This window comes from Equus asinus, chromosome 22, assembly GCF_041296235.1.
Source record: "Equus asinus isolate D_3611 breed Donkey chromosome 22, EquAss-T2T_v2, whole genome shotgun sequence".
Taxonomy (NCBI): Eukaryota; Metazoa; Chordata; class Mammalia; order Perissodactyla; family Equidae; genus Equus; species Equus asinus.
The window spans coordinates 27,529,744-27,673,922 of NC_091811.1; the positions used below are offsets into that span (position 1 = coordinate 27,529,744).

General features: G+C 38.9%; 1 protein-coding gene across 2 annotated transcripts; it reads left to right on the plus strand.

Annotated features, from left to right (window-relative positions):
• The first annotated feature begins 900 nt into the window (after positions 1–900).
• On the plus strand, positions 901–103,938 carry DERA (deoxyribose-phosphate aldolase). Of its 2 annotated transcripts, XM_014834249.3 has the most exons (9): positions 901–1,466; positions 36,703–36,800; positions 37,920–38,067; positions 39,538–39,633; positions 41,564–41,698; positions 59,052–59,180; positions 99,143–99,255; positions 102,792–102,941; positions 103,246–103,938. In XM_014834249.3, the coding sequence occupies exons 1-9, from the start codon at positions 1,436–1,438 to the stop codon at positions 103,300–103,302; spliced, it is 957 nt and encodes a 318-aa protein (XP_014689735.1). In that variant the 5' UTR covers positions 901–1,435; the 3' UTR covers positions 103,303–103,938. The 2 variants fall into 2 exon arrangements, with proteins under 2 accessions (XP_014689735.1, XP_014689736.1); XM_014834250.3 differs by lacking the exon at positions 59,052–59,180 and having other exon boundaries at positions 1,251–1,466.
• Positions 103,939–144,179: the final 40,241 nt, after the last annotated feature.

Below are 144,179 nucleotides of genomic sequence, written 5' to 3' on the forward strand. Positions count from 1 at the left end.
TATAACTATTTACATAGCATTTAAATTGTATTGGCTATTATAAGTAACCTAGAGATGACTTCAAGTATACAGGAGGATGTGGGTGGGTTATATGTGAATATCACACCATTTTATAGTGTAAGGGACTTGAGCATCCACAGATTTTGATGGTGTTGGTAGGGGGGGTGGTCTGGGAACCAATGCCCTTGCAGATAGCGAGGGTCGACTGTCTATGTATGAATAGGATCTAGACACATCCAAAATATTCAGCAATAGCTACGTGTTGATGAGGCTAAGAGGTGGCTCAGTGTAGAGGAATGAGACTAGCATTACTTTTCCTGTTTAGCCTCAAAATTGCTGTGTGAACCTGACAATAAGAGCTTCCATTTGTTGAGCACCTTCTGTCTGCCATGACATGTCCTAGGGGCTCTACACACATAACACAACTTCGTGAGGCAAATATATTTTGATCAGCCCACTTTACAGATAAGTAGACAATAAGTAACATTCCTAGAACCACCTGGTTATTAAGTGGAATTGCTGGTAGATTAAGGAAGAGTTCAACGCATTGGGAGCCTACACAATTTCTACTATACCCGGATTCCTCTCCCAACTTTGGTGTCTGTAGGCGTAGCAACGGAGATGTAAGGTATACCTGGAGGGACTGTTCTGAGACTCACATGCTCTCATACATCTGACAGCGCCTAGCACAGTAACTGGCTCACTGGAGACAAGTTAACTGGAGAGTTTTCTTTCTTTCAGCAGAGTGGTGGGGTCTCATTGTGGGTACAGATAAGTTAGTTGACTGGTAGCCTATGTTGAGTGACTCCAGACGATTTTAACCTCCTAGTTACAGAAAAGTCAGGCTGAAAAAAATCTTGGTATCACAGAATCAGGGTTTTAGAGCTCCACAATATTGCTGAGGCCGTTTCTTCCAGATGAGGAAAATGAAGCTGAGAAAGGCAGTTGTGCCAGTGTTACACTGAATTACTGTCAGAGCTGGGCTAAGAAACCAGGTCTTCTCTCTCCTAGGTCCCTTCGTGTCTCAGGTCCTGGCGCTCCTTCTGGTCACGAAGTCCAGATTAGAAGTAACAGTGCGCTCGGGGGCCTGGTTTGCTCCTTGACCTCCTTTCCAAGGCTGAGGGATCCCTGCTGCCATTTTGGGGGTGGGGCTGCAGTGCTCTGCACCCAGTCATGGAGAGGGGTCCCCTCCCCTCTGGTGACGCAATCTTACAGTTCAAAGTTTCTAAAAGTTTCTATTCGGCGCAGCCGGCAACTCAAGGATTGTAAGACGGGTTTTGCAGCTGGTGCTCGACGTCCGCGCCTCGCCGGGAGCACCGAGAGCATCCTCGCAGGGCCGCGGGCCTGGCTCCGCCCCCAGCGGGCCGGGGCGGGGCGAGCACGCCGGGGCCGCGGCGGCCAGGAAGGAGGAAGGGCGGGCGCCGGGGACCGCGCCATGGCGGCGCACAACCTGGGCACCGAGCTCGGTAAGGACCGCGGGCCGCGCCCCTGCCCATCGCCGCGCGCCGGCCACCGCCGCTGGCCTGGCCTGGGGCCCCGGGGTGCTCGCCGCGCGGCCAGGGCCGCCGGGCCGCCGCCGCCCTAAGCGGAGGCCGGAGGCTCCCTCCTCGGCGCGTGACCCCGCCGCCCGCGCGCCCCCGGGCCCTCGGCTTAAAGCCAAGGGAAGCGGAGAGGATCCCACTCTCGTCTTCTAACGCACGCGTTCCTCTTCTAGCTCCCTGGTTGCAAAGAACAAAAACCAACCCAAAAGACCCCAAATAAATCAAACCAGATAAAAACCTTCCTTACCCACTCTTAACAGACCCTGTGCGATTGAATGGTGGATTTCTATAGATAGTTTTTAACGCAGATGTATCCCCAAAGTGGTCGTGCTGGCGGAACACTTGTCAGGTGTCCGTACTACATAATTTATGGTAAATGGTGTATGATTTTATGTGTTAGGAAATAATAGTATTATATAGAATTCTGTTTGGGGGGCTAATTTTGAGAATACTAGCCGTAAATTATACGTAACACGTATAGGTACGTTTTTTCTTTAAACGTGATTGTTTTAATTAAAGTCTAGACTTCAAGAGGTGTTCCAGAACTTTTGCTGAATGGTAAGAGGATGTGTTTATAAAGACAGTTGATTGCTCCAACCCCCTCCCAAATTGGTTCCCTTTTAGTCACTGCCTTTGAGCAAGTTTATGTTTTTAAACTCTAGTTCTGTCTCTGGAATGTGGACTTTAGTAATAAAGGAATGTTCCCTAGATTGAAGATCTTTCTTTTGTTCACGATGTGTCTCAGGCGCCTAGAGTAGAGTGACACATAGCAGACCCTCAATCGTGTCTGTTGAATGAAGGAATGGATTTAGACCTACTCCTTGCTTGGGCAACTGGGACATCTATCTTCCTCTTTTCTGAGTATCCTTAAAATTCAGTTTCATTACTGCTGTCTTTAAAGATATCTCAAGAGGCTTATAAAGGATGTTGACAGTGTGGCTTCCTTTCAAATGTGATTTTCTTTGGAGGCACCTGTAACGTGGGGTATTGTATAAAGTAACTTCTAAGGATCTCCCTTCTCTATGTCTGTATATCTGTAGACACTTGTGTACAAAAAGGAAAATATCAAAGATATCTGAAAAACAACAGAAAAAAGTACTTGACTACTGATTTTTAATTGGGGAGGTTTGGGGACAGTTCTGTAGGGTTCCGTGTTGTGTTAACAAGAGATTGTTTTAGGCATATGTCCACAGTCGGAATCATCAGGGACCATGATTACTGAGGAGTTTGTTTGTTTTAAACATGGATAAAAGAGATCAGCTTTAGCTAGTTGTTCAATGAAGAAACTTCATGCGATTTTGTTTTTTATGAAGAGCACTTATTCATTCAACAAGTAGTTGCTGAATACCGTTGTTATACTGGGTAGTATTACCCTGGGCTCTGGGATATGAGACGGACAAGGGTAGTCCTTGCTTTCAGAGAGCCAGGTCTGGTTCAGAAACTGGGCATCATGCCAAAGCTACAATTAAAATAATTGCAAATGTGATATGCAGTTATTTTCCATTTATTTTTGTCTAGTTAAGAAATTAGATGTACCCAAGCTGCCCCTTAAGTGGGTCATGATAACTGAGTGTTCTGACCATCTTGCATTATAATTTTTATTTTCCCTTTGAGAATCTCGATAAGAATCAGGGAAGTAGGGAGCTCATTTCTGCCAGTCCTAAGGCCTAACTTTGGTAGAGAATGCTGCTGATTTTGATGACGGTGATTTTCCACTGCAAAGTTATCTTTTTTTTTTTTAAGTTTCAGGAATTTAATCTTAAAGTTAGGCAAAGTACAAGATGCTTGCACAGTAATTATTTCTCACCTGTTATGTGCTAGACACTGTGCCTAGATGCTAGGTATGATGGTAATGGTGAACATAGAGCTCTAGTGATATTCCAGCCACTATGCTAAATGCGTTTTTTTTTGGGTGAGGAAGATTTGCCCTGAGCTAAAATCCATTGTCAATCTTCCTCTTTTTGCCTGAGGAAGATTGTCCCTGAGCTAACCAGTCTTCCTCTATTTTGTATGTGGGACACTGCCACAGCATGGCTTGATGAGCAGTGCATAGGTCTGTGCCAGGGATCAATCTGTGAACCCTGGGCCACCAAAGTGGACTCCACGAACTTAACCACTACACCATAGGGCCGGCTTGTAAATGCTTTTTTTAATCATCTCATGTAGCCTTCACAGCAGCCTTGTGAAGAAGATGATGTTATGATCCTCATTTTACAGATGAGCAAACTGAGGTACAGAGAGTTGTAAGTAGCTTGCCAAATGCCCGTTAGGCAGAGCTGAAGTGGCAGAGCCAGAATTCAAACCTAGGTGGTTTGGTGCTGATGCCGCATGCTTAACCACTATGCTGTGTCTGTTGGTGCTAACTAGGGCACTCAGTCTGTTATGCAAGAAAAGACAAGTGGATAGCTGGTGAATCATTTTACTGTGACTCTTTTAGGAATGATTTGCCTATGTCTATGTGAAAGGTTTTTTTAATTACCATAACCACGTTTTAACCATTGCAATTGGTTTCTGAGAAGATGTAGCTTATCCTGAGGGAGAATGGAAATATCCAAACTTTGGTGGATTATGAGAGTAGGTTTAGATGTTACTGAAGAAGAAATGTTAAAACCAGCCTTCCTCTGGGAATCCTACGTGTAGATGTGCCCATGTACCTCAGTCGGAGCGTCGCGGGGTCAGGAGCTGGGAGTGATGGCCAAGAGATCAGAGGAAACCAGCACCGCCCCCCGCCCCCCCCGCCCGTTTTTTGCCTTTTTGTAAAATCCCAGCTCTTATACTCCTGTCTTTGGGTTTACATTGGCTTCCTGGGTTTAGAAACCAATCCCATCTCTTGGTGTGATCTTTAGGTAAAAAGAAAGAAAGAAAGAAAAGAAATACTGAAAAATTCTTATAATTTTGTTTTGTTGATTTGAGATGGCTTTTTTTTGGTCTTCTTTTATTTTTGTTTTTTGGATTTCTAAATCTGGACCCTCTCTTTTATAGTTTCCTGAGGACTAGAATCTCTTTAGTTATAAACAATGCAATAGTTTAAAGAGTATAGATTTTAGGTGAGAAATAATCTAAATCACTTTTCAAGAATCTCTATTATTTATTTATTTTTTTTAGTGAGACAGAAAAGCATTAAAGTTTGTCTTTGTGGTAGAAAAGTCAATCTCTGCTTAAAAAGAAAACATAAGGTAGCATATTCTTTACTAAGTGGCATGTGAATTTTTTTTTTTTTTTTTTAGGAAGATTAGCTGTGAGCTAACTACTGCCTGTCCTCCTCTTTTTGCTGAGGAAGGCTGGCGCTGAGCTAACATCTGTGCCCATCTTCCTCTACTTTATATGTGGGACACCTACCACAGCATGGCGTGCCAAGTGGTGCCATGTCCGCACCCAGGATCCGAACTGGTGGACCCTGGGCCGCCAAGAAGCGGAATGTGTGAACTTAACTGCTGTGCCACCAGGCTGGCCCCCTGAAATTTTTTTTTTTTTGTGGAGAGGATTGGCCCTGAGCTAACATCTGTTGCCAGTCTTCCTCTGTTTTGTATGTGGGATGCTGCCACAGCATGGCTTGATGAGTGGTGTGTACGTCTGCGCCCAGGATGTGAACCTGTGAACCCAACCACTATGCCACTGCACCAGCCCAGCATGTGAAAATTTGACTGTAGCTTAGATTAGGAAAGAATAGATTTAAAAAATTTTGAGATTTCTTCAGGGAATTTCCCAAGTGAAGTTAACTTGAGATTTTATTTTGACAGTAAAATTGATTTGTGCAATATTTTAAGATAGTGTGGATTTTATATCTGAATCCAATATTTTTTCTCCTTAATACTTAACATATGTATATTTTTTTATGCTTAATGGGGTACTTTTACAAATGTTATCTCTCTTAATTCTTCCAGTAATCCTTTGTGGTAGATATTATTATTCTCATTTCAGAGGTGAGAAAACTAAGGCTCTGAGGGCATAGTAACTTGTTTAATGTCTCACCGTCAGTAAGATTCAAATCCAGATGAAAGTAGTTATTTTTATGTAATTATAATATTGGTAATGATGGATTATCCTCCCAATCAGTATTGATCATAAACCAGAATAACAAAATTTTTTTGCTATACTTTGCTCTTTTTAAACTTTAAAACTATCTCAAGCTTTTAGGAAAGTTGTAAGTGCAGTAGAAAGAACTTTCCTCTGAACCATTTGAGGAAAATTGTTGACTGACATGATGGATGCATCACCACTCCTGGATATTTGAACATTTCCTATGTGCAAGGATATTTTCCTCAACAGCCTCAGCACTGCAGCCATCAAAATGAGAATGTTTAAGTTGATACGTTGTTACCAGCTAGTCCAGGAACTTCATTCAAGTTTAGCCAGTTGTCCAAATAATGTCATTTTTTGTGAGGAAGATTTGCCCTGAATTAACATCTGTTGCCGGCTTTCCTCTTTTTGCTTGAGGAAGAGTGTCGCTGAGCTAACATCTGTGCCCATCTTCCTCTGTTTTATGTGGGATGCTGCCACAGCATGGCTTGAGGAGCAGTGCTAGCATGGCTTGACGGGTGGTGCTGCATCAGTGCCTGGGAGTCGAACCTGCAAACCCCGGGCTGCTGAAGCAGAGTGCACAAACTTAACCACAGTATCACCAGGCTGACCCCAAATAATGTCCTTTATTTCAAAAAGATGCAGTTCAGAATCACATGTTGCCTTTGTTTGTCAAATCGCTTTAGGCTTCTTCAGTGTGGAATAATTGCTCATTCTTTCATTGACTTCCGGGACCTTCACACTTTTGCAGGACACAGGCCAGTTATTTTGTAGAATGTTCTTCCTTGGTTTGTGTTTGCAGTGTTTTTTTTGATGTTGGATTTGGGTTACGCATCTTTGGCTGGAATACCACAGAAATGATGCTGTGTTCTTCTCATTGCATCCTATTAGGTAGCATGATTTTGATTTGTCTCATTATCAATGATGTTCATTTTGATCACTCGATTAAGGTGGTATCTGCCAGCTTTCACCACTGTAAAGTTACTTTTTAACCTTTGTAATTACTATGTGTTTTGTAGGGTGGTGCTTTGAAACTATTTAAGTATCCTGTTCCTCTGCAAACTTCCAATTTATTTATGTTTATTTATATTAGTATGTATTTGAGGTTTCCTATTTTCCCAATGGGTTATAATTATTACTATTATTACTTAATATTCAAATTGTTTCAGATTTTGCTAATGGGAGCCCCTTCCGCCTGACTTCTCTCATTTTGATTTGCCGCATTTTTTAAGTACTTTTGTGTTTTCTGGCTTAACAAGGTATCGAGGCTTATTTTATACTTTCCCTGCCACTGTATTGGAGTCAGCTATTTCTCCAGGGAGCATTCCTTTCAGTAGATAATGGTGTTTAGAAGCCAAGATCTGGGCAGTAGGTATGTTCATGGTAACTGGGGTGTTTCTGTTCCCAAGCTCTTCACTTGGCAGATCTGGAGAATGTATGTACCACACATGCTTACTTTTGTATTAATCTGGTTATCATCTATCTCCATCTCTCTGTATAGGGAAAACCACAAGTTCACACTGTTACTTCTAGTTCCAGTCCAACACTACAGGATTTATTCCAGTTTTTTCCCTTTCCATATTTGAAACATTCCACATGCTAAGCTGTACATACCACGCTCCCAGGAGACATTCTTCTCGACTTTCTCAGGCTCTGACACCCTAAGCTGGACACCTTCCTTGTCCTACTTGGGCTCCAACACCCTGCATCAGGCTGCTGCCTGCATTGATACCCCAGGGGGTCGGTGGCATCTGTGCCAGGCCCCCCTTCATGTAGATAGCTTCCTTCCCCTGCTTGTCTTGACTTCTCATGTCTGGCTGCCCCTTCATGCAGATACAGTCCATGTTGTAATTGGGCTCCCCCTGTGCATGACTGCCCCTCTCACTTGTTTGGGCTCCCAGACGCCGCTCTGGGCTACACCGGCTCCCCCTCCTGACCTGACTCAAATATTTACCTTGCTCAACCTCCCACTTCCCTTCCCATTTAGGACAATTGTTAAGCAAGGGAAGGGGAAGGGGAGCAGAATAAATTTTTTAAATTTATTTTTATATGTTATAAATTTATACCTATATACATATATTTTTTTAAAGATTTTATTTTTCCTTTTTTTCCACAAAGCTCCCCAGTACATAGTTGTGTATTTTTAGTTGTGGGTCCTTTTAGTTGTGGCATGTGGGGCGCTGCCTCAGCATGGCTTGATGAGCAGTGGCATGTCTGCACCCAGGATCTGAACAGGCGAAATCCTGGGCCGCTGAAGCGGAGCGCACGAACTTAACTACTCAGCGATGCAGCCGGGCCCCCTATATATATATTTAAAGAAACTGATGTCGCGTGCCCAGTGTTCCTGGCGCTTGTTACTTGTTGCTCATGGTAACGGCTGGGAGACCAGAGTGAACATAGCCTGGTCTCTGCTCTCGTGGAGCTCGCAGTCAGCTAAGGGAGAAGGCCTGTAAATGATGACAGTGAGATCAGAGTGAGGATGGAGGAGTGGTCAGATTGGAGAGATACGGAGGGTTCCACAGACAGTCCAGGGGAGCTTTTTCGGGAAAGGCTATTTTTGCTAGGGAGTAGTTTCTGCAAAGGAACTGAGTAAAACCAGCCTGGTGTATTTCATTAGCTATAGGAACCCAATTTTCAGATTTGTAGTGTAATCTTCTCATTCTACTATAATGACTAGGAGTAATATTTTAGTGAAGAAAGAAGAAAAATCCTTTGTATTCTGGGTGTGAAATACATACACAGAGTCAATATAATGATTACGTACGTTTTTAGATTTTAAATTGGGCATCCTTTTATGAACGTGAACTTTGATTTTATCCTAGAAGTCTTTTACAGTTTGCTGAGAAGCATGAGTGATGAGGCTGTCTTTTATTATTCTGATACTGTTATGATGAATAGGAAAAACTGTAAAGTAGTAATTTGGGTTTGTTGTTTAATTAAATAATTAAAAGTCCTCTATGGTACCTGCTAAGTTAAAAAAAAAAAATTTTTTTTAAGCGTCTAAGCCCTGTGGATTTTAATTGTTAGGAAGGAAGACGAACTTCAAGTGCTCGTTTAAAATGGGACGCCTCTGCCAGGAAAGAAAGACCAGTAAATGAGACAGCAGATAGAGCCCTTGAGGATGCGATTTAAACATGTCACTAGAAATTGTTTAAGTGGAGAGCTCTGGCCCTTTTAAAACACTGCCTGTCACTTGAGGATTGGGTCACCTTGAAATGTGTTCATCTTTGAGTTAAAGGCATAAAAAGGCACTTTGAAATTTTCCAGTTAACTTTGGTGTGTGTTGTCTGTGTGTCTCTGGATGTAGCTCTCCTAGCCTGCCTCCGCCGGAACAGGCAGTTCCCTAGAAACCAAAGTGGTTGCAAGAGAAGGATAAATGTTTCATCTCAGCTCCAGCAAACTCTACAGATTTTTAAATGCTGAGACACTCCAGCCGCAACTTCTGACTGTCTTTGTACAGTCAGCCCTTCCTCCCCTAAAGCAGCGTCTGAGAGAAGAGTAGCTTCTCATAATTACTTCCTAAAAAGATGCCGCTTAACTGGTACCTTGCTTCTTTTGGAATGTGGTTAATGATGTCAAGATTGTGGTCTTTGATATCTGGTAAAAATTTTTATGCAAATTAACTGCTCTTATAATCCAGATTCAGGTGAGCTTTTCAACTGAACACCTAGTGGACACACTCCTGCCTTACGCCACAAAGTAGGCATATATGTGTGTGTACAAGTGTGTGATTTCATTCAAATGTCTAACATTTGACGTTGAACTAGGTATCTGACATATTTAAGGTATAGAGATTTCTTGTCTCCTGATGTAGAGATCCTTGGATAAACATTACTTAAGAATATTTTAAAGACTGTTTTCTGGGAAAATTGTAGCGTCCACATTTATATAGCTACCTTTTTTTTTTTTGGACGTGTCACAGTTTCATAGCAGGAAGGCACCATAGCTATCTGTCCAACACTGTTCTGTACAGACGAACAAACGGAGGCCTAGGGAAGTTAAACCTTGGTCACATGGCTGGTTAGAGGCAGGCCTGGAAGTGAAACTCAGGCTGTCCCTATGCTGATTTATGCCAACATTGCATTACTCCCCTTGCCATTAATTAGCTTTCTAGGAGCTGGGTTGTGGCCCTGAATCAGAATCGCTTGAGATACTTATTAAAAATGCAGATTCCTGAGCCCCACAGTAGCACTAGCCATATTAGGGGAGGAGCCCGGGAATCTGCATTTTCACACCTCCCCGGAGTATTCTTATGAACACTGCAGATTAGAACCCTGCAGGAAGCTGTAGAGTGACCCAGATTAATTAGAGGTTCAGAGAATGTTCGATTACTATCCAGTATTTTTTGACAAATCATTTCTGTGTCACTTTTACCTTTATATTAATATCTTTATATATCATATTTTTTATATTTGGTTAGCAAATTTCTGGAAGCAAATTTGGGGAGAAATTAAACTTATTTTCTGGTTGAAATAAGTGAAGAAATGTGTTAAAATGGGTATAAAGACATATCAGAAAAATCAGGAGGGTAAAGCAGTTATGTAGATGCATATATCTGAAGAGTGCATTGTGTCTGAAAAAGAGCGTTTTTTATTCAAATACTGCCAATGGAAAGATATACTCAAACAGGGCTCTTAATGATGGTTTTTTTTTTCGGAATTGACATGAGCTTGTCTTTTCCATGCTCTCAGAGACTGGAGGAGACAAATCCTAAAGCTCTCCCAAACCCTGAAGATGTGAGATTGTCTCCCAGAAAGTGTAATTTTGTTAATTTTCTGGTGGAGGAAAGAACATATTCATGTTTCCTTGGAGAGTATTAATTAAGTTTGTATTGTGGACTCAGAGAGGAAGGTGGGTTGTGACAATCTGGTGAAATAGCTCAAGCTCTGTCTGTGGTGGTGTTTTGAGAGAAATTATTTTTTTCCTTCAGTATGAAGGGTGAAACTTAAATGCTTCTAATAATTTTCCAGAGAAGAAATAAGAAACTTATTTTAGTCCTCTATGTTTATAAGCGGAATTTATTTTCCTTTTTTTTAAGATTTTGGTTCTTCAGGCGGCAGTTGTTGTTATACTCCCACACTCTTCCATTCAACACATAGATGCAGAGTACCTGCTGTGTCCTCAGCACTCTCCATGTCTTTGTGAAAGAGACAAGAGCAGTAGAAGTTGGGTGGCCCTGCCCCTGAGAAACTTGCCTTCATTGAACTTTAGAACATCACTGGGAAAGCACAACGCTTTACTCTTCTCAAGGAAAGCAAACTTTGCTCCTCATTAGGATATGGAGTTGCGCTGTTTCCAGTGATGAGCCAGCCAACGTGGTATTTATTGTTAACCTTTGGATAATCATTTAAAAATACTGTGGGAAATCTCTTGAGCTAGGCAAAGATGGAATATGGGTTTTTATCAGTGAAAACACCTCCATGGATCTCGCTCTACGAAGAAAATAGTTACAATTTCAGTCTGCAGAGGAATACTCTGTCTCACTGGTTGAAGTTTTACATTAGTTACTACATAATATAGGGAAGCTGTGGGACATGGTAATTAGCATGTAGAGTCCAGACAGTAGGTATTGGTCTAGTAGGCTGAGACTGAAGATGTCTCAGAGAAAAGCAGAGTTCTCTCTACATCCTAAAGAAAGTTAAGTGTTTTGGTGCTTGACAAGAGTACTTTTACAGATCAAATTGAAATTAGGCATCCTATGGAGTGAGTGTCAGGGAATCTGTACTTGGCCATGTATGCTTCACTCAATGCATTGTGGTTTATCTGGGAACGATACAGGATTGGGACCCAGGCATTCTGGTCCTAGCCCTGATAGCATCTGGCCATGTGACCTTGGGTAGGGGACTTCACTGCACTGGCTTGTACTTTCCATATCTGTGAAACAGATGCATGACAGTGTAGGTTCATCTGTTGTAACAAATGTACCCCTCTGGTGGGGGATGCTGATAATGGGGGAGGCTATGCGTGTGAGGGGGCAGGGTTTATATGGGAAATCTCTGTACCTTCCTCTCAATTTTTTTAGGAACCTAAAACTTCTCTAAAAAGTGAAGTCTATTTGAAAAATAAAACAAAAAACAGACGTGTGATCTCTGAGAATCCTTTTAGTTCTGAACTGCTTTGTCTTCTGATCATTACTTATCATTACCATTCTGTGGAATTGTTGGTCTGTGATGGTCCCTGTGCTTGGGATTCATACCTTCTCCTTCCTTCTTTGGCCATCACAGTCCTCTGACTTTCAAGGCTCTAAGTTCCAGTGGTCAATGTACATTTCCCCCCTTTCTGAGATGACTGAACATGATCAAACACATTATTATATATTTTCTCTCTCTCTAGATATTTTATGAATGTACATCTTGACTTCATAAATCTTTATGTAAGCAGAGCCTTTATTTTGTATTCATTCTTTCTATGGCAGAGTATTATGGTCTTACTGTTTCTTCTGTAAAAAATATCTTGTGGATTCACCTCCTCCTCTTTTCTTCTGTTCCTACCCTTGGCTCCTTCTGTCACATGCCTAAATCACAATAGTGTCCTCATATGTAGCTGATTTCTCTACCTCTGGCCTCTGGCCTGAAAGTATGACTTTCATTGTTTCACCCACTCTGGGAAAGCTTACGTCGTCTCCTCTGCCAGACTGTTCACCACTCACCTCCTGAGGTTCTTTGCCTTCTCTTATGGGACCTACCGCTGCCAGTCTTGTGTTTGTGTGCCGTCGTGATGCTTTATTAATAAGCTGCTTGAGGGCAGGATCTGTGTTTGTTAGGTCTCTGTATCCCTCATATCACTTACAGCAGTACTTTTCATGATGTATGTGGTTGTTTTTATTAGTTTGTTAAATGAAGGAATAAAGAAGCATTACTGCCTTTTCCAGGAACTTACAGTGGCTTTTTACTGCTTGGCGTGCCAGGCCCAGATGTTTTGCTCTCTCTCTTTGAGGCTTCTGGGTCATTCAGCCCGTTCCTGCTACATCATCCCCAACTGCCCCCACCGCCCTCGGAGGTCAAGCTGAAAGCCCTCCACTCTCATGAAACCTTCTCTTCTTCCTCAGTTTAGCAGATGCCTTTAAACACTTCATTATTTTGGTTTTTATTCTCTGTAAGTTTTCTTCTTATCATTTTGATTACATGTTCCTTAACACGAAGGACGATCACTGCTGCGTGAGAGGCGTACCTATCTGCAAACTGGAGAATGAATCAGTGTGAAGGTTTTACTGTCTTAAGTCTGAAAAAAAGGTTTAAACTTACGCCGTTTGGGATGAAATGTTCTTAAAATTAAGTACCTTTAAGAAAATATTTTTGCCTAATTATAAAAGTAATGCGTGGCCATCATAGAAATTTTTAAAAACTCTTAAATACAGAGAAGGAAGTTAAAATTGCCCAGTCTCTTCCCCCGGAGAAGTAGAACTCTTAGTTCCTGTCTGAGGTTGAGTCAGTAGGGTAGAGTTTAATTGTTTTTGGTGACTTGGAGGATCGTTGTTACAGACATATGACTCCCTGTAAGCACTCAGTATCATAAGTACTCAATAAATATTAACTTTTAGTAATAAAAGATATAAATGGACTCCTGAGGCTTTTAGAGCCACTTTCCTCTAATGAAGTGGGCCGCTCTGCTTTGCTGGTTCACTGAGTGTGTTTTGAATACAGTTTTTGATTCCTCTTCTGTGATTAGGATGTCACTCTTCTGCTATTGAGATCCCCACCTTCTGATGTGCTGTTTCGAATATGCACGAGGCTAGAAACAAGAGAATCGAGGTTGCTAGAATTGTGAGTCAACTAAGAGCCAGAGGGTTCTGAGTGGAGCTTGTAGCGCTGCCTTCCCCACATTTGGGGCTCTGCGAGAGAGGGAATTCAGCCTTAAGGCCCTAAGCATCCATTATATACAATGAGTGAGTTTCTCTCTCATGTGTCTGGAAGCAGACTAGTTCTCCATTGGGAGGAATGAGAAAATAGTTGTTCAAGTCTTCTTTTGCTCTCTGGTTCAGATGAGGAACCCTGGTTGAGAAAGACTGCTGGGGCCCTTGTGATGAGTCATGTGCACAAATGCATCTGTGATGCTGTAAAATCTCAAAATCCCCTTTTCTTTCTTATTTTTTGGTTCTTGTCAATATGCCAGAAAGGTCAGATTTAATGCCTCCTTGGCTTTTGTTTTTTGAACAATGGTTGACTGTTATCTCATGGCACTGTAGTGGGCTCCTGGAGGGTTCTTAATAAATATATATTGTTAGGCCAGTTGATTCTTTTTAACCTTTTAATTATGGAGGTTTTGAAACACTCACAGAAGTTGAGAGATTACTACGATGTTCCTGGTCCCCAGCTTCAGCAGTTATCAAATATGTCCCTTGCTTTGCTAGCCCTCCTTTTAACTGTAGTCTTCTAAAGTAAATCCAAAGTGACATCATGCCATTTTATCCCTCCTACTTTGATATATTTCTCTATAAAAGCATTATATTGTTACAAACTACTTGATTGTTACCATGCTAACAAAATTAAGATTGATTTACTTAAAAAATTTTTAAGGGAGATACTCTTCTCTTCATGAAGATGGTAATGCGAATATTGTAATAAAAGTTAATATTTATTGAATCTCTACAGTATGCAAGGTATTGTGCACAGTACATGCATTAGCTTGTACTTCACTCCTCCTGACAACGTTATGTAGTCAAAACTGTTTTTATCCTGATTTTACAGGTGGGGGGGCTGAATTTTGAGAGATGAGGCATCTTGCCTGTGGTCATACAGCTAGCAAGGGGGTGTTGACTTGGGGCTCAGCCCTGGTCTGTGCGACTCGAGAGACTGTGCTTAATCTGAAAACTACACTGCCTCTTTACAAACTTACATTTTTATTATTCATATAACCTCACATTCCATATAGGACCAACTGCTAATTACCTGTCTTAATTGGAAACCCAAAATGAAGGTAGATAGGAAATCTGTAGATAATCTCCAAGTCTTATTTGTATTAATGATTTTTAAATTTCTTGTTCATTATTCCTCTTATAGGGATTTTAAAATAAAAATTATAGGCTGGGCCAGTGGAGCAGTGGTTAAGTTCACATGTTCTGCTTCAGTGGCCTGGGGTTTGCTGGTTCGGATCTTGGGTGTGGACCTACACACCAATTGTCAAGCCATGCTGTGGCAGGCATCTCACATAGAAAGTAGAGGAAGATGGGTACGGATGTTAGCTCAGGTCCAGTCTTCCTCAGCAAAAAGAGGAGGATTGGCAGTAGCTAGCTCAGGGCTAATCTTCCTCAAAAAATAAATAAAATAAAATAAAAATTATTATTTTAAACTGTATATATTTGCATTTTGGAATATATGGTATATATGCCATGGGCAAGCGATAAGAACAGGAAAAGACCAGGGGCCTAGATCAACCTGTTTGGATCATTAAGCCCTGAGTGATTGGGAGTCAGCTGATGTCAGGGGTACGCTTTATGAGATGGGGAATTTTGCCTCTGGATGCACCAGCCTCTTGCTGCACACTTTCCCCACCCCTTTGAGGGTGCCTTTCCTCTTGTTTAAATGCTGTCTGGGAGAAGAACAGAAAATTCACTTCCTACATGTTAATGTGAGAGATTGATGGTGTAAAGAGCTCCTTTATCCTGGGAACAGTAACTTTCATAAGTACCAAGGAATGGCACTTTAATTGTGCAATTTGAAATATTTAACCATAGGGAATATTTTTGCGGAGAGCCTTCTTGCTATTCTTGAAATCTTCCCCTTTTGACTTCTGTCCACTCTGTCTTGTATAGTTGATCTTAAATAAGTCCTCACCCTTCTCGATCTGTAGCTGTTAAATCCTACCCTGAAGACAGGAGTTGCCTTCTCTCTGAAAATTGGACCAGACCCAGCTCCTTTAGAAAGCTGACTCAGTCACGTGACTTCCACAGCTGCTTCAGGTTCACCTGGCCCGGTGCGGCAGACTGTGGGAAGCCTGTGTTCCTGTGGTGCACCACAAGGGGGAATGCTTCCAGAAGAATGAGGCCGCGGAGTTGTTGTCGAGCTAACTCAGAAGAACCTCTGAGTTGGCACATCTAATGACTTCTTTTTAGAAGAAGGGGTGGTGGTGCTTTAAAGTTTTTGATGACTTGTCACAGAGCATCTGAAAGCACTGGGAAAACCAGCCACCTTGTCAAAACCCATGGCACAAAAGAACTTCTTCCTGAGGAGAAATCGCAGGAGATCAGGTGCTGTGGGAAGCGGTGTTTGGAATCAACACCCAGCAGGTGGTGATTTCCACTCTAATTCAGTCTTGAACAGATATTCCCAGACAGTGTTGGCAACCATTGTGCTCCGTAATGTAGCGGGGGTTTGTTTGTTTGTTTTAGGAGACAATATCAACTCAAACCCTGTCTGCTTGCAGTCAGGGTATTTTAGAACATGTTAGACCCTGCTGTTTAAGGGGTACACCTACATTCCAAGCTCCTTCTGTGTTTGTTTAAATATATATTTAAACACAGATAAAGGCATTTCTGGGGAGCCTGTGGAAAGTAGGGACCTGCAAAGCATTTGATATTTTCTGGAAATCAAAGGGTCGTATGAAGGTGATGGAAGGCATGTGTAATGCATAAAGTAGCTGCACAATAAATGTTTCTTATTTTCATCTTTCTTTCAAAACTAGTTCGCTTTGGTTTCAAAGGATGATCTCTTGTCCCAGTTTGAGAATTTGGTTATGTAGTTCTAGACTACCCAGATTAAAACTTTCTGTTAATAAATATATGTGTTGAGATGGTTACCTATTTAATTAAGTAAAGCTTTTTTGAAAGGAAATTGAACTTTGAAGTCAGACTGCCTGGGATTCAAACCTTGATTCTTCTACTTATGCTTTTTGAGTTTTCACACCTAGAAATGTAGTGAATAAAAACTACATCACAGAGTAATCGTGAGGATTAAATGAGGTATTACATATAGAGCAAGTGGCATGGTGCCTGGAATGTAGTGAGCCGCAGTGAGAGTTATTTACCTTTCCTTTTACCCAAGATATAATAAGACTGTTGGAAAGTTCTGACCTTAAAGCGAAAGAATAACTGATTGTGAACAAAGGTATTTGCTGAGTGGACTATAGCTGAGGTCGTGAGGGAGAAGGCCTGCGCAGTTGGAGCCCCAGTGTGTACTGGGATGCAGTGGGAGTTGAAACTAGACATGTACTCAATACTTTCGTAGTGATTTGCTTTCCTTCATATGGAAATAGATAAAAGGTAGTTATCACTGGGGTATTTTTTCCCCCAGATGTAAACTTATCCATCCCAGGTCGTGTCCTTTTCTTTCTTTTTTTTTTCGTGTGATCAGCGTCTTTGAAAATTGATCAATACCCAGATTATAGAGTAAGTTCTCATTTGATAAATCTTAGTTGCCACCCTATGTCTATTTTAGATAAAAAATCCTAGACAGGTACTCGTACGCTATTACTTGAGAATGGCAGTATTTTGGGGTAAAAGTAGACATTGGTTTTAATATTCAAATATAAAAATTTTAATTAAAAATTGTGATTCTCAGTAGGTCATTTAAAAAATACTTGCCTAAAAGATTAAGTATCAGGAATAATATGAACTCACAAACTTTAGGAAATAAGTTCTTAACACAATATCCTTCATAAAATGTCATTCATAATTTACTGTATCTTACTTTAAAGGTAAAATTTAAAAGTAAATGTTCCTGGGAGGGGTAATATATTACCTTAAATTCATGAGTAAAGTACAAATGACCAATAATAGAGTTTTCCTGAAATGAGATTTAAGTGGGACGGTGTGTGGTGAGAGCCGAGGACATTGACCATGGTAATGGGGTAATTGGTTTCAGGAAAAATAAGTACAGATTTTATATAACCTTTAGGTTTCATTCACATATTTATTCTTTTTTTTCTGGAGCTTAACGTACTTATTTAAATTTAAATGAAATAGTTTTTATTATGATTTTTAGCTCTGTTCTGTAGCATTTAAATTGCGTTTCTGATATTGTGACAGGATTAATTGTGTGCACGTGTGTTTAAGCATGTAAGTATCCTTGCACACTCTAACTTGTGTGACTAGCACAACATCCAGCACAGCTAGCAGCTTTATGAATAATATTTTCTATTGACGTATGGTATGAATTCAATAAATAACAGGGTATTTGGGGACATTTGCAAACTTTAATTTATGCAATTCCATCACCAAGTCTTTCATAGAGAGGGAAGAGTTAAATAGATTTTCTCTGAAGCTCTCAGCTCTTAAAATAATTGATCAAATCTCCTCAAAGGACTGAGCGTTGGATCTTTACCCAACAGGGGGCCAAAGTTTTCCAGCTCCTTGATGAATTTCTCTAAGGTCTAATGATTCTTTCTGAACACCAGGCACATTTAGGGGCTTGGAGAAACTCCCATCAGAAGTTTTCCCAGAGTACATTAAATTGAAAGACGTGTATTTGGAAATCCAAATATGGTTTAGTAAGTCTTATGGAGTATTGTTATGAGAGTGTATAGTAGTAAAACCGTGGTTTTACTTGGCAGTGAAATGTCTTGTGATATGGGACATTTTGTCTATTAGCAAATTTATTTAAGCTGTTAATTTGAAAAGCATGAAAGAGGACTGATTTTTAGATGACAGTGTTCGAAGCATATTGTCAGTTTAAGGATTAATCCACAACGTTTTTTGGTATGTAAGAGTGTGTGTGTGTGTGTGTGTGTGTGTGTGTGTGTGTATTTATGTGTTTCCAGAGCTAAGTATGTATAAACCCATGTAGATCCCTAACTTGCTTTACCTGGCACAGTAACAGGCATAGACAGAGGCTGGAGAACCAATACTTGATTTAGACTGGTAGAACGAGTCCATTTCATAAAGGTGAAGGACAGGCCAAGTAGAGTGTAAAAGAAACTGTGAAGGACTTTTTGTCTCTTCTCTCTCAGATATTTTCTCCTATCCTTACAAAGCAAAATTTCTGGGATCAGTGAGATTTCAGTCATAATGTAAGTCCTAGTGGTCTATGAGAAAGGAGACATTGCATCTTTTAGGAGTATAATGATAAACTTCCTAATGGCACTTCTGAAATAGAAGGAAGTGAAATAGCAGGATAGAACTTAGAGAATTATTGGGAGATAATCAGTGACCCTTAAGGTTGGGTGTATGTCTGGCATCAAATCTCTTGGGAGAATTGTTAGAACAATAAAGTAGTTCACAAGTGTCAAAAAGTTTATAAACACTGCTGTGAAGTTGGCTTTTTAGGTTCAATCCTAGGTTAGGTTCAAACTCTGACTCCTAACTGAGTTTTTTGGCCAGCTGATCTTTTGAGAAGATCCCTTTGAGAAAACAAAGAAATGTAAGTAGTACCCCCCATGCCCTTTTATTGTACAGCTTAAGGCCTGCTGGTATTCGTCCTGATTAGTTGTAAAATGCTCAGTCCTCTCTTAAATGGTATTTTAATTTTTATTGACAATATGTGTATATATATGCTTTAAAAAGACATGTCTACAATAGTTAATACAGCAAATTCCTGTCCCACTCTGCTACATCCATAATTCCCACTCCTCAGAAGCAACCTTTTCTTCTTGTAGTGCTCTCCATATTTTAAAATAACATTCATTTACTGTTCTTCTTAATTTTTTAGTTTTAAATTTTATTCCTTGACTTTCTCCTATGGAAGATAAAAGATTTAGCTCTCGTACTTTCTCTCCCTCCTTCCTCTCCTACATCCCCTCTTCCGTCTTCTCATTGTAGTAATGTAATTTTAGTTAGATAAATTTTCCATATTTTTATTATGACTCTGTACGTATTAGTTTAGAAAACATGGTATATGCTTGTATAGTATAGAATTTAGCCTTGCCCAGAGAGAGGTCCAGCTCTTGCCCTCGGCTCCTGGGAGGTAGTCTCTAAGCCCTTCGAATCTCCTGCCTGGTAAGAGTGTCTTTGTTTACCTGGGGGCTTTGGGCCTCACTAGATAGTTAAAACAGTGTGGTTCATGGTGAATGCTTTGGATCATGGGTACCAGCTGGAAGTCTAGTGGGGCTGGAGACTGAGGTCAGCCACTTGGGGGTTAGCCATGTCTTTGTGACCAAGCCCCAGAAAAAACTCTGGACATCAAGCCTTAGGGAGCTTCCTTGGTTGGCGGTACTCTGTGCATATTGTATCACATCCCTACCAGGAATAGTTAACAGTGTCCATTGCTCCACTGACAGAGGACAACTGGAAGCTCTGTGTTTGGAATTCTCCTGGACTTTGCCTCATATGTCTCTTCCCTTGGCTGATTTTATTCTGTATCCTTTTGCTGTGATAAACCATAACTGTGAGTATAACAGCTCTAGCTTTCAGTGAGTTTTGTAAGTCCTAGTAAATTATTGAAACTGACCGTGGTCATGGGAATACCCTCCCAAACTTGTTATTGCTGTCAGAAGTTGGGGTTGTCTTGTGGACTTCCTCCAAACTTTTTAGCAGTAAAAAGCTCTTTAGAAGATTTCTGGGCATGGATGGGGCTTATCAAGCATAAGATCATTTCGATGGGCCATTTCATTGAAAGACTCCCAGTTAATCAGTAACTGTGGGTCTTTTTTCTTGGCCTGGTTGCTTTCTGCAGAGATGAATCCTCCACTCTTTTGCCTGGGGGAACATAAGCCTGACTCAGAGTAGAGTAGGGGAGGGAAGCTGGTAGGAGCACTGCATATTGACTTTGACTTATTCCTTCTATTTTTTTCTATGATTATCTTGACAGCAGAAGTAGTACAGGGTGTTGAGGGAGCACATTAGCAGGGACACCTACTGTCTATTGGGCATCAGGGAAAGCTTCATAAAGAAGGTTTAAACTGATACCTGAAGGATGGATGAGAGGGGTCTAGCCGGGGGAGAATGGAGGGAATAGTATTCTAGGCTAGGGCTTATACATTTATTTGAGTAGATGTGTCAGTCCTATTTGGGGAAGTGGAGCAAGGAAGGTGTCAGTTTGTTAAAATGGTCCACATAATCAAAAAAATAGCACCGGGAATATAATATCAAAGGCACTTTGTAGAATGAAGGGAGAACTTCTGTTGCTGTTTAATTACGTTAACTAATACCATGTCTTTTTCAGATATGTGAATAAGGGCAGTAAGATTCTAAAAGAAATTTTTGCTTGAGTCAGGATTTAAACTTAATCACGTTGAGTATGAGAAGGTTGACTTTACGAAGAGTGGAATGCTTACATTCGTCATAAATTTTCTTAATTTGTCTTCAAGTTCTTTGTTGACTTTGCCTTCCAGCTATCTTTTGAGGTTTGGTTTTTTTTTTCGTAATTCCAATATCACCAATGAGAGTCGTTTTAAGTGCATAGATACTGAAATGAAATTTAGATTAGCTGTTGCTTATATCTGGGAATTTAGATGGCAAATGAATGGTTTGGAGAAGTTTTGCACTTGCCTTCTAGGACACTAAGGCAGACTATACTTGCACTTCCTGGGTCTAAAACTCTCGGCGTCTTCCATTTGTCTATTGAATTAGATTGAATAGTCCCCATCTACCAGTCTTCGCCTTTCACAGCTTCCTGGCCTGTCTTTCAGGCTTTGTTTCTGCTTCTCTCTGATATGTACTTGATTCTTCAGGGGAAAAAAACCCTAAACTTGGTTCTTCCTGAACTAAATTTGAGTCTTTCCACCTCAGGATCTTGCTTGCAATGCTGATCTTCGCTTTCCCGGCTACCCCTGTCCCCAATCTCTACCTCTTCCTCACAGCTGGTGGCATAGCTCTTCCAACATGGCATTTGGTTTTTTTTTCACTTCCCCCATCAGGCACACTCTCTTTCTCTTAAACTTCCATAGCGTTGTGCACCTCATTTACTGTGTTTTCTCATTAAAAAGGCAGAAAAAGAAAAAGAAAAGGCAGAGGAAAGCATAAGGGTCCTTATTTCTACTCTTATTTTCACAACCCTAGGTTGCAAGTTTTCTAACTTATTTTGGCACCTAGGGTGATAGGACTTGTTAAATTTGTTTTAAATTTGTTTTAGGACTTGTTGTAGGATTTGTTTAAATTTGAATTCAGATTCCTGGTTATTTTTTTCCTTTGTGATCTTTTTTCTTTAAGTGCGCTCAGCCCACCCTAGAGAATGCATATAAATGATCTAAGTTATCCTTGTTCTAAATATCCCTTCATAATACCCACATTTTATTTACATTTCCGTTTGACATTGTAATTTGATATCACTGCTTGGCAGCCATGCTGTGGTAGGCGTCCCACGTATAAACTAGAGGAAGATGGGCACGGATGTTAGCTCAGAGCCAGGCTTCCTCAGCAAAAAGAGCAGGACTGGCAGTAGTTAGCTGAGGGCTAATCTTCCTCCAAAACAAAAAAAAACAAAAACAAACAAACAAAACAAAAACAAAAACAAAAAAGCAAAAGAGCCTACCCGTTTGGAGCTATTTTTATTTTCAAAGAAGTGAATGTTTGTTGTACAAAATTAGCAGAAACTTGACTGTAGTTTTCCCCTCTTTCCGTTCCATCTTATCCACCAAATGACCAAATAAATTAATGGTAGTCCTTCCAGTATTTCAGGTCTAGAGTCTTCTGTCTAAATTTCGAGATTCTCCATGACCTGATACTACCTTACCTATGCAACCATATCTTTACTCTCAAACACAACTTTTTGCCATTGTTATTGTTCTGGGAACATGCCGTAACCATTCTCAAATTGGTCTTCATTCATACTATACCCAGTATTTGAAATGTCTTGTCTCTCCTTGACTTGTTAATTTTTATTAATTTATCATGGTGAGTAGGCTTGTTGAAACCTTCTCTGGCCAGCCTAGTCTTTTCATAGTGACTGAGTTGGAGCTGGAACTCAATCTCCTGCCTTCTTCTACACTGTCATGTCCTTTGTTTAGCACCACTGCTGAGATCGATTGAATGGTGACTGTCACACCTAGTTGTCTGGTTCTTTCCTCCTTGTCGCTGATGGCTTTCTCACCCTGTGGTTAAGTTAATCAGAGACCACCTATGTCATCAAACCAGCTGTACTGTGATAAAACCTTGTAAGACAGCTGAGTGCCCACCAGTCAGTGCTCCATAAACAGTTGTCCATGGTTTTCTCCAAATCCAGTGATGATCCATATCACAGAACCAGAACCTAAAATTCCTTTTTTCCAGGGCAGTACTACACACCCAGAGCTGGTGCCCCGCATGCTCCTGTGCATCTGCATCCTTGGCAGTCCAGTACAAGGCCTGAGTAGATGGCCTTGTGGGTTTGGATGTGTTACCAACGTGCTGTTAAAGTTTTACGATAAACTCACTTGGAACTCTAGTATATTAAAAACGAAATGGGTGGGAAACTATTGGATATTTCAACTGCCCCTTTCTTTGACTTCTTGATTCAAACCAAGAGTACATTTCTCAAACAGCTTTGATATATGGATTGCTGAAGAAAACTATATAGTCCCAACCTGGCAGGTTAAGAGTTCTTTGAAATAGTTAATAAAATGTCTCATACTGGGAACCTGGTAGAAATACTTAGTTTCTGAAAAGCCTTTTGATAATGCTTCCCCTAACAGTTGGAGAAAAATGCCAACAGAGTAAAATGTATTGTTTTTTTCATAGATTTAAACATATTTAAACAATAACAAAAAAGAGTAGAAGAGAAAAGCTACTGTCCATTCCCCAGAGAGGTCAGTCATTGGTCGACACCAGTTTTATTACGGCAAATGATATTTTCAATGCTAACAGAACTCTCTGGAGGAGAGTTTAGAAAAACAATTGATGGACAACAAGTTAAAGATATTTTGAAAACCTCAAAATATGTAAGCTTTGTAAATAAATTGAACTGAATTTAAAAACATGGGCATCTATTGCTATGATCTTTTAACTTACAGAGTTTCACTTTAATTTTTTAAAAGAAATTTAATTGGGGTATGTCTTAGTTTGTTCAGGCAACTGTAACAGAAATACCATAGACTGTAGAGCTTATAAACAACAGAAATGTATTTCTCACAGTTCTGGAGGCTGGGAAGTTCAAGATTAGGGCACTGGCAGCTTCAGTGTCTGGAGAGGGTCCACTTCTGCATTGACTGCCACCTTTTTGCTGGAACCTCACATGCCAAAGGGATGAGGGATCTCTCTGGGGCCTCCTAAAGGCCTCACCTCTAGATACCATCACACTGGGGATTAGGTTTCAACATACAAATTTTGGGAGGCCCCAAACATGCAGACCAAAGCAAGGCAAAATATATACTGTAAAGTATGCCAGTATTAAATGTATAGTTTAGTTTTTCCACAGCTGTACAAATGAGTCTTAGTGTAATTTGATTTATACATTTGTATTAGTGGAGTGTTAAGTATATACATTTTTAAAGTTTGGAAAGAAAAAATAAAATAACTCCTAGCCTGCCATCTTATACTTGTGAAGCAGTTTGCTGTTGGAAGCTCTTCATATTGGTTTTTTTTTTTTTTTTTTTTTTTTTTAAAATGTATCGGCCTGCTGTTTATTGCACCATTTGGAGATTTTTTTTTTTTTTTTTAAGATTTTATTTTTTCCTTTTTCTCCCCAAAGCCCCCCGGTACATAGTTGTGTATTCTTCGTTGTGGGTTCTTCTAGTTGTGGCATGTGGGACGCTGCCTCAGCGTGGTCTGAAGAGCAGTGCCATGTCCGCGCCCAGGATTCGAACCAATGAAACACTGGGCCGCCTGCAGCGGAGCGCGCGAACTTAACCACTCGGCCACGGGGCCAGCCCCAGTCTCCATATTGGTTTTTGTATGTTATGTATTGCTATGAAGTAAATCGCTCCAAAGCCTAGCGACCTAAAACAACAATAAACATTTGTTATCTCCCACAGTCTCTGTGGGTCAGAAATTTTAGAGTGGTTTAGCTATGTGGTTCTGGCTTGGGGTCTCTCATGAGGTTACAGTCGAATTCTCAGCCCAGGCTGCAGTCAGTCACCCGAAGCCTTGACTGGAGCTGAGATCCACTCCCCATGTGGCTCCCTCACATGGTTGGCAGTTTAGTGCTGGCAACTGGAGTCTCAGCTCTTCGCTACATGGACATTGCCCTAGGGCTGCTTGAGTGTCCTTATGACATGGCACTGGCTTCTTCCAGAGAGAGGGATCCAAGGTGATAAGGCAGAAGGTACAGTGTCTTTTATTAACAAATGTTGGAAGTCACACACTGATATTTCCACAATATGGTATTGGTCACATAGGTCAGTCTTATTCATTGTGGAAGGAGATGAATACCAGGGGATGAGAATCACTCAGGGCAATTTTGGAGGCTGACTACCATGGTTTCCCCTATTCATTATGTTATTTATTTTAGCTTGCTTTTATATATAGTTTCTTTTTATTACTAAAGATTTCAAACATTCGGAAAAGTGAAAGGACTAATATAAAAACTCATATATCCCAATCACCTAGACTTCACAGTTGTTAATAATTTACTATTTGCTTTGGCAATTTTTTTCTGAAATATTTTAAATTAAAATTACATGATGACATTTCACTCATAAATGTTTGCTTCTGTAAGGAATAAAGATATTTTCTTACAATACCCTTATATTGTCTCAAACCAAATTAGAAATAATTCCTTGATATCATCTAATACCAAGTCCTTATTTAAATTTCTCCACGTGTCCCCAAAATGTATTTTATAGCTGGTTTATTAAGCCAGGATCCAAATAAGGGCCGTGCATTATATTCAACTGTTGTATGTCTCTCTTAATCTAGAACGGCATCCCTTTCTTTTACTGCCATGAGTTTGATGATGTTGGGTTATCTGACCAGTAGATTGCCCCAACTTTGGGATTTGTCTGATGATGTCATTTAACTTATTTCTCTGTCTTTTCTATTTCCTTTAATTTGGAAGTTATATCTTTATTAGTCTGGGTTCTCTAGAGAAGCGGAATCAGAGGTAGATATATAGATAGATACAGATATTGTCAATGCAAAATAAATAATAACCATTCTATAGATGAGAGAGATAAGGTGAATTTTACTTGAGCCAAGCTGAGGATTATAACCCAGAAAGGCATTTTCTACAAAGGAAGAAAGTGTTCCGGCAAAGCATGGTTTCAGTACACTTTTATAGCTTTTAAGAACAAAGAACATACGGTAAACTCACCCAGGATACATACTCATCAAAGTTTCAAAGAGGTATTCAGTTGCAAGTTAGCAGGTCAACAGGACCCTGAAGTTTGGGAAAGGGAATTTATCTTCGGGAGTACTAATACGGGAGTTACCACTACTGATGGGTGTAGGAGTAGGAGGGGAAGTGTGCATTCCTATCTTTTTTTTTTTGAGGAAGATTGGCCCTGAGGTAACATCTGTTGCCAATCCTCCTCTTTTTGCTGGAGGAAGATTGTCCTTGAGCTACCATTTGTGCCAATCTTCCTCTATTTTATATGTGGGACATCGCCACGGCATGGCTTGATGAGCGGTGTGTAGGTCCATGCCTGGGATCCGAACTTGCAAACCCTGGGCTGCCAAAGTTTAACCACTACACCCTTGGGCCGCCCCCCTCATAATATTTTTAATTGAGAAAATATATTCTCTATACAGATGCTGAGGTACTTGGTAATCTTACAACAAATTCTATAAATGGAGGATTTTCTCAATTCTCATCTTTTTAAATTTGAAATGTGTAAATAGTTTAGCTCATATGGTTTCACAACTAATGTATTTTTGCCTCCATCCTGAGGCAAAATAATATATAGTTTTATTTATTTTTTTTTTATTTATTTTTTTTAAAGATTTTTTTATTTTTTTCCTTTTTCTCCCCAAAGTCCCCCCGTACATAGTTGTATATTCTCCGTTATGGGTCCTTCTAGTTGTGGCATGTGGGACGCTGCCTCAGCGTGGTTTGATGAGCAGTGCCATGTCCGCGCCCAGGATTCGAACCAAAGAAACACTGGGCCGCCTGCAGCGGAGCGCGTGAACTTAACCACTCGGCCACAGGGCCAGCCCCATAATATATAGTTTTATAAGACAAAACTTGTCAAATAAGATGTCTCTGTGATTCTTTTGAATGTTTTGCTAAATTTATATACTGTAAAATCGTAAGCCTTCTCAATTTCATTTCTGTGATATTGTGATTTATAATAAGAAATATATATTTGGTTTTCATCCACACTTCCTAGCACAGAGCTCCTAAAACCCTTCAAATTTCCTAAGTGATGAGCACAATGAAGCTATCTTGTTGTGTTAATGAGGCAACTTTTGGACCTCACCTAAATATGGGAGCTGATTGCCGCAGAACTAACCATGTGATTAGAGGGTTGGAATTTTCAGTCCCATCCCTCCATCCTACCCCCAACTTGGGATGGGAGAGGGGCTGGAGGTTGAGTTCAATCACCAATGATTTAATCAGTTGCGCCTCTGTAATGAAGCCTCCATAGAAACCCAAAAGAACAGGGTTTGGGGAGTTTGCAGGTTGGTGAATACAGGGAGATTTAGGGAGAGTGGTGCACTTGGTGAAGACGTGGGAGCTCCATGCCCTTTCCCCATGCATCTCTTCAGGCTATTCCTGGTTAACATCCTTTTTTAATAAACTGGTAATCTAGTAAGTAAAATGTTTCTCTGAGTCCTATGAACTGCTCTAGCAAATTAATTGGACCCAAGAAAGGGGTTATTGGAACTTCCAGTTTATAGCCAGGAGGTCGGAAGCACAGGTGACAACCTAGACTTGTGACTGGCATCTGAAGTCGGGGGGGAGGGGCAGTCTTGTAGGACTGAGCCCTTAATCTGGGGAATCTGATGATATCTCTGGGTAGGTAGTATCACAATTGAGCTGAATTGTGGGACACCCAGCTGGTGTCCAGAGCATTGCTTGGTGGTGTGGGAAACTCCTCCCCCACCCTGGAATTGGGTGCAGAACCCTTAATTTCTTTCCAGTACAGAATATAAATGTATGCATTTTAAAATAGGCGCTTGTGGTAGCTAGTCTCCAAAGATGGACCAGGTCTCCAGGATTCATGTCTTTTGTGTAGTCCCCTACTACATTGATTGAGGCTGGCTCTGTGACTCACTTTAACCAATAGAATGTGACAGAGTGTTGCTCTCATAGCTGCTTTGATGATTTGCGGAGCCCTGAGCTGCCTTGTAAGAGCTTCAGCTACCTTGTTGGAGTAGGCACTGGAAGAAGGGGAGATTCTAGGACTATGTGGAGAGAGAGAAGGACACCTAGTGTCCCAGCAGAGCCGGGTCTTTTAGTTGCTCCCTTTAAGGCACCGGACATGTGCGTGAAGCTATCGTGTATGTTCCAGCCCCAGTCATCATCTGACTGCAGCCACGCAAGAGATCTCAAGTGAGAGCCGCAGCAGAATTGCTCAGCTGAGCCCCAGTCAACCCACAGAATCGGGAGCAATAGTAACAGGGTTGCTGTTTTTAGCCATGACAGTTTGTGGTGTTTTGTTATATACCAATAGGTAATCATCAAAACAGATAAGTTAAGATATTCCAACTTTAGAATTTAATGCAATTTTAGAATTTTTAAAGATAAGCCTTGTAGGCTAGTTGAAATCTCATTTAATTTGTTCAAATCCTTTCTTTCATAGAGGGTTAAATTTCAGTGTCTTCCTGCTTGCAGTATTTACAAACAGTTGTCATCAATAGTTGTAGTTCACTGTGTTTCAAAAGCTGGAGGCTTTTGGTGTTTTATTTACTTAATAGGTTTTTCTTAAAAAAATTTTTCAACCGATTTTGAAGAAAAATAAATCCTACATTTAAAGGTCCTTTTTATGAAATAGTTCAAGACCAGTGTGTATCAGCTTAGATTGATTGACAAAATGGTTCTTACTCTTCAAAGAGTCAAATGTTTCTAATATTCAACAGATGATGACCAGCAGAGAGATGGTGTGCACTGCTAGGAAGAAGGATTTATTTTTAATTAAGCATCGGCTTTCTCTCAAAGATCAGGTAGTTCACTTATTCTGTGTATATATAAAATATTTAAAATTTGTCAGCTGTAGCTTGTACTTTGATTGTTAGAATAGGGAAGCTTATTTGGATGAAATTATAAATTATGTCTCTCTCACAACCAGGTCCAAGTATATTTCTGTTGGGTCTTGAGTCACTGGTATCTCTGTAGAGATATGTTGGGACGTGATAAATGTTCAAAAGCATTTTGTGCAAATTACAGATCACCAACTTTTCTAAAAAATGGACATTCAGAATTTTTCATTAAACATAGTTTTTTTGAGCTCATTGTTGCTAATAGATTTTTTTTTTTGCAAATCAAAGAAGCCTAACCCTGAATAAATAGGTTTCGATTTACAGAATATAAAAATGACAAAAGCATTGCCTTCAGTATACTCTCCTCAAAGAAGCTGGAGATTGCCTATACATATGCCATGTTCACCTTTCCTACAGGCTTTCACATGTCTCATACCCAGATCACTGGGGCATGGTGTGTCTGTGTCTCTTGCAGTCTTGGGCTCAGGTCAGGGCACAACCAGCTGGTGTATTCAGATGGCTGCAGATACAGAACAGCGTTGGGTACTTCTGCCTCCACCCAGTACTGGATGGAGCTAGCTGTTGCTAGCCACAAATATTCTGAGGATCCTCAGTGAATACCCTGCATGCTGGGAGTGTTAGTATTGTTAGATCTGGGAGGGTGGGGCAAAGAGTCACGTTTTGGACTCCTTACTGAGTGAACCACATGTTCAAGTGAGATCTCTTGCACTTGCTTTGCACACTATTACTACTGGAGACCATGGTAGAAGCTGGAGTCGGCCAAACCCATCCTGGTTTATTTTGTTTGTTAACAAAATGAATGTAAAAGGCAAATGCTAAACCAGATGGGATGGGTGTAAACTGGGCATGTCATGGGCAGACCAGCACGATGTGGTCACCCTAGGGAGGACCAAAAGCTCACTAAATGGACTGTATTGGGAAGAGTAGTTGAATTTTACTCCAGTAGTCACTTAGAGCCTGGAGTGGATGGGAGAGAAGTCAGCAAGATTAGCTCTGACATGTGTTCTAATCTGTGAACTCTTCCATACAGAGACTTATCTGAGAGTATTTCTGGGTAGTGAGCAGAAGAAACTTGAATTTTGTGCTTTGTGAACCTGGGAGTTGCTTCTGGATTATCAACTTTTCCTGGACTGTTTGCTCTCCAGATGGTAATAATAGCACCAGAGGATGAGTAGCTCTTATTTGTTTGAAGGCAAATTTTAAAGACGGAATAGAAATGCTAGAGTCAGTGGACTGATGCGATTTTGACCACTCTCTGCACACCGCTGCTAAAGTTCTGGTTCAAGCTACCACCTGCTCTTGTTTGAGGCTCCTAATTGGCTTCCCCACAGCAGCCAGAAGGATTCTTTTAAAATGTAAATCCGATCATTTTCCTATCTTACTCCTTTCCATGCTGAAAAAGTCTCACTTCAGGGACGTTCAAACCTTATTGGCCATGCCTCACAATAGGCAGTTTGTTTTATATTGCCACACAGTACATGCCTACCAGTAACTGAAAGAAAACTTCCATCAGCAACCCTTACCTGTATTACATGCAATGTACCCGGATATTTTTGATTTTGCTCTTTCTTCTTTTTTTTAAAGGCTTTTTTAAAAAAAAAAAAAAATTATTTTTCCTTTTCCCCAAAGCCTTCCAGTACATAGTTGTATATTCTAGTTGTAGGTCCTTCTAGCTGTGGCATGCACGACGCTGCCTCAGCATAGCCTGATGAGCGGTGCTAGGTCCACACCCAGGATCCGAACTGGTGAAACCCTGGGCTGCCAAAGCGGAGCATGTGAACTTAACCACTCGGTCACGGAGCCGACCCCTCTTTCTTCTTTTTATAGATGCTATTTGCAATGGACAAAGTTAATTTCCTGACATGTCCGTGGGTCATGACCCTCAGTTTGGAAAACATTTTGCTATACGATCTGGCCCTTGTCTACCTCCTTGACTATATCTCTGCCACTCCTTGCCACCGTTGTTGACCCCCCTCCAGTTACACCCATGTCCCTGCTTTGCCTCAGATGTGACAAGTTCACTGTTGTCTTAGGGCCTTGGCATTTGCTTTTCTGTCCACCCAGAACAATTTCCATAGACGTGGCCTCATTGCTTACCTCCTTATTTCATATGGGGCACTTACCAGAGACTTCCCCTGACCATGCCCATCCCTGCATTCTCCATCTTCTTATCCTATATAACGTTTCATTGTAGCGCATATATATCATCTAATATATTCAATATATACTTATATGTTTATCTGTCTCATTAGAGAAAGCTCTGTGAGAGGAAGGATTTTGTTTTTTCATGCACTGATGAATCTGCAGAGCCTACAGCAGTGCTGGCACCATCATGGGTACCTTTTTTATATTAGTTGAAGGAATGCATACATGTAATTCATAGTCAGAATTGCATTTATCCAACTTTCCAGGAGGTTTTCCTTACCTTATCTCTCTCATATTTTAAGTTTCAGCTATTAGTTTGGGGTGGCAATCTCTGTAAACTCTAAGCAGGCCTAGTGCCATTGGATCTAGGAATTCTGGGCTCCTGTGCACCTTGAACGTGGACTAGAGGGGGATTGTGGTCTTGGGGAAAGTGGTCTGTTGCCTTATCCCCACAGATTCCTTACCTATGGGGAAGGGCATAGCTGTGGGTGGGCCAGAGCAGGCTCTCTAAAGTGTGGGCCCATCTCACCCGGGTGGGATGTTGGTAACACGTGGGAGGGATATAATAATCAGATTCTGTCTGGTGGCCCAGGCTGCTAATGTTTTGGTGATCTTTTCTATGGGTGCAGTAACAGTGGCGTTCTGTCGTTATCATTTCTGCCTGGCATCAGGCAGCTTTATCAGGCTGGCTTTGTGGAAGAGCTTGGTGGCCGAGGATTGGTCATGAAAGGTTTAGTGTAGTGAAATGTCCCACGGAGGCATACAATGCTGGTGCCTGGACCACAGCAACAGTTGTCTTACTGGTTTACCTAGTCTAGTCTCCCTCTCTTTCCTTCTGTCCTACACACTCCTGCCTGGCAATGCCTCTTAATTCAAAAGAGTTAAATATATTTTGGTTTTACTGCTCAATAAGGTAATGCATGCTTTTTGTAAAAATTTTAAGTATTATGGAAATATGTAACATGAGAAAGTAGAAATCTCCTCTGAAGAGAAACACTTCTATCAATTTGGTACATATTCTATTATTAGTTTTGCACACATACCAACAGATATATGTTTTGTATTTTTGTTTTGAAATATCAGTGCCGTATAGGTTACTTATTTTCACTGGGTAATGGGTCGTAATCAGTTTTCTATGACAGTACTTACGGATCAACCTCATTCTTTTTAATGACTGAATCATATTCTTTATTATAGATTTGTTGTATTTCATTAAACCAATTATGGCATCATTTTCAACAATATTACCGTAAATACCTTTTTATATTTGTATTTACATACTTGTGTAAGCACTTCTATGAGACATATTTGGTATGCTAATTGTTTTTTAAAAATATTCTTTAATTCTGTTACAGCCCACTTTGGAAATCTTCAGTTGCTCCTGATCACCTGTAGGATAAAGTCTAGGCCAGTGCTGTCTAATAGAGATATGAGGATTTGCACGTGGCTGCTTCATTCCACTAAGGAATGGGGGTACCTATCTTCATAACTGCAGTCACCAACTGCTGCTGGATTGGGGCTGATAACTGCGTGATTCTAGGCATCCTGGGAACAGGTAGAACTGAAATAGCCAACCTGAGAACTGTACCAGACAGTGTTTTAGATGCCAGAATAAGTAACTAGGTTCTCCTTTCAGTGTCTGGATTAACCAGGGCTAAGTCTGCTCATTTATATAAATTGACTATCTTGTGAGCCTTTTTTCTATCCAAGCTAACCCTTTCAAGGCTAAGGTTGAAAGACTAGGCATGATTAAGTTGCTATTTCACTAGTTTCAGCGTCTGAGGGAAAAAATAAATCTACTGTGATACAAGGGGCTTATTGAGCAGCTATTTCTATGCTGGGCACTTGCATATATGAGAAGGTGTGACTGATTCCTGGGAAGTTGCAAATTAGAATTGAAAATAAACAACACAATAATAGACGATAATTAGGTGACTACAATAAGAAGAGCTACTCAGTAATAGAATCTGGGATTAAAACTATACTATACAAGTGCATATCTGGGGCTGGCCCCATGGCCGAGTGGTTAGGTTTGTACACTCCACCTTGGCGGCCTGGCCTTCACCAGTTCGGATCCTGGGTGTGGACCTACGCACTGCTCATCAAGCCATGCTGTGGCAGGCATCCCACATAGAGGGACTAGAATGACTTGCAACTAGGATATACAACTATGTACTGGGGCTTTGGGGAGAAAAAGAAAAAGAAAGGAAGATTGGCAATAGATGTTAGCTAAGGGCCAATCTTCCTCAACAACAACAAAAAAACCCCCAAAAAACAAAACACAATTGTATATCAGGAAACAACTGGAGACAACACTAGGGAATGAATTTGGGTGGTACAATTAAATATAAAAACCCAGAAAGAATGAAAAAAGAAAACATAGGAAATTTAATCTTTCTAACTTTTCCCAAGTTTTTAGGAAAAAATGTCTCTAGTAAAGTATCGCAATTTATTTTTATCCATTAGGAACAACAAAGGTAAAGTCAAAATAAACCTCCTTTCGTAGCATTATCATTTAGTTTTACGTGTTAGGAATTGGGAAGAGATACAAGAATACCCATAGAAGCACAAATGCAAGTGATGGAAAGGCTACAAAGTAGATTTGCAGGGAAAATGATCTCTGTTTCCACTGAGACTTAAACAGGAAAAATAATAATAATAAAAAATTGTGAAAAGAGTATTTGAGAACAAATTTATAACTGACAGAAGGGCCTGAAAGCCACCAAAATGACATACTAAGAGAAACAGTGGGATTTTTCTCATGGGAGAGTTTTAAGAAAAGAGTATTATCACCTTCCAATTATGGTTTCATGTCTTTTCTCCCCAAAGGCACATGTACTTGAAACCCCTCCTGGCCCCATAACAGAAGATTCTATGGTCCTGATGAGATTGTGTGCATTAGAATCACTTCTCCTGGAAAGGAGACACTAAAGGGTACTCGAATGAAATATTAAAAATTATGAAGGACATAACAAAGGCCAGTCAGTCCTTTCTTTTCCCTAGACCCCGTAATAGGAGAACAAGGGTTATTTGATGAAATTAAAGAATACCAAATTAAGTGCTAATAAAATGAGATAGTCACTTATATAATTCATTACCATGGGAGGTCACAGAGCCAAATTCTGTAGCTGGATTAAATACGGGGCTGGATAATTTTATGACCACTAATGATGATATTTTTAGCAGTGGAGGCTGATATTGTGAGGGAAGTAATCCTATTACATTCTTCAGTAGATGGTTTGCAGGGACCTCTGGCAAGTGGTGTCTGAGAAGCATGAGAGCAGGACTTGCAGGTTCTAACCTTTGATGGGGAATTGTACTGAAAATTAGTTTTTAAAGTGAATGTCGTCAAGATATTCCATTCATGCTCCAGTCCCAACTTCTCTTGTGGAGATCCAAAAGTCCTTTTATCAGAAGCAATTGAGGTACAAAGTTTTGTTATACAAGATGAATAAGGTCTAGAGATCTATTGAGTAGCAATGTGGCTATATCAAGAATACTGTATTTGTATAGTTGAAATTCGTTAATTGAGTAGATCTTAAATATTCTCAGCAACCCCCCTCCCAAAGAAAAAAGAAAATGGCAAATGCATTAAGTGAGAGATACGTCAATTAGCTTGATTGTGGTGATTTCTTCACAGTGTATATGTACATCAAAACATCAAGTGGTACACCCTAAACATATTCAGTTTTTAACAGTTATACCTCAGAAAGCTGGAAAAATAAAACACTAAAAATTTTTTTTAAAAAGAAGCACTTGGGAAAGATATTGCCTAAAATTAGATAATTTCTAGTGTTTGGGAACCATTCAGTTTATTTATTGAATGCCACTTAGGTATCAGGTACTTTGCCTGGAGTTTCAAAAATCTGTTACGAATACAAACATGTAGACAAATCGTTACCATTCAGAATAAAAGGGACTGCGCTAACTGTAGATTGTTGTGTGTGGTTCAGAGAAGGCTCACAGAGAAGGTGACATTTGAACTGGGTCTTAAAGTTTGAGTAGGAGTTCACTATACAGGCAAGATAAGGAAGGGCGTTCTGGGCACAAGGAACAAGGAACTGTAACGTGTCAGTGAACTCCTAGTAGTTTAGAAGGCTGTGCCAGAGGGTTGGAGGGGCAGAGGGGGAGAAGATGGGGCCTGAGAAGGAGGAAGGAGCCAGATCGTGAAGACTGGGATTGCTTAAGACCTCTCTCCAGCAGTGGTACTTCCAGTGGTGGAGGTAGTGGGTGTGGAGGAGAGGAGAGGAGGGGAAGAGTTTCCAGGAAGTGTCATATGACTGATAAAAGACAGCCCCTGAAAGCTTTGTCCCACTGGCCTAGGCTTCCCTCTTTTGGCTACTGTCAACAGTGCCTGGTGGTGAGCGTTGTCTTTCACACAACTCCTTGCTTCACTCATTTTTACTCTCTACCCGAAACAATCTTTACCATGAACTAATCACCATTATTAGGAGTTAAAAAAAAAGAAAAGAAAAAGCCTTCCCTACCTTTTTGTAGAGAGAGGTTCTTAGAGGTCTTAGATAAGCTGGGAGCCTGGCATGTCTGTCTGATCTCCTTCCCTTGGGCTCTACCAAGAACCAAATCAGTCTTTGGGTGGGGAAGAAGAGGCAGAATTCATTTGCCTGACCTTACACTCCCGTTTTCTCTGTGACGTTGGCTTGGCAGACAAGCAGGAAAACATACAATGCCTTTGACGAGCAGATGGACTGAAATGTTAAAAATCTGTTTTGTTAAATGATTTCGGCTAACAAGATAATTTAATTAGGGAAAAAAAAGCACACAAACTCCCGCTACTTCGTCAGTGATATTTAAATAAGAATATCATTATTAATCACTCAAATGCTAACTTGGAATTTCTACACCATTAATATTGATAAAAAGAATCAAATGGAAATGAGAGAGAGAGAATGTCTTTTATAGAAACCGGTTTTCTTGGTGGTCTTATCTTTCTTTGTGGTGGACGCAAATTCTTTATTATCGTTACTATTTGTGGTGTTACATAATACAGTATGCAATCATCAGTTTTCCCCATCAGATTATAAATAATTGTGTAATTGTGACATATTTCCTAATGCATAGCCTTTTCCACGGTAGTCTTTGAAGGCTCTTTTAAGAAGGTGATTCTTCAAAAACATGAGGTTGCTAAAGGGATAGAGAAATGAGGTTAGTTATAGAAGGTAAATGGGTGTGTGTTCAATTTACTGTGAGACCATCTATGTTATAGAGTGTCACTGGATGAAATTGAAATACATGTGCACCAGACACAATGTTTGGTGTTAGACACTCAAAGATGAATAAGATCATGACTACTCACAAAATAGTACAAGGGACAATTTTACCATGACTCCTTGATGAACTAAATACAAGTTCTTTAGTAGAGGTATATCCAAATGTCAGCTCTGTCTGGGGAGTTGGCATTGTTTTCATAAATGCTAACATTTAGGCTGGGTCTTAAAGTAGAAATTATTGTCAACCGGAAGAGAATGGACGGTGAGATCGAGGTAGAAGAGAGAGCATTTCAAAATAGAAGCAACAGAGGTGTCTCCCAGAATTTTAGATGGCTTGTTTTTTCTTTCTCTTTTTCTAACTTTTGTTATGTCACTGTTGGAATTTGTAATGCATTTTGAAAAACTCTCCTTTGAGGAAAGAATGGACTGTATCATATCAGCGTCTGTGTAGCATCTAGTAGATATTAATCTTGTCAGTAAGGGGGTAGTGATCAAGGATTCCTTTAAGCCCCAACATTAATTCACTTAAGTATTTATGAATCATTTGTTCTTCTGGACTGGGCACTCACAAATAAGTGTTGCTGTCAGAAGTGAGGCACGTGGTGTGGGTAACACAATACTTTCTTCCCCTATTGTTAGATATATCTGTGAAATGAATCAATACAAGCTCTTCTAGTTCCAAAGGTACTTGATTTTGCTTGAAGTGTGCCTTTTCTTGATTAGGCTTCCGTCAACAAGCTTATTTGTTTGTAGTTGTACGAAAAAGAAAATGTAAGCTCTGAAAGAGCTTTGATGCCAAATGATGAATATATCCTTTCAAGGACCACATTAAAAAATAGGTGAATTTATTTAAAAAAATCTAAAAAGTGTCTTCTTTCACCTTTAGACCTTAGCTGGATCTCCAAAGTACAAGTGAATCACCCAGCAGTTCTGAGGCGAGCACAGCAAGTCCAGGCTCGCAGAACCGTGAAAAAGGAGTGGCAAGTAAGGGTTCTTCTTGAGCATTCTGTTCCTGTATTTTCCAGTGCCTGGTCTCTTCCCTCAAGGCCACAATATTGAATTTCGCTCAAGATGCATCTAAACTTAAAAGATTGCAGCTATCCATGACTTATTTTAATAATTCATATATGATGGTGATGGGTGGGAGAAAGATAACACATTTATCCAAACAAGTTAAAAATCTTATCACTCTTGAGTGGCAAAGCCGCAAATGAATTTGAGCCATCTTTATTCATGAGTGAATTAAATGGTGGATTTTCTCAACACATTTATTCAGTTTCTTAGACATACCTTCTTGGATTGTCTTCTTTTTTAATTTTAAAACCGTGACATGTAAACCTGGTGTGTCCGCTGGTGAGGCCCTTAGGTATAAGAGTTGACCTTCTTTGACCATCATGTTTACCTTACTATTAATTTTCATAAATTATTTTTCAAACGATGTTTTTAGCATACTTGTGGTCAGCATATTCTTCAGTGTATGCTAACCAAAAACGTGCTATGCCTTGCAGGACTAAAAGGAATTCAGAGTTCATTTCACAAGTGAGGCAAAATATTTTGATTAGATCCTTTAGGGTGACGTTTCACATTTTACTCATCCTTGGAAATATTCTGATTGAAAAGATAAAAGAAAATTCATCAGAATGAGTTGTGAAATATGAATATTGTTTTAAAAATGGAATTGGATTCAATGGGAACAAAGAAAGAAGTTAGAGACTCTTTTTATAATGTCTTATCCCAGATCCCATGGCTGGAGATAGAAGGTAAGATAGCAACCCTCTTCTGAGTTCTCTCCTATCAGGGTAGCCATCGGGCTCCTTGTGGAGGAGATGAAGTCAGACATGGGGAGACTTGATCTATTAAAAGTTTTAATTTGAGATATCTATGAGAAAAAAATTTTTTAAGACTACTCTCCCCCCTTTTGTTTTATTCTTTGTAATGTTCATCTTGGTCACTCTTGAGCAATGTTTCTATCATAATCAAAATAATATGCCTCAGATCAGTATATATGTTAGATTTTAGCACACGTTTGTTGAATGATTTTTCTACTAACTGGGTTGGAGAGTAATGTTTTTTTAACTTTGCTTTTACTTTTCTTTGAACCAGGCTGCTTGGCTCCTGAAAGCTGTGACCTTTATAGACCTTACTACACTTTCAGGTGATGACACATCTTCCAACGTTCAGAGGCTCTGTTATAAAGCCAAGTATCCCATCCGGGAAGACCTCTTAAAAGCTTTAAATATGCATGATAAAGGTAATGTTGTTGTGTATAATCTATCTGGTGTTTACCTTCTTACGGTATTAATTACTAAATCTAAGAAGACTTAAGACAAGATTCAGCTGCTGAATTAATAGCAGCAATAAAATCCACGATAGAATTGTGTACGTAGACAAATGATTGAGATTCTTCTGTGAAGAACAGCAGAAAGAGAATCTGAGTCTCATTATTAGGCCATGTCTTTCCATCGTGGATTAAAGTTGCTGGTAGAGAGTTTCTTGCTTTTTCTTTCTAGTTCTTCAGTTTTGGAAATTTTTTATCTAGCGACTCTCAAATACTGATTCTGATTCCCTAGCCACATGTGAAAAAGCCAGTCTCATTACTTAATAATCACATCTCATACATAAAGTATTTTCTGTGAGTAAATGAAATACTTTTGAGAATAAAATGCAAATGGGAAGTATTGCATACTTGTATCTTAGGTTAGATCTTTTGAAAAAAGTTCTACTCGCTTAGTATACATGAAAGAAAGGACTTTCTAAAGTTGCTGTAAGTTTAGAACCTTAACATTTTAGAAATGGAGGACATCTTTAAGAGTCGATCCCTTTATTTTTAAATGAGGAAACTGAGACGTGGAAGGCTAAATGGTATTTCCAAGGCGACTTGCCTTGTTACTCACTGGTTTTAGGAGCCAGATCTTTCCATGAAGAGATGCTTCATGGTTCCTGAGTGCCTGTTTCTAATGAGTGCAGCTAGATATGTTGTGTTGGCCCAATGCAGTATTTTAGCCCAAATAAATTGTAGATAATTTATAGACCTAAAAATTCTGCAGTTTTTGAAAAATTTTTATTGTGTTTCTTTGGAGTTGATAGTAAAAACACCACCTATTTGTGATACTTAAAAGTAACAGCTTTGGGGGAGCAGGCTGAAAAAACAATTTTGCAGTAGGAGTCTTATGTTATTGCTTTGTTTGATAGTATCTATTTGATTTTTAGTTTTTATTTTTTTAAACTTAAGAGATTATTCCTCAAATGAGGGCTCCAGATTCAGATTTTATTATTTCTTGTAAAAGAGAGAATAGGATTAGTTAATTGTCATTTTGCTACACTACCCTGTAAACTTCACTTACATTTTGCTTCATCTGCTGTCTGTTTGAATGCTGTACAAATCTGGATTTTGTTATCTACATGAAATAAAATATTTTCATTGAGTCAAGGCCACCAGGTTTACTATTTAGGAATTTTTAAAAAGTGGTATTATGTTAACTGCAAAGAACAGCGTGTCACAGTTTTATTCTGACTGTAACGATGAGAAATGATCCATGTTGTCAAGAACTGGAAGGGAATATGCAAAGTAAAAATCTTTCAATTTGTTGCAGCATTTTAGGGGAATTATTTTTTCTCTCATTTTGATTTCTGCCAATGTTGTAGTGTAAATAATAATTAAAACATATTGTGCGAATTGAACTTCACATAAAGTAGGCTGTTGTGATTTCTTTCTTCATAGACATTACTACAGCTGCCGTTTGTGTTTATCCCGCCCGGGTGTGTGATGCAGTAAGAGCACTGAAGGCTGCAGGCTGTAATATTCCGGTGGCATCAGGTAAAATTTGTTGTGGCATTTATTGTTATTTTTCAGTGTTTCCAATTCTTCAACTCAGACACCTTGGGGTATTATATATAGTTTTATACTATGATTTTAATTAGTTTTATGTATTTAATTGCTTGTATTTATTCATTCTTTTAATGATTATTAATAGTCTTCTAAGTAGCAGGCATTATATTAATTTCCAAGAATACAGCACTGTATCCTTGTCCTTAAGGAAACTTAGTTGTTTAGGAGCTATGGGCAAGTTAAAAAATCATAATGCGGGATCTGTAGTATTATATGTATGTAAGGTGTGATAATAAAGATGTGCAGAAGGTACAGTGGTAACTCTGAGCAGGGAGCGATTTATTCTGCAGGGGTTGGTGACACTCAGAGAGTAGGAGAATGTTTCATAGAGGAGAGAAGTGAACTGGGTCTTAAATGATAAAGAGGAGTTTACAGTGTTGGTAAGATAGGGAATGGCGTTTTAGACAGAGGACCTAGCATGTGTGAAGGCACAGAAGCGTGTGCAGGGAACTGAAAGTGGTTTGCAGTTGTTGGATCTAAAGTAGGACAAAGGGGGAGCTCTGGGAATTGAAGCTGGAGAGGTAGATCAGGGCCACATAGGGAAACCATGCCCAGCTGGGCATCTGGGCTTTGTTCTGGTCATGGGGAAGATGCTGAAAGGCTTTAAGCAAAGGCATTTTATGATCAGCTCTGTCACATAGTACGTGAGGGGATGGTAGTGGACAAATTAGAGAGGAGTGAAATGGAGTTAGGGAGACTTATCATGGTCCATGTGGGAGATGATGAGAGCCCCCCTAAAAGCCTGGAAGTTAAAGAAGAAAGGCTATGTTCAAGAGTTATTGACTTAATGTAGACTCAGTAGGCCTTGGCATGAGGGAAAGAAAGTCTTAAAAGCTTCTGTGTAGCTATGTGTCTGTGTGTGTGTGTGTATGGTTGGATAGATAGATATAAAATTAGATTCAAATTAGATTCTACTTTTAAAAGATGTTAGAGGAATATCTTGGTGCTTTAAAAAAGGAATCTATAAAGATCATTAATTTATTTTATTAGGGATACATCAAAAGAAACATATTATACAGTATTTATGTACAACCTGTTTGTGAACATTCCCAAAGTATTTGACAGCTACACCTTTATCGACCTCAATTTTTAATCAGCCTCAGTTATTCAGCTTTTTCCTTATACAACAGGGAAATGCGCTTTCCTCTAAGGTAGTGGACCCAAGGAATTTAATAACATCAAGGAAACACAAAAGTTATCTTTAGACACGGGAATGGAATCGATGCACACGTAAAAATGTTAATACTTTTTAAAAAGTGTAGTTGTATTTTCGATTTCTTTTTATTTATGTTTGGCCCTGCTCTTCTCAACTCTGCCCCTGCCCCAATTTTGTGAACTAATTAGGTGCTTTTCTTCCTGCATTCTCTTCCCTTTATTCCCATCTGCTTGGCTGGTTGTTTTAAGATGCACAGTGGGAGAAACCTGTATTACAATTTGAGTACAACAGCTAAAAAATGTGTATGGTAAATCGAGAATACACTGATGGCCAACTTGATCAAGAGTAGGACCCACAATTAATTCGTGTGCATCAAGACAGGGCTACAGCGACTATTTTATGACTATCGGTGTGATAATAATATATTTTCTTAATTGCTATTTACTTAAAGTACCCTCATGAGCATCTCTGCAGCAACTTAATTTCAGGTCTTCCAGAGGATGTAATACTAATATCTATCCTAATGCCAAGAATATACGAGATAACATTTTGTCTCTTCAGACTTCACTTTGCAGGATATGCATGAAATTCTTAAGTAATTAATGCTTTGGTCTAAATGGTGACTTTTTGGTCTGAAATTGTTTGTTGAGATATTGACCAATTGAAATTTGTCTTCCTTCCTTTTTTCACTCTTTCTACTAGTGGCCACTGGCTTTCCAGCTGGACAGACTCATTTAAAAACAAGATTAGAAGAGATCAGATTGGCTGTGGAAGACGGAGCTTCCGAAATCGATGTAGTAATTAACAGGTCCTTGGTGCTGACAGGCCAGTGGGAAGGTAGGTGCATGTCCTTACTTATAAGGGAGACACAGTTCTTCCCTGGTGAATCAAAGGAGGATCTGGTAAGAGGCAGAATGTTTTGGAAGTCACTGCTCTAGATTACAAGTCACTAGATCAATGGGTGAGTCTAGAAGAAAACATGGTGAAGATTGTTTATCTTAGTGCCCCTCGTAAATCTAGGAAGTTGCCTACCTGCATGAACTTTTTAGATCCATTTGAGTGCTCAGGTGAATGGTTATTTCCATGCAGTAGGTTATTAACTTTTATTCTATTTTATACTGTTTTTTTAGTCAATACATAAATCAATCCTCAATACATATGATGGAGGAAATTTCCCTTTTCAATATTCATCTTTGTGGTTTTTGAGGATGTGGGATTATTAATCAGTCTGCTAAGTCTGTTTTCACTCCTATTATTCTTGTACATAGCTCCTGTGAATATTATTTCATATTTGCCTTTGAGATTTATGATTTACTATCACACTGATTACAATAAGGCATTGCCCATTCTGGTAACAAGGTGTTGTTTTTATAATTGGATATTAAAGAAATAGATTTTATGTCTGTCTTAAATATATTTTGTGTATGAGAGATCATTGATAGCTAAAATAAGTAGAACTCTCTATTTAAAAAAAATCATTGTAGGTAGTTTAAAAATTTCTAACAAAACTATAAGATAAAGCCAGACTATTAAATTGTCTCTTTAGATGTGTGAATATCAAATAAAAGGCATATTTTATTCTAATTATGGAGGTTATATCTGCTCACTGTTAAAAACAAAGATTCCAATTAGTAATAAAGGATGTGGATGTTCCACGTAATCTCACTCCCTAGAAATAACTCCTAATAACAGTGAATGCACAACTTTCCAGACTTTTCTCTCTTCATATAAACACAACTACAACTCCCAGCCTTTTTAAAAGTTTAAATAAAAAATAGGATTATATTTAATGTATTTTTCCTTAACCTACTTGTTGGACTTGCCAATATCTCTTGCTGTGACTCTTTCTATCCATCATTCAATCAACCCTGTTGTCTTTAAATCCTGATTTCATTTGTTTATCCATTAAGAATTGCTTTCATCAAGGGATGAATGGATAGAGATGTGGTATTTGTACACAATGGAATACTACTCAGCCATAAGAAATGAAATCTGGCCATTTGTGACAACTTGGATGGTCCTTGAGGGTATTATGCTGAGTGAAATTAGTCGAGGGAGAAAGTCAAATACTGTATGATCTCGCTCATAAGTAGAAGATAAAAACAACGACAAACACATAGCACTGGAGATTGGATTGGTGGTTACTATAGGGAAAGGCGGGTAGGGCAAAAGTGGTGATTGAGCTCACATGTGAGGGGATGGACTATAATTAGTTTTTGGGTGGTGAACATGGTGTAATCTATGCGGAATTTGAAATATATTACGATGTACATCTGAAAGCTATAAAATGTTATAATCCAATGTTACTGCAATTAAAAAAATAAAAAATTAAAAAACAAAGCAAAAAAAAGAATTGCTTTCAGTGATAGAGTAGCAAAGATTCAGTCAGTGGTTTAATTACTGAAGGATTAACTCTCTTATATAAAGTCTGGAAGTAGCTGTGTTCAGGGGGTGTTGTGCAGCCCCACAAAGTTCTTCCAGGCTACTTTTATCTTCCTCTTCCAGAGCCGGCACTCCATCAAGGGCACTCCATCGTCTAAGATGGCTTCTGAAGCTCCAGCCTTTACACTAATATTGTAGACAGCAGGACAGAAGGGCTCGTCCTATCCCAAAATCTCACACAAGGATTTTGCTTACATCTCATTAGCCCAAACTGAGTTACATGGCCATACTTGGCTGCAAGTGAAGCTGGAAAGTGTAGTCTTTTAGCTTGGAGTATTAGCTCCATTCTCATCTATTATTAATGAGTTAGATGGTATACATTTCTATGCCTAGATGGAAAGGAATGAGGGAAGAATACAGGCAGGGAAGAACAGTGTGCCATAACGAGCTAAACAGGATCTGACAGTAAAAAGCTAAACAGCAAAGGGCCAGGCAAAACAGCAATGACAAAAATGTTTAAATAAAAAGATATGCAAAATAAAAAAGCACAGCAGTCTGGACGTAAGCTGTGGGGCAAGTCATCTGAGATTTCAGTAGCTCCTGAGAGCATCACCTCATGTATAATGTGATAATACAATCACTGACGCAGCAGTTCTGATTGATCTAGAAAAAACGTAAGGCCATTCTCATTGCCTTACACTCATCAGTGCTCATCAACATTTTTAATCCTTCCTAGGTTTAAATTGTTGACAGTCCACAAATATCTTTTTGTGCTTTTAATTTTTGTTCCTTATGGTCTATATGTGTTTTGGCCAATTGCAATCATTCTTAAAAGGTTTATTTTAAATAGATATTCCTTGTCCCTATATATTAATTCTGCTTGTCTGCTTCTAGTCACAGATTTAAGTTAAGATTTACAGCTAGAGTAAGAGAAAAAAATGAGTAGGCATAATATTTAAAACAAATCTAGAAATGAACTCTATGTGATTTAGTTGGATAAAAAACTATATGCCCTTGATGTCTTTTATTAAGCAGTTGTAGAACTATATTTTATTTTATAACTTGTACTCTTGTCTTTAGAATACTACTAATATACTACTAATTGGAAAATACCATATAATAGGAGATGAGTTTTGATGTAATTGGCAATCCCTAATGGTTGTCTTTAAGAACTGATAATTTCCCCAAAACAGGCATTCATGCAAAATATAATAACACATCTTTGTCCTAGACCATACTTTTCTATTAACTCTTTTTTATGGTGTTAATAACTTCTCTACCCAAAACAAACTGAAAAGGGCCATTTAATACTAGAAATTTAATTCTAAATAGAAACTTTAATGACATAGGACATTTTCCGCTGCAGTAGGTTGTCTTAATTTTAGCTCTCAATCTGATTACGTATTGTATTTATCAGTGTCATATTTTAATATTAGCTGTTGACTAAAATAAGAGTCTAAAATTGATTTCTTGGTATTTGCTGATGGAAATGTCTGTTAGGCTGTTACCCATTCAAATCCAGGTCCCTCTGCTCTGTGCACTGAGGTGTGTAACACTGGTTAAAGCACACAGAACCCCATTTTTTAACCTGGCCATTCAGAGTGCATCCTCACCATTTCTCCTGGTCACAAGGCTCACAGGTTAGAGTGTGAACCCAAAGAGGAGACTGGAGAGGGCTTGTATTCTTCTTCTTGGGTTCTCCTTGGGGATGATTTAAAATCTTGACTCTCCTCGAACTTATAACTCTTCCACCCACTTGAGACTCCTTCTCTCTCAGCAGACAACCTACCTGCTACTTTGCAGAGAAAATAGAAACCATTAGACAGGAACTCCCTCCAGGTTCTTGCATCAGATCTGCTTTCCTTTGCTGCTTCCTTTTCTCCTTGTCCTAAGTCGAGTCCCTCGGCTATGCTGTGCTCTTGTCTTCTCCCACATTTTCAGAGGCGTTGCTCCACTTATTGGCCATTTTTTTCTCTTGTATCTTCAGCCTGCCTCTCTAGCAGCTAGTTCCCATCAGCATCTAAACAAACTTAAGCTTTTCTTATCCATTTAAAAAAGCTCACATGCCAGCATTCCCCCTCATCCCCAGTTAAGCCTTTTTTCCTGTTCTTAAGAGTTCTCTGTACTTGTTTCACTTGAATCCATTCTAACCAAGATATTAATGGCCACTCATTTCACCATGACCAGAGGATGCTGTTTAGTTGTTTATTTAACTTTACTGTTCAGCAGCATTTGACACAGTGGACCATTTCCTCCTTCTGGAAACACTCTCTTGTTATGGCCTTGGTGACCCTACATTCTTCAGCTTTTCCTCCATATTTCTGGTGACTCCTGCATCTTGTTTGCAAGCTCCTCTGTCATCCCTGAAGTGTTAGTGGTCTTCAGGTTCTCTCCCAAGAAACTCTCAAACTTCTCCTCAAGCTCTGCCCACTTTCCCTTGGAAACCTTGTCTCGCTGATTTCAGCTCTGTTCCCTATACTGAAGGCTACCAGACCTCCTGAACGCAGGCATCTGCCTCTGCCTGACTCCAGAACAAGTGTTCCCTTTCCCAACTAAACCATGTTGATTTTCATCAATCATTTTCATATAAGTAGACATTCAGAATCAGCAAATCTTGACCAAATCAGAGAATCTTGCCATTTTAGCAAGAAATCCATTAAAAAATATTTACATTTCCTTGACTTTATTAACACTTTCTATTATATAGTATTTAATTTTTTCTAGATCATTCAGGACTGTTGTGTCAGTGCTTGTATTATCGTGGAATAAGGTGATGCTCTCAGGAGCTACTGAAATCTCTAAAATGACTTGCCCCATAGCTAACAGTCCAGATTGCTGTGCTTTTTGGCTTCACATATCTTTTCATTTATTTAAACATTTTGGTTGTTGTTTTGCCTGGTCCTTTGCTGTTAAGCTTTTTACTGTCAGATCCTGTTTAGGTGGTTATGGCACCCTGTCCTTCCCTGCCGGTACTTCCCTCACTCCTTTCAATCTTGGCATAGAAATGTACATCATCTAACTTCAGGACAGTAATTTTTTGTTTTTTTGAGGAAGATTAGCCCTGAGCTAACTACTGCCAATCCTCCTCTTTTTGCTGAGGAAGACTGGCCCTGAGCTAACATCCGTGCCCATCTTCCTCTACTTTATATGTGGGATGCCTACCACAGCATGGCTTGTGAAGCCATGCCATGTCTGCACCCGGGATCTGAACCAGTGAACCCCGGGCCACCGAGAAGCGGAATGTGCAAACTTAACCTCTGGGCCATCGGGCCGGCCCCATCAGGACAGTAATTTTAACTGGATACGGTGTGAAATGTGTTGCTGGTTCTCAGAATTACCTGAAAAACATTTTCAAATTACTTGCCCCACCTCCTCTCCTCACAGAATCTAGCACATTGCCTTGAGTAAGTGTAATCTCAGAATTGGGGGTTGGGTATGAGGGAAAGATAGGCTCATACACTGTGAAAATTGTCCCGGGTGGTGTTGATATCACCCTCACCCCCCACCATCACCTAGAGCTGTAGAGAAGCACCAACTTGGAGCACCATTTTTTTTTAAACATACTTCTAGTACTTGTTTAGGTGCGGGACAATTGAAGCATTGTTGAATTTACGTATCAATTAGTTAGTACAAATTCTGTTTCCCATGTGTTTCTATTTATTTAGCCTATATCTGCAGTTAGCTGCAACAGGCGGCTTAAGGAATAAACTTACCCTGGTGAGTTTAGCTGCAAAGTACATCTATCTCTGTGCTCTGGGAAAAGGTCACTTCTCCTCTCCCTGGGAAGGCTGTGCTTGGGATGAAGATAGCAGCTTGAGGGGCGGTGCTGTGCTGGACTGAGAGAGAGGTGCAGGCACCTACCCAGCCAGCCAGCCAGATAGGCCAATCATCATTGGAGTCAGTCAGACCCAGAACTTACTCAGAATGAATACACTGAGGACTAACAAGGGAGGATAGCCCCGGGAGACCAGGAATAGTTGAGAGCAGAGTCTTTGCATTAGACAGACCTTGGTTGGAATCCTGGTGCTACCATTAATAAGTAACATAAGTGATTTTCACAGCAATTTCACTTGCTCTTGGACAAGTTACTTAACTTTTGTGCCTTCTGTTCCTTCTCTGTAAAGTAGGAATAATGGCATCTACTTCATGGAGTTGTAGTAGGGATTAAATTAGATAATGCATGTAAACTGATCATCCTATTGCTTGGTCCAGATGAATCCCTACATGCCAACTGCCATTTCTTCTCTTTTCCTACCTCCTCCTGGTGATGATAGTACGTTGTCAAGAGAAGTAACCATATAGCACGTGCATTGAGGAAATGAAGTGGAGCTCTAAAGACTTGGGTTTTAGTCTTTGTAATTTTGTTAATTTACATCTAGACCTTGGGCAAATTTCACTTCTCTCTGCCTCCATTTAAGTAAGCTACCCATGAGGGGCTAAGACTTAAAGATTTCTGCACTCCTTTAGAGCTGTTATGGCCTGTGATTTTATATTTGGTGTTTTCATTGTCTGTGAGTGTTATTCCCATGATTAAGTACTTGTAATACAGTATTTTTTAATGATGATAATTGAAGTTGACATCTAAGTTGCATTCCTTAAACAGTTCTTTGCAGAAAGCATTCACTAGAATGGGCTCATCATCTTGTAAATCTTACTGAGCAGGTTTTGGAAATTGAATGCGTTCCATGCTCTGTAAATATACAGGGGTGTTCATTTTCTACTTTTTATGACCTCTCTCTGCTGCATATATTTACCTGATATATTACCAGTGACATCAAAATGTTATCAGATTCTGCCTCGTTCAGGAATCTTCCAGTTCCTTGAGCTCAGGACCTAGAGCTGGCTTTACTAGTTTTTGGAAACCCATTCTACACTGGATCACCAGCAGACATGACTCCAAAGGTGGCTTCTTCTAGAAGTGATATTTTTCCAGGATAGTGTGTTCATTGTAGCAATTGGAAGTACTGTCTCCTGTATCCAGAGTCTCATGTACCTCTCACCTCCTTCATTTCTTCAGCCTTGAGTTGCTCTCCTAAACTTCCTTTATGCAATACATGCCTCATGGCTAGCAGGAATTTTAGGGTGAGAGAATGTAATATTTGGGCCAAAACCACAGTGTCTATCAGCATCTTTTATGCAAGTGGATCCTGAAAATCTTGAATCTGAGCAACAATTTATTTTTCTTATTTGCTTATTTTTACACAAGGATGGTGGAAAGAGTCTTAAAAGAAATTGGTATTTTTCTTTGTTTTGTAGAGCTGTTCATCATAATATCTTATGAGAAGAGCAATCTCTAAATATATAGACACTTTTTGGGGAAGGAATCACATAATCCATAAACTGTGCTTTCTCAGTTTTGGGGGTTGTTTATAACAGAAAAATTCTGGAGATACTTATGGCAGCTGTATGCTTTTATGGTTTTTGTTTTTATGCTATGATTCTTCAAAACTTCAAATACTATTGACAAAATGTATGTGTTTTATCTCCTGTAAGTCATTTTACTACCTGGTGTTTTAGCTCATCTCTGTTTTAGTCTTACAGGATTAATTAGTTGCCTTGGGTGGGTGAAAATTGTTCTTGAACATTTTGTGACTTTTTTAGTTTAAAAGGTTCTGTGTGATTTTATATTAAGTGTTTTATTGTACATATAATTATCTTGAGAGTTATTTTCAGGCCATTCTTGTGCAGTGTTGAATATCTTTCCGGTACTCAAAAAATAATTGCTTAGATATGTTCGTTAACAATTATTTTTTAAGTGCCTTTGAATAGCATGAAATATAAAAGGAAACCTACTTTATGACTTTTAGATAGGAAACATAGTCTTTAAACACTTTGGATTCTCTCTTAAATCATAATTTCTAAGCATGAAAGCTTTACTAATGTAGTTTTCTATGTCTATAGCAGTGTTTTTCCAGAAAACTTAACAGATAGCAATTAAGAATATACTTTCGAGGGACCAGCCCCATGGCCAAGTGGTTGGGTTTGCGTGCTCTGCTTCGGTGGCCCAGGGTTTCACTGGTTCAGATCCTGGTGCTGCTCATCAAGCCACGCTGAGGCGGCGTCCCACATGCCACAACTAGAAGGGCTCACGACTAAAATATACAACTGTGTACTGGGGGGCTTTGGGGCTTTTGTTTTTGGGGAAAAACAATAAAAAAAAGGAATATACTTTTAAGATTAAGAATATACTTTCCTTTTAGGTAGAAGCTGGAGAGAAATAAAATCATTTTAAATAGAAGTAAAATGCTATAAATACAAGTTCCTGCTGACATGGGGAGGCAGAAGGAACAGCCAGTTGTCAGCCTGTTTTGGCCGCTGGTTTGAAACAGATGCAGTACAACCCCCTCCCCTCCTTGGATCTACATTCTCATGCACACAGGCCTTTCCCAGTGTGGCTGTGTTCTCTGATTCCTGTCAGGGAACACTCCACCGGCACAGCCTCACTTGTTTTTCGGTTGGGAATGATGAGCAGAAGGTCAGGTCATGACCTCCATTTCTCCTCATCACTGTGGCAGTGGCAGGAGGGATGAGGGGGAACAGACAGGAGACAACTCCTCTGCTGCTTGTGCCACTATATTGATTAAGCATCTACCATGTAATATATCCTGGGTTTCTGGTACACCCACTTTCGCTACTTCTGAAAACCTCATTATAAGTCAAAACATTTGTTATCAGGTTTTTAACGTGACATCACCATGCCACCCACTTCTCTGGTGTATGTGTCTTGTTAAATTTTGCATTATTCTGACTAACTTGCAGTTGTGGAGTTTGAATTCCATTTTTATTTGTCAGTCATCTTTTATAATAGCCTTCCAAATTATTATTTTTCAAGTATGTGCAAGAATTATTCTTTCTTTCTTTTTTTAAATGGGGAATTTTCAGTTTCTGTAATTTTTAACAGCGAACATGTGTTACATGTGAGTGTGTGAGCAGAAAATTAAAAGGCTCTAGAGAATAAGGTCATGGTATATGCAAAGATTTAACCATAAGGACGTTTACTGCAGTATAGCAAAAACTCTGAACTTAAGTATCCAATAATAGAAAAATGATTGAATAAATTATTTATGACCATGCAATGGAACATTGTGCAGCCATTAAAAACTGTGCTGCACATGTGTATAGTGACAGATGGCAACTAGATTTTTGGTGGTAAACATAATGCAATGTATACAGAAGTTGAAATACAGTGATGTACGCTTGAAATTTATATAATGTTGTAAACCAGTGTTACCTCAAAAGAAAAAGGTTTTTCTAACAAGCTAAAAAAAAGTGCTGCAGACCAATATTTATTAATATGGAAAGATGTCTGTAATATATTGAGTGGAAAAAAGCAGGTTATAAAATAATATATACCATTTATAATCACGTTTCTTTTTTTTTTAAACACCATAGAATGGTTCATAACGTCAAAGCCCTCCCAAAAGGAAAATACCTAGATGCTAAATAAATTACAGCAACATATCAAACGTGTCTCTTTAACTTTTATTTTTGAATAGTTTTAAACTTACGGAAAAGTTGCAAAAATAGTACACAGAACTGTTTACTCTTCACTCAGATTCTCCAGTTATAAAATTCTACCCCATTTATCTTTTTGCCTTATCATTCTCATTCTCTCTCTTTTCTATTCTCTGTATTTGTGTGTGTGTATGCATATATATATGTATAATTTTCTGAATTATTTAAATTAAGTTGCAGACCTGTTGATCTATTGCTCGTAAATACTTCAGAGTGTATTTTCTAAAAACAAGGATACTCTTGTACATGCCACAGCACTCCATCAAAATTAGGAAATTAACATTGATATCATACTTCTGTTAAATCCACAGATTTTGTTCAAATTTTGCAGATTGTCTCAATAATGTTCTTTATTGGGTCTGGAACCAATTGTACGTCTCTTTAGTTTTCTTCAATCTGGGACAGTCCTCAATCTTTCCTTGGGTTTGCAGAATAGACACCTATTATTTTGTTAAATATATTTATTTATATTTAGTTTGGGTTTGTTTGATGTTTTCTCATGATTCAATTCAAGTTATATATTTTTGGCAGAAATACCATAGAAATTTTGCTCTATTCTTCTCAGTGCATTATTTCAGAAGTCTTAAGATGTTGATGTGTCCCATTATTGATGATGTTACTTTTTTACTTGGCTAAGACGGTTTCTGCCAAGTTTCTCTATTGTAAAGTTACTAAATATTTTTTATTTTAATAAATAATGTAGATTATGAATGGAGATATTTTGAGACTATGTTACTATCCTGTTCCTCATCTAGCTTTTATTTAGTAGTTTTAACATTCATTGATAATTCTTCAGTTGTTACTGATAGTTGCCAAATGGTGATTTCCTTTTTTCTTTTTTTTTTTTTTGAGGAAGATTAGCCCTGAGCTAACTACTGCCAATCCTCCTCTTTTTGCTGAGGAAGACTGGCCCTGAGCTAACATCCATGCCCATCTTCCTCTACTTTATTCGTGGGATGCCTGCCACAGCATGGCTTTTGCCAAGCAATGCCGTGTCTATACCCGGGTCTGAACCGGTGAACCCTGGGCTGCTGAGAAGCGGTATGTGCGAACTTAACCGGTGTGCCACAGGGCCGGCCCCATGATTTTCTAATTCCATCATTTCTTTTATACTTCTTAGTTGGCATTAACTTCCCTTCCCTCCCTTTCTTCCTTTCTGTTTGTAAGAACTCATGGATTCTTATTTTACTCAATTGGTTATAACCCATTACTATTCATGATTTATTTTGTTACTCAAGTTGCCCTAGATTTGCCAAGTGGGAGCTGCATCAGACTGCTTCCTCTATCATTTTTATCTTTCTCTTTTTTTGGTTGTCTATTTATTTATTTATTTTATAGATTGGCACCTGAGCTAGCATCTGTTGCCAATCTTCTTTTTTTTGCTGCTTCTTTTTCTCCTCAAAGCCCCCCAGGACATAGTTGTATATTGTAGTTGTGAGTGCCTCTGTTTGTGCTTTGTGGGACGCCGACTCAGCATGGCCTGATGAGTGGTGCCATGTCTGTGCCCAGGATCCAAACTGGCAAAACCCGGGGCTGCTGAAGTAGAGCAGGTGAACTTAACCACTTGGCCACAGGACCAACCCATATTTATTTATTTTTGTTGAGGTAACATTGGTTTATAACATTACATAAATTACAGGTATACATCATTATATTTCAATTTCTGTGTAGACTACATCATGTTCACCACCTAAAGACTAATTACCATCCATCATTATATACATTTTCCCCATCACCCCTTTTGCTCTCCTCCCTCCCCTCTTCTCCTCTGGTAATCACCAATCTAATCTCTGTATCTTTGTTTGTTTGTTGTTTTATTATCTTCCACTTATAAGTGAAATCATGCTGTATTTGATTTTCTCTGTCTGACTTCTTTACTTAGCATTATACCCTCACTGTCCATCCATGTTGTTGCAAATGGCAAGATTTCATCTTTTTAATGGCTGAGTAGTATTCCATTGTTTATGTATACCACATCTTCTTTATCCATTCATCCATTGATGGGCACCTGGGTTTTTTCCAAGTCCTGGCTATTGTGAATAATGCTGTAATGAATACAGGGGTGCAAATGTCTTTTTGATTTAGTATTTTCATGTTCTTTGTATAAATACCCAGAAGTGGAATAGCTGGATCATTGCTAGTTCTATTCTTAATTTTTTGAGTAATCTCCATATTGTTTTCCATAGTGGCTGCACCAGTTTACACTCCCACCGGCAGTGTATGAGGGTTCCCTTTTCTTTACATCTTCTCCAACACTTGTTGTTTACTCTGTCCTTTTGACATGTTTCCATTATTCTTTGAGAACTTCCTTGCATTCTTCTAAAAGATATTTCAGGCTTATCTTTGACTTTCTCTGCCCCAGCCCTGGAATCCACTATTTTTCCAAAAAGTTTTGCTTCCTTTTATCAAAGACTGTTATTTAGAAAGGACGATGTGGGTGCTGGGTGTACTCATTGCTGTAGGGATGTTATTATTTCTAGGCCTTCTCAGCGGACAGATCTAGGACATAGATGAATGTTCACTGTACACAATGCAAACGTAGAAAAACATATACATGTATATCTACTTATCTATCTATATTAGAACCACACTAATAACTTCCGTTACAAGCCAACATCACATGGTTTATTCTCACCCTCTCGCTTGCTATATTTATATCCCTCTTTCTTGTTAGTGAGAAATCTTGCTCCCATTATCCTCAGTATATTTACCTGTTTGATCAGTTTCCTCCTATGTAACAGTCTCTTGACCATGTGGACTGTCTGCCTGGCCCAGTACCGCATTCTCAGGCTGGTTGTGCTCCCAAAGTCCTCTAGAATTCCCAGCCAGTATGGGTGTCACTTGATTTCTGGCCTTGATCTGGCAGCGTGTGAGCCAACAGTTTCCCTAGGCCCCAGTGACATGCCAGTCCCCAGCTTCCTTGCACCTCCACGGCAATGTACGACTGAGTGCACCCTTGTACCCCCCTCTGGCTGAGAGCTCCCCCAAAGCAGAGTTCAAAATTGTCTTTCTGAATAACAAGAGGCTATTTGGTCTCAGTTATAACAGCTTACGCTTTTAGAGTAACTCAAGTTTATCTTTATTTTTAAATCTGCTTATTATTAACGGTGGATCTAAGGGAAAAATAATCATCTTCATAATCATTTGAAGAATTACTTTTACGTTTATTCCTAGAACTTGAGAGGAGTTTGAACTGTAAAAGCAAAGATCTTTTATCCAATCTTGAGGGAAAAAGTGAGGCTTGTAGAGGTTCAGTAACTTTCCTCAGTAACACAGCTAATTAATGGGCAAGCCAGTGCTGAGAATTCCTGATTCAGACATGCGAACTTCATGACAACACAGTGGCCTGTTCTCATCCCATCCAGAAGCCTAATAGAGCAATTGATAGATTATTTTTAGTATATTAAATCATAGAAAATTATTTTGTTTCCGAATTACCATGGAATTTTTCCTTTTTTTTTTTTCTGCTTTATCTCCCCAAACCGCCCCCCCGTACACAGTTGTATATCTTAGTTGTATGTCCTTCTAGTTGTGGGATGTGGGACGCCGCCTCAACATGGCCTGACGAGCAGTGCCATGTTTGTGCCCAGGATCTGAACCCTGGGCCGCCGCAGTGGAACGCGTGAACTTAACCACTTGGCCACGGAGCCGGGCCCTGGAATTTTTCCTTTGACTCAACTTTTTTTTTCCTAGAAGAATGAAATCAGATTATAATGCTCCTCTGTAGAGTTAGTAATTTGAACTAGATGGGAGTTGACATCCCTGTAGGTTCTGGGCTTTCAGTACTCTATTACTCAAAGTTCTTCACTTTGCTTCCTTGAGAATGCATTTTAACTACAGCGTGTGTGTACCTGCAGGTGTGCGTGTGTGCTGGGATAAAGGCAGAAGAGTCTGAGGAAGTAAAATAGTATTCAACTTCTGAAGACATGCATTCTGGTCCCTATTCTCCCTCTGACTAGTGATGAAATTTTAGGCAAGTCATTAATCTCTCCACATTTCACTTTTCACATCTGAAATGTGGAGGTGACTGCCAGCTGCCTCACAAGGGATGTTCAAATGATGTGTAGGAAACACTTTGAGCATCTTTGAAGGAAGACACTTTGAAAACTTACAGGATTTTTCATTCTTTTGAGTTATTATTCCTCATAAAGAATTATTTCAAACAAGAGATCTCTTGATCTTTTTACATCACCTGTAATTTCCTCCACACGTATAGTCCAGTGGCGATTATATAAATCTACATCCTGCTGCTATCCTTTCCTGCTAATGTCGGGGAAAATCTACCCATTGGTTTTCCCATTGTTTTGCTCATTTATATAGGAAGTAAAGTGACAGTTGAGTATGTTAAAGGACATCATGATTTGAGATTGACTGGGTTATGTTTCAGCCATCAAATCGCTTGGATGTGCATGTGTCATCTCTCTAGTTTCCAAGATGTCTAGCATTGGAATAAAGGTGCTCAAAACTACCTAGACACTGATAATGCTTCTTTGTGGCTTCTGTGGCTTGTGTTGGAGTGAAGCGGTCTATTTTTCTTATATGTAAGATCTGTAAATTCTAATTATGCCTTCACAAGTATTAAGACAGTGCTTGCTTTGTTTTGCTTTTTAAAGTTGTTTTTGCATTTCTGGAAGTAGGTGAGGAAAAATAACGGAAAACTAGTACTGAATGATTAAACACCTATAAATGCCTGTTGCTGTTCTAGTCACATGTATTATTTAGTCTTTACAAAAATATGTGAACAAACTGAGGCTCCCTAAGTAATTGGGCTCAGAAAAATTGAGTAATTCCTCCAAGTTTTCATAACTAGCAAGTAGCCAGAGCTGGCTTAGCCCAGGAGTCTGTGTTACCCAAAGGAGCATGGGCTCTGAGTTAAGAAAAAAAATTGTTTGTGAAATAGTAAACTTTTTTCCTCCGGACTGCTCTTCTAGTGCCCACAAAAGGTTGTATCTTATGTTCTTTAAGAAATGTAGAGCGTGGTGTCCCCTGCTTTCTCAGTCCCTCTGTTCTCTGAACCTAATAAGTAGTTAGCAGTAATAGTAATTGTACCACCACCACTGCTAGCAACAGGAAAACGAGTAGCTGACGTTCCTTGAGCATTAACTATGTGCCAGATACTGTCTTAGCACTTTATATGTATTCACCTATGTAATGCTTGAAATGACTCTGTGAGATGTCATTATAGATGAGGAAACTGAGACAAAGATTAAGAGTTAAGTAACTTGCCCCAATCAAACAACCAGTCAGGGTTAGAGCTGGGATATGAACCCAGGCATTCAGGGCACCCACACTATTATTGTTCATTATGCATAAGACTGCCTCAGTAAATACTTGTTATATTAGAGGTATGAGTTGAAAACTAAAGAAACCTGTTTGGATTCAGTTAAACTGAAAAGGGATTTATTAGTAGGATATAGAGTAGCTCACTGAATCAGGAAGCCTGGAGAAACAGGTTTGGAAAACAAGCAGGACCATGAAAGACTGGGAAGCAGAGAACACAGCCTGATTGTTCCATAGGAAGAGTTTGGTTACAGGACCACTGCTGGTGCCGCTCCCACTGGCCAGCACAGCTACCATGCTGGTGCCTGGTGGCTGCTGGGCCACTGGACTCTTGGATCTGCCATTGCTGATGCTGCAATGCTAGTGAAAATCTCTATTCCTTCATCTTTGCATCACTCAGCAAGATTCAAAGGCCCAGGTGAAGTATTCACTTGATGGAGCCCAGGCCATGTTTTAAAAGGCCAGATTTGGTATTCTTTTTTATTTAATTGTTCTGGTATACTCTGGGCCAAATGGTGACAGAAAGAAATGACAACTTTCCCAATTTTGAACTTTAAGGATTAATATATTTGCTCAGAAAAACTTGACCCTGTTATGTGGTGAAATAGGTCAGTAAAATGATTTGACAAGTTAGCAGTTAACAAGAAGGCACTGGTTTCAAGTTTGTCAAATTCAGTTAAGCTCTAAGTGACCATTTTTGGGCCACTCTGTTTGGATCCTGAATTAAAGAGCATAACTTCCAGGTGGCTGATAATTGAGTCAGAAAATACATCTGGTTTTTTTGGTTAATTTTAAATGTAGGTGAAGAAACTCACTGGATAGCAAAAGGTAATACTGTTTAGAAAAAAGGCAGTAGTTTTGTTCATAAATATGATCAGGACTGATGTTTTAAGAACTTTGTTATACAGGCCAAGACGCACTTTAACAAATGCTGTAATAAAATATTTTCAAGCCTTATTTGATGCTCACTCATTGTAAGCACCAATCCATATAGAAAATTTCAGTGCAGTACAAGGAGTTGGGACAGGATATGAAATAAAATTTGACTTTTATCACACAACCCTTAATGGAAACTCATTTTACTAGAATTCTGAACTTAGTAATGTTTCAACTTTTTGAGTACTTACAATATGCCAGGCAATGTGCAAAGTGCTTTGTATACATCCTCCCTTTTAATTCTTGTAATAACCCTATAAAGTAAATATTGTTATTGACACTTTAAGGGTGGAACTGAGGCTGAGAGAAATAACTTGCCTAAGGTCACACAGGAAGTGATAAAATTGGGTTTTAAATCCACGTTTGTCTGGCTCTTGATGGCAACACTGTACTGTGGAAGAAAAATCATTAATTAAATCAGAAGTTAACTGTGAATTAGCATTCGTGAATTTTTAGATCAAGAGATTTCCTTGTCACTTAAGAGAACAACTTTCTCTTTTTAGATTGAGTAACTCAAGAAATGTCATTCCATCCAAGATTCATTCTCTGGGTTAAAAGAATATAAATTGTTATTGCCATGTAGTGTTCTCCTGTTTGTCCTATTCTCACACGTGTTGTCATAGTGGGTGTATGGGTAAGATGTTTTCTCACATTTGAGGTAGGATGGGCAGGGTATGGCATCTCAGATCATCTGAAAACTACCGATTATTAGGGACGTGTGAACATATTCAATCCTTTCTTGAAAAGCCTTCTGAGGGTACCATCTCTCCATAGTGACAAACTCTAAACTTTACCAGGTGTCTTGTAATCAAATATTTGCCTTCATTTGTATTCAGTTTTCACTTTTGAGCTTCATTTTAAACTCAGGTTTTCTAGGGCTAGGAAGGCAAATTTTGTTCATTTTGTTATAACTTCCATGGTTTTGACTAAGTTTGCTGACATGAGACCAATTTTTAGTCTTTTATATGTATTTTCATAAACCTATGAATTATAGAACTCTCCTCTTAGCATTAAAAAATGGTTACTCTAACTCTAATCCTTATTATGAATGTTTCTTTCCTACAACTACTTCCTATGAAGCACACACACATACACAGGAAAGAAAAAGCCCTGATCTTAGTCCTCATATTGTAGCAATAGCCCAAGTTCAAGAAAGGAGTGTGGCCAACTCACTGCAGGGTAAGAGCCAAAATCCACTGGGGTCATTGACAAAAGACTGTGTTAAATAATTTTTCACAACTTTAATACTCATTACACTGATTTTGTTTACTAAAATTCTACTTTGAATATGAAATGTTTTCCCTTCATTTTATTTATTTATTTTGTTTTGTTATGTGTAAGTTTTTTTTTTTGGTATATATACTTTTTTTTTTTTTTAAATCAATCTGCTTTCAGGGTGCTATTTGGAGCCCCAGAAGGGTAGATGTGGTACTAGGGTCAGGTGTTAATAGGTTCAAGGCTGCTTCTCTGAATCCCTCTGCAGCTGACTGTGTCCACATACATCCAACCCTACCCGGACAGGCTCAACACTTTTTAGTCAGCTATATAGACACATACCCCGGCAGATAGTGGAGCAAGCTGTTATGTCTTTATTGTCATTAGCAGAGCTCTCAGGAAAGTCCTGCTTTGTATTCCAACAAGAGAACCTATTATGTGTGAATAGAAGAATTAATAAGGACCTGAGGATTCTGTTTTTTTTTTAGTTTGCGAAGTCGTCCACCCCTGTATGTATGGTAGATCAATTTCTTTTTTCTTATAAGTAACCATCGTGTGGAAGAGGTAGAAATTATTTGTAATTTGCATGTCATTATAATGATATTTTAAAAAGCTCTATGACTCTGGACCTCGGGCCAAGGCTTAGAACGAGTTTCATGGTAGCAAACTAAGCATTCCTTGTAACAGGATGTGAACTGCAACAGAATGCTCTAGGCGATATTAAATTGGGGGTGATTTTTAGAAAGTGACAAATGTTTCATGTTTCCTAAATCTGAGATGGGTTCTACCCGTTCTAAATGGCTGCCAAGTTATGTTATCACTTGCCTGCTTTTGTAACTGCCTCAATTATTTCCTTCCCCAGCCCTGTATGATGAGATCCGTCAGTTTCGCAAGGCCTGTGGGGAGGCTCATCTCAAAACCATCTTAGCAACAGGAGAACTTGGATCTCTTACTAATGTCTATAAAGCCAGTATGATAGCAATGATGGCAGGTAAGCAGTTTTTTAATATTCAAATGATGGTATATAGTGAATTGATGTTTTTAGGAGAAATAAGTAAGTGAAAGCATTTGGCTCTTAGCTAAAACTGCTAACCACTTGGAATTTTTTGTAGGAGGGGTCAGATATTTTGTGAATATGTGTACAATATGAAGTGGTCAAAAACTCTCGGCTTTCTTCCACATTTTTTTTTTGTGGCATTTCATTGCTGCAGTATCCTTGTAAAGCAGTAGATGGCTCTCTTGTTAGTGAATTGCCTTCTGTGTTATTCTTTGATTATTCATTCATCAACATATGTTAGACAGGAATTTCTTTAACTCTGACTTATTCTTCTCTGTGAATTTAAGCATTTGATTTTTCTCAGAGATGTATATCCATACTGTCCAAGGCAGCCTGTGCTTTTGTTTGTGTTTTTTTCTTTTTAAATGTAGTGCAGTATCATTGTTTGTTATACTTTGAAAGGTAGGTTGACTTATTCTTTATCTCCATGAACAGCTGTCTGTCTATTCGTACGTCCAAGCTTGAATCTGGGTGTCATGCTTGATCCCACCTTTTTCTCACCTTCGCATGAGTCAGTGAATGAGTCTTGAGAATTCTACCTCTTCCCCACATCTGATAGATCTTCTCGCCACTGTGGGTGCTGCTGTCTCCGGCCACTGTCATTGCCCACATGGATCACGTCAGCAGTCTCCTAACTAGTCCCTACTGTCTGTCTCTACTCTCGTCCCCTTCCAATCTGTTCTCCACGCTGTTGCCAGAATGCTCTCTTAAAATGCTAATTTGATTGTGGTATCGCTTGCTTAAAATCCTTCAGTGGCTTCCCTTCATCTTCAAGGTAAAATGTAAATTCCTTCAGCGTGATTTTACAAAGGTCCTCCCCAAGACCCTGCCTGTGCCTCTGCCATCTCCTCATTTTCCCTTCGCACCATATGCTCCCGCTATGTGAAATTACGTGTAGCCCTCTGCAGATGGCACCATCCAACCCTCCTGAGTTTCTGTACATGCTCTGCCCTTTGCCTTGAATGCCTTTGCCCAAATAACTCCGTAACATCTTTGGATTCAACACAAGTGTCACTCTTTTCAAGACTGTTTCCCTTACGCTGCCTCCTCTCTCACCACTTGGTTCGTTATCTCCTCTGTGCGCCCCTGTAGCATTCTGTTAAAGCCTCTTTCAGATAGCTTATCACACTAGACTGTGATTGAGGATTGAATTTCTGGGTGCCCTACTAGGGGCTCCATATTTGGTTGAGGATGTATGACTTCTTAGGTTAAATCTGGCACTCTATTGTAGTCACCCTTTAGATTTTTATACTCTGTGTATTTTCTGAATACTCTGTCAAATCTAGCATCAGTCCCTGGAATTCTACTGAAAATCAGCCCACTAGGCATTAATGATGCTATTGCTTTCATCACTGCTACTGTATCCAGAAGATCTCTGCTCTGGTTGTCTCATTTAGAGAAAATCGCTGAAAACCTAAGGATTAGGAGGATTGGAAAACTCTAAAGAGTGGGTCATCGGTTGCCATTTCAAAGGTCACAGTAACAGAAGACTCATTGTAACTCAGGAACTTGGGTAAAGCCCCTTCAAGTCTCAGGTAGACAAGTAGCCTCCCTTTTCACGCCTCTTGCTAGGACAAGACATTGTTAGCCCAGAATGCTGTGATCCAGGTCACAAGGAAAGTATATTCATTTTGGGAGGTCAACCAACCGTATCCTAATCATAGCACCTCCTGCTCATGATAGGAACATGGTATCAGGTCTTCATGCTTGGAAGTCTCTGTTCCTCCCTCCACCCCACCCAAACATAGAAAAGAATGGGACTAGAAGCATGCTTTCCCCCGTCTCTTCCTGTCTGCTTGTGTCCCTGTCCATGTTGTTGTTTCTCTCTTTTGTTTCTTCATTTAATCAGTGTCTATTGAGCACTTACGCTGAGTAATGTAACTTGCATTTGTGGTGTGCTTTACCAGATACTTTAAAATAATATTCCCTAGTCTTCACATCGGCCCTGTGGTTGATGAAGACACTTAAACAGTGACTTGTCTAAGGTCACAAAGCTAGTAGATCAAATATAGTCATCATTTGTACCCAGGTCTTCTGGCCCCAGGTTTATTGCTTTTTCAGTTGTAACACAGCTGTCTCCCAAGGCACCATGCTAGATCTTATGAATTAAAAATATAATTTTTGTGAGATATCATTAAATGAAAGCATCTAGTGCACTTCCTGGCTCATAGTTTATGTTTCTTATTCCATTAAGAAGGTATATAATAGAGGGGCCGGCCCGGTGGTGCAGTGGTTAAGTGCACACGTTCCGCTTTGGCGGCCCACGGTATGCCGGTTTGGATCCAGGTGCAGACATGGCACTGCTTGGCAGGCCATGCTGTGGCAGGCGTCCCACATATAAAGCAGAGGAAGATGGGCACGGATGTTAGCTCAGGGCCAGACTTCCTCAGCAAAAAGAGGAGGATTAGCAGCAGTTAGCTCAGGGCTAATCTTCCTCAAAAAATAAATAAATAAAAGATAATTTAAAAAAAGTGTATAATAGAAGTGAAGTAATTTTTGAAGAACTTTTAAAATTCTTAAAAGTTTCACACTAAATTCACATTGCTTCTTATTTCTATGGTATTGTTTTATTGCTTTTTTCTTAAAAATCAACTTCATTGAGGTAAATTTGCATTCAGTAAAGTCCAGGTGTTAAGTGTACCATGTGATGGATGAATTTTGACAGTTCGTGTGCTCCATCATCCCAGAAATATCATCTGCACCCCTTTGCAGTGAGTTCCACTTGTCTCACCCTCTGCCCCAGATGCAACCACTGATCTGAGTTTTATCACCATAGATTAGCTTTGCCAGTTTTAGAATATCGTGTAATTCTATCTTATGTACGATTTTGTGCTTGTCCCGCCCCAAGCATAATAGCCGTGAGATCTATTCATGTTGTTCTGTGTACATGGATTTTGCTTAGAAATATTCCATTATACAAATATACTGGGTTGCTAAATTTATTGGTATAAAGTTGTTTCTAATATTCTTTTATTAGTCTGCTGTCTATAGGGTCTGTAGTTTTATCTCTTTTTTATTCCTGATATTGGTCATTTTTGTTTTCTTTCCTATTGTTGTTGTTATTCTTTTTTTTGGTAGAAAAAGAGTCTAGCTCTTTTTTGGTAGAAAAAGAGTCTAGGGGTCTGCAAATTTTATTAATCTTTTCAAAGAGCCAATTTTTTTGCTTTGTTGTTTTTTCATTATCATTCAGTTAAAAATATTTTCTGAAGCTGGCCCCATGGCCTAGTGGTTAAGTTTGGCATGCTCTGCTTTGGCACCCTGGGTCCGTCCTTAGCAAAAACATATGTATGTATAAATATATATATATATATATATATATATATATATTTTTGTAATTTCCCTTGAATTTCTTATATTATTTAGAATGTCATTTGAGTGTTTTTAGATTGAAATGTTTAATTTCCAAATATTTTGTGCCTTTCTGGATATCTTATTGTTTTTGACTTAAAATTTAAAAACCTGTCACTCTCAGAGAATATCCATTGTAAGAATCTTTTGTCTTTTGAAATTAATGACTTCTTTTGTAGCCCATTTTATGATATATTTAGGTATATGCTTCAAGTGCAGTTGAAAAGAATGTTGGGTATTTGCAGATATTAGTGGTAGTGTTCTGTAAATGTCAGTTAGGTCAAGTTGGTTGATAGCATTTTTCAGATCTGGTTTTGTTTTGTTTTGGTCTACTTGTTCTGTTTACTACTTAGAGGGGTATTAAAATCTCCAAATATGATTGTGGATTTGTCTACTTATCCCTGTAGTTCTGTCAGATGTGAGTATATATTATTCTAGATGTATTTTGGAGCCCTGTTATTAGGTATATATGCCTTTAGGATTGTTATATTTACCTGTTAATTAACACATGTTGTTATGACATGTCCTTCTTTATCTCTGGTGCTAGTCTTTGGCTGAATGTCCCCTTTGTCTGACACTAACCTAGCCACACCAGCTTTCTTGTGCTTAACTGTTTGCATGATATATCTTTTTTCCATTCTTTTATTTTCAACCCATCCATGGTTATATATTTAAAGTTTCTCTCTTGTAGGCAGTCTTTTTTTTTTTATCCATTGTGATAATCTCTGGTTTTTAATTGGAATGCTTTGTCCATTTACATTTAACTTAATTATCAATATCATAGGATTTAAGTCTGTCATCTTGTTTGCAGTTTGTTTCATGTTTGTTCTGACCTATAGTTTGTTCCTGTTTTCTTGCTACCTTTTGGGTTCATCAAATATTTCATAGCCTTTCATTTTATTTTTTCTATTGGCTTTTTATCTACTTCCTCTTTGTATTTTTTTAGTGGTTGCTCTAGCAATTATGATATGCATCCTTAACTTATCTAGGCTACCTAGAATTAATACTGTTCCACTTTACACTTCATATGTTACAAATGTAAGAACCTTACAACAGTTGCATTTACACCCTCAACAATCCTTTGAATTATTTTAGCATCATGTTCCTCTACCTGTGTTATAAACTCCTCCTTACGATAATGCAGTTTTTAATGGTCATTTATGTTTTAAGGAAATTAAAAGAAAAAACTACGTGAAGCTAGTCTTTTTATATTTTCCCACATACATATCATTTCCATCTTTTTTCCTTCCTATCAGTCTGCTGGCAATTAATTCCTTCAGGTTTTGTTCATGTGAAAATGTCTTTATTTCACCCCCATGTTTCAAGGATAGTTTGCTGAATATATAGGTCTGAGTTCTGGGTTGACAGTTTTATTTTTATTTCAGCACTTTAATCATGTCATTCCGTTCCTTGGAATTTCATTTCTTCTTGTTTTCCTGTAAGTAATGTCTCATCTTAGTCTGGTGGTAGTCAATCAGTATTTTCTCTTTATCTTTATTTTTCACTAATTTGACCATGATATGCCTAAGTATGATTTTCTTTGAATTTTCCTGCTTGTGGTTAGCTGAACTTTTGGGATCTGTATGTGGATGTTTTCCAATCAATTTAGAACTTTTTAAAAATTATTTTTTAAAATATATTTTCTGCCCTATTCCATCTCTCTTTTCCTTCTAGGACCCCAAGTACATGAGTATTAGATATTGTCCCATAGGTTGCTGAGGTCCTGTTTATTTTAATTTAAATCTTTTTTTCCCTTCTCTGTTCTGATTGGCTAATTTAAGTGGATCTTTTTCAAGTTCATTGACCCTCATTGTCTGTCCCAAATTTGCTTTTAAGCCCATCCAGTGACATTTATGCTATTGTACATTTTTAGTTTCTGATTTCCATTTGACTCTTTTTTATAATTTTTATTTTTCTGCTGAGATTTCCCATTTTTTCACTCATTCAGATGATATTTTCCTTTAAGTCCTTGAACATATTTATAATAGCTGATTTAAAGCCTTTATCTGCTGATTTATATATCTGTATTACCTCAGGGTGTGTCTTGAGCTGTCAGTTTTCCAGTGCTTGAAAATAGTTAGTTGCCTTATATATTATGTTCACTTCTATTGTTATTTATAGCAGGAAGCAAGTCGTTCTAACATTTATCTTGTCATATATGGAATTCTTCATTGCTTTTCTTTTCCCATTTATCATCAAAATCTCAAAAGGAAGGGAGTTTCTCATTTGCATTCATAATAATTTATCTTGTAATTTTGATAGCCATTTAGATTATTGCAAAAGAAATGCTCTGGAGAGAGAGTAAGGTAGAGATATAGAACTCTGTTGGTCTGGTGTTATACATCATTGTAAGTAAAAACTTAGTTAACCAGGGCATTTGCATTTTTGGTCAACTAAATGATTAGTAGCCTACTTTTGGTTTAATCTTGTTTAGGAATCTTTCAAAATGTCTTAGGGGAAGGAGCCATGGTCATAGGAGTTAGAAGACCTGGACTCTTGTTCCATCTTGCACATTTTGTGACCTTCAGCAAATAAAGTAATCTGATTATTAATTCAAATGAAGTAATGTATATGACTGCATTATAACTATAAACTAAGGACTTTTAAGTTATTAGAAAATATCTGTATACCTTCCTACCCCATCCTACCTCAATAAGAGAGGAAATACAGTTGAATCTTTTATTTTCTAGACTATTACAAGGCATTATTCAGAACATCACTTTTCAAAACTATTTGGTGCACCTGTAGGAGACATAAGATATTAAGCTGAATTTCATTTTATACTGATCCCAAAGCTTACTTCAGGCATACCTCAATTTATGGTGCTTTTTGCTTTATTGCACTTTGCAGATATTGCATGTTTTACAAATGGAAAGTTTGTGGCAACTCTGCATCGAGCACGTCTGTGAGAACCATTTTTCCAACAGCTCTTTTTGTGTCTCTGTGTCACAGTTTGGTAATTCTTGCAATATTTCAAACTTTTTCATTATTCTTATATTTTTTATGGTGATTTGTGATCCGTGATCTTTGTTACTAATGTAATCGTTTTGGGGCTCCACGAACCACGCCCATATAAGATGGCAAACTTAATGGATAAGTGTGTGTGTTCTGACCTCTTCACTGGCCAGCCGTTCCCTTGTCTCTTTCCCTCTTCTTGGGCCTTTCTATTCCCTGAGACACAGCAATATTGAAATTAGGCCAATTAATAACCCTACGATGGCTTCTAAGTGTTCGAGAGAAAGGAAGAGTTGCACATTTCTTGCTTTAAAGCAAAAGCTAGCGATGATTAAGCTGAGTGAGGAAGGCATGTTGAAAGCTGAGATCGGCTGAAAGCTAGGCCTCTTGGTGCCAAACATTTAACTAAGTTGTGACTGCAAAGGAAAAGTTCTTGAAGGAAATTAAAAGTGGTACTCCAGTGAACAGATGCGTGTTAAAGTGAAACAGCCTTATTGCTGATGTGGAGAAACTTTTAGTGGTCTGGATATAAGATCAAACCAGCCACAACATTCCCTTAAGCTAAAGGCTAATCTAGAGTGAGGCCCTAACTCTCTTCAATTCTGTGAAGCCTGAGAGAGGTGAGGAAGCTGCAGAAGAAAAGTTGGAAGCTAGCAGAGGTTGGTTCATGAGGTTTAAGGGAAAAGTCATCTCCATAAGATGAGTGACTTCCAGGGGTTCAAGACTTCAGTGGAGGAAGTAACTGCAGGTGTGGTGGAAATAGCAAGAGAACTAGAATTAGTGGTGGAGCCTGAAGATGTGCCTGACTTGCTGCGCTCTCATGATAAAACTTTAAGGGATGAAGAGTTGCTTTTTATGGATGAGCAAAGAAAGTAGTTTCTTGAGATGGAATCTACTGCGGGTGAAGATGCTGTGAATATTGTTGAAATGACAACAAAGGATTTAGAATATTCCATAAACTTAGTTGATAAAGCAGTGGCAAGGTTTGAGAGGATTAACTGCAATTTTGAAAGCAATTCTACTGTGGGTAGAAATACTATCAAGCAGCATCGCATGCTACAGAGAAATTGTTTGTGAAAGGAAGAGTCAATCGATGCAGCAAACTTCATTGTTGTCTTATTTTAACAAATTGCCACAGCCACCCCAGCCTTCAGCAGCCGCCACCCTGATCAGTCAGCAGCCATCAACATGGAGGCAAAACCCTCCACCAGCAGAAAGATTATGACTCGCTGAAGGCTCAGATGATGGTTAACTTTTTTTAACAATAAAGTATTTTTTAATTAAGGTATATACATTGTCTTTTTAGACATAATGCTATTGCACACTGAATAGACTACAGTATAGTGTAAATATAATTTTTATATGCACTGGTAAACCAAAAACTTTGTGTGTCTTCATTGCAATATTTGCTTTATTGCGGTGGTCTGTAACTGGATTTGCAATATATCTGATGTATGCCTGTATATTAGTAGAATTGTTTAATAAGTCTTAGATATGAATTTCTTTTGCCACCTTTTGACTCTGTCTTAAAAAAGGTGTAAAAAGAATCCGATTAGTTGAGAATCACAATTAGATGTGGTCCAGTTAATTCTGTGTATGGTAGACTTCTCAGCTACGTTTATTTGTCATCTCTCCTAATTCTTTTACTCCAGAAGCTATAGCAGCCACCACAGCTCTTTGATGTGTATCCAAATAAAATGTCATTTAAGTGGAGATTGCTTATTCAGCTGCAACACTGATCCAGAACCAAACCAGGGACCAGAAAAAATTAAAAAAGGAAATATTTTGAATAGATGAAATATATGTGATATAATCTATAATACAGCAATAATAATGGCTAACATTTCTTGAGCATTTACTACATGCCAGGGGCTATTTTAAGGGCTTTGTGTATATTTACGTTTAATCTTCACAACAGCTCTATGAGGGAGGTGCTCTTATGGCAAAATAAGAACGTCAATTAAAAGGATATTTTTGCTTCGATTCTAAATGGTTATTATTGATATTTGGGAACATTCCAGTTACTTCTGCCTTTGTTATATCATTTCCTCTGTCTGTTTAAGCCTTCTTTGCTCCCCTTTGCCCTTAAATCTTTTTAAAGATTTAAATAAAATTGCCATACTGTGTCAAATGTCTCTGTGATCCTCGAGAGGCAGAATTAATTAATTGTTCATACTCTTGTGCTCCTAGGACGGTTGTAAATACCAGTAGCGTTTGTCACACAGTATCATCATGAATTATGAACCTCCCTGAGGCCAAGGACTATATCTTACTTATCTGTATTCTCCTGTATTCTCCGTGCCTGGCATCTGGGAGAGCGTAAGAAAATATTTTGAGATACATGAATGAATGGAATGAATGAATAAGAAAGAAAGAGTGAAATTTGAAAATCTAGATTTATCTTTCTAGATGTGCCACAACCTAATAGAGTTTGGACATGTTATTTTGACACCAGCTTTTATTTTGATTGAACAAACAGATCGATAATTTATACATTTGACAAGGAGTTTATGTATCCCAGGCATTGTTTAGGTGATCTAAGCAGTGGTATTGTGAGGATTCTGAGGTAGTTCTACAGGCAAGGAAGAACTAAGGAAAACTTTTTGCCATGGCTTTTTGGTCAAAGAAAATGGATGTTCCATTTACGTTAGTGGAAATGTGGTGAGAGAAATACAAATAAAGGAAGCGATGAGGTAGGAGTCAACCATTTGGAGGGAATATAATCAGAGAAGAGAAATGAGAGCCATATTTTTTTCATCAAACAATCTAAGAACAAGGTGATAGGAAGTGAGATAGAAAGAGAAACATGCTTATAGAAAAGAAAAGCCTAAAGCAGGTCAATCTCCTGCTCAGGGATTTCAGCCTAGCAAACGCACACGTTAAGAATAATGCCAGGATGTAGAAAAGTGGCTTTATCTTTCAGTAGCGGTGGACTTTTAGCACGCACGCAACAGCTAACAAGCTCCGCTCTGCAGTTATTCTAGACCTTATCTTTGGAAATAATGCGGGCATGATAAATAAGGTTGGAATAGAAAAGCACTAAAGATGCAATCATAATGTCATCAGGTTTGAATTGCTGATGAAGATCTGTGGAAAGAGTACTAACACAAAAATATGGGGTTTGAGAAACGCAGACCTTGAAGGAATGCAAAATGAGTTTTGAACTTGGCTGGAATTTTTTAACGTATAGGAAATCACAAAAGAAAAAGTAGGAACCAGGGGAGGGAATATTTGAAATTCAACCCAATAAGATCAAAGTCATACAAAACAATGAGTTGAAGCAGAGAAAGAAAAGAAAATATAAGGGAAGCCATTGAAAAAAACAAAATAAAGGGGGAAAAGTGTGGGGAACTTGCTATAACTGAAGGAAACAAAAACCCTAAAAAAAAAATGCTGCCCTTAATAGCCAATTAACATCTAAGATTTTTTTTAAAACATCTTTAGAAATTTAATATGAATCAAACTGTAGAGTAAATGACAGTGTAGATTTCTTTTTCTAAAGATTGTCACAAGTCACACCACAAGTCCTTTATCTTGGGCTGCAAATCTTCATATACTCAAGAAATGTGGATCCAGATGGCAAGTCCAGACCCCTGTGGTGTTCCAGCCTGCCTTTTTTTTTTTTAAATAAGATCTTGCCTTTTATAGGAAAAGCATTTAATTTATGAAAAGGTATGCTGCAATTGAAAGTTCATACTGGGGAAAGCATATGAATATAGATGTGTATTAGATTGTGTTAAAGGATTTAAAGTGTAAATTTATTTACAATTCTTTTTAACTAGCCCTAAAAATTAAGCCACTTACAGGGTAAAAATGAGTTAACTTGCCCTCTCGTTCAGGGACTAAATTTAAATTCAGGCACCCAAGCAAAAATTTCAGAAAGTTTATCCCCACCCACCCATGCCCTCACCATTCTTTGTTGGGTGCAAAATAAAGAGCTCTGCAGAAGAGGGAAGTTCTCCTCTTTTCTGGCCTCCCAGCAGGGCAGGAACTACTGATGGTGCATTTTGGTATATGCATATCGTTTTAAAGAAAAGGTTAAGTCTGTGACATACATTTCAACACAAAGCATTTTCTTTGCCTCTCCATGGCTGAGCTTCTGGGAAAAAAAAAATGAAAAGAAAATTTTGGCCGGCCCAGTGACATAGTGGTTAAGTTTGTGCGCTCTGTTTCGGTGATCCAGGGTTCATGGGTTTGGATCCTGGGTGCAGACCTACCCACTGCTCATCAAGCTGTGCTGAGACAGCATCCCACATACAAAATCGAGGAAGCCTGGCACAGGTGTTAGCTCAGGGACAATCTTCCTCAAACAAAAAGAGGAAGATTGGCAACAGATGTTGGCTCAGGGCCAATCTTCCTTACCCAAAATAAAAGAAAGAAAATCTTGTAAGCTTAGTTTTTTATGTGGTGTATGCTAGTCTGTGTACAATTTTACTCTATGAAATTTTTAAAACTGTAGCCCAACTTCTTCCAAAATCACCTAACTGTGCCTTCTCTAGACCAAGTTTCCCTAGCAAAATTCATGGGCACCCTGGCTAGCTACGTAGTAAGTAGCTATGAAATGCTTGTTGATAAGTTCAGGGACATCAGTAGATACATCTGTAAACAAAATGTATAAAATTCAATTTTTTAATAAATTTGTATTTTCCTATTGAAAGAAACATTGAAGGATTTCTTTTTCTTTTCTTAGTGAACTTCTGGTACATGATGTAGAGGTTAGACCTGTAGATACTGCCTCATGTCTCTGAGGTTCTGTTATTCATTTGTCTTTAGTCCCTAGCACATTAGCTTTTGTTATTTATTCGTTCATATCTGTGCCGCCTATTAGCAAACTCTTAAGTGCTGGGAAATTGGAATCCTTGAATAGGTCTTTCAGTATATTGTACCAGATAGATACTTGATACATGTATTTGTTGAATGATTAAATGAATAAAGGTTAATAAATCATGTGAAGTTAGTAGTTTACAAATTTTTTTCAAGTGTCCTAAGAGGGAAATAGGGGAGGTGGTACCTTATCTTCTTTTAGTAGATGAAAACCTGAGGTTCAGAAGTTAAGTGACTAGACCAAGGCCACACATTGAGAAAGTGGCAGAATTCTGAAGGACTCTTGGCTCCAAATCCCATGCTTTAGTTATTGCACAGTCCCGCTCTCCACCCTGCGATTGATTTGTATGTAATTTACGATGATATATATAAGCTGTGTTTAACCTTCGGAGGCACAGATGTATTTCTAGAGTTACTGAATGAGATTTTTATGTTGCCCTGTACTTTTCTACTGAGGACAAGAAAAGTAAGACAATAGAGAGGCACTGTGTTTGGAGAAAAACTATAGGGGGTGGTGGACATGAAATAAGCATGAAAGAGAAAAGCGAAAGCAAGCCCAGGGACCCACCCATGAGAAGCCCACAGTAAATCCTTGCTGAAATGAAAAGGAAGGATGCCAAGAGCACCTTCGCCTCAGGCAGCTTCCACTGTTTTTTTATATTTACCTGCTCTGCTGATGGTCCCATAATGATGCACTTGGAACATTAGCAGGGTCATGACCTTCCTCTTGTCCACCTAATGAAGGAGGAGGAGAAATGTCAAAGCCGAGGGTAGTCTGAGACTGAAGGAGCCAAGAATGTGAGATAAAAGGGTGTGGGGGAATGGAAATGGTATTGGAGCAGGCGTAGAAGGGTATCCCAGCGTAAGAGGAGGAAAATTGAAACCTTCGCATGGAGAGTGATTGAAAGGAAAGTGGAAGTCTTATTTAGGAAGAGAACAATCATTGTCTTATGATATTGTATTCAAATACTTGAACACACACACACAAATATGAAAAAGGATGATTGTTCTCTGTTACCCCCAGGTAGGAGGATTGGGACCAACTTTTAGAAGTTATAGAAAGATCGATTTTGGCCTGGTATAAGGCAGAGTTTTGTTACAGTCCAGATTGTGCAGAAATTGGATGGGCTACATCAGGAAGTAGAAGATGTTCATGGGCTGGCTGACAACCTGATAGAGCTACTGTTACATGTGTGATACTCAGTGACCATTAGAGATGCTTTCTGTTTGTTTTCACGTGTGTGTGTGTGAAATTTCAGTGTAGATTGCAATTATAGACAGGGCCCCAAAATATGGAAATTACGGAAAAAGAGGAATGTCCTGTTTTCCTAAGGCTTCTGTAACAAAGTACCTTAAACTTGGTGGCTTAAAACAACAGAATTTTATGCTTATGATTCTGCAGGGTAGAAGTTCAAAAGCAAGGTATCTGCAGGGTCATGCTCCCAATGAAATCTGCGGAGAATATTTCCTTGCCTCTTCCAGCTTCTCCTATGTGCTGGCAATACTTGATATTCCTTGCCTTGTAGATGCATCACTCCAGTCTCTGCTTCCGTCATCACTCCCATCCGTCCATCTCCTCCTGGGTCTTTCTGTGTCTCTTCTCCTCTTCTTACAAGGACACTAGTCATTCAGTGGCCCACCTTACTTAGCAAGACCTTATCTTTATTTAACTAATTATGTCTACAATAACCTTATTTCCAAGTAAGTCACTTTCTGAGGTACTGGGGGTTGGAACTTTGACATATCTTTTGGGGGAGGGGGGGCGCAAGTCAACTCATAACAAAGATAAACAGGGTTCTTATACTGTGGTTCTGTTATCTCCTGTAAAGACCTGAAGAAGTTAGAGAAAAATACTTTGAGTCAAACCAGCAAACTTAAATTCAGGTACAAAAGATTGATTTTTCCCTCTGAGCAATGTTGGATGGTTTTGTGGATAGGGGAAATCTACTAGATATTAAATATTTTTATCTGCAAAAAGCATTTGGTAAGGTTCTCAATGGGAGATTAATGGCTAAAATAAAGAATGAGGCATTAGGAGATAAATTTGCTTATGAGCAAGAGACAGAGACTAACAGTAGAAGGAAATATTTTTTAGATTGGAAAGGAGTGACATACAGCACAAGCCAGGAATCAGTTTTGGGACCTATGGGTTTTTCACTTTATTTTTATTGGACTTTGTAATAAAAATACAGATCTTCAAACAGTCTAAGACAGAGTGAGTAATACTACAAGCATCAGTAATCAAAAGTTATTCTCTATCGTAAACTAAATGACTGATAATAAATACTGACACAAGACTACACAATGTACCATAATATTGTAAAATGGAGCAAGTGATTCTCCTGTGTTCTCTTTGCTTCTGCATGGGTGAATATTTGTTTATTTGCTTTTTAAAAAACATTTGAGGGTTTCTAGGTTTACTTTATAAGCCAAGTAAATGAAAAAATATGTTTTTTAAACTTGGAAAGATGTGTTAACTGAGGGAAAAATTGGTTGAACCAAGACAAAGGTTATATTGCCATCACTAGAATAAAGAAACTAGGGACCCTGTGTGTTAAATTTCTCAGCAAGCTATTCAGTAAAAAGACTTAAGGAGTGAGGGGGCGTTTTTGAAATCATCAGCTTATTCTGCAGTCATGACTTTAATGGAGGCATATGCAAAAAAGTCATCGTTAGAATGATGAAACTACACGTCTGAGGGAGTGAAGTATTATAGTATGGAACTTTTTGCTTAGCTTTTCCTTTTTTTAAATTTTAACATAATGGCTCCAAAAAATCCATGAAATTCAGTGCCGGTGTATGTGACTTTTGTCCTCCCAGGAGCTAGTTAAGTATGTGGGAAACATACTTTGCAAAGTGGAATTTTGCCTGCACCTCCTTTTGTCTGAGTCATTGAAAGATCTTTACAGATTCATGTCTGTTTTTCCTTGATTTGTACGTTGTCTGATAAGCCAAGAGAAATAGAGCAACTCAACGGTCAAAAGTTAGCTCATAAAAGTTGTAAATGCTTTGAAAATTGGAAGGGATTATAAAGTATAAAGAAGCTTCCTTAACCTCAAGGCTTTCATTTTACAGGTGAGAAAACTGAGATCCAGAAAGGTCAGACTCACAAGGAATTTGCCTAATGACAAATAGCTAAGGTCAAAACATAGTTTAGAACGAGGTTTTCAACCCAGGCTACACACTAGAATTTCCTGAAGAACTTCTTAAATAAACTGTTGAAAAGATCCTATCCCCAGAGGTTCTGATTTTACTTAGTCTTGAATGGAGCCAAGAGAATTAGTAGTTTTTAAAATTTCCCTTGGTGCTTCTGTGTAGGTGGGAATGAGAACCTCTGTTCTGGAATCTAGGTGCCCTGATGTTAAGGGTTCTTTCCTCTCACACGGGTAGTTGAGAAATTATTTGTAGAGAGAATTCCAAATTCTAGGGGGAAAAGTTTTTTGTTTTTTAGCAGAGACAGGCCGCAATTAACGAACTGATTGTCCTAGTAGTTAGTTACCATACAGATTGCTTGTTCAGAACTCTGAACCTAAATTCCCGTAGAAACAGATGGTTCTTTGGTCTCTGTTTGTGGGTTCGGAAAGTTTTTAGTCTTTGAAAGTTTTTAGCCTGAGAAATGAATGACTGAGTAATTCATCCATCCATTTATTCATTCACTAGGACTTAACTGAAGTTTAGCATACAGAATAAGTGAAATTCAGTTCTGCATCAGTAGTTCTTTACTCCTAACCAACACACATACTGGTGTTTTTTGAAAGAACACGAATTTATATTTCCAATTAGGTTTCTGAGAACAATTTTTATCCTTCCGCCACCTTGATAGTGGTATGAGAGTTTCTCCTCCTTCCATCTTCAACATGTTAGGTTTAGGATTTGAATGGGGATTTCCCCAATTTCAAGCTGTGCTGGGGAGTGGAAGGAAATGAGGGACTGAGGGGTGGGGAGGACTATAGTGAAGACTTAGGAACTGAGGGATAAGAAAGGAGACTAGTCAAGAAGAGAAGGGCTAGGATTCTCTGTCATCCTAATGCCTAGGGACATTTCTTTCCCTTGGATAGGCTCATCCAGCAAGTATTTAATGAATATCTAATATTTATCGGTATTTGGACATTGACACTATTCTGGGCATTGGAGAAGGATAAGTAGAGAGAAGGGGGAGGGAAAAATAAGTAAGACATAGCCCTTTCCCTTTAATCCTTGACAATAACTCTCAGTCTGGTGAGGAAGTGAAAAATAGGGTTTATGATTTGCCCTGTTGGGAATGCAGGGGCCATAGGGACACTGATGCCAAGTGCTGCGGGAACAGGGCTGACCCCCTCTGGAGGAGTCATGGAAGGGTTCACAAAACAAGTGGCATCTGTATAGGGGCCCTCAGGTGTAGATATAGAGGAAGGGCATTTCAGGCAGAGGAACACGTGCTCTTTTATACACAGAGGCTTGAAAGAGCCAGTCCTGGTGACAAAGCTGGTATGGTTGGGGTGGGGAGTAAATGGAGAAATGGCAGGAGAGGTGGAGGATGAAGCTGGTAAGTTGCTTGGGGCTTAATGCCATGCTGAAGAATTTGGGTTTCCTGTTTGTGGGTTCGGAAAGTTTTTAGTCTTTGAAAGTTTTTAGCCTGAGAAATGAGTGACTGAGTAATTCATCCATCCATTTATTCATTCACTAGGACTTAACTGAAGTCTGCTGTGTGCCAGGCACTGGGGATAAAGATCAATAAGACACCCTCACTCCAGCCACTTTGTAGGAGTGGAGCAATGATCCAATTTTCATTTTAGGAACATAACCTTTCGTCAGTGTGTTTAGACTGGAGACATGGAACCCATTAGGAAGCTGTTGTGACAATCTAGCTGACCACGACGAGGAGCTGAACTGAGGCAATGCAGTGGGGAGGGAGAGGAGTGGACAGCTGCAGGAGATATTAAGGGGGCAGAATGAATAGTATTTGGTGTGTGATTGTGTGCTGAGCAGGGGAGGGAGAGGACAAAACAACTCCTCATGGTGCCATTTGTCAGGATAGGGAATTCAAGAGAAGCAAGGCTTCCCAACCCAGGAACCCAAGCCTCTGCTTCTCTTTATAAGGCCTCCACCTGTCCCTTCTGTTGTTGGCTTATTGCAGGACGCACCATAGTCTCCCCACTTTGCTTCTTCTTTTCTGGTTTTCTAACAAGCAAAAACATAATTAATGTTTTTAAGGAAATCTGATTAAGGCTATGAAGATAAAAGAGGCTATTTTTCTGTTTAGAAAACATTAGCAAGACAAGGCATGTGAAGCAAACTGGAGAACTAGTACAGTTGTTTTAGTGATTTGGGAGGAAAAGGACATTCATGCTTTTACTTGAATTATCGGGGTGATGATTTGCTTTTGCTAGTGACCCAAGAATGAGTGTAATAGTATGCTTTTTGTAAAAAATTCATCATCAACTGGGGCATCGAAAGTAAGTTTCATATGCTACAAAGCTGCTAAATTGGGCAGGGACAACAGAGGAGGCATTGAATAGTCAATGAAATTGGAAAGAATTTAGATCATCCATGTCACACAACGCCAGCACAAGGCTGTTTGTAGAACATTAGCTACTATCACACTGGTTGGATATTAACATTCTAGTGAATAATTAAAATATTCCTGTTTATTTTTTAATAAAAAGAAAAAGCATATAAATTACCTCGGAGTTGATAATGTTACCTATAGTTGCATTCACAGATGTGGAGCCTTCTGACTAGGATTGTAGATGCCTTAGACAATTAAAAACCACATTTTCTTCTGCCTTTCTTGCGTGGTCATTTTACACTATTCATTCTCCTAATGCTTTCAAAAATATAAAATAAAAATCCTTAAAACTGCTTGGAGACATTTTCATTATAGATGGTATTTTCTAAATTGAGTGGTTATTAAATATATCTTTCTGCTGAAATTGTTTTTGAAGTGCATTTCTCGTTTTCGTCTTCTGTCCGTAAGCACACACCCGGCAGAGCTGATCCTCGGTTTCTTCCTGCCTTGCTTTTTAACATCCAGACTCCCACGAGGTGATCAGGTACTCCCTTATAATTGAATATCCTTTTCTATTAAACCCACTCCTTTCCACTAACTGTTTTCTTTGGTTGTTCCTTCAGGGGTAGACTGGAAAAGTTCAGCGTTTTTATTCAAGACAGTTGCCTAAGAGAAAAGAGTGACTCACGCTGAGACTGGAAAGAGATTCATGCTCAGAAACAGAGAGGGGGAGACGGATGCTTGTGCAGACGTAGTCTTAGGGTCTTGTGTGGTGTTGTGTTAGATGCAGTGTTTGAGTAGTTCTAGACATCTGTGGGATTACTGGACCCCACCGTTTTCCGAGGATATGCCTGGATTTATGTCTATTAGGTGGTAGTAACAATGTTAGTAGAGTCGTAAGAAGGGAAAGTGCAACCAGAGGAAGAATTTTCTGAGGAGGACAAGGTAATGAGTTGGGAGAATATTAAGGATGAGCTCTCTGCCTCCGGCTCCCCAGAGTCAGAAATGGCTGACACATTGGGGGAGGAGGCATTAGCTAGAAACTTCTTCAAAGTGTGGGTACTTCGGGAGCTTAGAAAGGAAATCCTAATGTGGACTTTTCAAACAAAATATTCCTTTCCTTAGTGCCCCAAATAAGTCCAATCAAATAAAATTAGAATAATGGCTGCCAGGCACTATAGAACAGCAAGGTTATAAGCTCTAGATGATTTACTATAGAAATTACAGATGTAGAAAGAAATACCAAGTAAGACCCAATATACATAACCTTATGTGATCCTTATACATGAGCAGAAACTAGCAAGAACATTGGCGGAGAACTTGGGAATGCCCTTGCTCCTCAGAGCTACCCTATGGGAGGTTCCTCCTTCTTGCCTTCTCTTATTTCCTTAGCTGATTGCTGCCTGTGACTATTTCCTTATCCTCTCCTGAAGTACCACGTTGTCTTGAATGGGGCCACAGGCCCATTCTTCTCTTCTCTTCCCTTGCAGTGTTGCTCTGGTAGGCCGAGTGCTAGTTTCTTAGCTATGCCCTCCTTCCTCTCATCTCGTTATCAGTCTCCTTCCTTGCCCAGCTCTGTGATGAAATACCCTGGAGAGGTGAGTTTGGGTTTGTTCTGAAATATAAGTGACCAAACCTCAATCTTTGAACTGTTCAAAACTCACCTCTTGGGCTGGCTCCGTGGCCGAGTGGTTAAGTTCGCCCGCTCTGCTTCAGTGGCCCAGGGTTTCACCGGTTCGAATCCTGGGCACAGACATGGCGCTGCTCATCAGGCCTTGCTCAGGCAGCGTCCCACATGCCACAATTAGTATGGACCCACAACTAAAATATGCAACTATGTACTGGGGGGATTTGGGGAGAAAAAGCAGAAAAAAGAAGATTGGCAACAGTTGTTAGCTCAGGTGCGAGTCTTTAAAAAAAACCTCACCTCTTAACACCTATGCATGTGATGTCTTTTTTTTTCTTTAATGGATTCTTCTCAGTTTCCTAGGGCTGCCATAACAGTACCACAGACTGAGGGGTTTAAACAGGAGAAATGTATTGTCTCATAGTTTGGGAGGCTAGAAACCTGAGATCAGGATATCAGCAGGGTGGTTCCTTCTAAGGGCGGAAGAGGGGAATCTGTTCCTTGCTTCTCCTCTAGCTTCTGGTAGTTCGCTGGAGTTCCTTGGCTTGTAGAAGCATCACCCCCATCTCTGCCTTGATGTGCATGTGGTGTTTTCCCTGTGCGTGTGTCTCGTCACATGGCGTTCTTTTTATAAGGACATTGGTCATACTGGATTAGGACCCACCTTACTCTAGTTACTAATGACATCTGCAGTGACCCTAACTCCAAATAAAATCACATTCCAGCGGGCTGGCGGTTAGGACTTCTATGTAAGAATTTTGGAGAGCACAGTTCAACCCATAGCAAATGAGTTCTAAATGAGGAAAGCAAAGCTAGAGTTTAGGAAGGACATTTTTGTTCATTTTGCTCGTGTACCTAAGGGCTTGTATTAGGTAGGAGAGAAGCGGTGAGATTATCTTTCTCTACCATTGTGAGTTGCACAGCAGCTAAAGACAACCACTAAGTGGCAGTGGCGAGGGAAGACTATGGCTCATGGAAGAAAAGCAGGTGAGTCTGTGATTGTGGGCAGGAGTGCCAGGAGGCACGAGTGACTGGGACCTGTGCTCATGCATGTAAAAATATTCCTAGTGATTTGTGCCTGAGAAACTCAAAGCTCCAATAATTCCTTACTACTCTCTCCCCACAAAACCTGGGTACCCAGCCCTTCTCTGCCTCACCGTCTTGAGATTCCGTGTCCAAATGCAAACTCCATTGTAAGTTAAAGCTCAGAGCAACCTCCTCCTCAACCTGGCAGTCGATCAAGGGAATGGGTTGTAGACAGTCAGATGTGTCTGACTTTCCTCTGCTTCCTGAGAAAACATTGTTATGCAGAATGCTTAGGAGGAGTTAATAGGACTTAGGTTCCATAAAGATAAAATATGGTTTTCTGGCCTCACCTGGCACTTATTACCAGGTGAAATGTTGTTTATCTGGAGAAGTACATTTTGATTTCTAGCCAGCCATGAATTTACAAACTTTTGGTGTGCAATCCATTTCTAGATTGGAGAATTGCATATTAAACTGCTCAATTTAATAATTAAAGGTAGAAAAATGGAATTGGTTTATCTGTGTAGTCAACTAGCAGTTTAATATATGCAGATTATTTAAATCTGAATCTAAAACTAAGTATTCAGAATATAAATAGACGCAGATAGGAAATAAAAAGCACACGTAATTCCCCCAGACACTAAACCAAACCAAACCAAAAAAGCCTTAACTGCTCCCTAACAACCTTATTCCCCCACCAAATCTTGTTTCTTTCCTTTAGTTTGTGAATTTAGAAATCTCATGCTTTCTGGAATCCATAATAAAAGATTACTTTTAAATGCAACAATTCTCAATTTCTGTTAATGCATTGAAACAAATCATTGAGGCTAATGAAGAAAAGGGGAACAGTAATTTCTGAAGTAAGAAGAAAAAAAGAGACTGGCCATCTTCCTAAATTTTTGTTAGTAATCACTTTAACTTATTAAATTGTATGCTCTCCTTAAAAACAAGAGGGTGTTTGCAAATATATCCTGTGTACAATGGGAACAAATGAAGGCATGGGGCTTTGGTTCTTTGTTACATTCTTTTTTTCAAAAATTAACATGGATTATGTTTATTAGTTTTTTTTAAGAAGTAAAGAAATCCTACTATAAATTAAGATAGAGATACTTTAAAAGCTTCTAAAATCAAGGTTAGGAACCATTGATTTATAAGGATCATCTACATATGTGTGTTTCTTGTGCAGGGGGCTAGAAACTTTTGATAATTTAATGAGATTTATGAACTTATTTTAAGAATTGGAATCTGAATAGCTAGATAAAGAAGAAACCACAACTGAGGATTTGGTTTCAGGCTATAGAGTTCAAATTAAATTTGCTGAAAGACAGTTTAGAAGTTTAAAGGATTTTTTTTTTTCTTTTCATGCAGTCTACTTTCATAACACATTTTCATTAGCTGCTCAACTTAAGGAACCCAAGAACACATGCCCTTGGATGATTTCAAGTACCGGAAAAGTAGTGTCAGAATTGAAAAGGTTATTCTAAAGATCAGCTTGCCTCCAACCAAATGAGAAAAGAAAGAGTGTGTGTTTGGGGACAATTTTCAGCTAAAACAATGATTTCTAAATTGTGTTCTGTGAAACACTATTTCAGTGAAGACTTCTCTGATGAAGGGGTCTCGTGGTCATACAACTTTAGAGACATTGTATACGTTATACCCCTGAAGCCATTCACAGTACCCATTTGCTTATAAAAGACCTTGAAAGTTTACAAAAAGGAAAATAATGTGTTTTTGTTTAAACCCATCATACCAAACTTATTTTTAAGTATGGCAAAGTTTTTCTCATGTATCATTATTAATATTGAACCAGAGAATAAGAGTAGGTAAGTACTTCTTAGGTTCCGTCAGGTCCTGTAAACATAGATGATTATGCTCTGTGGGAGTGTAAATTTTTAAGCAGACGAGATAATAAAGAACACATAACTATAGGAGCATAAGCCTCCAGTGTAAGTGGTCCAATTTTATCAAATCTCCCTTGCAATCTCTTTAAACACCGCCCTCTCCCTGCTCCTATGGCGAATGTCTGAAATTCCACTGTCTGATCCTCATATTTTAGTTTAAGCCTGTTAAAATTTAAATCCATTTGAAAGAAGTAACACACTCAGTAACTCTGTAACGTTGCTTGTGCAAAACTAATTGATAGAGAAGATAACTAGATGTGAACTTGGTGGAAGTATCTGATTAAAAAATATGCCCTGAGTTGAAAACGTAGGTTAAAATGTCTTCCTCACCCGTCCCCACCCCCTGCCCATGAAAAGAAGTCAGGACATTTGTCCAAACAACATCAGAAACTCTTCAAGAAAAGAGGAAGTTTTCTGTTTAGGTTGAAAGCAGTGCTGCCAATCAAGATATTTTGTGTTAATGCTGCTACTAAATAAATAACTTAAAAAAGCAGAGCAGAAGAAATTTTGTTCAGTTTAACCGAAATGAGGACTAAAATCAGGAAAACAAGAACCAAACTTTACCAAAGAGTGAGTGAGCAACCCCAATTTAGAGTGCGCTTGAAGTAAATTGCTCTGTCTTCGTACACTGCTCCTCTGACTCCACCAGCTGAGGACAGAAACCTCAGCCATTCCCTTTCTCACGTCACACCCTCTGTGGACTCCAGATCTGTCATTGCTCCCTGATTGTCCCTCCTAACTGCCCCTCTCCTCTCCAGCACATTGTGCACACCACACAGCACATATATCTGCCTCTCTCAGAATGGAGCAGTTTCCAGTCAGGAAAGCTTATTAATCATTGCTGAGCCCACCGCCTGGAACACAGCAGTCATTCACAGAGGCTTGAGGTGGGTCAGAATAGGTCGAGGAGAGGTCCCTAGAGCCCAGAAGCATAAGCCTCTGCTGCCTTCAAGGATTTCTCCAGATTCCTTCTTGGATACTTTAGCCTTAAAAATACATCTTCTCCCTACGCGACTCCCAAACTTTCTCAGCAAGATAGCTTCAGCTGGAGCCTGCGTGTCAGTTAGCTGCTTTTGTTTTAAAGATCTGTCAGGTTATTGATAAAGCTCTTAAGACAGTGCCCAGCACGCGGTAAATGCTGTATAACTGTTTATTAAAGAATTAATTAAATAAAAGCTGATTTATTTATACAAGTTGGCAGCTGTGGAATCGTTGAAGAATTCAGTTATGTTCAGTATAGACATCATACTTTATTAAGGCTTGCCTAACACTGAGTTCATTTAGATTTTGTATTTATTAGGTTTATACTAAGACCACTGTGCTAGCTGTATGTGATCGATATAATGATGATGAATAAGGTGGCCACAGCCATCAAAGAGCATGCAGTTCGCTGGGATGACAAGTAAGGGGCAGACGCATGGAAATTTCTCACCTTCTTCAGGCCAGTATCTTTTCCAATTAGCTTTTTAAGACTTGTGCCTTAGTTTCTTCCTCCATTTTCTACTATTGCTCGAGCTCCTTATATTTCCTATTCTTTGAGAAAACAGTTCCTTCTTCTCTGTGCCTTCAGACAGATGGGCGTAGGATGCCTCATTCCGCCGTCTCTCAGATGATTGCTTCTCCAACAGAAATCTCTGCTGTTCTGTGACTTTTCACTTCTAGCTTTTCCTAATCATTCCTAACAGCTTTCTGGAATCCCCTTTCACCTGCTGCTTTGCTTTCTACATTTTATTCATTTGGACTCTGACTCCTTCTGTCTGATTTGTCAGTGTAGATAGAGTGGGGAGTTAGGGGCCTGGATACGCATAGCTGGTGGTTTCCTAGGGGTCTCAGCCAGACAGAGCAGAGCATGTCTGGGGGTGATACTGTGTGTCCCTGGTTGCAGGGAGAGATGCCCATGGGAGATTAACAGATGTAGTGTACCATTGGATTTCTAGGTCAGCAGAGTGAAAGTAAATGGTCCAGGGTCTGCATCAGTTAACACTGAGTGTGGCTGCAAATAGCACAGAACTGGACAACAGTGGCTTAAATAAATAAGGAGAAGTCTGGAGGTGTAGCCAGTCACTGGTGTTGGTTCATCATTAATGTCAGGATTGGTACCTCTGTAATTCTCTTGGCATTTCCCTCATGGTTGAAAAATGGCTGCCATAGCTCCAGTCATCATATTCATAGTCAAAATAGGAAGAAAGCAATGTCAGTGCCACTTTGTATTGAAAGAAACAGTTGAACTGGGCCAGGCAGGATTTTGACAGGGAGAGAACGGATGGAGAATACAAAGTTCATTAAGATAGAGGATATTCCTGCAGAACAGTAACTAGTCTGGTTTAGGAGGCAGAAGTATGTAGTAGTTAAAAACCTGGAGTTAGAAAAAGCTGTGGTAAATTCCATTCATGAAACTGTTGTCTTAGATGAGTTCCTGAGTATCTCTTACCCCTGTTTCTTCATTGTAAATGGAGATGAAAAGAGTATCTGTCTTTTAAGGTGGTGTGAGGTTTAAATGAGAATGAACAGTATATACAGTCAGGCACTACATTAGGGTGTTTCGGTCAATGACGGACCGCACGTATGGCAGTGGTCCCATAAGATTAGTACCCTATAGCCTACGTATGTAGTAGGCTATACCATCTAGGTTGTGTAAGTACACTATGATGTTTGTACAAGGACAAAATCGCCTAACAATGTGTTTTTCAGAATGTATCCCCATCGTTAAATGACACATGACTGTAAAGTGTTTAGCTGGAGCCAAGTACCTAGTGAGTTCTCAGACAAGGAGACCTAGTCTACTACTACTGCTACTATTGCTTTTATTGTTGTTGTTATATCATCATCATCATCATCATTAGCTAGAGTCCAAGATGCTTAGGGCGAGTAGCAAAGGGAACAATGGAATATTAGGTTAAATTCAGATCCTGGAGAGTAGGAATCTTAGGGATTTATTCTTTAAGTAGTTTAAGGTTTTGAGATGAAAAATGCCATGATCAAACCCATCTTATCTGTTGATTCCATGTTTCAACACTTTTTAGCTCCTCATACTTAAAAATGTTAGTGTTCTTTCGTTTCCATGTATTAAATGTAAAAAACTGGACCAGGTCAACCCAAAAAACTTTTTTCTTTCTCAAGGCTAAATTTGTGATATTTGTGACAGAAGCACAAGTAAATGGATCTCCAGCATAGGTTGACACCGTTAACCGTCTCTAACTGAGTTTTCTAAATGCCTTTTTACCTTATGGGTTGTCATTGTGAATCCCATTTCCCATTTTTGGTAATAAACTTAACAGCTGAAATTTTTTCTTCACCAAGGTTTTACATTTTTAAGTTATCTATGTATTCACTTTGGATTTTGACATTTAATAACTCCCTTGAAATACCTGGGAGAAATTATATCTACGATATAACATATACTTTGGGGGAGAAAATAAATGCCAAACTCAAAGCAATTATACAAGTACTATTAAAAACATTAAATATGTGTCAAAAATTTGAAATGTAGGTTTAAAGGGAAGGTAGGTAAAGACCTAACTTATACATGTTAAGAAACTATTTATATTCTGTTTTCTGGTGGGGGTAAATCTAAAAACAGATAGCCTTTAATCAAACCTATTAGTTTTGTAATAGGAAGTTCTGTGAGAGACAGATAAAGGCTCTGTATTAAGTATGTAGTGTAAGCTATTTGTATGAAATATACATCATTACCGTGGTTGTATGTAATTTCTATTTAAGAGTTTCGGAACAGGAACCCATAGCCCTTCTGCTATGAGTGAAATACAGGATATGAGCATATATATTCATTGGCTAGGCAGTGCCCTGAAAAAAAACGTGTGCCATCCAGGGAGATCCTAGATGAGTTCTAGTTAATATGCAAAATGGATCCAGCTTGCAGGCATGTTATATTAATTCATGACTTCTGCAGAGTCTAGGTCAACACCATTCTTCCTGCTGAGTTCACAAACTTCTTTTTCCCCTCCTTTCTCCTTGCCTCGTGTGTTTTCAGGAATTTGCGAGTGATTCCAATATCCCAGTGATGCACGTGACTTGGCCAAAGTTTATGGTGACCTTTTCTGATTATATCCTTACCCATGGATGAGAGTCGCTGGGCTCCATCACTTTCTCCTTTGCCAGCGTATACCTCTTTTGTTGAGCAGTCAGGGTCTCTGGTGGTGGCTGAGTGAAAAGGAATGAGGATAAAAAAGAAGGTGTGACTAATTAAAAAGTAGAGACAGAATTGTAACCTGAAAGTTGTTTGTGAAGAGTAGGAGAGAGGCAGCATTGTCTTTGTAAGTGGTTGGTAAGCGGTAACTGCAGTGACCCAGATGGCCTGCCCCGGAGCGTCACACAGTAAATACTCTCCATTCAGAGCCTTTTCAAGGTTCACCCATCTATAGATCTGCTCATGGGAAGCCTGTGGGTCTCCAGGTACAATGAAACAATCACCTACAGATAAAACTCCCCACAGGAAAATTAACACAACGTCTTTGTGAAAGACAGGTCACTGTAAAAAGTAACTCTACATACTTATCATCAGTTGTTGAAAAAAAAGATTTATGATGACATTGAGGCATGATAATCTCAAATATGTTCTGCATTGTTTTTAAAAGCTTTGTGTTTAAAATTCATAGCACTTTCTAATCCTGATAAAGTAGCCTAATTTTCTAGCTTGCTTTGTTCAGTAAAATGTATTTCTAAATCCATTTTAAGCAGCTATTTCTTCAATTTGAGTAATTTTCTCTCAAGTTAATAGATTCCACACAAGCATACCTGACTTTTAATGTTAATATATACTATATATTCCAAACTTGCTAGTGACAGTGGAAAGCACAATCAAAATGAAATTCAGTTGTTTAAAGCATATCTAGCTTGTTATTTTGTTAAAACGCTTCTTCATTTTACCCTTCTTTGCCAAAGTATAGCGATACCAAGTCACATTTTACCTTGTATTGAGGTTCCGTCTCCCTCCTCCCTCCCAGCAAATGTGAAGGAGAAGAGAACGCATTGGATATGGTTGTGTCATTTTAAGATAAGATGACCTTAAAACTACCATATCAATAGAGGACATTTGCTTAATGTAGCAAATCCCCCTACCTCAGTCAGGTGGGCTGTAGAGGCTGGCCAAAAAGGAAAGCATTTTGATTCTGAGGCATTTGGCATTGGTAACTTGATTTACAGATTGATGTTTTTATTGAGTCTAAAACACTTTGCTATTTTATCCAAATTATTATACCTATACAATTATAATGCCTGTGGGTATTTCTGGCATTTTCTTTAGACCATAGGTAACTGGCCTAATGTCATGAATCTTATTTTTTTCTTCCCAGCAATGCCACCAGCTCTGAAAAACAAAGGCTAATGTGATGGAGGCAAAGATTTTTTTTCTTTAGGTAGCCAGACCAAGAGAAAACAACTTACATAACTGAGTCAATGTCGCCTCTAACAGTGCAGAGTCTCATTAAGAAAGCTTTGTCTTGTGCGCGACTGTTTGCACAACACCAGCACATAGCAGGTGCTCAGGAAATATTAGCTGAGTGGAGGTTGAAGGTTGGGAAGGAGAGTAGTTGCGTTGAGCACAGAACTGTGAGCACAAGTCCTACACAGTCATGAGTTGGTAAGTGTGGTTTTACAGTTATTCCTGTGTACTTATAAACTGAAAGCAAGGCCAGTTCCAACAGGATTAAGGGGCCAGCCAGCTGGACAGTTTCCTAGGGTGCTAATCCCTAAGACGAATTGAAACCACTGAAAATATTCAAGACAGGAAAAATTGCATTTACTAGAATTCCTCCACTCTATGTGATTAGGATTGTCCCTAAGACGTTCTAGGGACATGCTCTTGTGTTCTCCAAGCAGATAGTCTCTGCTTTCTACAGAGCTCTTGTCTGGCTGAGTGAAGTCCTGAAATGTTGAGGCCAAGCCATATTGTTTGGACAAGAGAGAACAGTTAAATGCTGTCACCAGGGATCTTCTTACTCTACCTCTCAGCAGAATTAAGCCTTTTTAAAAAAATAAATTTAAAGGAAATTAGCTTAAAAGGACATCAAACTGTAGCCTAGACAGGATGATGACAGATTTTGGTGTCTCATTGAAGCCCTTTAGACCAGTCCTGTCTAATAGTGATATGTAATTTTAAATTTTTTAACAGCCGCATTAATAAAGTCTAAAAAAAAGTGAAAGTAATTTAATAATATATTTTATTTAACCCAATAAATCTACAATATATCATTTCAATGGGTAATCAATATGAAAATTACTAGTGAGATCATTTACAGTCTATTTTTTATAGTAAGTCTTCAAAATTCTGCGTGTATTTTACACATATAGCACATCCGAGTTTGGACTGACCACTTGTCAAGTGCTCAGGTGTCACACTGGGGAGTGACTCCCATGTTGGACAGTGCAGCCCTAGACTGTGCACAGAGTAGAGTCCGTGACTCCCAGCTGACATTGTTGAGCTGGTCCTGAAAGGCCCTTTAATCCACATTCTCTCTCTTTGGCCAGCATGAAATTCTCAGTGTTGGTACCACTCTTTAAAAATCTTTTTAAGGAACTGTAATGATAAATGTGTTGAAGTATTTTTCTTCAAAAGTAATGCTTTAGTAGTTTAATGCTTGAATATGAGTGCCATTCATTTTGTTAACCTTATGTACGGAGTGAAGCAGTATCAACAGATAACTCTATTTTAAACCAGTGACAGCTCAATGTTATGTTATAATCGTTAATGATGTTTAGAGAGGAGGCCTGATTGTGTATGTCACACTTGGAAGCGAGTGGGAGACCCCTTCCAGAGAAGACTAGCAGCAGTCTTAAAACGTGAGTTCAGGAAAGGAGGTGAAGGTTCAGGTGATTATATATACTTGATTTTTCAAGTAAATGATAATTTTACTTAGAGTTAGTTTTAGTAGTTTTCCTTTTTATCCCCTTCTCCCTCATGAACATACACCCTTTTGTTTTTCAATTTAAATTGAGATATAATTCCCGTAAGATGAAATTCACCCTGGAAAGTGTACAATTCAGGGATTTTTAGTCTATTTACAACGTTGTACAACCATCCCCACTATCTAATTTCAGAACCTTTTGTTTTAATTACAGGTCTTCTAGGACTCACTTACCCCTAACTCTCCTTCCTTGATAACCTCCTTGATACTCAAAAGAGGGCGAGGGAAGGGGCCAGCCCAGCAGCATAGTGGTTAAGTTCGCATGCTACCCTTTGGCAGCCCAGGGTTCGTGTAAACCTACACACCACTCATCAAGCCGTGCTGTGGCGGCGTCCCACATACAAAGTGGAAGAGGATTGGCACAGATTTTGGCTCAGTGACAGTCTTCCTCAGTCAAAAAGAAGAAGAATGGCAACAGATGTTAGCTCAGGGCCAATCTTCCTCACCAAAAAAAGAGGTAGAGGGAGGGGGAGAGGTGAGAACTAAGAAGTGCAGCATGATTTTTTGGGAGCCCATTTCTGGACTGTTAACTCTATGTAGATATTTGCAAACATCCCCAGGAGCCCTAATATAATATTAAAACATTAGAGGAGGTATAGAGCTTGGTTTAGGAGACATTCTCTTGTTCTCAGTTTGACTATTGGTCCAAAATGCTGACAGTATAGCCTTGTAAACATTTCAGTTAAGTAATCTTTTTCTTTTTCCAAATTTGTAAAAGAAAAAAATTTAGAGTTGTTTGAAAGTTTAAACAATTTAAACCCACCCTAAAATAGATGTCATTTGCATCTCTAGCATTATTACAATTCTGAAAGTCATTTCAAATAAGGTAAGTTTTAGAAGTGAAAGGAAACTTCTGGCATATTAGACATAAGTCAAGGACTCTTGTTTATGTCAAGCAATTCTACCACATATCTTTGTATGATTAGGATAATTGTTTAGAATATTCTCCCAGGCACATTACTGTCAATTACTAAGGATTATATAGTCAGAGTCCCCACCTTGTATTCCGCTTGAATCACACTGTTTTGCATTATTTTAAATGGCCACATTTTTATTTTTATTGAGGGGAACGTAACTGCAAGGAATGTGGTTATCATGAGCTAATCTTACCCTTGGGGTATGTGAGATATTTTCTAACTCTGAGATTGTGATTGCTTTCTGATTGCCATTCTGCTCGAACATGCCTTCCTGCTTAATTATGGTGCTCATTTGCCTTTCTCGTGTCATGGACTGGACCAATGGAAGAGTACTTCCAGAGCTCACTGTTCAGATCGAAGGAAAGAACTGAGAGAGCAGGTGTTTTTATTTATTTCCTTCTTAGGCTTTTTCTCTCTCTTTTAGAAAACATTTTCCCCCCTTTTCACAACGTTAGCTGTTATCCCTGAATCATGTAAGGATATATTTGTGATATAATGGTCTCCAGATTAAGTATTAGCACCATATCGATACCTCCACAGGGGCCTTCGGCTTCCATCTTTACTCTGGCCAGTTCTTCAGCCATAACAGTAGATCTTTATATCCTGCCCGAAATTATTTTCAAGGCTGTGTAGAGTGAAAGAATACGGTATCAAAGAAAATGTCTTAATTTGGGGCTTCATATTTTTGTGCAGTGTATTTGTTAAAAAAAATTTCTCATTGCAGATTGCAAGTATAAATTAGTGTCAGAATTACCATACAAAACTCTCTTGCTAACTTTAATCGATAATTTCTGAGAGAGTGATAGAAAACATGATGCTAATGAATAATGTGCCCAGAAGCTCTTATTATGGGGTTGGCATGACTTCCACTTAATGACAAGCTTGCTCAAGCAGCAGTTGATTTTAAATCCTATTTTTCATTAGTGAAGTATAAAATGTTAATAGTACCTTCCGTTGTGCTGTTCTTCTGTAGCAAGGTAGCATGTATCTTTCATATTCACCAAGACTCTTTATGATCCTACTCGTAACTTCCTATCTCATAAATAAGATTAGTTCATGAAATAAAAATGTATGTTTTCCCATTGTTAGCTATATGTTTTTCTAATAATCACATGTGAAGCTTATTATGCAGTAATAGCCTTAAGATATTATTTTTTTTAAAATGTACTACTTTGGTCTTAATACTAGTTTTTAATCTCTTCTTGTTTCTGTGAAGTCTGAATGAGATTTTCAAAATTGAATAATAATTTGATCCGTTAATCTTTTGAAGCTAGTAATTTTATTTTCTTCTCTTTGCAGTCTCTGAGGTTCGCAAATGAATAGAGCTTCATTACTGCAGTCTGCATTTAATAACCATTATCCATTATCTTGTAATTAAGACTCCCTGTAACGAATCATGAGGACAATGCAAAAATACATAGTACATTTCTTTAATGAACTGGAAAATGTTCATCTTGTTCTATTTAGTAATGAGTTGCTGAATAGTCATTAAATCCACTGGAGAATAGAGCTAGATGGATTTTGAAGACTGTCTTGAGTTTGTGGTTAATCTATTAGAATTAAAATTTCATCTTCTATTTTTATCAACAGCTGATTAGAAGTCATTCTGTTTGACCAAATTGATTAGAAGACCATATACAAGGGCAGCTGTTGTTTAATGAAAGTTTTTAATGAAACTGTACCATGGAGACTTGTAATTATAGGCCTTAGAAAAGCTTTGAGTTGCTTTAGACCACAAAAAAAGTATTGTGCTAGAGATTTCAAATTAGGAAAATAAAAAAATACAATTTAATATAATACTATGTTTATTATTAATTTTAATTTCAATTAATCACAGTTAAATGCTAGTCTATTTAATGTGTTACTTTTGAATTTTCATGCCTTTCATCTCGTAGTTTGGTCATTTCATTGAAATTGTGGGCACTGATGAAAGAACATTTATATGGATGGTTATTTTAATTGTGTGATAGTTTCTCATAAGGTTTTTTTCCCCCAAGTTGAGCAGAGGTGAGCTTGGTTGATGTTGGGTTTACATGAGCTCTGAGGAGAGTCTGTGGTGCTCTGTGGTGTTGGTAATTCAAAATCTAGTATTTATTTCTCTAAGGTAATTTTGTTTTAGCAGAGGGGCAAGGGAAGCAATATTAAAATAAGAAGTAAAACAAAAGTGTGTGCCTGCTTAGTCTCACTGGAAAATCCATTGTTCTTTTGACAGTAGTAAAATACTAATGTACTTTCTAAAGTATTTTGTGTAATTAAGGCTAGGTCTTATTCCTGGATTTAAAGAAATAGCCAGTGGTGCTTGCCGGCCTGAGCTGCTGTTTTAATCTCTTGTGTGGTCTCTGACTCTCAGTTGTCCTTTGTCAACCAATCCAACACTGAGGCCAAATTTAACATCTTAACACTGATTTCAGGTGATCAGACCCCATGTTTCCTAGGAGACTTTTACAGTCACATGTTTTAAAACACACATCGACCCCCACCCCCCAATATCACCATCTCCCACCCTCATGCTCCCTGCCCCTCATGGAAATTCCTTAGATTGATCCATTTGTTGTTGTTTGGGCATGTCTTATAGTTTCTGTGCTTTTGCTGTTTCTTCTAATGGTGGTCTTCTTCCATTTGCCTTCTCATCTTTACATTTTATTCCTCCTTCAAGGTCTATACCAAATTGTACTTGTTCCTTGAACCCTTCCCTTATCATTCTAGCTAAAGTGAATCTCTCTGAATCTTTCCAACTCTTGTTGACTGTAATAGTTACTTGGCATATATCTAAAACATGTTAAGTTACCATATATAATCTGTGTGTCCATCCATACCTGATTTCTAGATAATAAAGGCTAGCCTTAATATTTAAGGACTTCTGGTTTCAGTTCTGACATATGAAGAGCTTAGAAGTTGTCATTCCTGTCCTTAGAACAAGAAAAAGCTGAATAAACTGAAAATTAGTGACTTTTCTCAGACCCCTCAAAGAACCTAGGTCACAGGACAAATTGCCACCTTGAAATCTGGAGAGAGAGGCAAATTCTGAGAGTCACAACCAAGGTCTGCTTACCTGCTGGAGCCATAAACTGGTAGGAACACTTAAATGGTAATTTTGACAAATTGTTGGAGGCTGAGTGTGGTCCCAACCCTTTTGTGAGTTTTAACTCCAGGAACTCCATTCTCACAGTGAAGAGCCAAGAAAGAACCTCTCTTGGCTGTAGCAGGGGAAGGGGAAGATAATCATTGCAAAATATACCCAGAGCATTCTCTTTAACAGAGGCCTACTCTCGAGGGCAAAAGACTTTACTAGAGTCTTATCCCATCCAGGAGAGCATTTTCCTTCTAGTCTTCCTGCCTCTTCAAAGTTGGAAAGAAAAGCTAAGACACTCTTGTGAGGGTTACAGCCCAGGGACACAGGCCTACTAAAAGACTGAAATTTAATCATAAGATTATAAAATACTTCCTCTCCCCCTTATATTACCACCTCACCATTAATCTAATAATGCAGTAATGTAATCCAGTGGATTACAGCTAACAGAGCTAACAGACATAGACTCTCTGTGAGGAGGAATATTTAGTAAGCCCAAAATGAACAGGGGAGAAAAAAACAAGGATATTATTGGATTTGAAGCCACTGGAACCTATGGCTACAGCAAACATTAAACACAGACCAACTCCAAGTCACAGTCACACTAAAGGCCTGTTTGTGTCAGTTCCTGTTACCCAATATGTCATATTTGGCTTTCAACAAAAAATTATAAGAGATGCTAAAAGCCAAGAAAAAACAGAGTCTGTAGAGATAAAGTAAACATGAGAACCAGATGCAGATATAACAGAGACATTGGAATTATCAGAAAGAGAAATTTAAAATAACTCTGACTAATATGTTAATGACTCTAATGGAAGAAGAAGACAACATGAAAGAGTAATAGGTGATGTAAGCAGAGATGCGAATTCTAAGAAATAGTCAAAAGAAAGTGCTAGAAATTGAAAACACTGGAACAGAAATGAAGAATGCATCATGACCTTATCAGTAGACTGGATTCAGCGCATTGCTAGATGGGCTTATTGGTAGATTATGGAAAGAATCAATGACCATGAAGATAGGGGAAAAGAAACCTCCTAAACTGAAATCTAAAGAGAAAAAAGGCTAAAAATAATAGAACATAACATCTGAAAACTGGGGAAATTTCAAAACGTGTGACATATGTGTAACTGGAATACCAGAAGAAGAAGAAAGAGAAAATGGAACAGATAACATATTTGAAGTAATAATGGCCAAGAATTTTCCAAAATTAATGAGATACCAAACCACAGATCCAGAAAGCTAAGAGAACACCTAGCAGGATAAATATCAAAGAAATTATACCTAGATATATTATATTCAAACTGAAAAAAACCAAAGACAAATAGAAAATATTGAAAAAGAAGCAGAGGAAGAAATATCTATAGAAGAAAAAGGAAGTAATTACAGTGGTCTTCTCATTAGAAACCATGTCAACAAGACGTGTATAGAGTGAAATACTTAAAATGTTAACAAAAAAAACCTCACCAATCTAGAAATTTATATCCAGTGAGGTTATCCTTTAAAAGTGAAGGAGTGCAGCCATTCAAAAACTGAGGGAATTCCTTGCCAGCAGACCTGCCCTGTAAGAAATGTTAAAACATGTTCTTCAGGGAGTAGGAAAATGATAGAGGTCAGAAACTCTAATCTACATGAAAAAAGGAAGAGTGTTAGAGAAGGAATAAATGAAGAATAAAAATTTTTCTTTCTTGGTGCTGGCCCAGTCACGCGGCGGTTAAGTATGCACACACGTTCTGCTTCCGTGGCCCCAGGTTTGCAGGTTCGGATCCCGGGTGTGGACATGGCACCGCTTTGCAAGCCATGCTGTGGTAGGGGTCCCATATATAAAGTAGAGGAAGATGGGCATGGATGTTAGCTCAGGGCCATGCTTCCTCAGAAAAAAAGAGTAGGATTGGCAGCAGTTGGCTCAGGGCTAATCTTCCTCAAAAAAAATTTTGTTTTCTTTCTCAATTGATCTAAAAGTTAACTGTTTAAAGTAATAATAGTAATGATGTGTTGAGTTATTATACATATAGATAAGTGGAATGGATGACAGCAATATTATAAGGGACAGCAGAGAGGAAATAGAAATACTTTGTTAAAAGATACATGCAGTACCTGTGTAGTGGTGTACTGTTATTTGAAGGTGGACTTAGATTGGTTAAAAATGTAAATGGAAAACTCTAGTGCAATTACTAAAAGAAATGTACCAAAGAAGTATAATTGATATTCTGAGAGGAGATAAAATGGAGTCACAGAAAACGTTCAATTAAAGTCAGAGAAGGCAGAAAAAGAGGTGTAAAAGTTAATAAAGAGAAAATACAAATAGAAAAGCTGTAGCATTGTAGATATTAATCCAAATAAATCAATAGTAATTTTAAATATTATTGGTCTAAATATACCCACTGAAAAACAGATTGTCAAAAAACAAGACTCTGCTATATGTTGTATATAAGAAATCCACTTTAAAGATGAAAACTTAACAGGTTCTAAGTAAGGGGATGGGGAAAGATATACCATGCTAACACAAATCAAAGTAAAGCACAAGTAGCTATATTAATTTCAGATAAAGCAGACATCAGAAAATGGAAAATTATGAGGGATAAAGAAGGGAATTGCATAATAATAAAGAGGGCCCATTTCTCCAAAGAGACGTAAAATCCTAAACATGTTTGCACCAAACAACAGAGCATCAAAATATGTGAGGCAAAATCTGATAAAGCTGAGAAGAGAAATAGACAAATCTGCTGTAATAGCTGGAGACTTCAAAAACCCTCTTTCAGTAAATGATAGCTCAAGCAGGCAAAATATAAGCAAGGATATAGTTGACCTGAATAGCATTATCAATCAACATGATCAAATGGACAGTTATAGAAAACTCCATCCAACAACAGCAGAATACATATTCTAGGTTCACATGGAAAATTCACCAAGATTGGACACATTCTAGCCCATAAAACACATCTTAACAAATTTAAAAGAATAGAAGTCATGCACAGTATGTTCTCAGACCACACTGGAGCTAAAATAGAAAAATCAGTAATAGAAAGATAGCAGAAAATGCCCAAATAGTTGGAAATTGAATAACACATGGTTCAAAGAATTCTCAAGAGAAATTACTTAAAAACATTTTGAACCAGATGAAAATTAAAATACAACTTATTAAAATTTGTGGGATGCTGCCAAAGCAGTGCTTAGAGAGAAATTTATAGCATTAGATGTGTATATTAGAAAAGAAGAATACTCTAAAATCAATAACCTCAGCTTCTACCTTAGAAAAGTAGAGAAAGAATAACAATTTAAGTATAAAGGCAAGCAGAAGAAAAGAACAATTAGAGCAGAAATCAGTGAAATTGGCAACAAAAGCAATAGAGAAAATGTAAAAACCCTAAAAGCTAGTTCTCTGAAAAAATCAGTAAAATTGATAAATCTCAGTTTTATCAGACTAACCAAGAATAAAAGAGAGGAGACATAAATTACTGATATCAGAAATGAAAGAAGGGTGATTATTACTGTTCTAATGAACATTAAAATGATAATACAGAAATACTATGAACAACAGTATTTGCCCACAATTTGATGACATGGATGAAATGGGTCACTTCCTTGAAAGATATAAACAACCAAAACACACTAGAGGAAGTAGTCTGAATAGACCTATATCTGTTAAAGAAATGATACCAATGATGGTATGGTTAACAATATTGATAGCACTATACGTGGATACTGGATGTGAACAATTAAATAAATAGATGGCAGATGGCAGGTGCCAGGTTTCTCACCATTGGAGTGAGAGTTTACAGATCAGCAATGGGGTGAGGCTAGAATGATCTATATGGTAATGGGTCAGAGTTGGAGACATCACTATAACTCATGTTTAGTTTAATATAGATATAGACAGTTACACATGGAATTATTGATAGATATGTGTATATAATGGGTTAGTATATACATATATATTTCCTTGCTCAGTCAGCTGAGAGGGCCTAAAAGCAAGACCCCTACAGTAGCAATGAGTACATCTAACACCAAGATCTTGATTTCTAATACCGTTCTCCACTAAAAGGAACGAGGGCTCTTTGGAGAAATGGCTTATTCTAGGCCTGGAGTATGTCAAAGGAATAAGGAAGGAATTGAAAGAGTTCCCAATGGCCAAAGCTAGAACCATTTAAGCAACAAAATTAAGTAATATTGGCTTATAAACCCAAGTATAAAATAAATATCTTTGAGTCTGTACTGATATAAATAAATGATTGTAAATAAATGGAGAAGAGACAAATCTCCCAAGCAAAAAACTCCAAACAATTTATGTAGTTATTGCCCCCCCCCCCCCACGAAAGAGATGGATTGTGACTACCCATTCCTGAAGTGTGGGATACACATAAGGATTTCTTTGCAAAGAGTACAGTGGAAAATAGGAAAAAGGGAGTGACTTCATAGTGGAGAAACCTGGCAGATACTCCCTCTGCCAGGTGCTCAAGGTCAACATCAACAGTGGTAAGTCGTGTTGATAGGATATACCCTTGATAGGATGTGCTGAAAATGGCATTTTACCTCTATGGTCTTCCTCCCTAAAAACCTATAACCCCTGTTTAATCATGTGAAAAGCATCAGACAAGTCCCAACTGAGGGAAATTTTACAAAATACCTAACCAGTACTCCTCAATACTGTTAAGGTCATCAAAATGAAGAAAGTCTAAGAAACACTCGCAGCTAAGAGGAGCCTTTGGAGACATGATAAATATATTGTATCCTGGATGTGATTGGATTGTGGGTAAAACTAAGGAAATCTAAATAAAGTATGAATTTTGGTTAAAAATAACATATCAATATGAATTCATTAATTATAACAATGTGCCATACTAATAGAAGTTGTTAGTAAAAGGAAAAGTGGGTATGGGGTATATATATGGAAACTGTACTATTTCACAATATTTCTGTAGAGCTAAATCTATTCTAAAATTAAAAGTTTATTTAAAAATAAATAGAACAATATTTTCTTATGAGCCACTTGCCCAGTTTTGTTACTGGACGTGGAATGAAGCCTGAAACTGTCTTCCCTTCCCCATTAGTCAGTTAAAGGTGGAAAATATTGTAGTTTGCTTTTCCTTTGTAGCTGTGGCAATCCATCCACCCATCCAAAATTCCTTTGAGCTTCTCACGTATGTGTGTCATGCTTTGGGGATGTGTGTAAGCAAGATAGAGCACCTGCCTGAAACATGCTTACAATATAGTCAAGAAAGGGGGCTAGACAGACAGATAATTGTAGGCCACTGTTACTACTCCCGGGCTACTGTGGCTACTGTGGTAGGTGCTCTGCGCTGCTCCTCCCAGATACGTTAGGAGGAGAGTCTCCTCCCTTACTCAGCCTCTGGACTCTTCCAAGGGAGTTTGGCTCTTTTGGTTAACTTTAGATGGTATGATTTTTAAGTGACCATACCTTTTGTTTAGGCCTCCAGATGTGGTCTTTGTCTTTTATCTTAATCATCTCCTCTTCCAAGATGCTTAAAAGAATTTAGATGATATCCAGTGTTGTACCCGAATGCCTTCTAATGAATCAAAAGACAATGTCATGTAATACAAAACACATCTTGGTCTCACTGTGAATTCTTTTGGGATGTTCCCCTCACCTTCTTACATCTATTTGAAGGCTTGAAGCTCTTCTGTTTGATCGTCTTTCTTCTGATGTTGTGGGGGCCACGCATCGGCTTCGTAGTCCCATTCATTCAATTCATTCATTCATTCATCAACTTAGCACATGGCCACCTCGGGGCTTTTGCACTCTCTGTTTCCTGCTTGTGATGCGCTTTTCACAGATTCTCTTCATTCAGTCTCTGAATTTCACTTATCAGAGGTTCCTTTATGATGACTCTGTTTAAATATAGCTACCTCTCCCCAGCTCCACCACTCTCTATCTCATTACGTTGCATCCCCTCTCTATCTCATTACGTTGCATTATTTCTCTTCATAGCACTTCTCTCTCCCTGACATTTATTATATATTTATTGGTTTATTGTCTTTCTCTTCTAGAAAATCTGCTCGCTTTGTTTTGTTTAGTGGTCTATTCCCAGCATCTAGAACAGAGTCTAGTGTATAGTAAGTTCTCAGTAAATATTTGTTGAGTGAATGCTTGTGTGACAGGTAGTCTCCATTTCTCCCAATGGACCTACAGACCCAAAGTAAAGAAGGCTTCTGATGACCTGTTCTGATGGATCAGAATTCCTATGGTATTTTTACAGATTGCAACCCTACCTAGGTCCTTGCTCCGTTTATATTTGTATAACACTTGAGAGTTTTCAAGGTACTTTCACATAGATTGTCTCTTTTGATTCCTGTATAACACTGTGAAGCAATTAAGAATTTTCAGATGTATTGTACAAATGAGAAAGTTTAGGAGATGGAATTTGCCAGGTAAATATCAGAGCCAGAGCTGGAAACCAGATCTCCTGACTTCTAGCTCATCAAGTGATAACCCAGGATCTATGCTCATCTCCACCTGCACCTAGAATTTGTATGGTTTTGAGGGCAAGGACTTGAATTATTTGTTTATGTATTTTCCACTGTGCCTTTCACACAGTGTGCTTACTAAAGGTCTATTGATTTGAATCTTGACCCAGAGAATAGTCATGGAAATATCTTTTCCAGTTGAAACTAGAGGAGAAAGTTTTGACCACTTCTATTGCCCACTTTTTTGATGGACCTTGAGAGAATCTCTGAGATTAGCCTTAAGGGTGGTTCGAAGATTCAGTGGGCTAGGGCTGTGACTTTGGACAGGAATCACCTAGGAACCTGGTTTATATTCAGATTCAAATTCAGTTGGTCTAGAGTAGGGCCTCAGAGTCTGCATTTTTAACAGGCTGCCTGGTGGTGCCCATGCTGCTGGTCTGGGGTCCACACTTTGAGGATTTTTGGGGATAGGTAACCACATGAAAAGTGGAGTCTTTGTTTGGCTATCTTGACTATGTGATCCTAGGTAAGTTTCTTGGAGACACTGTAGAGTATTGTTTAAGCTGCATTGCTTTGGTTAGAATTCTGCCTCCCCTACTTACTAACTCTGTGGCCTCAAGCAAGTTACTTAACTTTTCTGTGCCTCAGTTTCCTCTTTAAAGATGAGGATCATGTTAATACTTAACTTGCGCGGTTATTATGAGAATTGACTGAGTTAACATTTGTAAAGCCCCTGGAAGAGTGCCTAGTGCACAGTGAATCTTAACTATTATAATTTCTTTGTATCCTTGTGCTATTCTGTTAAACTAGGTTTAAGATACATTTGAGAGACAGGAAGTTGTTGAAAATATTTGCAAGTTATGAAATAGCGTGGTGTCTTTCGTGAAAATCTTAATAGCGCCTTCATTAATGAACACGCAGTAGAAATCAGCTAATGGTGATTCTTCTTGTGTTGTCAAGGCTGTACCGTGTACTTTCTCTGAAGCATAAGAAAATGAGGGGAAAACAAGTAGGCCCTCCAGTTTTGTATTAAAGCATCGTGATATAGGATATTAGACACAGGGAATAAAATGGTTTTTATTCCTCTCAGTTATTCATTAAATAAACCAACTCAATTTTAATTGGAGATATGGAAATATAGAGGCAAGAGTCCCTGGGGTCAGTGAGAATCCATTTGGTCCTTAATTTAATTCATCTTATAATAAAGGGGACAAATCATATGGAGAGAATTATTTTAAAAAGAGATTTTGTTTTTAGTTTTTCAAATAATTAGTGAAACAATAAAGTTGTGTTCCTCAGGAAAAAAATTTACGTGACTCATTTCTGCCACTGACTCACAAGTGTAAAAAATAAGTTTTTTAATTAACATGGAGTTTTTCTTCCTTTTGTTTTAGGATCAGATTTTATTAAGACCTCTACTGGAAAAGAAACAGTAAATGCCACCTTCCCCGTAGCTATAGTAATGCTACGGGCCATTAGAGATTTCTTCTGGAAAACTGGAAACAAGGTATATTATTGCCAGCAAATCTTTCTTCGGAGTAAAGATTGTGTTATTTATAATAATAGTTACAGCCCCGATAACTGTCTTAACATGCAAAAGGTGTGAATGAGTTACCTTTATTAAGATAAATGTTTAATTTACCTTTCCTTACAAAAGAACACATTCACAAGAAAAATGTGCCATTAACAGGAAGTGAGGGTGAGTGTGGGAGCAGGTATGTGTGATCAAGATGTAAACTCACTTTATGTCCCTTTATTAACCGAAGACAATTTTATCACTGACAAGGGATTCCTAAATGGGTTCTTTTAACGAACTAATTCTGCTGCAACACAGAGACTTTCTGGTAAGGCGTTGGCCAGCGAAAACAGGTTAATGCAGAAATTAAACTTCCTTGAGGAATGGAAAGAATTGCAGAGTAACATTTATTGAATGATAAGCTGTGGTGGTGATATGAAAGTATGCAATATAATGGGAAATAATCTTTTCCTGTCATTATTGAAGGACACACATAAATTGGTTTTTCTGTTGGGAAACCCCCGGTCCAGAAAAACTTATTACTTTTAATAATATGAGGTGAAGAGAAAATTCTCGAGGAGATGAACTTATTAAACAAAATAATGAAATGCTGTGAAACAGCAGGGAAAAGGTAGCTAGACGTTATATAGCTCTTGAATTAAATATCCATTTTTGCGTTTTATGGCAGTTGGATGTGCTCTTTGCAAGACCGTTAAGCTGAGGAGGGTATATGCTAGCTTTTGTCAGCTTTTCGAAAAATAATACATATATATATATATTTTTTTTGAAACATACGAAGTTAAAAGGAAAAATGCATGTGAGGTGTTTTTTAAAATGAGTTTGGATTTTCCTTTTTACTTCAAGTTGCTTGTTTAGCTACAAACTATCTCAAAGGATTTTTTTTTTTTACATCATTGTAGAGAAAGGTAATTTCTTTTCTTAAATGAGACTTTCCCTTCCTCAGAAGGCATCTTTTAAAACCAATCTCAATGGCTGCTGCATAGAACCCCAAAAAAGCCCTTTAATCGTTTGCCAACTGGATGTGATGACTTTATATGTGACTGTCGCTTCAGTTTATAAATGTACTGGGTTTGAGAGGAAATGAACTCCTTCCAGAATTTTCTCCTTCAAGATAACTTCATATCTTTAAAAAGTACAAATAGGATTAGTATCCACGGTGACCTACATGTTAAAGTTGACCCAACTTGAGTAACCTTTACTTGGTAGACTTTCTGCAGTGATTCAAATAAAAAATTTTTTAAGAAAAGCTATAAAAATGAGAACTCCATCTTTGGGCCCCCCAAGTGAGACCACCACCATTCACTAGACCAGTGGTTCTTATTCTTGGCCAAAGAACATCCAAATAGATATGAAGCTTTTTATACCTATAGATGCCTGGGCCCTCATCCCTGGCGTTCTGGATCAGGGGTAGACCTCAGGAATCTATGTTTCATAAGCTCCATAGTCAGCGTTAAAACTCGCCACTGGGGACCCAGTCCTGTTTTGTTATCAACAAACATTTATTAAGTCATTAACTATGCGCCATGTTAACATATGTTAAATGCTACGGATAGAAAAAGGAGCAAGTCCCTTCCCAGGAGAGCCCTTAGACGACAAGCAAACAATTTCGTTAGAGGTTATAAGTGCTCCATGTTCCAGACCATAGTACAGAGGGAGGATCACTTTGCTGTCTTTCAATACTTTCTTTTTAATTGTATTGACCCCTTCAACAAAGTTCATCCCAGTTTTATTAGGAAGCAGACAGGTACAGGTCAAGTCGTATTCGTGTAACCACTATAGTGAAGATCTGTGGATGTATCTGCAAATCAGATGCTTCCTTTCAGGTTGTTGACAAGTTGCCTGGGATTAGGCTGTAAAGTTTCTACATCATTGATTTAAGGGGTGTTTTAAAATGTGATGGGCCGCCTTTCAGACCATGATTAGTGTCACTCCTGAGCAACAGAGGTTTAATACTTCATAACTGATTTCATTGCAGATTTATGTTTTCCATATTGTCTCCCTTAAAAAAAATATAGGATGAACTTATGCTGGAACCTCTCTTTAGCAACATTGCCAAACTTGCTGACATAACTGAACTATATAGAAAAATCTATTGGCGGCGTTGCCTAATTGACGGAAATGTTCCTATGATTAACATTGATGCTAATATTAGCTAATTGATTTTTTTTTTTTTACCTCTTCTTAATAAATAACCTCATCCTGCTTATCTCCCCCGTTCCCTCCACCTCTCGTCACTCTTACAGACTCACTTGGGCTCCAGGGTGATAGGCAGATAGGGTTAGAATCTCAGGCTGCTGCTTAGCTGCGTGACATTGTGTGCTTGAGGCAGGGGAAAACAGGAGACTTACTGATATTCCATGTGAGCATTGATGAAGGTCTAAATTAAAACAGTAGAAGTGAGAGTAGAGAGGAAAGTATGCCTACTGGAAGCTATGGAAGTTAAGATGGTAGACTTGGTAGATCTTGACTGTTGATTGATTGGGTGTGGTGTGGTGAGGAAAATGGCAGTGTCAAAGTGAAGTATGAGACTTCTAGCTTGGGTTGATAATGGGGCCATTCATATATTGTCTCCCTTCTCTAGTATTCTGTTAGCAGTCCTCCCCTGCTCGTGCCACCGATCAAACCAACAGCTCTGAGCGTCAGAGATGTGAGCTTTAGTACTTGGGCTGTGAGGTGTTTTTTTCATTGCTCCCATCCGTAAAATCTCCCCTCTACTGGCTAGACAAGTTCCTGAGACAAGTAAATCCAGATAAGCAGGTTTTACTGTATATAGAACACGTTTATCCTTTTCTGATGGAGCCAGGGACATCATTTGTAAACATCAGATATTGGCTGAAATGTGCTATTTTATGGTCACCTTCAAAGACTACTGAAGTGTGAAGAGCCCCTACACTGTCTTTTTCTACTGTGCTTAACTGGGCTGGCTGCTTTATATAACTCTGTCTACTTACAACTTAGAAAAAAGGTTCCTGCAGTTTAGTTGATTAAAACAACTGTCAGCTCCCCTTGTTGATTGCTGCCAGTTTGGTTCCCGTGGCCTCACCTCTTCTCTTCTTCTTTTATATATGCGTATCTGTCTGTTTCCCCCTCAAGATGGAGGCTGAAAGGTGACTATACAGGCTTACTTGTAGAAATGTAGAACGAATGAGCTTTTGTGATATCTGTTTTCCTGTTTATTGACACCTCTCTTGTTTATCCCAGGTTCACAACTGTACTCTAGGTGGTTGAGGTTTATGACTTTCCAATAAGTGAAATGTTAATGAGGGTTATTAACTCTCATTAGTGTCTCTTCAGAAGCAGCAACATTCTTCCCATTAATCTTGAAAAAGTCATTTTGTGGTGTGAATGGGCATGAGTCAGTGATCTAAGCTCCTTTGCTGGGTGAAATGAAATAGACTTTAAAAAAGGGAGAGAGAAAGAATCGAGACCTTATATTATTGCAGTACCATTTTTTAAAGCAATCTAATAACAATAAACATTGTTCTCTTTCCCATCTTCCCTTTTAGATAGGCTTCAAACCAGCAGGAGGCATCCGCAGTGCAAAGGATGCCCTTGCTTGGCTCTCTCTCATAAAGGAGGAGCTAGGAGATGAGTGGCTGAAGCCAGAACTCTTTCGAATAGGTGCCAGCACTCTCCTTTCGGACATCGAGAGGCAGGTGAGTCATAACCCATTGGAACAAATTGACAAGTATTTTTGAGAAGGAAATGAAAAGTCACCCATTGGGCTATGAGAACTAGAGGTGAAACTCATCTCATTTACCCCTTCATACCCAAACCTCTGCCTTCTTCCAAGCAAACCTCCAACTGAAGTAGGTTGGATGCAGATTCTGTTGAAGCACATGATAGTGGGGCTTTATAATGAAATGTTAATTAAAATGATTAATTATGTATAGTACAATTATTAATTGATGCATATAATAATACAGTAATTATTAATTAGCTAAACTATTTTCTCCCCAGATTTACCATCACGTGACTGGAAGATATGCAGCTTATCATGATCTTCCAATGTCTTAAATCAGCGACGAATTCCAGAAAAGTTTTTTACGAAGTTTAAAAATTATTTTTCTGCATAATTGCCAAAATTATTTAATTAAAAAATGAGGGAATAGGCAACTGACTTTTTTCCCTTGAAATTTCCATTGAATTTAATTCAAAGAATTAAAGAAAAAAACCCAGCTTGTCTACACATGGTACTCATTTCAGGCGTGTTTGTAATGGTCTTAGTTCCTAGAAGATCTGAACTATTAATTTTGTGAAGCTTTTCTCTTAAAAACTCTGAGTAAAATGTTAATGATAGCTTTGACCATGTTAAATTCTAATGGAAAAAAGAAATGTTAAACTGCCCAAGAAATGTGCTCTAGCAAAAGAAAATATAGCATCCTGATCTGCTGGCTGTACTGTGACTAAACTTCAAGAGTCACTGACTCAGCACTAATTTCTGCTGTGAAAATCCGTCTTTAATTTTTGCAACAGATATGCTCCTTTATTAATCGTTTTGCTAATGAAATTTCTGTTGTTATATAAAGCTATGGATATCATAGAATTTTTTAATTAAGAAATCCCTGTAGTTGTTTATTTTAAAAAGGGAAACTTTAAATTGTAACAATACATATTGAAAAATTAATCCATTAAACATATAATGAAGTTTTATCAATGACTTTCTGACTCTATCTCAGAGTCCTTGGGTATTTATCTCAGATAAAACACCTCAGTACATTATTAATGAATACAACTGATGTATATATTCTGAAACTTTTAAGATTTTCTGATCGAGTGAATAGGAGAAAAAGAGCAAGCACTAATAGAGCACTTAACATGTGCTACACTCTTTACTGATAGGAATTTACTTAATCCTTATTTAATTCCTGTAAGAGTAGGTAAGTAAGTGTGGTTTTTGACCCATACAACAGAAAGTACTGATATTAGCCTCCTTTTCTACAGATGAGGAACTGAGGCACAGAAAGCTTAGGCAACTTGCCAAAAGTCACAGAGCTCAAAATTAGCAGAGTCAAGAATCAAGCCCAGGCAGGCAGTGCAGTCAATCCCCGTGGATAACTGTCCCTCTCTCAGGACATAACAGACACGTAACCAGACCTCCCTGTCGGCTCCAGAGAAAAATAATGTGCTTTGAGGTCTACTGGTTCCCTTACCCTCTCTCTTTCCCAACCCCCCACCTCCTCTCTTTTTGAAATTACTTATTTATTTTTTTTTGTGAGGGAGATTGGCCCTGGGCTAACATCTGTTGCCAGGTTTCCTCTTTTTGTTTAAGGAAGATTGTTACTGAGCTAACATCTGTGCCAATCTTCTTCTATTTTGTGTGGGGCCCCACCACAGTGTGGCTTGATGAGTGGTAGTAGGTCTGTGCCTGGGATCTGAACTCGTAAACCCCAGGCTGCTGAATCAGAGCAGGTGAACTTAAGCACTATGCCCTGGGCCTGCCCGCCTCCCCCTTTTTTGTTTGCTAGCACCTCTACCACATTATAGAACCCAAATTTCCTTAAATGGTGATTTTCATAGAGAAAGTCTTTTCCTCCCTGAACAAGATTCCAGCTACTTATAAGCAGAAAATCCCCCGACTAGGAGTCAGTTTTGGTTTCATCTTCTCATCCACTGAATTCTAGCCCAGGCTCTCTCTCTTTCTAGCTTTGTGACCTTGGTCCAGTCACTTCACATTTGTGGACCTCAGTTCCTTCATCTGTAAAATAAAGAGGTTGGGGCAAGTGATATCAAGGTTCTTAAAGACCTAAAATTATATTACCCTAAGGGTAATTACAACAAATCCAAGAAAATGTTTTATGGCCATAAAGAGAAAACACTTTTGTAGCAATCTAAATTAGAATTTGCCTCTCGGGAGTCAATTAGGCAAGTCCCCCGAAGTGCCTCTCTAACTGTAAATGAAATGACTAAAATAAGAATGGAAAAGAAACCCTGCTTTCCCCAAATGCCTGAGCAGAAGGCCGGCTCTTGACTTCTGCCTTTGGATACAGTCAGTGGCTCTGAATCCCGTATCTTCCTTCCTAACATGCTGGCCTAGGTGCCCACCAGCACAATGGCCAGTCACCTTTGGAGAGGAAACTTTGCAGAAAAATAATTACATTCTTTCACCTTTGAAGCTATTCCAATTTCACAGGGGTTTCTGTTTTCCTCCTATTAAACCTAGCTGGTCATTTCAGTTGATCAAGTAAACAGGCATCATTATCTTCAATTCTAATTTATATGAGGCATCCACTGAAATTGACCTCTGTAGACAATTATAGATTCACATAGGAAATTAAGACTGGTGAGTCCCTTAAACCTATTAGAGGCTGATGAGCATGGCCTGATCTAAAGGTAAGTAATCTTATATTTTGGGGGACAATTAATTCCAAGGACTATCTGGGCTTTTCATCAGGAATGCCTGCCCTTACCTGGCTCTTGAAATCAGATGTAACACAGATGACTTTAATAGGAAGACCCTAGTAAATGTTGATTGCTATGAAAACATAAGAGGAAGAGGTCATTTCTGAGGTGACTCTGATTTACTACAAGCAGATTTGTGTACTTCAGAACATAGGGAACAGATGCTTTATACAATCAGAAAATGACTTGCTGTATTCTGTGCTTAAAGCTTCTAATAAAAGCAAACCTTCCCAAATTGTCACAATTTTTCAATAAAGCATAGTAGGCCTTAAATTTATTTTTATGCAATCAATCATATAATTTAGGGACTTAGAGAGACTTTAGGGAATATCTAGTTCTACCCATCATTATTTGCATGAGAAAAACTCAAAGTGGGCAAATTGCATATGCAGGGTCACGTGGTTGAGCCCAGAACCGAGATCCACATGATGCCATGAAATAGTTTACGAGACGAAGCCAGGGCTCTGGAATTGAAATTGTCTTACTTGTTTATACATCCTGCCATACCTAATATTACGTTTGTCAGCATGTGACCTTCACACTTTCAAAAGACTCACGTTTGCCTCTTGGAATCTTCTAAATGGTGGTTTGGAGAAGACCAACCATCTAAATCTAGCTTAAGTGAGAGTGGTTCATTTCATCTGTTAGACTTTCAGAATTTTGGGTGACCTCAAGAATCTGAATGTTTTTTTAAAAAAGAAAGTTGAATTTGCTTTGTTGTTGTTTAAGAAAAAAAGAAGAGGGGCTTGTTTGGATTCTGGTTGGTCTACAAATGGAGAGAAAATGACTAGTGTAGTCGCAAAACAATTTCATAATTGCAGTTTCTTTGCCTCATCCTGGATTATTCCAGCGCTAATAGGAAACTTTGGCAAATTAATTTGCGTGAAATATAGCTTCTAAGGAGACCTGTGCAAAAGCAGGAACTGTTACAAATATCTACCTGAAGTGTATCCTCACAGTGACACTATAGAGAGTTTCTGTCCTGATTGAGCAGAACAGTTTGCTGTGTCGTGCACATATGTCTTAAACCCAATTAAAGAAACCAAATCAGTTTCTTTGGAAAATTCAACTTACACTTCTAGTACAGAGGGAAACCACCATTAATTTTTCTTCCATCAATTTGATCGTCATTTTGACACAACATCAACAAGGCCAGAGAGCAGAGACAGAAGAAGAAGGAATTTGAATGATCAGACTTTCAAAGGAAATGAAACATTATGCCCATTTGACACTAGGAAAAAGGTATGAGGTGAAATCAATTTCTACATGTGTTTTCCTGATTGTGCTCAAGAGTCTTGCCTCCCAAAGGGAAATATATATTTTATAACCCCCACCAAATGATCCTTTCCAGAAATGACCACAGGTAACATCTGGCTGATATATAAAATATGTAGTAAAAATAATCATTTTTAATTAACTAAAACCTGCTCAGGAGAGAGAGTTAGAGGAATATCCATCTGGTCAATTCTTGTTTAATAAGGCAAATGAGGATCAGAATGTTTAATGCAATATATGTGAAATACTTAGTGACCTTATGATGAACTAAAACTTTTTTGGGGAAGAATGGGGTGAGGAGGAGGAATCAAGATATCTAGAAAGGACAGACCTAAAGTTTGATTTTTTATTTTTAGAAGTACATTTTGTACTGTAAAGCAGTTAGAATGTAAGAAACATTATATATAAGAAACCTTATTATTTGGGTTTTGTGGCATTAGTATCTAGGGTTCAATGATAGGAGATGTGTTTTAATTCATTTGAACAGTAAAATGAGATTATATTTTATTCTGGAGCTTGACAAGGGTGATGAAGAGTTTAAAAAAGTCTTTATAAGTAAAGATAAAAGGAACTGGCATTATTTAGCCCAAGAAGAAGGTTGAAGGGTACTTGATGTCTAATGGTCCCAGGAAAAGTTACTTCTATATTAGATGTTAGTAACAAAGAATGCTGTATCTCCTCTGTAGAAGAACAAAGGAGTTTATGCCACATGTGAAGTTAGGTTAGTTCTAGTGAAAAACTTTAATGCTCTCAAATGTGTTATTAGGAAGGTATGTTTGCTGTTTCCTTTTCAGAAGTAGATTCTCCTTGGATTGGAGTAGTTTAGTTGTGCTGCCAAAGAACGTGGTTCTCAAACTTTAGTATACATCAGAAGTGCCTAGAGAGTTTATAATATACAGAATTCTGGGCCTCACTGCGAGAGTTTCCAGTTCAGTAAATCAGCTATGAAGCTTGAGAATTTGCATTTCCAAGAAGTTCGCAGGTGGTGGTAATGATATGATCCAGGAACCAAAGTTTGAGAACCTCTGGACTAGAAAGCCTTGTACTCAATACCCAGATTCCGAAGTAAATGTGTCCTTTCCTTCGTAAAGTCCACCAGCTGCAGCATTTACTCATCATGAAACTCCAGGATAAATGTGCATATTTTGTTGCTTTTCATAGTCAAGAACAACAGAGGGAACAATGGAAATGACATTATCTCTTAATCCTTCCACAGTAGGCGGTGAACTTGATTACACTTTGGGCTTAAAAGCAGGCTCTGGAGCGTAGACTAAATATTTTAGATGAGTTTGTAATCGTTAGCCACAAAATCTTCCAAAGGATTTCAGCAAGCCAAGATAGCCAGATTCAGCTGTTTTTTATTTTACCTATTCGGAATGCCTTCACTTTTAGTGATCCTGGTATTATTGCCCTTAAAACCAAGACCCATTGTTAAAGAGCCCATCTCTTTAACTTATATTTGAAATAGAGAAAACGTTCTAGAGAAGGGACGTTTCACAGATACTTGACGTCTTAGTTTGAAACTACTATGTAAGTGATCTCCAGACTGGGATCTAATGAGAACATTAGGTCCTTGGTCTTTTCAGCACTAAAGGATGTCTTACATTTATTTTTTGCTTTTTAAGTGTGTGTTCTGCCGGTAATATATATCATTAGCCATGGTTCTTAGTTGCATATAACAGAACTCCCCTCCAACTAGTTTAAGCAGAAAAGAAATGTATTTTTAGAGCATATTGAGTATCTTACAGAATATCTAGGAAGGCCAGATCATCAGGCTTAGAGGCAGCCAGGTAGGAATAAAGCCCAAACCCCTTTCTAGAACTGCTCCAGTGAAGACTCACTTCTGCCAGCTCTGGGCACTTGATACCTCTGTCTTTGTTGCCCCTGAAAGCTGGAGCCCACATTTATCTCAGTGGCCAAAGATGGATTGGTCTTGTTGCTGTCTTGGGTGACAGACTCCTGTGAGGTTATGTCTGATTGCTGGAGCCTTGGTCACATGCCCGTACTCTAGCTGTAAAAGAAGCTGGGAAAGCAAATTTGGCCTTTTTCAGGGAAGTGGCACATAGTATTCAAGCAATGTTGGATGGTCACTAATCATGATAGCTGTCAACTACGATATAACAAGGTGGTGCTGGAGAGATGGTTCATATTTTGTGGTAGGAAAGGACTCATTGCCCCTCAACAGTATTTCCACTTCCAGTCAGTCTCTAAGGCTGAACTCTTCAGTCACCCCTGGGTCCCATACAACAGGTCAAGAGAAGTCCTATGAAGTCCTTCTTACGCTCACTGTCACCAGCAATATGACAGTGCCCTTTCCCCAAAATATTTAAACTTCTATATCTCTGGACAGCTGTCTGTTGACTTCCTACCATGAGTCACGGTAAAATTAATTTTTTTTTACTTCCTCCCCCTCATCTTCCTCCCAAACTCACCTGATTCTTGGTGATTATATAATTTTTCATATCATGTTCTTTAGACTGAAATGTACTTTTGCTCCATTACATGATTTATCAGCATCAGCAGTCTTTCTATCCTCTGCTCCACCAGATGAGAAAATCAGCATATTGACATTACTACCCACCATCTCTCCTCCTCCCCTCCCAACCTTTGCTGTAGTATTTCTACATCATTAGAGTTTATAACAGTTAAATTCTGTTCTGTGACCATAATCTCCACAATCATTTTAGTTTTAGTTCTACAGTTAATGAAGTCAATACTTAGGACCAAGACTCCATTTAACTCTTGGCTTTTCAAAATTTGGCCTGTAGTCATTTCTTCAGGAAGTGCTTGGAGTATATCCCCTGAGTTTTTGCAAGTTTGAAGAATGTTCATTTTTATTACACTTTAATGACTATTTGGCTGTGTACAATTCTTGGCTCATGTACTTTATTTCCTGAGGACTTTGTGCCATTGCTCCAGTGTTTTCTAATGTTGAACATTACTGTGGAAAGTAGTGTTCTGATTTACATTTTTTGTCTCGATGCACAACAGCTTTTTTCTTTCAATTCTGTTAATTACTGTAACATTATTCAGAGTTGAATGTTTTGGGTCAATTTTTCCTGGAGTTCAGTTTGCCCTCTCAGTCTATAGAATAATCATGAGTTATAGTTCTGGAAACTTGCTTTGAAGTATATCTTTAACTTTTTCCCTACGTTATTATTTTTTACATCGTCTTCAGGATACCACTTACTGCATAAGTTAAGGTCCTTTTTCTGTCCTGTCTAGCAATTATTTTTGTCTAATTCTTTTGAATTCTTTTTTTCTACTTCATTGAATTATATGCTTTTTTCTCTTCCTGACATCTTTGTTTCTTTCCATGTTTTTAGCAGAATCTGGTTGCTGCCACTGAAATGTTTGTTTCCTGGGCTCTGCTTAATCCTATTTCATTTCCTGTTGTCTTGCAGTATCTTCCCTGAGCTCTTGTATATTTGATATGAGCTCTTGCTTTATAGGTATGGTAGCTGTGTTTAGGTCTTTTTTGTAAGTTTATGGCAATATGTTTGGTCCAAATTTTTGTCTGCTCTATGGTGAATATTCTTTGCCTTCCTTTTTTTCTGCTGACATCTACTGCCAAGCTTTCCTCTTTGTTTTGCTTGAGGAAGATTAACCCTGAGCTAACATCTGTGCCAGTCTTCCTATATTTTGGATGTTCCACTGAAGTAGAGTGCACTGAACTTAACCACTAGCTTTGCATAGATGCTCATTTTTTAATGCGATGAGAGTTTTTTCTGGACTAGCTACTGGCAGGAGGTTTGGGTGGGAGAGATGCCATGTCCACGTTCTAGGCTCACAGTGCAGTCCTGGCCTCTGGCCCTGCCTCGACAACAGGCTGCTTCCTGCCAATATGGGCTTGCTGTATGATTTTTCTGGTAGCTCTACCTCCCTGCTTCTCTTTGATGCCATACTGATGCCAAACATGGGAAGCTCATGCTGCCAGTCCATGCACCCTATCCCTATGGATCCCTACAAGTTCTGGGTCTGTCTTTCTAGGGTGTGCCACCTACTTTGGTCTGATGTCTTTATCTGAGGCCAAGGAGTTGGAATTTGTATAAATGTTATATTTGAATAGGAAGAATTGTTAATTGTGTTCGGGATGAATATAAATTCTGACTCACTTTGAAAGGGGTAGTGAAAGCAACAGCAATTCTAAAACTGAAAGTACTAAGAAATGGGGGGTTGAAGCTGTAGTGCCTGAGGCATCCGGCATTATTCAGTATCTCACCCTCAGATAAAACATCTTATCCATTGGAATGTGGAGGGGAATAAAAAATACAACTGAACTTGGAAAGTGTCTGGCATATAGAAGCTGTTCAAAAAGTTCCCGTTACTCTCTCTTTCACCGTGAGGACGCTACAAAAAAAGGTGGAAAATCACGCGTGTAAAAATGCCCTACCGCCTGTTGGTAATACCAAGTCTAATCTGTGTATGAGTATAAATATGCTGCTTCTGCTCCAGTTCCTCCCACTGAGCATCATTTAAGCCCATCAGTAAGCAGCATCAGAAAAGAAGATTCAAAATCAAACCGTTTCTCTCTCTTTTGACTTACTGTAATGACTGTTTTCTATCATTCTTTGAATCATTCTTATAATAAAATTAGTGCCTTGTGGGTTTTTTTGACCCCCCCTTATACGGCAGGCAGGTTGCGGGGGAATGTGGGGAGGAAGCAAGGGATGGGGAGGGATCCAGGCTAACTCTTGTCAGTCTTACAAAGCAGAACTGGCAGACAGATCTGTTACCTGGAACTTTACAAGGCTGGACTCAAGAGAGGAGAGAGAGCTGAGTCAGCAAAGAGGCTCTAAATGTGTCTGCCAACAAACACGCCAGCCTGGGGTGGGTATAGGATCCAGATTTTAAACTAGGAGATCGCAGAATAAGAAATTGGTGCTGGTGGCAAACAAAAAAAGCAGGAGGGATCTACCACAGAGGTCTGGTTGGCCTGTGTATTGTCCTTTCGTCACGATGACTCACTAGGCTTGGAACTTGTAAAGGGACAGGGACAGAGAGCCGATAGTCCTGTATTCAGTTTCTTTCCATTGCCTTTCGCTCACCCTGAGTGGGAACTCTGAGAGGTAAGCCTGTTGTAACCAGCTTTAAACCCCTTACAATACCCAAGCCAAGTACCTTACAGAGAGTAGGCGTTCCAGATTTATTTGTTAAATTAACTTGAAAGATAATTACCACTGTGGATAAATATAGGGAAGGTATGATTATAAAATGAGACCTAGCCATAAAATAAGCATGAACAATCGGTGTCGTCCAGGTAGACAAAGGTACAGCTTTGTTAGTCAATGGAATTCCAAAGTAAATGCATGACACAGATTTGTAGAGCTTTTCATAGAGTAACCGCAGCTTGAGTCTGATACATTTTTGTTTTGGGGGGACAGCGGTACATTTCACCAATGCTTTCTATAATTTCAGACTTAAACTTGCTGGATGAGTTGCAAATGTATGAAAACTGGTTTGGGAAAACAATTTTTATTCATTAAGTTGTTTGTTTTGATAGATAAAAACACGTATCTTTTTTAAGTGATGTTTATTTCATGTTTTGAGTGGCAGCAAATATAACTGCATGTTTCAAATCTTTGAAATATGTTTTAATGCTTTTAAAATGACTTAAGAGCAAATGTGCCAAATTTACCCACTGCTTAATCTTTCCGTGGTTGAAAGTTAGCTTCGCTTTCCAAGCTTTATGGAATTACTTAATACATTCTTTGATTATGTCTTTTAAATTGCAGTCAGTGTCTGTACGTGGTGGACTGATGAAAACGTTTGACACACCTACAGCAAGATTTTGCAAAAGAGAGATATTACAGTTGTATAAATGCTTGATTCGAGCTCTAAAAAATGGATATGAATATTTGACTACAATAGAATTATGCAAACATGGTCTTATAATAGGATTTCATTGGTAGATTCAATATGTATATGCCTGGGATATATGCTGAGAATTAGTTTTCAAAAAAGACTGCCTTTCTAATTTAAAAATCATTTCTTTTTAATGAGACAAGGTATTTAAAAGGATTTGGATAAGTATAAAATTCAGACCCAAAATCAGTCTCCAGTGTTCCCTGAGTGCCTATTAAATGTATATTTTAAGTTGCTGGGAATTCATGAAATTGTAGAATTCTTGAACACATATTTGCTGGTACTAACTAGTAATTGATAGTTTATTGTACACTTAGTATGTGGTAGGCACTGTTCTAAATTCTTTATATGTATTAACTATTCCTCCCAACGTGCCTATGAGATACGTATGATATCATCGTCGTTTTACAGATGAATTGATGGAGGCATAGAGAAGTGAAGTGATTGGTTTTAAGGTCGTACATATAGCTGGGATTTGAGGCCAGTTACTCTTGACTCCAGCATCTGTGCTAACTACTGTGACAGTCTACATGCCAGGCACTTTGGTAAAATGAAGCCTTTGTGCCATACTTCCAAAAAAGAAAACTCACCAGAATCATAGAATTTCAGGGAGTAAAAACAGACCCCCAAAGGTCATTTAGCCACCTAGCCAAGATCATGCTCTCAAGCAGTCTGTAGGCTGCCATGGAGATGAGGAGAAATAGCAATGAAGTGGAATCTCTATAACAAGCTGTTCAGGGACAGAAACAGTGCCCTCCATATAGGTTAAACGTATTATATCAGCCTTTTATTATATCTACTGCTGGGTCTTAGGATCTGGGATTTGGCCCATGTTATTTCCAAAGCCTGATATAATGAGCTGTGTTACTATATGTTTCTTAGTATGTGGTATGGCTTATTATGGTTTAGTATTATAGCCATAAATACAAAACAAACACACAAAGGCATCCACCCACGTATAAAATTATGAGGGAAATGGGAAGGATGAAAAATGAATTGTTAGCTTTGGGGGATAATTACCGTGGCACTGGTCTGGCTGGACCTTGATAGGAAATGAGAGAGGTTTGGAAAGATTTCAGAGGCATCATCAAAGTCGAGTGCAGATTCATGAGGGTCAAATGATGTGGACAGAGTTCAGATGGTGCAACCACATGTGTAAATGATTTCATAGAAAAAGGGTGCCTGTGTGCCTAATGTCTCCAAATTTGTTGGCAGAATAAATGTAGAGGATAGAAATCTGAGAGCTATAGCAGAGATGCTGTCATAGATCTCATTTCCCCAAGTTTTGTTTTGTTTTGTTTTGTTTTTGAGGAAGATTAGCCCTGAGCTAACATCCACTGCCAATCCTCCTCTTTTTGCTGAGGAAGACTGGCTCTGAGCTCACATCCGTGCCCATCTTCCTCTACTTTATATGTGGGACACCTGCCACAGCATGGCCTGCCAAGTGGTATGTAGGTCTGCACCCGGGATCCAAACCAATGAACGCTGGGCTGAGGAAGCAGAACGTGCGAACTTAAGCACAGCGCCACCGGGCCAGCCCCCCGCCAAGTTTTTGAAGGCAGAAAGACTGCCTTATTTGTATTCTTTGTCCCTTGCATGTAAAAGTCTTAATATCACTTATTAAATTTATTTATATGTACAAAGTGCTATAGAGAGGGGAGAATATATCAGGAGGTTAAAGAAAGCCTCATACAATAGGTAGTGTTTGAGTATGACTAGCAGTTTTATAGGTGGAGAATGTTGTATGTGATGTGTGTGCATGGAGGTGGGGTGGGAAATAAGCTTCGTCCCTACTCCTGTTTCCTTTCATACGAAAGAACACACTAGCATACTATTCCTAGTTTCTTCCCTCAGTCAGCCCTCTTTAGGGAAGATGGAGTGATTTACCTAATTGTTGGCTATAAGATAAGGAACTGGGGATCTGTATGTAGCTCAAGTCATTCTTCCTCTGCCCTGTTGGGAGTGAGCCCTTTCTCCGTTCTCCAAATTTAAGGATGGAGCAGGGGGACTCTATATGGGAAGGCCTGCCGTTGTCCAGCGCTGTCTGTATCTGGGTGGGTGGGTCTGTCAAGTTCGGGGGTGGATATCAGGAGGCTCATTGTTGCCATATAGTCAGCTATATTCTTCAAAATCAGCGCTATTGGTAATAAAGGTGATGCTTGGTTCTCTCTCTGCTTGCTTTTTTGTTTTGTCTCTCAGTTTATTCAGAGCTTGGGGAGGGTTATGATTTATCGAGTTCACTCAAATCCCAATATAGCCACCAGGGACAGACGTTCCTGGCAGAGACAATAGCATATGTAAAAGCATATAGAGCTAAAAATGCATAAAGTGTCTGGGAAGGAGTTAGAATTCTGTATGGCCACAAGAATGAGAACAGAGAGAATAATTGAGGAAGTTTCAGGATTGAATCAAGAAAGGACTCATATGGCATGCTAAGGAGTTAGGATTTATCATTTCAACTTCGTGGTTCTCAGAGTGTGGTCTGGAGACCCCTGAGGTCTCTAAGAACCTTCCAGGGGGGTCCATGAAGCCAAAACTACACTGCGTACTTTTTCACTCTCATTTGGTCATGAGTGTACAGAGTTTTCCGGAGGCTACATGATGTGCAATATTGCAATAAATTGAATGCCAGGACAGATATGAGACTTCAGCTTCTCCTATAATAGAACATCTTTTAGTCAGTCATTAAAGAGATTTACAAAAAATGTAAACCAATGTCACATGTCTCACTAGTGGGTTTTATTTTGAAAATAGTTACCTTTTATAAAAATGTTATTTATGTTAACATGTAATGAATTTATTATTTTTAATGAATAAAATTTAAATTTTTGTTTACACTAACTTATAAAAATCTTATATATACTAACTTATAACACAGCAAATATTAATAAATGTAACCCACATAAACAAAAGCTCTTTAAGGCCCTTAAAGTTTTAAGACTATGAAGAAGTCCTCATACCAAAAAGTTTGAGAATGGCTCCTATGGACAATGGGGAACCTTTGGAGATTTTCAAGTAGGGAATCAACATGATCTGTTTCATATTAGACATCTAATTCTTTAAAAGTTACAAAGAATGGCCATGCCCAGTGTTGGTAAAGATGTAGGAAATGAGCATTCTTATGTTCCACTGGTGGGAATATGAGTTGCTACAGCTTTTAAATAGGGTGTTTTGGCAATCTGTACCAGAAGACTATAAATGAGCATACTCTTTGTTGGAAATTCTACTTTTGGAATTTATCCCAAGGAAATAACTGAACAAATCTTAACGACATAAATACCATATATTAATATTTATTGACAATATTTATTTATATATTTTAAAAAGGAACACGGTCCATAAACTACACAGGCTCTAAACAAAAGATTCACAGAAGTGACTCATTTTCCAACAGTGCAAACAAGCAGACTTCTTAGTGTAAGAGCTCAGTGACCCGCGACAATATTAGATTTGTTCCCAAAAGAAGAAATACCTTGCATGGTTGGCGCCAGACTTTTCAAGCCCATTTAGTGTTTCCCCAAGAATCCCCAGCAATAATCCAACTATAAGGAATTGGTAAAATTATGGTATGTAAATAAAATGGGCTACTGGTAACCTCAAGAAAGAAGATGTAATTCTTACCTTTGTGCCTCTATAGGTAACATTTTTTATCCCTGTGGTTTCTTTCTTTTTTCTTTATCTTTGATTTTCTGTAGTTTGAAAATGATATAGTACAAGTAGCATTTTGGGCATTTATCGTGCTTAGTGTTCTTTGAGCTTCCTTGATTTGTGGTTTGGTGTCTAATAATAATTTGAGGAAATTCTCCATCATTATTGTTTCAAATATTTCTTCTGTTCCTTTCTCTCTTTCTTCTCTTTCTAGTGGTCCCATGACATGTATGTTACAGTTTTTGTAATTGCCCCATAGTCCTTGGATACTCTGTTCTGTTTTTTGCAGTCATTGTTCTCTGCTTTTTGGTTTTCAAGGATTCTATTGATATATCCTCTAGCTCAGAGATTCTTTCTTCAGCTGTGTGCAGTCTACTAATAAGACCATCAAAGGCATTCTTCATTTTTATTATAGTGTTTTTTATCTCTAGTATTTCATTTTGGTTCTTTCTTAGGATGTCCATTTCTCTGCTTACATTGCCCATCTGTTCTTGTATGCTGTCTACTTTATCTATTAGCACCCTTAGCATATTAGTCATACTGTTTTAAATTTTCTGTCTGACAATTGCAACATCCCTGCCATGTCTGGTTCTAATGCTTGACCTGTCCCTTCAAATTTTATTTTTTGCCTTTCGGTATGCCTTGTAATTTTTTCTTGGTAGCTGGACATGATGTATCAGGTAAAAGGAACTGTTGTAAATAGACCTTTTGCAAAGTAGCAATGAGGTGTAGAGGGTAGGGAAAGCATTCTGTTGTCTTATGGTTAGAGCTTAGTCTTGTAGTGAGCCCATGCCTCTGGGCTGTGACCTTCACAAGTGATTTTCAGTTTTTTGAGTTTCTTTTTGGTGAGGAAGATTGCCCTGAGCTAACATCTGTGCCAATCTTCCTCTATTTTGTAAGTGGGATGCCACCACAGCATGGCCTTATGTGCGGTATGTAAGTCCGCACCCAGGATCTGAACTCGTGCATCCCAGGCCTCTGAAGCAGAGTGCGTGAACCTAACCGTTACACCACTGGTCCAGCCCCATTCTCAGTTTTTTCTCTCCCTTTAGGTGGGACGGGATGGCCAGAGTGAGCTGGAGTTGGGTACAGTATTTCCTCACCTCAGGTCAATTAGGCTCTGATAATACCTGAGTAGCTAGGCTCTGGTTGACTTGTTTCCCCTGAGGGCAGGTCTTGTTAAAAAAAGAGTGCTCTGAGGTGTTTCAAAAGGTTCCTTTTCCCTCTCCCTGTGGAAGCCCAAGGGGATTTTCTTCTGATATTTACTATGGGAATCTGGTTGAGCTCCTGGGGGAAATCTCACAATATTTTGGGGTCCCTCTCTGACTAAGTCCCTTTGGGGACTTGTCTGCACTAAGCCTCCAGCAATTCAGCAAGTACAGTTCAGATTTTTCTACCCCAGCACTGGTTCCCACAGTGGTTTCTGCTTGTGAGTGCTTTCATAAGCCCTGCCTCTTCGTATTCGCCTGTCTCTCCAATTTTGTGAACAGTGGTTTGCCCTGTGTCCACCTCTCTCTTATGGATTCAGAAAGAGTTGTTGATTTTTCAGTCTCTTCAGCTTTTTACTTGTTAAGCTGGAGTGGCAACTTTCATGCCTCTTATATGCAGAACCAGAAACCAGAAGTATAAAGGTTTTTTTCCAAAAAAATAAGAATGAATGCTTAAAATTTATGTTTAAAATCTCCATTAATAGGTTTTAAAGTAATAAAATCCATAGAAATTTGTAGTCTAACTGTACCAATGTCAGTTTCTTGGTTTTGCTAATGTGCTGCACAGTTAATGTAAGACGTCATCAATTCAGGAAGTTTGATGAAGGGTACACAGGAACTCTGTACTATATTTTGCAACTTCTTGTGAATCTATATTTAAAAATAAAGTTTTTTAAAAAAAAGAAAGTGAAGCTAGAAAAAAAACATTTACAACACAAGAAGGGAAAACATTTAAAGCCTTGATATACAAAAAGCTTACAATCAATAAAAAAGACATCATAGTAGAAAAGTGGACCAAAGACAAAAATAAGTACTGTGCAAAACATAGGTAGCTAAATTTATGAAAAGTTGTTCAAACTCACTGATAGTCAAGAAATAATAAAATAGAAGAATAATTACTTTCTATTTATCAGCCTGGTACTGATTAACAATGGACATAATATTAAATGCTGCCAAGTGTGTGCATGATGGGCACTCCATCCACTGCTAATAGAAGGGTAAGTGGCACAGTTTTGTAGGAAGCCAATTTGATAACACGCAAAGTCACAAAAAGTTGCAATTTCAGTATATAGGAATTTATTTTAGGAGGATGTGCACAAATATATTTCTAAGAACATTCATCAAGTATTATTTATCATAAGAAATTTTAAGAAACAATAATAGAAAAATAAATAAATTATAAGAGGATGACATCATTGTAGAAGAATATTAAATGGCATGGGAAAATGATTTCATTGATTAACAAACAATATTAAAGGATACGTATATTATAAGCCAATTATATTTCCAAAGGTTATACATAGAGAAAAAAACATGGAACTAACAAAATAGTAATAATTGGATATCCTGGGGTAGTGGGATCATGTCTGATTTACTTTCGTGTGTGGGGTTGTCTATGTTTTTCATATTTATTTATTTATTTATTTTTGTGAGGAAGATTGTCACTGAGCTAACATCTGTACCAATCCTCATCTATTTTGTATGTGGGACACTGCCACAGCATGGCTTGATGAGCAGTGTGTAGGTCCGCAACCAAGATCCAAACTTGAGAACCCCAGGCCGCTGAAGTGGAGCATGTGAACTTAACCACAACACCACTGGGACAGCCCCTAAGTTTTTCATTTTTAGATGTTGATCACGTATTACTTTTGTGAACAAAGCAATAAATAAAACAGATTTTAATAAAATCAGTCAATCAAATTCGTTAAACTTCCATTGTTCAAGGTGATACAGAAACAATACTCTTATACTTTTAAAGCTTATAATTTAAAGAATAAACTAATATAGGATTATTGGAACACTTGAAAATGCATATAATCAAGTAAAACTGTACAGTCACGTGTGGCGTAAGGACATTTCAGTCGACAACGGACTGCATATGACAGAGGTCTCATAAGATTACTACCACATAGCCTAGGTGTGTAGTAGGCTATACCATCTAAGTTTGTGTACGTACATGTAGCCTAGCCCAGGTTTGTTTTTGCCCATTCCTGGGAAAGCCTAACACTGAGACGACGAGATTGTGCAGAGAGAGGGTCTATCACAAGGCAGCCAAGTGAGGAAGCAAGAGAATGAATCTCAAATTTGCTTCCCCCAAAATAGGGACTCAAGAATATTTATGGGGTAGGAGGGCAAGGTGGTCTGAAACGTGGAGATAGATGGTTGGAAGTGAGGAGAGGTGAGGTAACTGATGATCTGCGCAAGTGTAGTCAGACTTCACGCCTCTTCACAGGGTGCATGTTCACAAAATGGTGGCATTAGCATGATCTGAGGGTGGAATTTTTAGCCTCTTTATGTCAAAAGGTCGCTTGTCAGACATCTGCACAGGCCCACTTGATGGGTTGGTGGTCTCAACAGGCCTGAAGTGGACAAGGGGTTCTAATTCCTGAAAAACAGCTCACACACCATTACCACGGTGACCCAGGCTCCAGGGAGATAGTATCTGTAGGAGCCTAGAGGGAGTCAGATAGCATATTGCCTCAACGGCACAATTAACCATGGGTGGGGAAACTACTGAAAACTATAATCAGGAATTGCAAAAAAGGAAAAAAAAAAACTTTAGTTACTAGCTATTTAGTTATCAAGGGCTGACTGCCAGTTTCATATACTCTATGATGTTCGCACAACGACGAAATCGCCTAACAGTACATTTCTCAGAACGTACCCCTGTTCTTGGGCAAGGCCTGACTGTAGAGGAGAGCTAAGAGGAAGTCTATAAAGAAAAGAATGTAAACTTGGCAGGCAGTCAGATCGGGCCTTAAATCCTACATTTACTGATAAAAACATTTCCCGTTTGCCGTCTAAGAGTAGGAATAATAATATCTACATCATCTAAGCTATAGTGAGAATTAAGTGAAATAAGGTATATAAATGCCTAGTATACAGACTGTGTTCAATAATTATTAGTTTCTTTTCCCAAAGAGAGTCGTGGTAATCAAAGAAGTATGTCTTGGAAAGTTTGGAAAAGGAAAAATAAAAACACAATGAAGAAGAAAGAGGTCACAGGTTATTCCAGACTGGAGTCAAATAGGCGTGGGTGAGTGTTGTGGGAGGAGAAAGAAGGGGACTAACAGCCTAAATGGAGGAGAGCTGCCACCTGAGGGATGGAGAGCTTCTCTGATTAGGAGGGGAGGAAGGAGGAGATTATAGCAGGAAGGATACGGGAAACTTGCTGAAATATTGATTACTGTTCCACTGGGTTTAAGCCTCCCAAGGGCAGGCACCTGTCTGTCGGGTTCACTCCTGCACCTCAGCTCCTAGAACAATGCCAGGCAGGTGGTAGGTACTCACCGATATTTATGGTATAAACAAATTTTCAATTGTAATATTGATTCATGTGGAATGCTTATTAATACCACTTCCAAAGAGTCTGCCAAATGGAAGTCTCCTTTTTTATTGTCCTAGTCAGAAGGGCTTTATTTACTCATTAATTCATTCAGTGACTGTAATAGTTTTGCTGAATGCCTTCATGTGCCCTAAAGTAAGGCTTACTGTAATGAATAGCAAGGTGACCCGTGTCCTCAAGCAGTGGTGTGCTAGAGCCAGTGTGTGCTTGTGACAACTGGGAATTCTGAAAGCCAGTTGTTAAAACAGAGCTATTGTAAAAAATTAAATTATATGACCTTACAAATAAAATAAATTATATTACAAATAAAGGTAAAAAACACTCAAAACTGATTGCTTCCCAATTCATTTACGACATTGTACTAGCACCGATGCTTTTGAGGTTCTTTATTTGGTCATACTGGTACAGCAGAAAAACTACGTAATCAGTGCTGGCGCTCATCTCTTGGCAACTTCACAAGTGCTGTTGTGCTGGTAGCTTGAATCTGGTCACAGTGAAAGTATGTACACCACAGAAACTGACAACCCTGTAAATGAGGGCTTTTTCCCCTCCATTTGTAAACATTACCAGAACACCACACCTCTCAGAAAGAGAGTACCTTACCGTGCATAGAGACCCATGGGACGGAATCCCGTCTGTGGGTTTTACGGCCAGATAGGCAGAAAGTGTGGCTAGCTAGGGCTAGCTCCGTGGTGTAGCAGGGCTTGAGGCACTTTATGAGGCTCAGAGGCAAGGCTTAGTCCCCAAAGAAGAAGGACCAAGAATGGCAGAATGGGGCAGGAGGAATCAAAGTGGCAAGTCATTCCTGAGACCTGATGCATGGGGGCAAGGAGAGCTTCTCCAAGGCAGTACAGGGGATACCACTGGTTGCCCTGGGCCACCAGATCCCAGGTCTTACGGTAAGCAAAGGGACATGAGAAGTCCCATTGGTCAGCGTCAGAGTACACAGGAGAATGACTGATATTAAGCCCCCCTAAATATACACATATGTATGCTCGTAGGTACATACATGTGTATGTGTGTGCATGTGTGTTGTAGGAGGAATGGCGCTGAGACTGTTTAAATACTTCTTACAACTTGCCTTAATTCCTGGAAGAACTGAAGTCTGAATCTTTGTACATTATGTGGGAGCAATGATCACTTGACTTAGCTGTGTAGTGTGAGAATGAAGATAAGTTGAATTAGCTGTGAGCTTTTGGGGGAAGCAGAAAGTAAAGAGGAAGCAGAAAGTAAGAAGGTAAAGTAGGCGGATGAAACCCAAAAACTGGCATTCCATGGACTGAATCCAGCTCATGTATTTGACTACCACTGTGAGTTCTCGTGTGCCGTCAATATCAAGACCTTTTCTTGCAAGTGACCCGTGTTCTTCGTTTCCAGATTGCACAGGCCTTTCTCCTCCTTGTGTTGACCAGGTCCTGGTAAATGTCGATATTTATCAGTAAATAATCCATGCTCCATGCCTCATTTCTTCTCTATCACGATGTGATAAATAGGTTCTGTGTTTTTGTAAAAACAAGGCTAGCATTAAACAGAGAGGGCCAGCTGAGGGCACTGGTTTTTCCTATGGACCTTGGACTCAGATGGATGGGACTCTGAGTTCCAACTCTATTCATTTTGAACTGTGTCACTGCAGTTGCCCTCTCTAAGCCTTGATTTCCTTGTCTATAAAACAGGATAATAGTAGTAAGTTACCCACTAAGTGATACAATGCATATGAAACACCCACCATAGGGCCTGACATATAGAAAGCACTCAAAACTTCAAAATTATTTGTATGGATTTAATCTCAATGTAATGATTTTATATTTTAACATGCCACAAATTTGTATGTGTGTGTGTGACACCCAATAGGTTATATGACTGGAAATGGGAAACAGTCTTTGTGGACATAATAGCAGAATAGTTACTGCCAACCTGACACACTCCGTTGTCTGGTTTCTTTCATGCAAGAAAATTTCTGTGCTATGTATCCATATTGTTGCTATTTCAGAAGTTTTCTCCTTTTTATAGTTGAGTAGTATTTGATTATATGACTACAAGACTATACCAAAATTTATTCACCTGGATGGACTTTTGGATTATTTCCATTTTAGGGCTATTATGAAGAAATCTACTATGAACAGTCTTGTACAAGTCTTTTTGAGGACATATGTGTTCATTTTGTTGGGTAAATACCTAGAAATGCAATTGCGGTGTCATCGTGTAGGTTATATGTAACTTTATAAAAAACACCCACACTCATTTCCAAAGGAGTTGTATCACTTAACACTCCCACCAGCAATTTATTTGTGTTTTGACTGCTTCACAGCTTCACCAACCTTTGGTAACGTCGATCTCTTCACTTTTATCTGTTTGGGTGTATAGTTATCTTATTGTGGTTTAATTTGCCTTTCTCTGGTGACTAATAATGTTGAGCGTTTGTCAGAGTTTTGTCCTTTGCACTGAATTCTATGTCCTCCTATCAAATGGGAAGGACAAGAATTTAAAATCAAGCACGGCAACAGTGTCAAATACCTCCTACAGCAAACAGCTTGCTTATTGATTTACCTTTCTTTCCACCCTGGTTAAAGTGCTATTGTATATACACCTTACGACATATGTTAGTTTCTGTCTCTTCTGTGCATTTTTTTTTGTCATTATTTAGCTGGATTTAGTGTGAAGTAACCGCTCTCTTGGTAAAAATCCTCTTGATTATTTATATGATAATCATGAAGTGGAGCCTTTCAGATTTACTTAATGCCTTGTATTTGGAGGCCTGCCTTTCTTCAAGAGTGCTGGAAGCCTTTGATATCAATATTCACAACATCTTTGTGAAGTTAGGGGGAAGCACTGGGAGAAGAAACTGAAATTCCAGAGTGTGAAGTGACTTAGCCCAAATCTCAAAGCAAACTGGTGCAATTCATTGTAACTTGGATCACAGTCCTCAGATATGTCACCAGACCTACTCCAACCTAGCAAACCTAGGTACTTCTCCTTATGGAGTCAGACTGATAAAGATTTCAAATAAAGTCGAGTCGCTTCATCTGCTGATATAAAGTTAATATAGTTTCCCCCCAGATCGTTCAGAAGGAGAAAGTTATCACGAGCTGGGCTGTGTAGAGTCCCCGTGGGTTTGTGAACCAATGGTTATAAAGAAAAACAGAGTCATTCTGCCCCATGGAAAAAGATGTGTGAGAATGCAGCAACGTAGAAAAAAAGGTTTCAAAGAACAATGCACAGAAATCTCCTCTCTCCTCATACACACATAAATATTTTCAAATAAGAAGACTCTGTGTTTTGAGAAAAACAACAAGGATAAGGATAGGACCTCTAGCAATAAAGAAATAAAACACACCAGTGTGCCAGGTTGGTTTTTCTTGTGTCTGAACACAATGCATATTTAACCAGTCACTCTAAAGTAGCACGTCTGATGTTTAACAAATACGCCAGAATTCACACACCCAAATAGGTGCTTTTCTTCTCAAAGTAGGCATCTTGGGATGTTTATACACTCACTTCAATGTCACTCTGTCATTGATAAAAACATTTCTGGAAGTGTTATTTTGGAATTGCCTGCAGAGCCTTAGGAACATTCTTTTGAATATCTTCAGGATTCTCTGGCTCCATAAAAAAAAATGTTTCAAATACTCTCTTACCATTTTATTGCCTTAAGTTTTAGGCTCCCTATCCTGGGTCTTTTCTTACTCCATATCCTCACCCAATTCTGATCCTCCGAGTTTTTGAACTCATTACTTGATCTCCCATTTGCATCTCATCTTATAATTCAGACATGACAGTTAGCTCCACAATTTTAGCTGTAATCTTCACCTCTCTTCTTGACCACAATCTTGCTTTGTCTTCTGCCTAAGATGGTACAGACAGCTCTAGGTGCAAACCCTCTTGGTCCAGCCTGACATTACCAGCAATCATCCCGCCCAACCCCTCGATACATGACTACACACCCAATACATCCATCACCCCTGGGAGCAGTGGCTAAAGACTCAGTGGCAGTGATCCTCATGCTCTAAGAGCAACATTAATTTGTTAAAACAACCCAAAGTCATTTGGTACTAATGACTGAAATGTAGTGAATGACATGTAGGTGCATGCCGTGTAAGGAAAATAAAGGTTGAAAAGTAGCTATAAAGTAATGAGACTGGATTTATCCTCTGGCTCCGAATGCTGCACTGACTCACTCACCCTGGACCAGGGGATGCTCCTTTCACGTGCAGCAGGGCTTCACATCTTCCTCCCACTATATTTGGGTCAGTGCAACTCTGCTCTATGTCTTCTTCTCTCTGGGACCCTTGCTAATGGGACTTTGTCTCTTGCTAGAAGAAAATGAGACAGTGAACCACACGCTCACAAACGTTTGTGCCATTGGCAGTAGAGTTGGGATAAATACACTACTTGCATAGTTTGCTGAAGGGAAAACTAGTTTTGATTTATTTTAAAAAGTTGGATTTTTTTCGTTTTGATTGAAATATCTTCATTGGGGGAGGGCACTTATGTTCCTATATATGTCTAGCAACTTTGAAATATTTACACTGGATAATGTGAAATAACGTATGAGTAAATAAAAACACCAACAATAAAGATACGTTACTATTTTCTTTTGGATAGTACATTTTTATAGTGGGATTTACCAATTTATTTTCCTAATTGCATTTTACTTGAATTAATACAAACATAGCTGTACTTTCAAGTGTAGAAAAGCAGGTTATCCCAAATACAGAAACGAGAAAGCTGACTGGGTATCTGTATTGGTTGGCAGCCTTGGGAGTTCCCTGGGTAAATCTGAAACTGGTCCCTGGACACAGAGGGCAAGGAGCGACAAAAGAATGGGGCAGACCTCTCCAGATTGGTAGATGGCACTTTTCATAAACAAGGGAACTTACATTCGAGGCTTATGCTGCATGCCCCAAGGCGAGTAGATCTCTGTGGCCGCCTGAAAGAATCTTAGAAGTTTATACAGAGGTCTTAATGGGACTCAGTCACTTGTATAGTCCAGGTGGTCTCAAACACACATTAGTCTCTCAGGATTGTATCCTTAAAATGGCTCTGGCTATGGGAACAGTGGGCAGAACATACATCCCAAGGACAGGGCAAGGGGGTAAGGAGCCTTCATTGCCCAGGTCAAGCTCAAGGGTCAACAGGTAGTCACGTCCTCTCCATGACCTCCTCCAACACTGAGGTCACTGCTCATGCTCAAAGATGACCTATTTGTGGAATCCCTGGAAACTGTTCATATATTGGGGTAAGTCAAAATCCAATGCATAATTTGCAATATTTCCCATGCCAGAAGAAGAAACTGACTTAAAACCAAAAAGAGACCCTCCTATTTAATAAAAACGCTAAGGATTAGTGCCAGGATTTAGATTGATACATAAGAGAATCAGGTAATTCTCCAAGTGTGTGTGGGAAGGAGGCAATTATAAGAATTTATGGGGAGGGCAGAGCAGCCCAGGCAGGCAAGGGTCGAGGAGGCCTGGGCAGCACTCCTCGGGTCTCCATCAGCAAGGCTGCTACACACCCGCATGGAGGGAGAGGAGAATAAAATCGCATTTTGTCTTCTCTCTACGCACTTAGCTCGGGGTCCCGACATTCAGGGGAGAGGATAGAAAGGGCACTCTGTCAAAGCTCCATCATCGCAATGCTACCAAAGAAACAGATTTTAAAAGCTGCAGGAAGGATTTATGACTTCAGGGACCTTTGTGAGTCCTTTTATTAGCCTAGTACATCACTTCTTTCCCATCTTTATGCTGACAACACTCCTTAGACCTTCTCTGGATCTCTTGTCAAACTGGGCAACTATATAAAATGAACAGATGAGAGTGCAGGAAAGGGCTGATTGATTCCTGTGTGTGCCTGCACATTAGGAGCAATTTTATTCTGCTAAGAGGTTCTCTTATGCAGTCTTCCAGAGAGGGAATCTTGGGTTGTTTCTGACAACTATGTGTTTTTAAAGAGTTTTATTTTTCCTCATAATGGTCTTCCTAAGAGCATAAATCAACAGGTAAAGAGAATCGCATGCTAGCCTAAATAGTTTTGCAAAAGTTATTTGAAAGTTTGGAGAGGGCTCTGATTAATGTGGCTTGGCCATCAAAGCCGATAAATGGTGTAGGCCCTTTCAAGCCATCTATACGGCTGGCTTTTCATTTCCACTAACTTTCCTTATGAATGTGAAGTTCATAAGGGACAGCTCGAATGTTATCTCCTTTGCAAAGGCTTCCTTGATTCCTCCGAGACTGAGCTAATTCTCCCTCCTCTGTATTCCAACAACAAAAACAACAACAAAATTAACAGTTGCAAAATTTTAATGAACATTTACATGTTCTGTAGACATTATTCTAAGCGTCTTGACCCATTGATTATCTACAAGAACTCTGTGATGTCTGCATTGTCATTTTCTGAGACCTGGAATAGTTAAGTCACTTGCTTTGAATCTCACTGAACTTCCATGCATGATGGGTCCACTGGGATTCTGTGCTCATGGGCATCCTAAATGTGATATGCTAATGCAGTAGCAAGGAATTCAGGCAGACACATGTACTGTGTGTATCTCCTTGGCTCATGTGGGTGCTCCATTATTACATTACAAAACACAAGTTCAAAGAAAAGAATAATAAGAATTTCAGGTTAGGGACTGCAGAGCATTAAATCAGTTGTGGGGCCCTTGTGAGTATGGGGTTCTGCATAACTACAATTGTTCGCTGCATAATGACGGACCGCATATAGGGTGATCCCATAAGATGGTGATCTCATAAGATTAGTACCGCCTAGCCTAGGTATGTATTAGACTATACCTTCTAGGTTTGTGTAAGTAAACACTATGATGTTCGCACAATGATGAAATTGTCTAACAGTGCATTTCTCAGAATGTATCCCTGTCATTAAGTGATGCCAGGCTGGACTCAGGTTGCATGTCCATGAAGTCGGGCCTGGCTATGAGATAGTACTTTTTGTTTTTCAGATAAGATACTGATGGTGGGAGAGGTTGAGTAACATATTTAAGCTCAAACAAACAAATTGGAACAGCCTAGATTTGAACTCCGGGCTGTCTGATTCCAGAGCTCACATTCCTAAGCATTCAGTACTGTAATAAGTCAGCTATGCAACTGTCTATAACCATTGGTGGATTTTAGCAATCTAAAAATAATTATCCACTCTGGGTTACAAAGAGTTCAAATTGCTCTCCCTCTCTACTCATTTTCCTATGTAGTACCTGACCAAAGTACCTAATACCTGAAGTACCTAAATACCAAATTACTGAGTACCTAAAGTTTCTAAACACCTTCTTTTCCAACATGTTACCTCATGTGATCATCACCACAGTCTTAGGAGAGACTTAGGGTCATTACTCATTTTGTAGGTGAGGAAATTGAGGCTCAAAGGCATGAATAACTTTCCTAGGTTACTCTTTCTATCAATGGCAGAGCCAAGCCTGGAGTTTTTCCATTTGTAAGTCACCTCTTGAGCCAAAATTCAAATAAACACAGCAGGATTTGTGGCCAAGTGATAAGGGAAGGGAAGGAAGAATGTTGGCTCATAAAACAAAATGACGTTTTCAGATTTTCTTCATGCAACAGGGAACATGATTTAGTGGAAAGAACCTGAGCCTTGAGGTCAGAGAGAATGGGCTTTAAGTATAGTTCTGCCACCTCTTAAATGGGTAACTTGCACTTTCTATGTCCCCAAATTCTAATTTGCAAAAAGGGGCATTTATATTTACCCTGATGGACTGTTGTATCAAATGAGAAAACTTCCGAGGCTCAGTAAGTGTTAGTTTCCCTGTCCCTGCGGGTCATGATCTACTGGCCATTCAGATAAAGAAGAGCTCAGGCTGACATCCTCTATTCCAGGAAGGCCGTGCTGGCCAAAGGCCATTTCAGAGGGTAGGAAACACCTTGAGTCTTACATGTTCCATTCTTCATCTTCACACGGTCTCTGCTTCTGCTTCTATCATGTCATCAATATTTAGATATGAAGAACAGGTGTCACCCGGTACTAGATTTACACGTAAAAGATGTGCTAAATGTGCGAGACCACGGACATTTCAGTCTTTATACAATACCGATTCCGAACTTTCATTGTGAAGTCATTTAAAAGTATGAACTAATGGGTAGTTTGGCCTCCCTTACTAGATTTGAAATCATTATTAATTTCTTTAGTACTGTAATAACAGTGATTTAGATGAACCTTTATAACAGAGAAAGTGTATGGTATTTAGCAGTAATTAACATCCTTTAATTAGGAAGAATTGCCAAGTAGTTTTCTCTCTTGGCTCTGTTGTAGCAAGTGCAGCTGGATGAAAATTCAGCTTAATCACAAAGGGAACAGCTTGTGTTTTATGTTAAATTTGCCTTTAATAGATTAAAAAATATTCTTTGGTATTATATTTTATCATAAAAAGGCACATTTGAATCACCAATGTTATAGAATGTCAATAGTCTAAATGCCATAAACCTTACGGATAAAACCATTCACCTAGAGATGCACACACAGGATATAAAGTGAGTATAGAAATTGGATATCTCTGTCCATATGCTCATTGAATTGTGTAGATCTTAATAGTGGCTTTGCTATTATTCCTCCTCTAGAATCACAGTATAAAATTTCATATTTTCAAGTGCATTTATAGTAAATGTTGCTCCTTGCTAACCAGAGAGGCATTTATGCAATTGCTGGATATGAAAATTGCTGACATTTTCTGAATTTCAAATGACAAATGAGATGCTCCTGTCAGTTTACTGTGTAACTCCATAGCATATGGTGCTTCTGCTGGTGGGTGTTATTTCAAAGTTTGCAAATCACACCATGAGAAAGTCCCTCTGGTGGGCTCCTGGAACACTTAGCAACTGTGAATCTGAAGTGACAGTACAGAGGGAAAGGACTAAAAAAATAGCTTTTTTTTTTTGACAGTGAGAAGGCAGAACAAAGTGAATGATAATACAGGGAGGTGGAGGGGTAGAGACACCAACCTAGCAAAAGAAGAAAAAAAAAGAAGCAGTCTTCCCTTTTATAGGACAAACCAGGAAGTTATCTAAGTTCTTAAAACAGAGGGTATAATGTCAGATTTCAGAGAAAGAACAAGAATCAAGAGATCCACTAGAAGGTGAAAAGAAAGCCTCTGCTATTCAAACTGGGGCAACTTCTTTAAAACCAGCTTCTAGCAGAGCCTCATTTCTTCCATTGCAATCTACTCCTTTTTTTTCCTTTGGTGAGGAAGATTGGCCCTGAGCTAACATCTGTTGCCAATCTTCCTCATTTTTTTTTCCTCCCCAAAGCCCCAGTACATAGTTGTATGTCCTAGTTGTAAGTCACTCTAGTTCTTCTATGTGGGATGCTGCCACAGCATGGCTTGATGAGTGGGGTGTAGGTTCGCACCCAGGATCTGAACCGACAAACCCCAGGCTGCTGAAGTGGAGTGTGCAAACTTAAATCACTCCACCATGGGGCTGGCCCCTGCCATCTATTCTAATGGGTCACTTTATTCTGCTTTGTTCAATAATGCCCACATTCCAGAGCATTTCTATACAATGGTCAAGCTACCCGTCAATTAAGGGGAAAAGCCAGTGAAATTGGTTGCTTGAACTAACTGACTGACCAGTTCCATTACAGTACTTCGGCCAACTGCCCTAAGGACCACTGCTCAAGACTCATTTTTCTAAATGTTCCTCCTTGGAATCCAAAAAGTTTGCACTGTTTATCAACCACAAATTTTTTTTATTTTTGCCTGGAGTGCAGAAGACGTGTGAGCGACCTAAAGCGATGCGTCTTTTAAAGAGTTAATCCTCCCATTCTTCTTCTTCTGGAGTCTTTCAAGATCTTTACTCCCAAATCTATGAAATACTGCATTTTTTATGTAGGAAAGGAGAAATTATCTAGTAAAATAAGGAGTGTGTTGAATGGCATTGAATCTCTAGGTTACTGAACTTACAGGTGGTCGGAGTTGACCTCAGACAATAATAGCAAATAATAAGAATAATGATAGGTAAAATGTATTGCATTATAAGCATGTCATGTGAATTAAATCACATCCTCACAAAACAAGTAGTAGCCCCATTTCACAGATGGGGAAATTGAGGCACACAGAGGCAAGTATCTAACTCAAGGTCCCTTGGGAAGTAGTGTAGCAATAACATTGTCCTAGTATTGATGTATAATAGATGTTGGTTAATTTGCCTGCAAAACCTTCAACTCCTCTCCCCCTCCTATACTCTAATCAGCCCTAGGTTGAGCCATTACAGCCCCACATTTGTTTATTTATTTTTGAGGAAAACTAGCCCTGAGCTAACTGCTACCAATCCTCCTCTTTTTTGCTGAGGAAGACTAGCCCTGAGCTAACATCCATGCCCATCTTCCTCTGCTTTATATGTGGGACGCCTACCACAGCATGGCATGCCAAGTGGTGCCGTGTCCGCACCCGGCATCCTAACCGGTGAACCCCTGGCAGCTGATAAGCGGAACATGCGCACTTAACTGCTGCGCCACCAGGCTGGCCTCCCACATTTATATTTTGTGACTCTGACACTCCCTCTCAAGCCGTAAAAGATTAGATATAAGAATGGATCATCCAAAGGCTGGACTGGGCCAAACATTTTTTTCTCCCCAAGGCTGCAGGACTTTTCTTAGGGTTGGGAGGGCCCAGAGGCGCCTGAGCAGAGAAGAGGCTAGCAGGCTGATACAGAGAAGAATCTCTATAGAGAGCAGTGGGGATGAGAGGGACCGTGTGACCCTTGGAGGGAAGGAAAGAGCAAACTCTTTCATCAACATTTTCCTCCCCGGTTCATGTGTGCAGGAGACCTGGTTGTACTTCTCGCAGTTGAGTTCCATGGAAGATCCTCATGGCCTTCTACTAACACTCTTTTTATTTTTTCTTAGCTACGTTTGAGTGAGTTGCTGTTATATGCAACCAAATGATTCTTAAGAAATCTATTTCTTCTTTGAGAGGCTTCTGTTCTCCTTCACCTCAAATCACTCTGAATTATGACACCAAAACACATATTCATTCATCAGCTTCCAAAACATCTATTTTATTCCCCCAGCATTGATACTGTCATCAGAAGGCAGGATTGACAAAGGGTAAAAATAAAGAAGCCAAGTACTGCTTACTACCTACAAGACTGGGAATGTTTTATCAAGATTGTATATGTCATTTTATCAAGATTGACATGTACCTACCATGCTGCTTTGGATATCAGAGTCTCTTTAAAAATATTTGTTTTCTTTTTCATTTCCATTTATTCAGCAAGCGTTATAGCAACTATAGGTTGCTCTATTTTATAGGTTAATGCCAATGGAAACCCCATGCGCTTCCATAAACAAGTTAACACTTGTTAGAGTGTGTGTCTCTATTTTCGAGTCTGTGTCTCTATTTTCAGTTGGGGAAATACACAGTGGAGCAGTGTGGTTAAAAATGGAGTCAGAATGGCTGATAATCACAGTCCCCACCTGTGATGGTTAATTTTGTGTCAACTTGACTATGCTAAGGGATGTCCAAATAGCTGGTAACAGATTATTTCTGGGGATGTCTGTAGGATATTTCCAGAAGGGATTCATGTTTGGATTGGCAGACTGAATAAAGAAGATTGCCCTCACCAACGTGGGTGGACATCAGACAACATCTCGAGGGCCTGAATAGAACCAAAAGGAGGAGGAAAGGCAAATTAGCTCTCTGAGCTGACACATTCATCTTCTCCTGCCCTCCAACATCAGCACTTCTGGCTCTCAAGCCTTTGGATTCAGACTGAATTACATCCCAGCTTTCCTGGGTCTCCAGCTTGCAGATGGCAGAGTGGGGCTTCTTGGCCTCCATGATCGTGTAAGCCAATTCTTCTGATAAATCTCTCTCTCTCTCTGTCCCTGTCTATATATAAACATATATGTCAGATTAGTTCTGTTTCTCTGGAGAACACTTAGACACCATCTAGAGGCTTAGAACAGTGCCTGGCTCACCAAAAGAGTTGAGGAAATGTTACCTTAATTATCATTTTTATTATCATCATTATACCTCTGATCTTTTCCTTTCTTAACTGCATCATTCCTACATTCTTGGGATTAGTACTAACCAACCTTATTCTTTAACTTCTGTGGAAAGACATTATTGGTGATTAAGTTTGATTTACAGTAGCTGTTTATGTTTCTCTTCTTAAAAGTAATGGTTATTAGGCCCACTACATCTTATTTGCTTGCAAATCTTATTTTTTCTATATTTCTCCAAGAAGTACAGTGAAACACTCAAAGCTTCTCTATAGATTTTTGTTTTGCGTGACACTTTTCTAGCATATAAAGAATTGCTTACCAAAGACATTTTAATAGAGCTATAGTTAAATTTACTTTCCAACTGTTTACCTTTTCCAAAGTTCTTTAGTAAATGAGAATGCACATCTCAAGATAAAGGGAGATGCTTATTTATAGTGCTGCTCAACAAAATCCAGATAGTCATATGGTACAGCTCTCCAGTTTTCTGCTTTCATTCAACATCAAACTATTATAGAAAAGAGGAGAAATAATGTAAAAAAAAAAATGCAGCATACAGAATCCAACAGAAAGCCATGACAGGGACTATTAGATTGTATGTTACTTTAGGGCAAGGAGATAATATCTTCTTCTTTCTTTGTAACTTCACCAGACTCAATAAATGTTGATTGAACTAACTGACATTGATTCTGCCCTTAATACATTAGAAAGAGAACTTTTCCTTCAACATATAATTAGGGTATTTCTTCAGAGCAGCAAAATAAACAGAGACTGCTAGGTGTTTATAGCATGCTATCATTTCATTTTATAGAAAAATAATACAAATAGGAAGAGATGACAAGCCATAGTTTCATGCTGTGTAACTCTACGCAAGTATCTATTTCTATTATATCCCTATTAGTGGAGACACTATTGTGATTTGATGTCACAAAACATTACCCCTCTCTGACAGATACTGTAAACCAAACTGCTTTTAAGAGCCAGTCAACTTCAAAATGACACAAGTCCTGTATCCTCATCAGATTCAGCGTTGGGAAAGGTTTAATCTTTCATCTGTCACACTTGCTTGATGTACATAACATCAATTGCAAGTCCCACATTTGTAATAACAAGGTGTCCAGGTGTTCTGTTGACGTCAATGCTCAGAGAGTACAGGCTGCTGTGTCGCAGGAAAGGAAGCCACCAGGATAGGGAATCTGTTGGTGACCTCTGTCAGATGTGAGACACGAAGAAATGCCAATGGCTACCAAGTTCAGTTTGAAGGCATGGTCAACAGAAATAACTGAGAGATTACACTTGCACAAATTGTTTCTGAGAAGCGGCCATCTGAGCAGAATAGTTGCTAAGAGGAAACCCAGACTAAGAACAACCCTCGAATACCACCTATCCCAATCCATGTTTTCATGACTCTTTAAAAATACAACCAGGATCATAGAGTCCCTTGGTGAGAATCTAAAAAAGGCCTTCCTTATGGGTAGATAAATTTAGAAAAGGGTGCTGTCTAGTTGGACGCGCCAGTTATCAATCTATGGCCTCTTGGTCACAAAGCCACTCTTCACTGCCCTGCTAATGATACTGGAACATTTCTCCCTTGCCATCTTGCACTAAGTTAAGCCTGTGAATAGAAGAAGCTGAAGGGACACTGGAGGAAGAAGGAGTTCCTCTTCGTGGTTCCAGTGTGTGCTCTTTTGGCAGTGTGGCACTTCCCCATTGGTATCTTCCCTGAGTTCTCAAAAGGATGGCTTCCCGAAAGTTCTGATCTTGCTGCACCTCAGCAAACTTCTCTGCCATTTAGTGGACTCCTGTCACGGTCTCTCCAACAAAGCCTGTATCTCAGCCCTGGTGGACAGGGGTCTTTCTTTGAGATTTATTCCTTACTTGGGTGCTTTGCCTCAGTCGTAGAGGTAGTGGCTGATCCCTAAATCAATTATCCCTGTATTGTTTAGACTTCTCTTTAGCCTTGGTAGCTAACGCTCTGTCACTCCACTCCCCTGACGTAGTTAATTACTATTCATACTAAATGTTCCCTGTTCAAATTATGTATGGTTTCTGTCTCCTGAATAGACCCTGACTGACACAGTGGATGAATTAGAATGGTGGCCCTTTGACAAGATTTAATGAGTAAAGGTGTCTTTGTGCAAAGGAAGAAGTGGCCCTCTCTCTCTGTGGCAGCAGCCCTCACCAGGCCATTCAACTTGTTGAGTGGGTAAGGGCTGGACTTCAGCCTCCATTTGCATCAGCACATTGGGCAGGCACCTTTGAGCAGTTGTACAGTTGCAGAATCATTAAGAATAGTCCTTCTCTGGACCACTGAAACTCTGTAAATTAAAAGATAAATTGCTCTGTTTCTCCTCTCAAGATGACTTCATGCTAGTGGAAGAGACAGACAACAGACAATGGGGAAGAGGCTTTGAAGGAGAGAAACACAGGGTACCATGGAAAAATATAGGAAAGACATACTGTATCTATTGCTGCATAACGAATTACTCCAAAACACAGAGGCTGAAAGCAACAATAAGTATTTATTCTCTTATATAGCTTCTATGGATCAGGAATTTGGGAGTAGCTTACCTGAATGATGCTGGCATGGGTCTCTCATGAGGTTACAGTCAAGGTGTCAGCCAGGGCTGCTGTCATCTGATGGCTCAGCTGGGGCTTCAGGATCTGCTTCTAAGCTGGCTCACTCACATGCCTGGTAAATTGATACTAGCTGTTGGCACAAGGCTTCACCATATTGACCTCTCCATAGGGGTGATGGAATGATTTCAAGATATGGCCATGGGCTGTCCTCAGAGTAAGTGATAAAAGTGAGAGCAAGGTAGGATTTACTATTTTTATTATGACCTAGCCTCAGAAGTCACCCATTTGATGACTTCCTGTAGGTTACACAGGTCAACTTTACTCAGTGTGAGAGGAGACCACAAAAGTGTGAATATCAGGAGGTAAGATCATGGGGGTCATCATAAAAGCTGGCTACTATAGATCCCCCAGAACACACTGGAGGGAAGAAAGCTTCCTGCAGCAGAAAACATTGGAGGAGAATTGGCAGGCTGCGTTAGCAAGTGAAGTAGAGTAGAAGAATGTTCCAAGCAAAGGTATCAGCATGAGCGAAGGTATGAAAAGTGTTTAAGTATCACTGTGTTGTAAGATTCAGGATTTTGAGGTAGGCAGGTGGTGCTGGGTGAATGTAGAGAGAAATGAGGCTGGATAAATTGTTGGAGGTAAAATCATAAAGGATCTCGTTTGACATTTTACTTAGAGGATATAGGCAGCCATGGACAAATTTTAATCAGAATAATGATTCTTAATTCTTGCATCTCCAAAAGAAGCCACCCAGATTCAGTGCCCCTATTGCAGTGTTAATTTCCAACACTTCTTAGAAGCAGAGTCAAATGCTTTCAGTGTGCACCTCCTGCTTTCCTCTCTGTTCTTTCTCCAGTTTTCTTCTCCTTAAATGCATCTGAAGCACAAGGGGCATGGCCAGAGTGAATTGAGAAGTTATGTTCCAGCCTTCTCGGGGCCTTTAAAGGCCTGTTGGCTTGCTGTGGGCATTGCAGGGACTTTTGTCAAAAACAGACTAAGTGATACTAGCCTAAGTCAGTGACACTGCTTGAGTCAAGGGACATCATCACTCTAAAAGGACATTTTATACATGTGTCAGTGTGGCAGGTCGGCTGTGGATGCTTCAGTCTTTTTTTAGCTATAATCACAAACAAGGAAGATAACGCTGTCAACATTAGCATTTTCAACAGCGAAGGACATGTGTGTATATATATATATATACTCACACACACACATATACACATACTTATATATCAGGTCTAGGATCCTGGATGAGGATACCTTATTTATCTCTTCCAGGAGCAGAAGTGATCCATTACAGTTAATTTCCAATTTTCCATAAAAGAAGTAGGAATAAGACAGAAAATTAAAATCCTTACATAATCCCCCAGTGTTACTTTCATTACTATTTTCATATTCTTCTCTCAAAGTACCTTAGAAGTGTAAACAGGTCAGTCTACAAGTAACAAATTGCCTAACTTTAATCCCTTCTGCTAACTCATTCACATGCCTTGGCAATTTATTGTCCCTTCTTAAGACAATTGGCTCTCCCACAAAGTGAAGGAGAGCATGGTTGGCCTTTAAGTCTCTTTCAGACCGAAAAGATCCCATTTTATGAATTTCACTTTTCTAAGCCATGCTCTTATTGGAGATGCTAATGAATGTGAGAAGTGTGAGATATGAAAAGAGATACAGTAATTCACAAACCATATAATCAGTCTCTGAATAATTTAAAATTTCATGTACGGCTAGACCCTGTGTTTTACTTGCTATTGCCATAATTCAGATAACAAAGGCAAGAGTCATCAAAAAAACTCTTAATGAAAAGGAAATCCATATTGCTGATTCCTGGTCTACATTTTTTCCGGAAGTACCCTAATTGGACTAGTAGAGCTCTTAGGAAAAGATTATGCACATTTAAAATTCACTACCATTTAAAAAAATTAGACAATCTTTTGTTTTTAAGATTACCTTGGGGCCTTACACCTCTTTATTCAGTCCACTCTTTCCAAGATATTTCTTGGTTCCTCATACATTCTCTCAGGGTTTTTTTTTTTTTACTGATTTGCACGGCTCACCGTCTGCAAAGGCCCAAGGACTGAGGACTCATTCCAGCAGCCAGGAAAGATACAGGAAGCCCTGGCTGACAGAGACAAAACTCCCAAACAGGGAAGACATCAGGGAGTTCACAAGGCAGGGGCAGGGTGGAAGTGAAAAGCTGTGACGGACTACTAAACTACTCCAAAGTTCTCAAATTACAGCTATTTGAGTTGACTGTGGACAAAATCTCAACTGGTCACTTAGTTTCCTAGCAAATGTGATGGTTAATTTTATGTGTCAACGTGGCTGGGCCATGGGGTGCCCGGATATTTGGTCAGACATTATTCTGGGTATTTCTATGAGGATGTTTTTGGATGAGGTTAACATTTGAGTTGATATTCTAAGCAGATTGCCCTCCCTAATGTGGATGGGTTCCATCCAGTCAGTTGAAGGCCTGACTAGAACAAAAGTGCTGACTCTCCCCCAAGTAGTAGAGAATTCCTCCTGCCTGGGGACAGAACTACCTGTCTAGGGTGAGTATAATCATTTGGGGGTGAGGGTGGGGCAGGGAAAACTTTTGTTCTATCCCCCCATATTGTTGAAAAGTGCATAAAATTCTCCCTCATTCTTCTTTTCTTGATGTATTTCCAAAACTTCTGAGAACATTTCAGACAGTTATTTATAGCACTTTTGGATCAGTTATGGTCTGGACAGAAAATCAGAAACCATATTAGGTATTTCAATGAGGAAATTTAAAATAAAGAATTGCTTAAACAAATGTTGGGAGAATGGAAAAGCAAAAGGGGACCATTTAAGTAATACCCAGATGGTAACTACAGGAAGTAGTCCCTACTCAGGGCCCTAGGAACAAAGGGAAGAGGTTGGAGTTATCTAAACCTAGCAGCTTAGGGAAGAGGCCCTGCAGAGTTGGAACTCAGACTTCTCAGTAGGGGGAGCCCTCTAGCAGCTTCTGTTACCTCAGGAAGTCAGAGGAGTGGCCCCATCAGTTTAGGACTCAGAACCTTGAGGAGGGGCACTTCCCAGCTGGTGCCTCTAAGGTGTCTGAGAGAATGAAGCAAGCAGGAGACTGGGTTACAGCTAACACTAGGCTATTGCTGGCAAGACATGACCAACTGGCATATAAAAAACAAGCCGCCCTCTCTACTGCCCTCTATTGGTCATGCTTAACAGACAAAGGAGAAATAGTTTTTGCCAAGTCCTAGCCCTAGCATCAGAATACAAAGGGAAGGATTTCAATCTGAAATATAGTAGCTTAATAACCAAAATAAATAACATTTATTTTGAATGGAAGATTTGAAAACTGATTTTGATAGAGAAGAAAACCTAGGGAGATAGATTCTAATGGAATTGGAGGGAACCATGAATGAAATCACCAGGAGGGTGGACAGCAGAGTAGGAAGGTCTCCTTGTGACAGTTTTGCATACTGTCAGCTTTGACTGAGAGAGTTGATGCCTCTAGATAATAATGTTAACAAAAGAAAGGTTAAAGCTAGTTGTAAATATCAGTAAGTACGTAAGTAACAAAATAATAATATACATTTATGTTTAAAATCTGTGGGGCCTATCCAGCTCTGCTAAGCACAGTGTAGAAATACTTTATACCCACACTGATATTTTGTAATCTTCAGTAAATGATAAAAATGATTACACTCATTGTAGATATAAAGAATAGCTGTAGTAATATAATTGAAACATTAGAACATAATCACTTTGGGAAATTATACAATATTCCAAATATTAAAGAGTTACCATTGGATAATTACCACGTGCCTGACAATGTTTTAAGTGTTTTACATGCATTAACTCAGTTCTCACTGTAACCCTATTTCTCTTATTTTCCCCATTTTACAGATAAAATAACTATGACAGAGAGAGGTTAAGCAACTTGCTAACAACCACAGAGCCCTAAGTGGCAGGGCTGGATTTTAAGCCAGTATTCTGACTCTTGAGCATTCTGCTCTATGTCACTAATGAAAACATTTTGGATTTAAAAAAATCTCTTCAAGTCATACTGTAAGCCTTAGTTTCCTTATCTATAAATAGTGATAATAATTCTTGCAGGATGATTATTATAATTATTAGATATATAGTATTTGTTAAAAGTTCTAGTACAAGGTTTGGTAAGTCCTTAATAAACGCTAGCTATCACTTATACCTCTGCGTATCTTCATTGAAGTAGCTGAAATGTAAGTCATCTGGGAGCGCATGTGATATTTTGGAAATAAGCAAAAATATCTCCTGTAACCAGGGTTAGTGAATGAAGAGAGAGATCATACTGGTCACTACTACAGCTTGATGAACAGCAAGATGCTCTGTGAAGGATGGCATGGATAGTCTTGTGTGCTTTCTAAATGGCTGATTATGTTAGTAGATCATTATCTGAATAATCCATCCTAACTTTTAAAACCTCAATTTCCTAAATAGATGGGGAAGCAACAAAACAAAACTATTACTGGCAGAGCCTTGCTATAGAGGTCTACATTTTGGCCCGCCCTTCCAGCTCTACTCAATCTGCCCTCAAGATGGAAGATACTATTTTGAGACTTGGGTAGTGATGGGTTATAAGGGGATTTATTTTTCTGTTTGCTTTTAAAAAAGGAGAGCTGAGAGTATAATGTAGAGTAACGACTGCATTGTGTGAGTGCGGATAGAGCCACTATGATAATATGCTTCTCTAGCACAAAACAATAACTCTGATTCCTTCTCATTATTCTAAAAGTGCATGAACATGTACAAATAAATGTTCTCAATGAAAGCTCTGTTTTGTAGAGTCATTTATTGAAGAGACCTCATACAAATATCCGTATAAGACTAGGCTTCCATATTGGTTCAAATTAACTTAGATGGGCCGCAAAGAAGAACAGAAAAAAACGCAATATTTTGTTTTTGGGGTGTTTTAGGAAATTTTGAAACATGGCTAGAACTGTAATACCAAAAGCATCTCAGGTCTGTAACCAAGGCAACTCTTCCCGCTCTGCTTCAGGCCTTCCTGTTGATTATCTATTGTAATGCCAATAATTGCAGCTGAGAGGAGTCTCTGTTTGTTGTGAGAGACAATTAGCACTTGAAATAAAATAACAGATTTAAATAAATTGGGGGACTCAACAGTGTGACCTGATCTCTTAGGAACAAGCAACAGCTTTGGAATAAGACTGACTCTTGGGTTTGCAGCAGGCTCCAGAGGGAGAGAGTTGTCATCCAAAGTTACTTCAGGTCTTATTGGCGATTATTTTAGTAGCTACGGTTGAAAATCATTTGTTTCTTCTTAGCTTATATTGGAAAATAGTTTAGTAAGTCCAAACCTGCAAGAAGGTGATACTGAATTTTCAATGATAGGCTTATGCAAACAACTTGTCTCTACATGTAATGCTTTGTTAAAAATATTTCCTCCAATTACTGTCATAATTACTCTTCACTGTTACATAAACTGTATTTTAAATTGCTCTTTACATTAATTCAGATGTGAATGGAAAGCTTGCAGCTCCTGATCTGCATATCTTTGCTTCACCTGCAATTTTTGCTTTCAAAATGAAAGTCACTATTAGTATTTACGACCATTTACTGAAACCATTACATGGCACAAACTCTCAAAATCAGTGTTAATTAACCCGTGGACCCATGACCCTTAGAGTTTTTAATAAGTCTCAGTAAATCTTCAGCATTCCTAGGACACATAACTTTTCCCTGATTCAACTATAGTTGTTTTCCGAATCTCATTTATTATTTGTATGAGTAGTCACTCAGGTCTCATGTTTCCATGTGAGGGGATTTCCGCCCAGAATGATACTCCTAGCCTCTCCCTTCCACTATCTGATTTGTGAGTTCAAGAGAAGAAACTGAACGCACTGGACTCAGCTTCTTCAGGTCTTTTCTTTTTGAGAGTGAACAAGTCCACAGGATTCATGCAGTCCCATCAGCCCTCTGGCATGTGGTAGGGGCTCTGCCTTAAATTTGCAATAAAGGCAGATCTAAAGCCACATTCTCCAATCCCCTTTAACAGTAAAAAGCTGTTGGCTGATCTCCATCTAGCTCTTCCATCTCTAAACTGGTTCTGAATTCAATTGGAAAGGAAAGATGTTATTTATTGGCTGCCCCAAACACCTAACATATGTTTTTCACGTCAAGTGTAGTTGATAAATATTAACTAAGGACAAAGTCACAGAATGTAAATTCCATGAGAGCAGAGCCGTTCCTTGACTTGTTCACTGCCATTTTTCTAGTACATAGATGTTAAAAAAAAAAAAAAATCTATTGAATGACTAAAGTTACAACTTCTCTGGTTCAGATCACAAATATTCTCACTCACATCTCAGAATAAAGCATTTAGGGTACTTCCTATTTTTCTAATACCCAAAAGACTAATGAAAGATGATCTCAATGTAAATGAAAGGATCAGAACCACTACAGAATCACTGAATTATTCACAACAGAGGTTGACAGTGTGGTGTGCCACGGGTTGGAATTTAGGCTTATCTAAGGCCTGTTCTCTGGCCCAGGACCACAGGACTGGTTAATCTCAAAGGATGGAAAAGAAACAAAGAATACTGACATAGGCCAGTGGTAAAGGCTGGTCCTAAGGAACACAAGGAAAGGACCTGAGGATGTAAATGGTGGATCACAGAGTAGAGATGGAACTCACCCAATACTAGATATGAAACAGTCGAAGAGTAATGTCTCTGAGCCACTGCTTCCGACAAGATGTGTAGACTGACAGAGAAAATCTGGGCACAGGACACTGGGAGATATGTTTTCAAAACCAGAAGCCATTCTTGTTGCCAGTGAGTGACAGTGAATTTTAAAATCGACTCTTTGCTCCTGTCTGCCAGAGAGACAGTAACTGGCAGAGGGAGCTCTAGCAGGACAGATTAGTCTGAGCCAAAAACAAAGGAAGGGGGCAAGCACCTAGAACTCTACATATTGGAGGGGAGGAATGCCCGCAGGAAAGTCGTAAGGCGGGTACCTGGAGAGAACTGCAGGCATTTGCAAATGAAAAGACCAACAGTTTAACCTAGACACCTCCAAACAAAGAGAAGACATTTCTAGAGCACAGGAGTGTAGAAGAAATGGGACCACAGACAGAGAAGAAGAATCGAGACCAGAACAAAGAGGAGATAAGCTAGTCTTTTGCTCACACTAGCTTAAGTTTCCTCAGAAGAATTGTTATGTCATCTCCACTGTATAGTGTTTATAATTTGTTGTCTATAATTAGGCCTAAGAATAGCAAAATGCATGTAGCTCTCACTCCTGTGTATGGATTCAGGTGGTCCCAAGAAGTCTCTTAATGAAGTCCCGAGGCCACATCATTCTTTTGAGTATTGTTATATATAGGAGTCAACTATTAGAGGTAACATTATGGCGCCTCTCATGGGTAAGAACATGCAAACTGAATTGCACAATTCTGTTTCAATAAAGCCTATTACTTCAGTCTAGAGTCCCTGAGTTCTGGAGTAGGACCTAAATGCAGGCTCTGCAGTTAGAGCACCTGGGTTTGAACTCTGCTCAGCCACTTCCTAGCTAGTTGCAAAAGCTTGGGTCAGTTACTCATCATTTTCAGCTTCAGTTTCCTCATCGGTGTAAATGTACAAATAGAGATTATAATAGTCCTTACATCCTAGAGCTGTAACGAGAATTCAATAAGGTGAGTCATATGCCTCAAGTATAAGTATTTCTATAAAATGAATTGGTTACTTGTTTATATAAATTTAATGTTTTTCAAAACAGATAATTCACATACAGCCCTTTGCATAGTGACTGGCCTATGATGGAGTTCATGCAAATGCTGAGATGTTACTATTAAAGGATCCCACAAACGTGTGTGGAGTCCCTGCTGTGCATTGAGTGACTGTCAAAATGTGGTGAATATCCAGCTACAGCTATTCAACCATACTCTATATTTCATATTTATTTCAGCCTCTTTAAAAGCTGATAATTTTCCTATTCTCTATAATAACATTGATTTTTTTTCTTCCAAAAGCATGAACAGGTATGACTGGGCTACCTCTCCCAATCTACCTCTTTCTTTCCCTGCAGAAATTTTAGTGACAAGTGAGTTGGTGATATGATCAGTAAGCCCTGGATTCCCTGTTTTCTCCATCCTGGTGTTATTCAAGGACTCTTATTCCCATTGCCTCTTCCTCCCCCTTTCCCTCCTTTCCTTCCTTCTTCACATATATCTAAGCCTCTACTGTGTCCACTGTATAGTGCTAGAAGCCGTGGAAGATCCCAGGAGCACATGCACACACATGCACCCACACGTGACATACACACACTCCGTGTTCTCAAGCATTTAGAATCTATTTCAGGAGACAAGACATAAAAAGTTAAATGTAAGAGTTGAATGGTAATACAAGACACTACTATTGTGAGATACGTCCCAAGGCTGTTTTTGATATGTGGTCAGTGATATTCCTTACAAACTTAGCATATCACAGAGTCAGTCTCTGCTGGGAATAATTTAGTTTTTGATCCCTTCTTTCACATAGAGATAGCTTGACTCTATACATCACGAAGATGTAGAAATCACCTACTCCAATGATGCTAGATGAACTTCGTATCTTAAGCAGGAA

Coding starts and splice junctions, on each gene's coding strand:
- DERA (XM_014834249.3), top strand. CDS start 1,436: ATGGCGGCGCACAACCTGGGCACCGAGCTCG. Junction 1,467..36,702: donor CAACCTGGGCACCGAGCTCG/GTAAGGACCGCG, acceptor TTTCACCTTTAG/ACCTTAGCTGGATCTCCAAA. Junction 36,801..37,919: donor CCGTGAAAAAGGAGTGGCAA/GTAAGGGTTCTT, acceptor TCTTTGAACCAG/GCTGCTTGGCTCCTGAAAGC.